Source organism: Centruroides vittatus, unplaced genomic scaffold (assembly GCF_030686945.1).
Source record: "Centruroides vittatus isolate TY-2023 unplaced genomic scaffold, ASM3068694v2 scaffold_2569, whole genome shotgun sequence".
Classification (NCBI taxonomy): domain Eukaryota; kingdom Metazoa; phylum Arthropoda; class Arachnida; order Scorpiones; family Buthidae; genus Centruroides; species Centruroides vittatus.
In genome coordinates this window covers 1,807,442-1,939,788 of record NW_027122690.1, presented here as the reverse complement: position 1 = coordinate 1,939,788, position 132,347 = coordinate 1,807,442, and the positions used below count along the sequence as shown (strand labels likewise).

General features: G+C 29.1%; 4 protein-coding genes and 1 pseudogene across 11 annotated transcripts; 4 read left to right on the top strand and 1 right to left on the bottom strand.

Moving 5' to 3' along the window:
- Positions 1 to 229: 229 nt before the first annotated feature.
- ND-ACP (NADH dehydrogenase (ubiquinone) acyl carrier protein) lies at positions 230 to 20,372 on the top strand. Its single transcript, XM_067285499.1, has 5 exons — positions 230 to 417; positions 9,066 to 9,191; positions 11,712 to 11,799; positions 16,012 to 16,107; positions 20,207 to 20,372. Exons 1-4 carry the CDS (start codon positions 268 to 270, stop codon positions 16,101 to 16,103), a joined length of 456 nt encoding a protein of 151 aa, XP_067141600.1. The 5' UTR covers positions 230 to 267; the 3' UTR covers positions 16,104 to 16,107; positions 20,207 to 20,372.
- Positions 20,373 to 25,062: 4,690 nt separating this feature from the next.
- On the bottom strand, positions 25,063 to 42,917 carry PGS1 (Phosphatidylglycerophosphate synthase 1). 5 transcript variants are annotated; one of them, XM_067285445.1, is made up of 10 exons: positions 42,881 to 42,906; positions 42,672 to 42,783; positions 38,856 to 39,117; positions 37,734 to 37,811; positions 32,086 to 32,360; positions 31,062 to 31,243; positions 28,552 to 28,898; positions 26,887 to 27,112; positions 26,682 to 26,764; positions 25,063 to 26,359 (listed from the first exon to the last, which is right to left on the bottom strand). In XM_067285445.1, exons 3-10 carry the CDS (start codon positions 39,033 to 39,035, stop codon positions 26,240 to 26,242), a joined length of 1,491 nt encoding a protein of 496 aa, XP_067141546.1. In that variant the 5' UTR covers positions 39,036 to 39,117; positions 42,672 to 42,783; positions 42,881 to 42,906; the 3' UTR covers positions 25,063 to 26,239. The 5 variants fall into 5 exon arrangements, with proteins under 5 accessions (XP_067141546.1, XP_067141547.1, XP_067141544.1 ...); XM_067285446.1 differs by having other exon boundaries at positions 42,672 to 42,767; positions 42,831 to 42,885; XM_067285443.1 differs by lacking the exon at positions 42,672 to 42,783 and having other exon boundaries at positions 42,831 to 42,917.
- A 2,106-nt stretch (positions 42,918 to 45,023) lies between these two features.
- On the top strand, positions 45,024 to 46,282 carry LOC136987682 (slit homolog 2 protein-like). The gene is made up of 4 exons (XM_067285433.1): positions 45,024 to 45,340; positions 45,422 to 45,823; positions 45,910 to 46,058; positions 46,131 to 46,282. The coding sequence occupies exons 1-4, from the start codon at positions 45,072 to 45,074 to the stop codon at positions 46,280 to 46,282; spliced, it is 972 nt and encodes a 323-aa protein (XP_067141534.1). The 5' UTR covers positions 45,024 to 45,071.
- A 15,016-nt stretch (positions 46,283 to 61,298) lies between these two features.
- On the top strand, positions 61,299 to 61,460 carry LOC136987750 (U4 spliceosomal RNA; annotated as a pseudogene).
- Positions 61,461 to 62,999: 1,539 nt separating this feature from the next.
- On the top strand, positions 63,000 to 131,730 carry LOC136987702 (TOM1-like protein 2). 4 transcript variants are annotated; one of them, XM_067285464.1, is made up of 16 exons: positions 63,000 to 63,302; positions 78,569 to 78,653; positions 86,911 to 86,995; positions 90,610 to 90,756; positions 93,732 to 93,866; positions 97,460 to 97,507; positions 102,050 to 102,235; positions 104,828 to 104,906; positions 109,339 to 109,454; positions 112,135 to 112,234; positions 118,425 to 118,566; positions 118,770 to 118,857; positions 119,981 to 120,004; positions 126,316 to 126,366; positions 130,611 to 130,650; positions 130,718 to 131,730. In XM_067285464.1, exons 1-16 carry the CDS (start codon positions 63,239 to 63,241, stop codon positions 130,921 to 130,923), a joined length of 1,596 nt encoding a protein of 531 aa, XP_067141565.1. In that variant the 5' UTR covers positions 63,000 to 63,238; the 3' UTR covers positions 130,924 to 131,730. The 4 variants fall into 4 exon arrangements, with proteins under 4 accessions (XP_067141565.1, XP_067141566.1, XP_067141567.1 ...); XM_067285465.1 differs by lacking the exon at positions 119,981 to 120,004; XM_067285466.1 differs by lacking the exons at positions 126,316 to 126,366; positions 130,611 to 130,650; positions 130,718 to 131,730 and adding an exon at positions 121,220 to 121,465.
- Positions 131,731 to 132,347: the final 617 nt, after the last annotated feature.

Sequence of the window (132,347 nt, the reverse complement as noted above, 5' to 3'; positions counted from 1 at the left end):
AGTGCCCACAGGGCGGAAAGAGTTAAAAAAAAAAAAAAAAAAAGTTCCAAAAGTGCTACTGGATTTCCCACCTGTACTGTACGTATTAAAGTTGGATATTAATAACAAATTATATTAAGTAGATAATTTTTTATTTTATATTATTAAAATTGATTTAAAAATTAGTTTTCCATTGTTTATACTGTAATTATTTTGATTACAAATTGTAACAAATTTTGAATAATCGCACTAGAGGGCGTCAAGAAAAAGGTCAGGAACATACCAAAAATGGCGATGGCTGGTCGAATGGTACAATGCTTTCTGAGAATGCCTTCTTTGTTCATTCCCGCACGAAATGTAGTCACATGCGCCGTGTCTACTAACGCTCACATAAACGTGCAAAATTTTCAAGGAAATTATCAATATCTAAAGCCTAAGGTATAATTAATATTACTTAAAATATTAACAAAGTAATTAAACTATTTTTCTGTATTTTTCAAGCAAAGTTTGAAGTTTTATTAACAGATAAACAAGGTGTAATAGCAGAATAGTAAATTGGATTTGTTAAAACAGTAGAATTTATTAAGCTAATGGGCTGATGAAAAGGATGATCTTCGTGTAAGATGTTTCTTGAGGTTCCTGTTTTAAAATTTCTCTCTTTCTGAATTTTACTTTTCATCTTATGTTCTAACATCTTTTCTTCCGTATATACATACAAATATTTGGTAAGTTAGATTTATAGTATATGAGTGGAAGTAAGTGTTCGGAACATTCGTGAAGGACAACTAGGATCTGACTAATTCAACAGCATTTAAAGCTGAATGAGCAAAGTTTTTTTTTTATTATTTAAAAAACCATTATTGACAAATTCTTTTTGGTAAAAGTCCATCCTTTATACATGGGGGCATTTTTTTCTGATTTTGCTCTCTTAAGACACCTCTCTAGTAGACATGTCCTAAATAGATAGAAATATTTTGGGGCGTTGTGTATAATAAGAACTATAAGCGAAAACTCGTCTGATTACTTACAACTCTGCACAGTGGAAGCTGCCATTGCTTAACCTTGTTCACATTGCGGAGTAGCATGTTGGACGGCGGATGCTTACAATTCGTGGCTTCGCTTCAATGTCATTCAGTCATGTGACTACTTCATTTTGATGTTGTCAGTTACAGCTTTGACATGTTTCCGGACAACTATATCTTGCAGGCATTACGTGATAGAGCAAAGATGTCGTAGAGTGCATTCGTTAATAGCAGTTGTTTGTAGACATTGCAAACAGTGGACAAAGAAAAAAAAAGATGGCGATGTCCGTAGTATCGACAGTATCGTGACGGCAGGATCTATAATTTTAAAATATGCATTTTTAGAGACAAAACTTTAAAAAAGACTTCCAATAGCATTCAAAGTAGTTACGGAAAAAAACTCGAGACGACACTTACCACTTACGTCACCATGTGGGTATATATGTATTGATGTGTGCTTTCACAACTTGTAATTTTTCATTCATAAAACCACATAATGGACGCTAAAATGGAACTATCTGAGCCATGGAACATGCCGTGTTGCCTCCTACTATTACAAACACCCGTTGTTGCGTCCGACAGCATGCTTCCCGCCAGAATGTAGAAATGGAGTTCAGAATTAATCTTTATTGCTAACATATGACTACTTCTTGGGGGCAACCCCAAGAAACAGTCATGTGTTAGCAATAAAGTTGTTTGACAAACTTTGCTTAAGTTATGCTTCTGTGACACTGTAACATTCTATAACAAAATTCACCAGTTAAGTATATTAACTTAGATATAATCTTGGATAAATATGGTACTGACTGGGGACGACTCATATGTCCATGGCCTAAGCACAACTGCACAACGGCACTCAGCCATCTAACATACTTCCCGGCCAGGTATATATATATATAACATAAATAAATTATCACTAAGCCCGATGAGTATGTAATGAAATACCAACGATCGCCTTAAAAATCGGACTAAAAGCCTGATTTTTAAGGCGATCGTTGGTATTTGATTTGTCTAAGGATGTTCTCGATTCATATTAGAGTGAAACTGTTGTATGAGGAATATCTGTACAGGAAATCTTCGTTAATTCGAACTTGGATAATTCAAAATCGCATTTAGTTTATAACTGTATTATTTGTCCTAGCTGGGAATATAGAGGTTTGTGTGTTAAGGAATTTGGTAGTTTGAAATACAGCTACTTTGAAATTCAAAGTGAATATTCTGTCCAAACTGTGATAGGCATATGTTAACTGATATGTTTAGATAAGTTCACATACCTCCATACTATACGAGAATAATAGACCATGAACAACTCTAATCTGGTTAACGTGATGCTTTAACAGTAACACATTTTCAAGTGTCATCTTACCCATTGACTATCCTTTTTCTCTTATATCATAAAATACAGCTGAGTTCCAGAATTGCAAGATTGGGCTACAAGGTAGCAGATTGAAATATTTGTAGGTGATTTACTTCTGTTTGGGCCAATTTGAAAATAATTTTGGCTCCATTTTGAGAATTCTGCTTTGCTTTTTTATGAAAGTTATCTGTCAACCTGTGTTCTTATCAAACATCTACTGTTTACCTGAAGTTAATTATAACATAATTATATTAATTATGTTAACTAATTATACCTGAAGTTATAATTAGTTATTTTCCATTTTGCTCTCTGGTAATGTGGTAGCTAGCCTTAAGTCAATAGCACAGACTAATTTTGAAAATATTTCCATTACACTGGTTAGAATTTATTCAGATGGAGGAAATTTAATTGATATTTATCAAAAATCTTACTAATTATTTAAAATAAATTATATTGTTGGTACACAAATTGAATTAAAATTACAATCCACAAAAATAGGATAAAAAACCTAAAATAAAAATATTTGGAATTAGATTACCATGCAATAAAAAATTATTTTTGGTGTAGCTGCATCTTTAAAACAAATTTTTCTATTTTTACTACTAATATACTGGCTATATCTGCATATTCCATCCTTTAATAAAATTCTCCATGTGTTGGAGATAGTGGCCACTAGTGATTGCATTACCAGTATACTGGTATATTAGGAAAATTATACCCCAGTAAATTTACTAGTAATTAATTTTTTTACCAGTATTTTGGTTAAAAAAAAACCTCTCAATTAACCTGATATTTATTTTCCTAAAATTCCCATGGGTATTTCCTATGAGAAGCAGGTTTCCCTTTTCTCTCACTTCATACTATAGCGAGAAAACAGTGCAGGTGGTGATGGGTCATTCCATTTGTAATTTAAGGTTCTAAAAGAAATTTTCTGGTCTGTTTATAACTTGATTCCCTTCAAAAACAGGTCTTGTTTCTGGAATATAATAACCCAGGAAAATTGAACAAATATAAGCCACACGAAATAGCCAATAATGTTAACAAAAATACAATTTTGAATGGGATTGTAGAAATAATCAAGCACTTATCAGAAAATGAAAACAAATCATGACTTGTGGATGTCACTGAAATTAGTTTAGACTCAGATTCTGGCGAGAAGTGTTCATTGCCTACCACACCATCAACTTCTCATGTCGACACGAGAACAAAGTGCACAATAGAAAAGTGAAATTAAACAATGAAAGAGAAATTGGACTTATTCATTAATCATATGAGCGTAGACACCGATAACAGTAATATAAGTAAATTTAAAAGTGTGAAAGATATAGTTAAGAAAAAAATGAATTATTTCTTAGAACAAAAAATACAAGGAATGCATCTTAAGAAGGTTTTCAATGCTCTAATGACAGTATGTCCAACTAGTATTGATTCCATGAGAGCTTTTTCTAATGCAGCTACCAATTGTAAGTAAATTAGATCTAGATTAGACAATGAGAGCCTAAATGTTATGTTTTTTAAGAGCCTATGTTCAAAATAAAAAAAAATATATAATTAATTATCAGCATTATTTCAATGTCTGTTATGCCATAATTGCTATTACAAGAATGTTGTTTGTCTAAACTGATAAAAACTTGAAAATAAATGGTGGTTCAGTAATTCAGTTTAGTTTTAAATCATTTGTTAATACGAATTTACCAGTAAATTATCGATAAACTGGTAATTCCGAATATAATTACCGATAAACCGGTAATGTAATACCCAGTAAATTTTCAATCCATACTGGCCACATCCTTATTATTCCTTCCTTACAAATTTTAAAGATTGCTGCAAATTTTGCAAAACTTGCAACCAGTCTGACCTTATACCCTTTTATTGTGTTCTCTTCCATGGCAAAAGCTAATAAAGTAGTTGTCACTCTCTTTTTGTCACTGTCATATTGATGAATTACATTCTAGTTTATTCCTAGATCTAATAATGTAACATTTTTTACACGAAGAGCAAAAGCATTTTGACATTTCAGTTAATTATCAATATTTTAGTATCTGCATTCAAAATTATTATGCATTCTAAATAAGACTCATTACTATATAAGCTAAATAGGACTTATACTATATGATATAAAAAAAATATAACCTGTTAAAAATTGTAGAATTTTACAGATTGTTAGTAATGAAAAAAAAATCTAAAAATTAAACATTATTCTTCTTTATTTTGCAAGTTTTTGTAAGAAATTGCATATTCAATCATAGTGTAGTTGGATGCTGAAGATTGAAATCTTTATTTAAACTTTTTAATAATATAACAATAATGTTCTATCCAGGAAAAAGTTTTAGATGGTTTATTTGCATCATTAGCTGGCTAATACTGCAATTCCTTATAAATCCCAGTTAATAACAAGAGCAATACTTTATTACTGTGGACCCACATCATTTTATACTAATTACAGGTAGGCCTCCTACAACGCAGTAGATACATTCCTTGAAAATACCGCGTTGTAGGAAATTGCGTTATAGGAGAGACCAACTTAATACAAAAACTGGGATTCAGTTCTAAAAAGAGAAAAACTGCCTTTTATGGTGTAACATTTTCAACATTTTTTAAATATACGTACATAAAAAGCTTAAATAAAATTCAACATCATATAAAAACTAAAAAGATTATGATTTCAAGTCAAAATCAAAAAGAAACATAATGTTATGCTCACAAATTCAGTCCTCGTCGTCACTTATAGTTGTTCGAGAATGTTTGACTGGCCTTATTTCAAGATCTGAGCTTGTGTTATCAAGTTCCACTGCACGTATGTGATCCGTTGCGATTTTTCTGTTACATGAAAGATAATTGGTTTCTAAATACCCTAAATTGCGTTGTAAGAAAATTTCCATGTTTTTCCAACCACGTTGGAGCGAAAATGTGTTGTAGGCAGCCTTCATTGAATGCTAGAATGTCTTCATTGCTAATAAAAAAAATGTGTTTTTACTTAAAAACTTATTCACAGTACTCTAGGCAGTGCAATGGGTGCACAGGTACAAACCCTAGGACTAAGGAGGATCCTAAAATATGTTTTCAAAAATGATCAATATTACATTATTTTCAAATTTTAAATTTTGCTACCATGGAGCCAATTTTGTAATGTTCTTGGTTAAAATTTTACTCATTAATTAAAAAACTTATTTTTTATTTACTACTTATTATTAACAAACTTATTAAAATTTAATTAACAAATTTATTAAAGTTAAAAAATAACAGAAATGGTTTTTTAATACATCTTTCTAAAAAAGAGGGAGCCACAAAAAAAAATTTTGCACAGGTCATGTGAAAAGCTAGTTAATGCACTACTTGTATACATCACAAATACTTTCAATAATTATCTTATTGTTTTCATGCAAATGGAACAAGAATAGAATATCAACAGTTCATTAACATTAAATACAGTATATAATAACAATATACAATATAATTAAATGAAACGTACTTAAATTGGTCAGCTATCATAGAAAAATGATTGTCTGTGATGACAGAAGTGGTCATCCAAAATCACCACTTGGTGATATTTTTATTAAAGTGGCAATAAAAATCCTAGTCTACTTATTTTGACATTCAGTGTGAAATTGAATCACAAACAACAGAATATCAAGCTTCTGTCCGATAGGAGTCCCATTCACTACAATTTCGTGACATCATGCGGCAAGTTTGAGCAGCAAAGTAGGAAGTGAAGTTAAGAACCGAAGACAGTTTTTGTGCAATGCCACCCAGCATTTCCAGATTGGAATTTTTTTTTTATTCAACCGACAGAAAATTTGGGAAATTTTTTTGTTAGCATTTTTACTTTCCCTGCTGTTATGACAGAGGGAAAGTATGGCAATTTGGCAAAAAATGACCCCCTAGATTTGTACATTTTTGGGCTCAGGACACCTTGAAATGCCAAGAAATGCAAAAAAGTTCAGAGGTAATTTCTGTATGTATGGAAGATTGTGTGTGGCATGATTTTGTTCACTCTGTTTGAAGCTTAACTCCTATGCTTTTTGTTGAAAATTTCTGGAATTTTGCAGGGAAGTTTGTTTATTAGGGGATTGATGCTATTAAATTTTGGTGGTTAAAGGTCAACGGATGGGGAGATAATGGGGTCGTATATATCTCCAGTAGGATTGGACTAGGTGACAATTTTACTCATTATTAGTACTTACAATTTTTTATAAAATCCCATCCCTACCCTGAAAAATAAGCTTTTTGCCATTTTATAATAGTTAAAAATATAAGTTTTTAAATAAAATATGGTAACAGAGGGTGCCACCAAAGTTTTAAATGTTGTCAGGAAAGTTGAGCAACATGCTGGTTTATTTTCACCTTGATTTTTTTTTTTAGTAGATGAACACAAAAATTTTTACATGTCAGAACATGAAAAATAATGTTTAAACATTGTGATCAAATGTGTTGTTCAGAATTATTCATTAAAGAATTATTTTAAAATGATTTCTAAGTGACAGCTTAATATGTTGGTTCTACTTTTCAGATGTCAAACTGATAAGGGTACCAACACTTTTATTACTTAATATGTATAGTTAGGGGCAAAAGAAAACTTAAAATTAGCAGAATTGCTAGTGATTTTTTTCTTTTTTTTTAAATTTTTCAGAGCAACCCCTGTTTCTGTTGTGGTTCATAATGAAAATTACCTATTTTTGTTGGTAAGACTGTTAAGGCTTGGCTAGAGTTATGAAGTGTTCAATGAAGTGCTGGTAGTGCAAGCAGAGGATAAGAAAGCTCAGAAATTGTCATAGCTTATTGGAGATAGAAAAGTCCATAATGACTTGATTTTATGCAGTTCTGAATTGGCTGGGTCATTGAGAGGAGAGAGCTGGGTTTTTTTTTTCTGGACCTGGAGAAAAGAGCCCTGTAGTGATTCTTACCCTTTATAAAATTATTATTTTTACTAACAAAATAAAATCTTTAAGACTATTTTAAAGAGTCATTTTACATATTTTCTTCGTTCAAAAAACAAAAGGCTAAAGAGGCCCGTTCTATACCCTGGACCCATACAAACACTCAATAGCCCTGCTAGTTGGACCTCCATTCTGTCAGTGAATTGGCATACTATTCACAGGCTGACTTGTTGGAATCACTCCAAAATCACGGAGAAGCATCTAAGATGTTTCCAGAAGTCAGTGCAAAAACAATAACATCATTGAGTTAACAAATTTTCCATTTCAGTATGCAACTCAATATCTTCCATACTTTTTTCAGCAAAAAACAGTTTTAATAGGACAGATATTTTTCAGTGTCTTTAAGAAGCCTGAGTCAGGTTTTTAAACTATTCTAAAATGAATGTTTTACTGAATATTTCAAACTGGAACATTCAAACAATGCGACATTATTTAAAAATAGTTTGAAAACCTGACACAGGTCCCTTAAGGAGGCCAAAAATGTTTGTCCCATTAAAAAGTTTCTTGCTGGAAAGAGTATAGGTGTGGAGTTGCTTATTGTTCCAGTTTCTCAAGAGTATATCAATTCCATTTCAAACTTTACAAGACGACGTCCATCATTGTCTCAAAGATAGCCGGAACATTGCATAATCCAAATAGGAAAACTTGCAATCTGAATAATCCAACATAATTGATCAAGCTGGTCTCTTCTAACTGGTTTATTGACTTATACTAATATATGCACTATATATCTGCAGTATATGTATTGCAGATCTATTGATTAATAGCATTGAGCCTTTTGTAGTTTAGAATGTTGTCTATCCATGGAAGTGAGTTTTGCGACAGAGTACAACTTATAGTAGTCAATACAGAATCACCAATATCCATCACATTCTTCACTAAAACCATCAGGGAGGACCAAGAACTGTTTGGAGAGTTGTATAATACTCTGCATAAACATTTTGTCAACTACTCTATTCAACTTGAAGTGATGTCATTTTTGCAATGACTTTCCAGTAACATCTTAGCTACCCCTCTGTGATTTTAGAGTGCTTCCAACAAGCACAGTTATAACCTGTAATTTGGTAATTAGGTCATTAGTTAATTCAATATTTGGTTATGGTTTGTGATTCTTTAACCTAAAATATTTCAAGAAACTTAAGGATCAAATTAATTTAATTCTTGTGTATTATCTTATTTCTAAAACAGATAGTCTGAAAATACATTTATGTTACTGATGACTGTTAGAAGAAACTGCAATGTATGTGTCCTGTTGATGTAGACTAATTGCTTTTTTGATATTAAAAACAGTAAATGGTTTATACGTTTATAATGGTTTATGTTAAGATGGAATTTTAAAAAGTTTAAAAAACTGAAAAACTAAAATTTGATAAAGATTCATCCAGTTAATCTATTTGCTTATTATTAATACATAAGATTTTACTGTTCAGCAAAGGTTTATGTTTATATTCTAAATGTTTTGTATTTCTACAAATGGCTGCTTTTTAATTTATAAATATATGTAAATCATAACTTGATTTATATCTTAAATGGTAAATCAATAATGGTAAATCAGCTTTTTTCTTAGTTTACTTCTAAAACTTAAACTATCTTTAAAAAGTTAAGGAATCATTCTGTAAATTTTATACATAAACAACTTGATAACTTGTGTAATTATCACATTTTGGAAATTTTGTAAGAGACTTTTCATTGAAATATATGAAATATTGATAAAAGTTAAAATAGAACTATATTTTTTGATTTTAATGTAATTTTTGTTTTCGATTTTAGGCTTCTTCTTTGGTATTGTTTAATCAGAAAAGATTCTACAGTGCCAAGGAACCATTGACATTAGAGATTATCAAGGATAGAGTACTTCTTGTTTTAAGGCTGTATGATAAAATTGATCCACAAAAAGTAAGTTTATAATTCATAATAATGAAAATACTATAGATTTATTCATTTCAAGTAAACTTTTTAAAATAGTAAAGAAAATATTTCAGATACTTTTTAAAGTTCTAAGAATAATAGAATCTGAATTTGATTTCTTAAATTACATTGTGCTCTAAGTTAATGTTTTTGAAGCAATGAAAATAAAATGAATTCAGCCACTGATTTGATGAAAGTACAAGACAAATATTTATTTAGTTCCAGACAATAACACACACAACAAGTAAGCACAGTAATCTCAAAGTACACAGAAAACTACTGCTACAGCCCTAACTTAAATAGTTCCTTGTTTTGATCAGAATTTTAAGTTTTAACATCTCAACACCACTTTGTGTTTACATTTACCCTGCTATGGGTATACAACTTCAATTAGAAGCCAGTTTCTTTTTCTTTCTTTCCAACACCAAATTTGCAATTCTAAGCCAAAGAACCATTCTAAAACATTTGATTCCAACAATTCAAACTAACCATCAGTTTCATTGAACTTCTTTTTGATTTTTTTTTTTTGCTTGAATTTTTCTTATTTTTTGTTTAATGCTTGAAACACTTTTTAATTTAACTCTTAAGTTTTCATAGATGGAATTCTACAGGATTACTTCTTGACCTAACACTTCATATATGACTTCAAACCAATGTAATTTCAGTACTAAATCTACACATATGTAATGACTAAAAGTAAAACTCGGGCACTTAACTAAACAACATTACTTTAAACACAATAGAAACAAAAATAAATCCTGTCTAAGAATAGAATAGTGATGATTTAATTTGTCTAAATTCTTTTAATTTTGCAAATAGACTAAAAACTGAGTATTTGTTTGTCAAAATGCAAAAATTGTGGATTGGATTTATATTTGAAGTGATAATTTTTTCAAAGCTTTGTTTATTTATTAAATTATTTTATGTAGTAACATAGCTATTAACAGTAGCAAATTCTTTGTTATAATTTATAGTTAAAGTTTATTAATAATTCAAAATCATTCCAGAATTTAATCATTAAGCACATCTGTTTACATGAAAGTATATTGTAATGAATGGAATATTTTTGAGTGAGTGTATTAATATAAAGGACATATAAATAATTAATATGAACAAAATTATAGCACATTTATAACATGTAATGTTATGCAAGTTTCAGAAAGGAAATAATGCAGCCATTGTAATAAAATAATTTATGAAATATATACAGAAGGAACTGTTTGAATCATATCTGGACAGACCAGAGTAAATGATGAATCACAAAGCAGGACATCCAGTAAAAATTGATGACAAATTTAAGTTTTAATTGAAAAAGACAAACATTTAATAATTTAAGAAATTGAACTGTTTTAAGTGTATTGAAAATAAAAATTACAGACTATATTTAAACTATAGGACAGTAAATTCTTGGTCCAAGATTTATTACAAAGTAAGCAATTTGTTTTACTTGGTAGCTCAAAAAATTGGTATTAATGTTCCAGACAAACCAATATTTTTATTCAGACAAAGTGCATAATTGATTTTAAAAAGAAAAAAAGATAGGTGAAAAGAGAAGATATTGATTAGAGTGCCTGATACCTTCAGTCGATAGAATTGATCTTGAAACCATCTCAACATTCTTTTGACTAAATTTTATGATTAAGAAATTCTTGATGTATTTAGTACATGCAAGGAAAATGTGTTTTCTGTATAAATGATTGAAGAGAGCTTAATCAATATTGATCTCTCTTCAATCATTGATGATTTCAATGATTGATTAACAAGAAATTATTATTGATACACATCAACAGAGAGTAATAATAATAATAACAAATCATCAGGTACACAGAATTTGCCTAGAAAATAAGGCATCTGTGGAGGATGGATGGGGGTGCTTATTATACCTGTTCTCTCCTCTACAGGTGTCATCCCACACACTTCACAAAAGCATGGGAACATTATAGTTGAATAGAAACACAACATCACACTACAGAAGGCCACTATATTGAATACATGTCATATTAGGAAATTCCTGAATACAGACACACATGATGACACACTTATTTTTGTCTTTTAGTTGCTATGTCCCGAGTCTGGTCTGACATTAGTACACAGCAACCCGTGTCAACTGAGTATAACTTACTACACCCAACATAATAATAGTATTAAACTGTTCTTAAAGTGATTTTACATTGGTAATATTTTCAAATTGTGATTATTTCAAACATTATTGACATTTGAAGATAGTCAATAATTTTATAACAAATATTAAATTGATAATGATTAAAACAAAAATTAATGTAATGTATATCCTTAGTAGATGACAAAAATTCTAATAAAACTGTTTAAAACATTTTTTTTCTTATTTTAACTAATTTGATTTAAAATATTTGAATTATACAAAAATACTACAATTTTTAAAATTAGGTTTAATAAATTAAAAATTTTACTTAGTTTATTATCTATTTCTAATGAAGAAAAATAAAAATTTTACACAAAATTAATAATTATGTTAAATTAATTTTTCAGTTGACAGTAGAGTCTCATTTTACGAAAGATTTGGGATTAGATAGTTTAGATCATGTAGAAGTAATAATGGCTATGGAAGATGAATTTGGTAAGTAATCTGTTGAATTTTTTACAATTAAATTTAAATTATGATTCTATAGTTTTAAACACACTATGAAAATATAATTTATGCTATATGTCTAATAATTAAATTATTTTATTATATGATAAATTTTAGTTATTCACAATATTAGTAGTAGCAGTAGCTTTTGCAAAATAAAAAATATATATATATATATATATATATATATATGTTGGTCTTTAATTATTTGTAAAAAATTTATTTTATTAATAAAACATCAATCTGAGGTATACAAAATTCCACATTTTATTAACTGTAAGGCTGCGACTCCACTAGTGTAAAAACGGGCGTAAAAACCCTTGCCGTAAAACTTTTAATCATGTGACCTGTTTGCGTTGGTATTGTGGTGGAGGTCCGGCTAGCAAAGCTTTTTATGGCGACAGTACTATTACGGTTGTATACGTGATATATCGATATAAAGACAATGGTTATATTCTACGAGTTTTTTCTGTATTATAATTACAAATGTAGTAAAAATAATATCTTTACTTTCATATATTAACTTTTATTATTGTATTATTAAGATAATATACAGCACTTATAAGCTTAGCTTTGTTATTATATAATCCTCGAAATTGAAGGATTTTCCTTTGGCCGTCTATAGTACGTTTTAGGCATCCATTATTATAATGGGGATACCTCTTATCATAGATACATGAATACTTTCGGATGTTTTCGATAAACCTTTCCAGATCTATTCTAGAGTAGCCACAAGAGAACATCCACAAAAGCTCGTTTTCCACCATTTTCGCACTGTGTCACAATGACCTAGATTTCACTAATTTCTGATTGTTGGATGTACCATTTTATGGCCGTATTCGCGTCGAAAGTTGAACACTGCTCAACTCGCTTTTACACTGGTTTTACGACTTGCTCAGGCATAAAATATCATGGTCGTGTGATTAAAGGCTTTTACGGCAAGGGGTTTTATGCCCGTTTTTACGTTAGTGGAGTCTCGGCCCAAGTGTTTTTAAAGTTGTCAGTTTAAGAAGTTCATATATTTTTTATATCTGACAATAAACTAAAACACTTGAAAATGTTTATGAAGTTAATAAAATTTAGTCTTCTATATATTTTAAATTGTATTTTTTACAGTATTAGTTGTAATTATTGTACATTTAATGAACTGTGTACATACATTATATTTAAATTCCAGTAAAACTAAATTAAATTGTATTAGAAATTTTTTCAAGGATAAGTCTTGCAAGTAGCAAGATTTATGGTATTACTTTTCAGTAAACAGTTAATTTTTATTGTACAAGTGAATAAAAGTTTTTCTTTTTAATATAATCATATTTTATTAAATTTCTAAATTATTCAATGATTCAAACAGAGTTAAAGTAATGTAATATGTTTTGATTGGCTGTTTGTCACATGTACTTAGTTTACTATTGAACTATATATACATTCTATCTTAAATGAGAGCCGGACAGGTTATAATATCTAAATAATCTGCAACCATGTTGTATTTATCAATACTTAAGCACCTTTTATTGCATATTAAACATCTAGTTAGGGCAATGGCTGCTTCTATTCTAATGGATGGCTAAAGATTAGCACAGTTTGTCACAGTAATAATGTCTACCAGATCTATTTCAACACTTGATAAGGTTTTTATGACGTCTAGGGAGATGGAGAATGTCAGTGGTGAGGTGGGTATGCAACCCATATTTCATCATGGTAGTTAGGGCATGTGGTTTTCTAAAACTGGTCTAAGTAGCCAATGCAATTTATGTACTTCTACCATCTCGAATCATCTGAATACTAAAACTCTATACAAGGGTTTAAAGGCCAAAAAGACAGGAAGTTTATTGTTACTAGCTAGTATCCTAACTACTAAACAAAGCAGTACCAAGGTCAAAATTTAGCAGAATAGTGTGTGTCTGTTGAAGTAATCTTTCATTTTGGAGTGGTTGGTACTGCATTTCAGAAAAACTGGTAAAGCCAAAAATATTGTTTGCATACAAACAGTGTTTTTGGCTTTGCACCAGGACGATTATTTTATAGATCTGTATTACAGGTATTGTAACTCATTGCATAAAGATCCTGCAGTCTGGCCAATAGGTGGTTCCTGGCTTTGGCTTCAGGTAAATCCTTGCAAAAGCATTCAAGCCCCTAAATTGTGATATCCTTGGATGGTAGAGGATTTGGGTTAAATTTGTGCCTGTACTTGAAGGCATTGCTTATTCATTCTAGTATCACTACATCCTGTTCATGCAGAAAACTGGGTTGCTGCTTGCTGTGAAAGATTCCTTTTTGAACTAATAGGTAATTACTTGCTGAAGACTCATTTTAACTTTTTGATCCTTCATGTTCAATATTATGCATTTTACCTTGTTCTAGAACTTCAATAAATTCAAATTTATTAATGGTAGAAATTTGCATTCATTTTATAGAAATGATGGAATTGAAACACTTAACCATGATCTTTTACTTAAGTCTTTTACAATCCACAAGAAGGGAAGTTCTAAAGACACTCTGGAAACACTCTATTGAGTCTATTCTGGCATAAGATGATGTACTGCTCTTCAATCTTAATTAACTTGGAAGCACACTTCTTTAGCTTTTTGTTCAGCATTATGATGTATAATCAACTACTTCATACACACTTAACACCATAGTAATGCAAATATTTATTTGCTTACTTCAGAAAGCTAAATAACTATAATAATTGACTAAGATATGTTTTTGTCCTAACCAGGACGTCGGCTTTGAATTCATGTCAATTGAATACAAAGATTGTTCTTTTAAAATTAGAAGCACGCCTCTTCTATATGGGATCCACTTACAGATCTATAACATTTTGCATCAAGAAACTTATTTACTTTGTAAGTATCCTAGTAACAGCATGGTGTCGACTCAATGGGCTTTAGAAAAGGATGTCACCCTACATTAAAACAAATCTGTGGTACTCAAAACCTGGTTCAATGTAAATACCATCAGAACAATGGAACAGAGTTTAATCCATATTTTAGGAATGAATCTAAAAATCATTAATTCACATGATCATTGTACAGTATCATTACAGTTTTTTCATTGCTTTCATATACAATTCCTATGCATTTCCTACTTGGAGTATTATACAAATCTATTTTGTACATTACTGCTTACAAACATAGCTTCTTATTAATCACTAAGTGTTTGTTACTAAAGTAATTGGAGTTAGATCTGTTTAATATACTAAAATAATGAAGTAAATAGGTTTTTGCAGTGTTTTAGTATCATTTGAGAAAATGGTGGTGGTTATTTGGATGGACTGGAAAAGTTAGGATTTTTCCCATAAGAAATAATTAGAAAACACTTTTTAATATTTAAGTTTCTAATATTAATAATAATCATTTTCATGAATGCATAGATTTTGATAAGTATGGTTCTTAAAGGGGGTGATCATCTGGATATAGACACCCACAACTGCTGTAAATAATTGGGCTATAATTTGGAAATATTAATTAAGAATTACAAATGAATTTGACACTAGAGGGAGGCGTTAGACACCATCTCGTATTAAAATTAATAATTATTTAAATTTAAAAATTAATCTAAATTATTTAATTAAATATTATAATTATTAATTTTAATAAGAGATGGTGTCTAACGCCTCCCTTTAGTGTCAAATTCATTTGTAATTCTTAATTAATATTTCCAAATTATAGCCCAATTATTTACGGCAGTTGTGGGTGGCAAATTCATTGGGATTTGGACAGTTTTTGGAATACCTTTGACTTGAAAGAGGGACGTGATTAACCAAATAAAAGAAGAAAATGTTGAAGGAAATATTGAAATGTCTATTTCAGATTACTTTAAATTAAACATTTATGACACTATGCATTGCATTTTCATGTACACTAAACACGGTTACATATGATATATTGATTAAAAAAATTTTCTTGCAATTTAGTGTTAATACATAGCATTTTTTAAAAATGTTTTATGCTGTATTGCCTACACAGTGGCCTAAGTTTTGGAGTTTCTCTTAGAGGTTTTACTGAACTACATTGAAAATCAATGATTTTAATATTGAATGATCAGTTATTGTAAATAAATCATTATACTTTTATTTTTATTATATAATAATTATGTAATTCTAACTTTTATTATTTTATACAATTTTTTATTTTAAATATAAATAACCTGTAGAATTAGCCAGTAAATGTGATGTAATTTTTTTTAACATTTTAGGATTTGAGATTCCAGATAGAGATGCTGATAAGTTATTGAGGCCAGCAGATATTATTAAATATGTTGCCGATAAAGAAGATGTATTTGAATGAATAAGTATGTATTGTAACATTAGTGGAATTACTTTCTATTTTTGATAAAATTATATTTACACTTTGTAACAAAAATCTGTAAATCATAAGTCAAATCACATAAACCACAATTCATTGGAATATAAATGTAATCTTTCAGTCTTTTCCCTCTCTTCTTCAGCCTTCTGTAATTATATAATGCCATTTATCATATAAAAAAAAAATAGCCATTGAATCTAATAAAATAGTTAGTTTTAAATCATAATTGGAAGTTTAAATTGAGTGCAAGATGATGATGTTTTTTAGATTTATTTTATTTATTAAATATTTTAGAATTTAATTTGAATCCTAATTGTTGGAGGATTGTAGTAAAGCTTAGTTCACACTGAGCGAATAGCGAAAGTGAATGAGAAAAGCGAAAAACAAGTTTTATTCACTTAGTGAAATTGACCCTACAACGAAAAGCAATTGCAAACTTTAAGGAGCCAATCATTTGCAAGTGAGAGAAAACGTCACCTCAAAAAACAAAATGGCTGCTTCCATTATTCCGTCGTTAACCACGTTTGTTTATTTATCGAGAAAGAAAGATAAGTCAAAAAGAAAACTATGCTGGGTGAGAGAAACATTAAAAATCCGTAATTACAACATTTACTCTATTGCGTGAGAAAGTTTCTGTAGCCATCTTGAAAACAACAAGAACCAATGTGACAATACAATTAGCGGGAATACAATTGGTGGCAAAATTTTTTCGCTAGCGAAAAAGCTTGACGGTTCCAAACTTCAAAGCATTTGCGAAATGGTAAAATTCACCGGAAACGACATCGTGTCTGACGTGTTATTCGCTTTGTTTTTCGCTTTCGCAAGCGAGTCGTGCTCAGTGTGAACTAAGCTTTAGACTGAGACAAAGATATGAGTCTGAAATTTATATTAAAAAATAAACTTTTATTGACTTGACATGTTAAATTATTTTTAATGAAGTGCATTTAAAAATAATTTAACATGTTGAGGAACATCATATCATCATATATATATATAATACATATTGTTACAGAGCAAATGAAGATTGACTATTTTGTCAAGAGCAAAAGAAAATTTATTGAATAAACAAAAACATAATTGAACATTGCTCACTTGGTTCCACAATGGTTCCACAGATGCTACTTCCTGAAAATGTTGGCAGGGTCTTCTTATATTAGATGAAGATTTGACCATCAAAACATCTTAAGTTCTTCCTTCCAAGCCTATCAGAGTGATGAATTGCATCATGTAGATGACATACACTATCTCAGAGCTCTAAAATCTTCCGGTAGAAATGACAGCTTCAGTTTCTTAAATGATGTTAGTATACTGATAAAGTACTGTTTTTTTTGCCTTATAAGATGCACTTATTTATACCTAAGATTTATCTGAAAATTAGGATGCATCCTATGAGCTGAAGATATGTTATACTGTGAAGAATATTTTTTTCCTCCAAAAATTTGGTGTTAAAAATCTGATGCATCCAATGCAGCAGTATGTCGTATAAGGCACAAAAAATGATACTTTGTGAATACTTTGGGCCAAAGTATTCACTTACAAGCTTCTCGGATCATTTTGATCTGTGTAAGGGGATGTGACAATGTGCGAAGTGCCCCCTATGCTTCGGCACCATGGGACCGAAGGGTCGACGCCGCGTTTGCGATAACAATTTCGTCAGGACTGATACCACTGTGTCTTCAAGGTAGATACAGAAATCTAAGTGGTCGCTAATTTCGTTTTTTTTCCACACAAGCAGTCATGTTGTAGGCATTTGGATCTGATACAAGGGATGGCACAGATTGAGGAAGTGCACCAAACACAATTCTAACAATAATAAATTTCGTTTATTAATTTAGTTAGTTCTACAAAAAGGTTGTTAATTCACATTTAAACCTTAAAGCTTCTTCGAGAGATCTAAGTTGGAGAGAGAGAGCTTACATAACATCACGTGTCGTTATAAATACCTGAGGCACTGTGTGCTGGGTTCAAGATGGCTGTGGAGTTGTTGGGGAGGCTTGGGAATGTCTCTTGCCTTGGATGGCAGTTGGAAATGTCTCTTTTCTCTTGGATGGTGGTTAAAGTCTATCGGAGGAAATAATTCGTATGTGCTTCGAAGGTGTTCTAGGAGAAACACAGGATATTCTTGGAGGAATGGGCGACGACGACAAACCTTTTTGGCCAGGCACTAAGTGATACACTCATGGACTCTTGACCACCTTCTGTTCTTTGAGTTCTTTTTATATTTCCAAGTCATGTTGCTCTTTTTCACCAATAGTAATTTTTGTTATTACTTCCCCGTGACACATTCGATGAGTTCCCTGGGAAAGTAAACGACTCTGGGAGAGAGATGCAATCATCCTCTGGTAATAAAAATGCTGCTTTTCATTTTTTTTCTGAGATTTAAATAAATGTATTTTCAACGATGAAAAATGAATTTTCTTTTGAAATTGTCAAGACCAGTCTGTCACAGGGATATAAACCTATACTAAGTCCCTTGATCGATATAAAATTTGATGGTGAGCATTGTAACATTGCTTGTTATAAACTTGAACTATCAATGTATTGCTCATGTAAAGTTGTGGGGAGTGAGTGTACTCAGATGCAGACTAGTCCTCTGATAATTATAGCTGGAGATACTGACATCAGTAGGAGCTGCAACATGATTCAGAAGCAGGAAAAAATGGTGGATAATCCAAAATATCTTTTGAGAGGTTGTAAACAAAAATCGGGCAAGGTTTAAGAGAGAGATGATTTATAATAACTCAGAACAGATATCTGTACAGATATGGCTGAAACTTCTTAATGGCTTGTACAATGACAAAACATTACTTTTCTGTTGTAGAATACAGGTAGTTCATTTGAAGAATAGAGTATTGAAATACAGGAAGCATATGAATGCAAGCTGTTTGCAATAGGATTCATTCATGTAGTATACAGTATATTACTAAACAGAATCAATATTGATCTAGTAATAGTCTCTTTAATCCGAAAAATTTGACGGTAGACTGCCTCACAGCTTAACAGGTTCAAACTCCTTTATTGCCTTTTTACAAATGCATTTCGGGTCAGTATTATTTTCTCTGACCCCTCTTCAGTGCTATAAAACAAAATTTGTATATGTAACAAAAACTAACACGAGAAGAAAAAACAAGAAACACTTTAAAAAACCATTTGCATTTGTAAAAAGGCAATAAAGGAGTTTGAACCTGTTAAGCTGTGAGGCAGTCTACTGTCAAATTTTTCGGATTAAAGAGACTATTACTAGATCAACATAGAATACAGCTACCATAGAAAATTTAATAAGAATCAATATGTTTGTGAAATGATGGTAAAAGTTTTATTTAAATACCATATTTTAACAGAAAAATTCAGAAAAAAATTAAACTGAAGTCACTAAATATGCAGAAGCATCCAAGAGTCAGAAAAAAGTGTTAATAATTAAATCAGCTGTATACACCATGCTCATTTGTATTTTTCTTTTTGTCAAGGGTTGTAAGTGACTGTGGCATCTGTGGCATGGACCAGTCATCACTGATATGCATACAAGTAGTTACATTTTTACAAAATATAACCAGCTTTTGTATAAAATTATCGAACAAATATAATTGGTTTTCTTCTTACTAAATTCTGAAGATAAATTTAATTTGTTGGATGTAAATGAAAATTATTTTACTCGAACATCGTCTGTCGGAAAGTTATTGGCAAACTGTCCCAAAACTATAACAACAAAGCTCAGTTTCATTTAAAGTGCTTTAAACGGTATGTTGAGTTTAGGAGTGCTTGGTTTTTGGTTCTGTTGGCCACTTAAATAGGGATATGTCACTTTAAGACATGCCTATTTTGGCCACTTAAATGATAATGTCACTAATATGGAATTTGACTTATGTTAAAACTTATTCAGTTTTGGGGAATTTTAAGAAGGGCTACAAAGTGAAATTTTTACTTTGTGTGTTTATTTATTATTATTATAAATTGTCACAGTATATTACAATGCTCTGCATGTGTGTGTGTGCGTCTGTGTGTGTGTGTGTGTGTATATAGAGCATTAATATACAAAGATTTTTTAATAATATGATATTTTTTAAAATTAATAAATTATTTTTTAGATTCTGGGAGATTTGAACGCTTACAGGAAAGAATGGAATTCAAGCATTAATTTAGTTAGAGTTTAAGACGAAGATGGTTTGTACATTTGTAAATGTAGCTATCAAATGAAACTAGTAAATGGTATCTGTTGCAAAGAAATCAATAAAATTCATTGTTTCTTTGATACGTCATATAGTATTTATTCAGCTTTAATTTTTTTTTATTTTGACAAGTTAAAAATGAAATTTGTTGTTAATTGGTGTTTGCTTATCTGAATTAAAATTTGTTACCTCACTATTATTTGTTTGACAATATCATTTCTACTATCCCAATCCTAAATATAAATCATCTTAATGAAAATCTTTAACAGTACCTTGCAGTAGTAATTTTAAAATATCAAATTTAAATTTCTTTGTTAATGTTAAATTTTTTACGAATTGTTTTGTATTTGCATCTACATTTTATATCCGAATTATGTATTGCTACAGGAATTCAATTATAAACAGTTATCATTCATTATGTAGGATTGTTCTAAATCCTTTTTGTCATCGATGCAACTCTCTTACGTATCAGATCTGTAATCAGAAATTTCAGAATTTAATCTTCCGTATTAACCACCACTTTATGTATGATGTATATAATGTTATTAATATAATTGTTTAATGGTTCAATTTGCTTTAAAAATACACTTGCTTCCAGATAAATTTTTGACAATTACAGTTATCTGGCTCTATTCATTTTATTCTTCCATCAAGGAATTTCAACTTTATCTTTGGAAATAACTGTTCTGATTTATGCAGTTTATTATTTATCAAATCAGATTTCTAGTTACTCCATGAATTTACTGGCGAGCACAAGCTTATAACTTTTAAGCTAGGAAAAATTTCCCCAAAGCTAGAAATCAGTTTATATGACAGCAGGGCTTCTAGCAACTCACTATTTTTCGGATTTGCTCGCTATTCACTACTATTTTAATAAAAACCTCACTTTTCTCACTAATTTTAAGATCTGAGTATACGTTACATGCTGTATACTGTATTTTGGATACAATTATGAAGTGTTTACGAGGTTTGTGACAAAATAGATTGTTTAATCATTATAATCATTAATAGCGCCGTATTAAGCCTCTAGCGGGCCCTAGACAAAATTTAAATTGGGGCCCCATTTAAATAAGTTGCTTCTAAACAAATCTTATATAATGTGACATTAGCATAGGTAGCATGGGTGACACCCGGTGCAGATATCGTGGTGTCACCCCAAGTCACACCGTGGTGTCATTCTTTTTAACTCTTTATAAAACACTATTGAATTGTAATATCTCGCACTCGAGCAACTTGAACGCTATATCAAATATGCAATGTCGCGACATATAAGTTTAGATTTAGAAAATAAATCATAACCATACATCAGTACTACCACGAGAGGTGGCCCTAGGAAGATTTCTAGATGGTGTAAGAGATCTCGTGGTGTACATTACATCTGACGCACGGGTGGCTGTTGACCTTTTTTTTTTTTCTTTTAGGCAATGGCTGGTCGACCGCAGCTTACTAACCATTGTTAAATACAGCCTTTTCTGTCCTGTCGAATTTCTTAAATAATTTTTAACTCGTTTTGAAACACAGAAATCTTCTGCGCTGAAGCTGGGCCCCTCCGAATTATGGGCCCTAGACATTTGTCTACTTTGCCTATTCGATAATCCGGCCCTGATCATTAATGACAGTTACACCTCGCAAAAGTTCTTCATGGTGCCACCTATTGGCGAGAGAATGTATGGTGATGCGAGCAAAAGGGCTAGAGGGACTAGCGATTTCCCACAAAGTCATCTTGGAGAGTCACTTCACATAGCAAAATTTGGAAATGAACCAAGAATGTTATCAAACTTGCATCATTTTTACTTCAAACTTTTATTAAAATTTCAAAATATGAAAATACCGTCAAGATAATTCAATGGGTAATGTATTTTGGATCAAGTGAATATAAAATGACATAATTTATGCAGATTAATATCTACGATAAATTAACACTGAAATGCAACAACAGCAGCCAGTTTTTCTATATGGAGGGAAAAATCGACCCGACTTTAATGCCGTCATTGAAGAGAATATTCTACTTATGTAGTCAGTCGTGCGTGCTACGATCGTTGGTTGGCATGCCGAGTTTCAAATATTGACAGTACAGCATTTACGCTGGTATAAATCACAGTGGTAAACAAGTTCCTAAACACTGTACACTATAATTCCAGCAGGCCTTAAACAAGTTTACATTGGAATTATTTAATATCAATGTTCTCCCCAGGCCTTTTTTGGTGGGATGATTTCTCTGGTTGATATTCAAACGGTGTTTTTATTTGTATTTGTGGAGTCTAGTTCCATCCCAATTTTTAACACATTTACTGGAACGCATTTAAAATTTAAACAAATATGTATTCTTTTCAACAGATCTTGCAAGCTCTCATCACTAAAGCTTCTATCTCTGCTCATGTGAATATATCTAAAATTATTTTGCATGTTTTTGTTTATATTATTAAAAGATTTTCACACATCTACAATTAGTAGGTCACATCTGTTGATAACAGTATTTTATTGTCAAATGCTCTATCTTTAACACAAATTAAGATCTAATGAGACGTGAGCAAATTGCATCTCAAATCAATATGAATTGTCAAATTGTTAATTATTTTTCTGTTGAATCAAAATCTAACTAATTTGGCTGCCCATTGGATTTTTGCCTTTTGTTTTAGTATTTGTAAAGAAATTTTGATCTGTTGACACTGAGGGAATAATCTGTGATTTAACAATTAGTAAACAATCAGATATTTGTATGTATAATTTGAAAACAAACTTAAGATTTTTCAAAAAGTGAGATTAGATTAATATTTTTCATGATTATATTAATTTTAAATTATTTTTTTAAAATTTAATTGCTTGAAAGGTATGTTGGAAAACTATTCGTATTGATAGGATAGGATATAAAATTTAATCGTCTGAAAATTTTAATGATTCAAAATAAAAGCTAGATATTTAATTCTTGTATTTGAAATTATCTGAATTAATAAGTTTGACAGAAAATTAATTATAGAAAAATATAATTACACGGTCTTAAAGAAAAAAATCATTGATGAAAATGAGATACTTGTGAACATGATTATTGTAAAACATAGTCATGTTTTATGATCATCACGTTTAATGTATAGTACTACAGTATTAATTGTGATTTACTAGACAATTCAGCAATTATGTAACAATAAGTGACGACATTTACGAAATATTACGTAAATGACATTTTTGTTATTAAAATTATCAATTTTGAATAAATCCTAATCCTGACTTATTTTTCATTTTATTGTGTAAATAAATTTTACAAAAAAATTATCACAAAATGTCCAAAGTATGCATTCAAAATTAGTTTCAAAAGTTAAAATACTAAATAAGTCAGATGAATGCATTTATTTAAAGCAGCATTGTTCAACTGATGATTGGGACTAAATCAATTTCAGACTTTTAATAACATATAACATATCAAAATATATTAAGAAGAAGGGTACGACTATGCAGATGCGAGCGAGCGAGAATATGTGGCGAGACGCGATAAATATCAAAACCTGTCACGTGTGTGCGAGAACCAGAAATTCGCTCTTGCCAGCGTTATTTCTCGCTTGTGCATGGTTTTCCTATGCGAAAATTAAATCGCTCTCAACTGCTCGCTCGCTCTAAATTCGCATATGCATAGTTAGACCTAAGTTTTCTTAATATTTTTTTTAACTTTTTGTATTTACCAGTCTGGTTGGACTACGTAAAATTATATTAAAAATATATAAATTTTGATAAAACTTTGATTTTATCCTTTTCACTTTCCCAATCAGATAGAATGTTAAAATAACCATAAGCTGTTATTAAAAACTTATATTTATGTATAAAATTTTAATTACATTTATTTATACACAAGTATAACTTTAAACATATGTATATCAATCTGATTCAATTACAAATACCAAATTAACTGTTAGATTATCGGGTTGTAACAAGACTAATTTAATGATATAAAACAATTTGGCTGTATCTAATCTAATCATTAAATTTGTCTTGTTATGGCCCAATAAATAATTTGACTTTATTTAGCATTTATCATCATCAGTGAATTTAATTCCCTAGTGTAAAGTTGTATCTGATAAATACTGTAATATCTTCATTTTTTCTTAACAATAAAAAACTATGTGAATGTTTCTATTTTAATAAGAGTTTGACACATTAATAGTATTATACAATAGTCAAAAATGAACCAAATTTTTGGCACAGTTTTTATCATAGCACACAAACTCTTACACTACAAGCTCTTTCTGTAGATACACGTCTGTACCTCTTGTAAAAGCAGTTTTCTGGAAGTTATTTTTTTTTTGCAAGGCCTTTATGGGCCTCATTGCTGAAGCTTCCACTTCTGTTGCAGATAGAAGTTGGAAAGATTGCATGTTCCACTTTTATTAGGAACAAGATTGAGGAAACATTGTCCTTGGTCAGACATAAACTGGGGAATGACCAAATGCAAAAGCTGCAGTAATGAGCCATTAAAAAGGCATCACAAAAGTTGACTTTCAAGACTGCTAGTGTCCATATCACTTGTCAAAGCAGAAATGTCTAGTTACGGGAATGGCTTGTGTTGAAAGTAATATCATGTTTGTGTATTGGTTAAAATAAAAAAAGTGCCAAAAATTTCTTTTGGCTACTTTAAAAGTTTAATAATAATAAATATATATATAATCTATACTTAAAGAAACAAACTGGACAGTGCCGACTTAAAACTTTTTTGTTCGTGCTTAAAAATTAATTCGATATAATTATAAATGCAAAATATGATAAAATGACACTTCACAATTGTTAACTAAATTGAACAATCCACATTTATTAGAAAGACATCAAAATTTGTAAATGTAAGAGCTATCTAGAAAATTGGTACCAAGATATCATAAAAACTAATTGCGAAATTATCTGTAGCATTACAAAATCTAGAAAATAGCTTGTGCCTGTGCTTATAGGAAATCAACGATAAAAATTGCATTGTGCAAAATATGATTTATATTACTTTGATAATGGTTTTCATCTTCGAGGTTATTATACTCAATGCTATTACGAGTATATTGATCCTGTGTATCTACAGCAATATAATTTGAAAAATTTTGTGTTAGGAATCTGAAATTTTAGTGTACGAGAATATTTTTAAAAGTGTGATTATTATAATCTACAAAAATGTGTTCGTGTAGACAACTAAGCAAAATTTTTAAATGCAATGTGATCTTGAGAAATTTTTTTGGTAATTGAAAAATCTATCGTCGATATTCAAAATTAGCCTGTGAGAACTTTTATGATTTTGCATCACAGACAATGCATAGCCTAGAGCCATTATCATCCTAACTCAGTTTTCTAAATGAATAAGGAAATACTCTCTCATCTCTTCAATTTACCATTCAATGCATAGTACATAGTTTGCATCAGTCATTGACATATTTCATTAATAAATAGCTGATGATTCGGTTATGTTTTGAATGTACTTTTATCACAAAAAAGAATTATCTTGTTACCTTATTTTCTAGACAGCCTGGTATGTAAATTTTAACATTTAAAACAGAATTATACAATAGATTTATATAAATGTAACAGACTCAACTTTTAACAATTCATAAATAAAATATACATCATATCATGAATGATCTCTATTTGTATGATTGTCTGCTGGTCAATCAGCATAAAATCGTGAATATATTTCTGTAATGATCCCAAATGGATAAATTTTACAGTTACGGACAGATAAATAAAATCTCTTCATTTAAAATAATAATCTATATTATTTACAAAATCTTTTTAAAAGTTTTCTGAATATAAAAAATTCCTTTAATAACAAATATACATATATCTTTATGTAAATACATAATAAATTACTCCATGAAACAAATACGGAAGACAAATAATTCAAACAGAGATGGATAAACTTGAATTTTAAGATTCTTTGAAATTATTTTTCTAATGTTAATGCATAAAACATTCCGAAACAATAACTTAATGTTAAAAATATGTTTTCACAACCATTGTAACTAATTTTGTCCAAAGAGGCACATATCTATCTGCTTGCTGAAATGTTTCTTCATTAACTGTCTTTGAAAGGTCATACAATCTTTGTTGTTCCTGCATCAGAAATAATTTTGAAATATATGATTTTGCATTAATTAATATACAGGTACTCCTCACTTTACGACCTATCTGCTTAACGACCAATCGAGTTTTGACCTGCAATTCGGGGAATCCCCTTTCTCAGCTTGAGTGTCGATCAGTGACGAATAGTGACATGCACACTAAGCATACTATAATAGTCTTTTTGTATAATTTTACAACGATCCTATATTCCTGGCACAAGCTCCTCGCTTAGCGACGTAGTTGTCAGAACGGAACTAGGTCGTAAAGTGAGGAGTACCTGTGTTATAAATTATGATGTTTGAAATTTACTTACAAAATGTAATTCTTCCTGTAATTTAGTATTGTTTGTAACAATAGCTACTTGAGCCTCTAAATCTCTATATACAGATCTGTAACCTGTGAAAATAAATTATGTATATTCATACATTTAAAATATGAAAAATTTAAGCAAAAATGATAAAATTTTACATATATAAAACAATTTTCTCGAAAAGTAATATAAATTCAATTTAAATTACCAAAATTTGGTGATCCAATTAGAGATAGAGATGGTAATTTTTCACCGGGAAGATAATACCATAATCCTTTTACATGGAAAGTCCATTTGTCTTTGTAGTATTCCATTAATTTTATTCTTGTTTCTTCTTTCTGTCTTTGTAATCTCTCATAAAATTTTTTTGCTATGTAAGTGTATGCTGATGGAATAGAACCAGCTACACCTGATGCCCCATAAAATCCATTTACCTAAAAGGAGATATATCAAAATATATAATGTTCCATATACATTATAATTTTTTACTTTACTGTCAATATTTAAAATGTAATGTAAAACAATTTTTAAAAGTGAAATATTTTATATTTCAAATTTTATATTCATTTCATATGGCATTCTAAAAATTTAAATATTAACAACAACCAAATACAGTATTTAAAGCATATGATAAATTAATGTGCTTTTCATTAAATTATAACAATTTATATACTCAATTTTATAGTTGCAAGATTTTAATTCGTTAGTATGAAATAAATCAAAGTTTCTGCAAAGAAAAACACTGTTATAAAGGGTTTTACAATTTATATATTTTAGACTATCATAAAATTTAAATTAAATAAATGAAATGTTCAAATCAGCCAAGTAGAGTTTATCATATTTGGTCTTTATAATCCATCTTTAGCTTTCATAACTATTTCCTTCTCTGATCATTTCTGGAGTGTTCTATCATTATCTGAATAGAAAAATCGTAACTGGAATAATTACCCTTTATTTAATTAACATTACAAAATTGAAATGTTTATGTATCTATTATTATCATATATATTTACATCCAAGTATTTAATGTAATTAATTAAAATTCTTCTTAAATGTTCGTAAAAATTTTCTACAAAGAATTATTTCATCTAAACTTTTCAGCAATACCTGATAAATAAAAGTTTATGTTTGTAGGTGTGATTTTATATTGAACGAAGTGCTTCATTTTTTTCACTTTATAACAGCCATCTATCTGGCATGTATTTTGTTTTGTTGTAATACAAATAAATGATCAATCAAAAAAATTCTCTGTATTTTATATTTATATATAGCTTAGATAATTTTTCTTATTTCAGAGTATAGTATAATAAAAATACATTATTCATAATTTTAAAAAATTTTAACAATTAGTGTAAACTAATTGTTAAAATTAGTGTAAACTAGTTCATTCAGGAATATATGAGTTTTGCCAATATAAAGAATGTCTAATGTAAATAATTCAATCTTTATTTTAAACAAATATATTATATAAATTTATTCAAATATAATTAATGAATTCATGTAAAATATTCATAATACTACAATATTTTGAAATGATTTGTTATATATATATATATATATATCAAATCTTTTAAATAGGCTTATTCCTCATCAATCAATCAATATATAGGGAGATAGCAGTGATGTTTAGTCTGAAAACAAGACATTTTTCTACTGCAAAACCAGTTCTTATGTTTGGTATACAAAATATTAAATGTTTATAAATATTTAATATTTTATATATCAAAAATTCAAATATCTGTACAACTTTCAGTTTAAATACTGTATTAATGTACAAGTATTTACTTTCAAAACAACTATATATTTCATGTTTGTCAGTCAATTTAAAACAGACATGAAATATATTGAATATAAAGTAAAACTAAAAACATACCTGAGGTGATGCCATTAAAATATCATAATTAGCTAATGAACCTTGAATAATGATATCCATGTATTGATCAGTCAAATTAAAGTAACCAGATGCTAACTTAATAGTAGAATTTGGAGTGGCTTTCATTAATATCAATTGTGTTATATTCTCGTCTTGAGTTATTTTCAAAGGATGCATTTGTAACAGGGGATATATCCAAGTATCAATTTCACTTTGATCTTTAAATGTTTCATTTGGTGTATCACCTATAGCACCATTACATTCTAATAAAGGTTTTGGCTTATAATTTGGTGTTGTAAATTTTTCCAATTTCTGGCTTGCTTTTTCAATGAAAAGATCTTTATCACCTATAACAGAAAAGAAATATAAACTTCATTAATGACTTAAATAATGTTTAATTAACAGGAAATATAATTACATAATATTGCTAGTTTTATTTGAATATTGTATACATTTATAATTGCAATACTATTTTTTACATGTATTTTAATGAAAAATAAAAATGATTAAGAATTTTACAAATTAACTTATTCTAAACAAATTACTTTTCTCTAGTAGTGCAAGGCCTTAACATAAACTTCCGTGAAAAATTTTTTGAATTTACTTAGCATCTAATTGTTAAAAATTTTCAAAATTAAATAATTTTATAATTGCTTAGACTCAATTCACAATATTACTATCTAATGCTTTGTGACTAACTTAAAAGCAACATTATTATGTTACATTTTGAAAAGTTTGTTTGATTCATAATAAATAACATTAAATAACAGATGATTTCTATCAGTTTATTTTAGTATAAATTAAAATTTTTCTTCATAAAACAAAGAAATACACGACTGAATGTAATAGAAAAATTAAAGACTAATACAAATTAAATACAAAAAACATTTTGAAGTCTTCTAAATATCCATTCACAAGCAGACTTTTAGGATCTTCTCTGCCAAACATGTACAAATTTTTTAAAGTCTCTCTGGCATGTAAAATTTTTTTTTTGTAAAAACAAAAATCAGAAAATTCTAGACTGTAATGTATTGGAAAAAACTGAAGACCAAATACAAAGAATAGCCCATAAAGGATGGTCAATTCTGGTAGTGTTGTGTTCCAATGGTAAATGAATATTCAAAGACTTCAAAATGTTTTTGTATTTAGTCTTCAATTCCGTAATTTAATAATTTGTCAGAAATACAGTTAAATAATATATATATATAAAAAAAAAAACAAATTTTAAAATATTTAACAACTTTAATATTCAATTCAACAAAAACTGACTAGTGAAGACCCAATGAATTCTAAGGCGCTCAAATAAATATTAAGTTACACCATCAAAATACAATTGACTATTTTCAATTCAAACTCCAGAAGAAACCAAGAAAAGTTCAATCATCAAAAATTCTAATCATCTGTTTTTTGAAAATTAAACTAGTTTTCTTCAAATTTCTAGTGTTTGACAATATTCTGTATTGTTTCTTCTTTGCTTTCTTTCTGCTTTTTTAATTACTTTAACTTTTTAACAACAATAGTATTAACTTTTAATGCTAAACTTGTGCACATTTTACTTTTAGAAATCATAAAAACATTGTAAATGCAACTCTATTATCTAGATGCAAGCATCACAAACTGTAAAGCATAATTTTATTTACACCCCAAAAGTTTGTAGAATGTATGCATTTTGGGAATTTCCAAAAACATGCAAACACTATAAAACCACATGCAATTTTCTCAAGTTTCATTTTCAAAGTATGAGATATACTAACTCCTAAGTATGCAAACATTTAAATTAATCAGATTTGACTATAATAATGAGGTTGAGGCCACAGTTTTAAATGTGAAAATGTTACATCAGACTTTCAGCACTGCTTTCCTGTAGGCCTAGAAGTTTGACAATGGTGTTTCGAATGTCGAGCATGATTCCACTGACTTTCCAAACACCATTGTCGAACTTCTAGGCTTACAGGAAAGTGGCGCGGAATGTCCAACATACATGTTTTCGCATTTAAAACTTCAGCCTCAACCTCGCTAATATCAAAATAATTATTATTCTGATACATTTTGACCAAATCAAATCAAAGATTGTAAAAAAAAAAATGCTTGAAAGTAAATAAAACATGAAATTATGTATATAGGTTATAATCACAACTATTGCATGCTAATCTTTTTCATTACAAAATGATAGAAAAAAGCATTTAAAAATATGCATTAATCTGAAATGTTTATTGTATCTTTAAAAAAAGTAATAGAAATTAAATATTTATAGCATTACTAAATGTAAAAACAGAGATTCTGTAATATATAGCATGTTCTCTTCATACATATAAAATTTCAGTATAAATTATAATTGCTATTAAATTTAAAATTAGATTTAGTTAATATTATTTAAAATATATTAAATATTCATTCACATTTTTTTATTTTGTATTTAGATTACACAATTAATTTTTAACAACTTTGAATATTTACAATATAAAATGATTTGTTTTCATTAACAACATGTAACTTAAATGATAATTTACCTTCATAAGGGTGAATAGACCAATTTTGATGTAATACAATGCTATTATCTTGCCTTAACTGAAAAGAGAATGTGCTGACTGTGTTAACAAGATTATCAAAATAATCGGCCAAATGTGGGCAGTTTTCAAATATTATGTATCGATCTTGGCGATTGGTAAAATATTGATCACTAAGATTGGCCCTGGAAAAAATATATAAAACAAAACATGTAAAAATATATTATACAAAATCAAAATATTTAGCCATCAGCAAATTATAAACAGAGATTAACAAAATTAAATACACATTTTTTTCAAAAATTATGGTTGAAAGAATCTTATCATATATAATTTATTGATTACAAATATATTTTGTGCACAATAAATTTCTAAGACAATTCCAATGACATTTTTATTATTATACTTGATCATAGGAGATTTCATTTTAAATATAAATTTTTATTGTAAATGACTTCTTTTAAACTCTTGTTTCTCTCCAATAAATAAAAGGGTGCATTCAAATTTACTTTTTGTTAACTGGAATATAGATTTTAAAAAAATTTGGCACCAAGATATAGATATATATTGTATATATATTTTAATTATATATACTACATATACTTTCTGGTATTTTCAGATTCCTAATGTAAATTTGATGTTTTCGTAATCCATTGTATTCTTCACTTTATAATGACCAAGTTAAAATACACGGCCACTGGCATGTACAGTATCTCTGAATAGCAGACAAACTTCTTGGTCCTGACAGTGTCTGCTATTCAGAGGTTATACTGTATATATATATATATATATATATATATATATATATATATATATGGGTGCTCATGCACATGTGCATACACACAACTTGAACTATTACTAAATGAAGTAAAAATACAGTAACTATTTTTCAATTTTAAAGTAAGAGTTTAAGTCTTGAAGATAAAAATGGCAAAATGAAATATTTTTTCTAATTACAAAATATTATGCTTAAGTTAATCCTCATTTATATTCATGAATTCATAATGTTTCAAATTCTAAGACTTACCCACTTAAAATTATAGTGTTATCAAATAAGTAAACTTTTAGATGTGTTAAACTGATAGTTTCATTCCATCGTTCAGGAAGAAGTGTCTTAATCCATCCTCTAAGAGAAGGTGTATGATAAAGAGCAACATTTATATCACAAGGAAAGTCACGAAGTAAGGGTAGTAATAATGTCCGTGTATTCTTTTGTCCTCTAGAACCTCGAGTAAAATCAACAAGTACTTTTGCTTTTACTTTACCATCAGATTTCTCTAAAGCCGAATGTAGACAAGATATCTATATAAATGAAAAAAATATATATTTAATGATATTTATAATTATTTACAATTTTATAAAATTAATACAACAGATCTTCACTTTCCAATTCCATCTTTATGAGTGATATAAATTTTTCTATTATGACCGTATGAAATGCTGAGATGGAATTTCATACAGTCTCTGCTGTGCTAAAACTATTTCCAAGTACATAATTTCAATTTATGAAACTAAGCAAATAGGATGAAATGTTTTTCCAGAATCCAATTAAATTGTAAAAGTGGAGGTCTATTGTAGTAAAAATAAGATTTAAAAATTCGTTTCAAAAAATTTTCCTGATTGTATCTCAAATTTACCATTAAACAATATTTATTTATTCTGTTTAAAATATTTTTAAAGTGCACATTTTATTAATTTTTTGTTTTCAGTTTAACTCTCTCTGTCTTGTGGGTATAAAGTACCAATACTCATCATGTGTTTGGCCAGACCAAAACTGGCTAGGTGGTAAGAGATGGATAGCATCCAACTTATCTGGGAAAGATCACACAAAAAATTTCCAAGATACATGACTTGAACTTGAACCCAGGTTTCCCAGAGTGGAAGGCTAATGCCTTTACCATCTCAACTATCTGCCCATTCATTGTTTTCAATAATCAACTTGATGAAATCTGTTTTCATGATAAGACATTATCAGACTATTTCATTTCACATTTACTTTCTATAATTAACTTTTATAATAAATTTAACTTATACCAATATTTTATAATTTGGAAATGATGTGTCAACCACATGATCAAAGATTTCATTCAGTACTTTTCATTACACAATAATTACATTTTGTGCTGTTGTATGTTGGCAATAACAAAGTAGCATACGAGGTGGTATCAAAAAGTTCCAGGGCTGGTCCTGTAGCATGATAACAGAGCACAGCACAAGGATGTATTGGCAGCTGTGGGGAGTACTGACCATTGGGAATTAATATGCTGAGTGATATCATTTTGTAAATAACGGTTTTTGTGCTAGTGGAGTTGAGTGACCACATGCGTGGGCCCATTTGCGATTTCAGTATTGACATCAAAATCGAACAGAGAACTAACATCAAATTCTGTGCTAAACTCAGCAAAACTGGAAAGGAGACCTTCAAAATGATTTGGCAGGCTTATGGGGATGCTGCAATGAGTAGAACAAAATGTTTTGAGTGGCATACATGTTTCAAGGATAGCAAAACATCACTGGAAGACAACAGATCAGGTCAATCATTCATGAGCACAACCCCCAAAAATGTGGAAAAAATTAGACAACTTGTGCATGAGGATCATCAGAGAATTATTGCGGACATTGCTGCCATCATCAATGTGTCATACGGGACAGTCTATGTGATCCTGATGAAGGAGTTAAACATGCACTGTGTCTCTGCAAAGTTTGTGCCCAGGCTTCTGACACCAGAACACCAGAACAGAAGGCACACTGTGTTGAAGTGTGTGAGGATCTTCGTCAGCAGGTCGTGGATGACCAAACCTCTTGCCGATGATCATCACTGAGGATGAGACATGGGTCTATGATTACAACCCAGAGACTAAACAACAGTCATCATAGTGGAAGAACCTAACATCTCCACAACCAAAGAAGGCGAGGCAGATCAGGAGCACAACCAAAAACTTGATCATTTTTTTTTGACATTTGTGGGGTTGTGACTATGAATTCGTCCTTGAGGGCAGGACTGTCAACACCAAGTTCTACTACAATGTTCTAAGGTAACTGAAGGAAAACATTCAGCAAAAGAGATCTCAGCCTCTGGAGCCAACACAACTGGGTCCTTCATCATAACAATGCACACACTCACAGACTGCCTGTAACAACGTCACAACTTTTCTTCATCTGCCTTATTTGGCTCCCTGTGATTTCTTCCTGTTCCAAAAAATGAAAATGAAACTGAAAGATGGCTGTTTTGAAATCATGTAAGGGATCCAACACAGATCGCAGGAGGTGCTTGACACCCTTGAAGAAAGATTTCCAGGGAGCTTTCCAAAAGTGGCAGATGCACTGGGAGCAGTGTATCAATGTACAAAGGGAGTACTTGATGCTAACCAAATATAAATAAAGTAATTACTTTTTTGTAATGGGACCAGTCCTGGAACTTTTTGATACCACCTCATATTGAAGTATTAATACAAGTACTATAGTGTTCACAAAAATTTTTTTAAATAGTTGATTCTAATTTTTTAAAATTTAATAATATTTTTACACCAAGAATATTATTTGATTTATTGAACATTTATACTAATACAGTAAAGCATCGATTATCCGACCCCCGATTAACCGACCGCGTTCTAGTCGGCAAATTCAAATGTCCGCCAGTGATGTGGCGCTACAATATTTGGTTATGTCTTGGCTACTTTAATATTATTTTTGTTAAATTTTTGCATGTTTTAGCTGGCAGCACTGGCTCGACCATGAAAGGGAGGCTAGTATTTAAACCAGGCCTAATACACTATACTAATAATGTATTTTTTCATACTTTTCGGTTATCCGACTTTTCAGTCCCTAATTAAGTCGGATAATCGATGCTCTACTGTACTAGCAGGTGTCCAATTCTTTGCCCAAGTATTAAAAAAACATATATTTATATATGCTGTAGAAAAACTGAATTGAAGTTAAGAAGAAAACCTATGATCTTTGAATGTGTTTTCACACCTCATTTTCAAAAATCAATATCTTTAGTGATCATCTCTTTTTTTTTTTATCTTAGGCCTATTTGTTTTATTACATGCTTCACAATTCTCCACCATGATGGAAAACAAATTACGTGATCTGTGTAATATTCTGATTTGAGATTTATGAGAAATTATGATATTGAGATTTAAACAGTATAACCAACAAAAAAAATTATACTTTTAATAATATATTTGATTATTATAAATCAACAATAGATGGTGTTATATTCTATAAACTGTCTGCATGGTTTAGGACTGGCAAATCCATTGTCTTTACTACATAGAGTCAATATAGCTAAATTTTTGACTTTGAGATATTGGAATTTTTCTAAGACATTCACTGTAAAAGTTACAAGCAATATGTATAATTTCAAGTGTGTTGAACTCTTCAATGGGGATAAACAGCTTCAGACATAGTCATTAATATTTAAGGTTTTTCTGTATAAATTATAAAATTTAGTAAATGGTGTATATTTTAGATTTTAGAACAAAAATATTGAAGAATTTTAAGAGATTCATTAATGATATAAATTCATAGAATTTCATTTTTAAACAACAAATTACAAAAGATAGATTATTTACTATAAATTTAATAAAAATAATAAAAAAATTCTAAAAAGCATTAGCTTTTAAGAATTTAGTTACTCAAAAATTGGTAACTTTGTGCAGGCTTATATCTAAACTTTTAATAAATAACTATGTGGTTTCAATAATCCTGATTTTCATATTGAACAACTAACTAAATTTGCTAAGAACACATCCACACATTCACTATTTTCCAAAAGCCAAGCAAACATTCAATAAATACCAAGTAGTGTGGATGGTTTACTTGTGATCAATATTCAGTATTCACAGTCTCCTGGCTCTTGTTGGTAAATAGTGCTGAATCAAAGCAGAAAAATATTTACCTCTACATATTCATGTTGTACAGTACATCCACACTACTTGCATTCGGCAAATAGCAAATGTGTTGATTTAGTCATCAGAGTTTTCATTTTAGTTTTTTATTTTTTTTAAACTAGATCTAGTCTTTCATTTCTGAATTTAGTTTATTTTTTGATTTGATTTGTAGTTTAAATATTTCATTTTTTTTCTACATAGTTTTTCTGGTCTTTTTGCTTTTGATTTTATTGTGTTGCTTTTTTTAAAATTCCTTTCTTTTTCACATTCACACTTTTCTGCTTTGGTGAAGTAATATCACCCACTACCTTCCTCTTTTAGACTTTTGTTTTCATTAAAAGATTGAACTACTCATAACTATAAATTATTGTTTGAGAATTGTCCATTTTCTAGATCTTGGATGAACATTCTTCATTTCTGAACTAATGCTTGACAAATAATTAAATGTGTGTACATGTGTGCTCGATGACTGACAAACACTTTGGCAACATTTGGCAAAAAGCAAATATTCTACATTCAGCAAATAGTAAATGTGTAGATGCACCCTAACTCATAGGGTACGACTATCCAGATGTGAGCAAGCAAGAATAGGGGGTGAGAATAGATGGTGATGTTTCTCACTCTCATTAAGTACAGTACAACTGCACCGATGCAAGCAAATGGGAGCAAGTGGTGGGAAGATGATGACATCATGATTGCACTGAACTGGTCACAGGGAAGTGAAAATTATTGCACTGTATGGAAGTAACAATCAAAATGATTCACCTATGATGCTTACTACTAGCAAAGAAAAACATTTTGTTATTAGGATTACTTCATAATGAATACATAAAAAAAAACAAAAATACAATGTTCCTCCTCTCTTGAAACAGAGAACGGATAAAGAATGTTATTATAATTTGTTAATAATATAGAATTTATATGACTTTATGTATATCTATAGTTTAAAAAAAACAAAAATCTTTTTATATATACACTGGCATGCAAAACTTAAGCAATGATGTAATTTGTAAGCAGACAGCCATGAAATTGTAGAAAAGGGTTTGTTGTGATCAGTACAATGAACACCCAATTCAGTAGAAAGGTGATTTATATGCAAATATCAGGAAGAAGACATCACAGGTGATGTGAGAGTATGTAGTCTTTCATGTACCAATGCTACTCTTTCAATAAAGCTTTTTTTGTTTGATTCCTTACTGTATGTGTTCTATTCATTTTTGCACTAGTATGATTTCTTCATCCTTTAAGTATACTCTCTCTGTATTCTGAATTTCATATCTCCCAGGTGATTTCTTGCAGAGTTAAAAAACAATCGTTGCTTAAGTTTTGCACACCAATGTACTTGCTCATAGTATTATGGATTAGAATGCCTAAAAATATATGACAAAATATACACAAAAGCTAACTGAATCAGACAAATTACCACAAACTATTGAATGAACTTATCAAATGAGTGATGTGGTATACAAAGTGCTAAAGTGCCAATAATAAAATAGCACAGCAGGGCACTTTAAGCAGGATACGAGTGTATTGCAAAGCTTAATTACATGAAATTTTTAAATTTGCCATCACTGTTATATAATTTAACATTTAAACTAACTCATCTCATCAATAAAATTTTTGTGTGCATTGAAATCATATCCTAATAGTACTTTACCAAATTATAAAAAAATTTAGTAATTTGAGATGTATAAATTGTTGAAATTGAAATTTTACTTTATTTTATTTTATTTAATACTCTCAGTAACATATGTAAGTAAAGAAATTAAATTCTACTTACTAATTCTTCTTCAAGTGGGCCTGTACCAATATATAATGAAGCAAGTGTAATTCTTTTTGTAGCTTTCAGAGTATAATCCTTAAAAGAAAAATAATCAACATGAGAAACGAATCACAAATTTTAATTTTACATTACCGTATTAGCCCGAATATAACGCGACCCCGAATTTAACGCGACTCCAAAATTTTCATAAAGATATTTAGAAAAAAAAATAATACTCATAAAAGAATTCAAAGAAAGTAAAATTCAATCAGATAAGCATTTATTTAGGTATTTATAGCTAATAACACAGGTTACATTCATGTCAATAAAATTAAGTAATGTAAAACAAAATTAATATTACGTAAGTAACAACAAAAAACGGAAATGCTTATTCAGAATCTGAACTGTTTTCAGAATGATAACTCATTGACTTCCGTTATTCATTATTGACTTTCGCGTTAGGGGGTAAAGCGGGTCTATTGACAAATTTTCTCGCAGTAGTACGAAATTTCTACTGACTTAACTTGAATGAGTCATATTTCTTCCCCATTTACAAACAAACCCGATGGCAATCGGTGAAACATGAGATAAATTACAGCGAGTTGAAATTTGATATGTTTATTTTTTGCGTTTTACGTATCAAATTACATTAAATTCGACACAAATAAAGCATTTTTGTCAATATAGAAATATTTTACATTGTTTAAAAGTAGAGAAAATAAAGAAAAGAAAGATGTAATAATAATTTTTCGAGCGAAGCCAAAAATTTCACAATTTTAAGATAAAAAATGGCGTCTGTGAGAGCCCACGTGACTAAAAGGCGGTCGAAAAATCACGTGACTAATGAACTTCAAACAAGCGGAGACATAGCCTTACTATAGTAGCGCTATGCAAACAAAAGCGCAGGCCTACTAACTAGATCACATGGTTGTTTTGAAGTGGTCGGTCGAGCTAGGTCTGACGTTCAGTCGCGTTTCAATCTCTGTAGGAAAATGTCCTTGTTTATATTACATTCCATTACTTAAACCCCGAATTTAGCGCGAGTCGATTTTTTAACGGAAAATAAATTGTCGAAAAATAATCAACATGAGAAACGAATCACAAATTTTAATTTTACATTATTTAAATATGCATACAAACTTTTAAATTTTGAAAAAATTGTGATGGTTCATGTAAAATTTTAATATTCTTTGCACTAACACCAAATTTTGGACCAAATTCATCCAACCAGGAAAATTCACTTTCACCAGAAATGCAACTATTTTCACTCATTGATGCTATATTATTTTCTGCCATAAAACTAATATCTTTTGTACCCATTAAAAATGGAATATGTAAACCACAAGTTGTAACACCACACAGTAAACAATAAATCTGCTTTCTCCTTTGAACAGCATAATATCTGAAAAATCAAAATTTATTCATAAAATATAAAGTATAATTAAAGAAAAACATTTTTTTTACTTGTAATATTAATATTTAAACAAATAATTTTTTAATAAATTAAAAATACATATATATATTCATTTTAAATTCTAAAATCTATTTTTGCTTTAAATAACTTTCAAGCAAATTATTTTTAAACATTGAGAACACACAGCTCTATATTTAGTATTCAGAATTTAATGAAGTTTTCTAATCTATTCTCTTATTATTAATATTTAATGCAAATTTGTGGCCCTCGTTACTCAAAAGTATTAAAGAAGCAGATCATACACTTTATCATATTTTAAAGTAAATAATTTGTAGTTCTCCAGTATTCTGTATTTAAAAATTACTGTTTTTCATAAATAATTATCAAACATAAATTACAAAAAATAATTAAATAAATGGATAATAATTAAGATACACAGCAAAAATTTATTAATATTAAACTGAACTAATTATTGGTTAATACGAGTTAAATTAATATCTTTTGCATATTAAAATTCTATAAAATGTTGATTAATATGATGTTATATAACAGAATATTAAATTTCTAATTAAGTAATTCTTAATAATCAAATTCATTTTTGTAATTTAGAACAAATAAAAGAAATCGAGAAAAATATTTAATAAAACGATTGCATTTTAAGTTCTTACTGGTATATTGAAATTAAACCAAAATACACACTTACTAAATATAGTTTAGCACATAGCTACTGGATAAATTAGTTTTACTTGTAATGCCTATAGTGCAAAATATCTGGTATTTTTTTAAAGAAATAATATAATTAGAATCATAAAAATAAATCTGGAATGAGTAAAAAGTTTATATTAATCAATACACATTATAAATTTTGATTGACTTAGAAATTTCAAGTCATCTTACATCATATAAATTTGATACTTGGATGAATCATCATTTAGACTACCGATATATTCTTTTTAAATTTCACATATGGTGCTATCTAAAGTTTTTAAAGTATTTGTTTTTCAATAGCAAATATTGACAAAACATTTTATTGAATAAAATATTACAAATCACAAATTTGTTTAAAAACTATTTCAAATCAAATTGACTGCAACTATTTTGTATTAAATCATCATATTTTTATGTGCATAATCTGCAGAAAATTGCTTTAACAAAAATAAAAGTTTTGCATAATCTATTAAACCCACCCCCAATATATCCCATGCCTATGGAAGTAGCCAATGCTCCATGGGCACAAGTTTGTACTTGTGATTTATAATTGGCATATTACTCACCCCCCCTTCAAACTGTCTTTTAAACACAGATAACCCACATGTTATATTCACAAAAATAGAGTATCCACCTATTTCATCTACACCTTAAATATATTCTTTACAATATATAAATACGTCAAGTATCAGATACATTAAGTGTTCAGTTAAAGAATAAAAAATACTATACTATACATTTAAAATCAAGAAATTTTCCTTAAAAATAATTATTCAATAAAAATAGAACCTAATGAATTTTTATTATTCTACTTAATCAATGCTTATTTTGTACATTGAATCATTTTGTCTTGTTATATAACTTTGGACTGACTTTTTGGATTGGGCAATCCTGTCAAGATGAAATCATTCGTGTAATGTTGCAATAAAATTTTAATATTTTTTCTGTATCAATTTTATGCCGAAAACAATAGAATAGATTTCTAAAATAATATTAAACATTAAAAAGCTTAAATTAATTAAAGGTCTGTTGCCCAAATTACTGTATAAACTACAGGATAAATCTTGATGAGCATAGCTTATTCTTGCCATTAATCTACAGAATAAGCTAAGCTCATCATACATGTTTTTTGACTCATCAGATAGCTATCAGCTGATTAGTCAAAAAAATCCTTAGTGTACAATTGCATTACTAAGAGCAATGGTAGATAAGATAGAGCAAAGAAGGAATAAGCAAAAGCATGGTATGGATTGAAGTATATACAAAAATGCATATTAGGAGATTTGGTAGCTACTATCTACAATAATTAATGAGTTTATAAAGATTCACTTAACTCTGACAATTAATGTAGAACTATCTTTTACATTTATATTTTTTCTTTCAACTTATTATTTCACATAAGATAATTGAAAGAAATAAATTACAATACAATTTCAAAAACATTTTGTTGCCTCTGTTCAAAAATTACAGGATTTAAGATAAAATATTGTGACACTGCTACATGTATAGTTGTATACTGTTTAACTGAATTTTATGTAAAACCCTCTTATTTGAATTATATACTGTAAAAAATTATACTTTACAGTAATTACATGATATTAAATGTTAATTTAATTGTATCAAAACAATTAAAATGCAAATTACATTATTGATATATTTATTTCCTTTAAATGAAAGAAGCATACATTATAGTATTTATATAGAAAATTTAGTCGTCATTTTATAAAACTCAAAAAGTATATATCATATATTAAAAATTAGGAAAAAAATGTAAAACTAGAACACATCTATAATAAATAGTTCAATAGTTCAATGTTTACTTAACAATTCATAAATAAATCTCTGATCTAAATTATTTTATATTTAAAATACTTACTAAATATAATTAATTCTTAAAATCGACAACCGTACTGTATTATTGCGAACAAGTGATGTTGATTTTGTAAATTTGTCACACAGTCAATTAAGGCTAATATGTTTCAAAACTATTTTACAACAATAACATATTATCTACATGGAAAAACATTTCGCAATTTATTTTTTTTACCTATAAAATAACATTTTAATATTTATAATCTTGCACATCTCAATTCATTTACCCCAATAAATATTAGTAAAATTAGAAATATCTAGGAATTAAAGATATATTTTAGCATATCATTATAACAACATACTAAAAAATAATTATATTTTACAAGTTTTTTGCAAGATATTAAAGGTTAATAAAACTTAAAGATAGAAGGAATTTTACGTAGAACTTGCGATACAAATTAAGATCCGTGTACGTACTTTCCAGAATTTAATAGGTTAATTAGTTTTAACCTTTAACAAGTTTAAATTAACCCATAATAGGTTAATAAAACTTAAATGCTGGAAAGCTCGGAACGTACGCGGCTCTTACGTCGAAAGTTCTACGTAAAACTCCTTTCATTCGTCGTTACGTAATCATTTTAAATTACATACCGCAATAATTTTACCTTGAACAAAACAGATTACTTAATGTATCTCTATCAAGGCCATCGAATGTTCAAATTTTAATCTTTTGACAAGTGTATAATTTATATTTCGGTCAAAATTGCTTTCACTTAAAAATTTCGTTGGATAATTGAATATTTACTGCGTAATAAACCATGTTTGCACATTATAATCTGAGAAAAACTGATTAAAAAATTGCAAAATTGGTAAAGTTAGTAGGATAAACATAACAAAAGATAGTGTTTTTCATATTAATTTTAATCAAAGATGAAGGATAGATGTTTTAAGGATCATTTCTTTCACAGATATCGAAGTTATTCGGGGGGAGATTAAAGATAATGCGGAGGAAAAGAACCTACCCCTCGAAATCCCTGGTTGAGAAGAAGGCTCTGCACCTCCATACAAGGATCTGGTTTAGAAGATAGCGCTTGGATGATCCATCACGATATTAAAACCTTAAATAAGGCATTACTGGAAGATATAAATAACATATCCCGAGTTATTTTCTATTATCTTACCGAATCTTAACGAAAATTCGACTATATGAATGGAACATTTTCCAAACAACCTTCTCAACTTTCAGGCCATGCTAAGCGTTCGCAGCGCCATCTAATTTCCGGTTTAAATTTTATCTTTGACGCAATACGTGATATATACTTTATTAATTAATATTTATAGAAATGACTAAGTATAAAAATATATGCGTTGTTTGTCGAATAAATTTTTTTTCGCGTTTATATTTTTCGATCTTTTATATCTGAATAAAAGTAAAAAGGAATCGCTTAATTTTAATTTGGAACCGGGAGGCGTCATCTAGGGACATTCGGAGAAACTAATGTCGGAATAAAACGAAAGGGTGTCGCGAATTCTTTAATTTTAATCGTAAAAATAATATTTTAAAAAAATGAAATTCGAAAAAAGACTATTTATAGCCTAACAATCTGCATTAAACATATACGGAGCTTCTTAAAAAAATACTTATTATTTAGAATATTCGTATTGATGTTGTTTATTCTAAAACGAAAAAATAAATAATTAAATTCGAGACTTGATTATAAAGATTTATCGATTCCAAAAAACAAATTAATCATTATTAATCCTAATAATGATTAATTAAATGAAATTGTATAAACAGCGATGCATTGACGTATGGGTCAAGATAGCAGCCTGCCGCTCTGGGGGATCCGGAATCGAATCTGGTTGGATCAAAAAATCCCTAGGAATTTTTCGGGGGTATTTCGTCCGAATATATCGGGCCCCATCCCTCGTCACCCGCTACCCTACTGTATCCTTAATAGTGTAATTAAATTTAAATTTCTAGTGTAATTTCTGGCATTAATCATTGCCAGACTGGGTTTGCCATTATCTGACTTGTAACTGTTGTTTAATGATATATCCTTGTGCTCTAATATCGTAAAGAATTTTCTTCCACAAACATTTCACATGCAGAATTTAAATTAATATGGCACGTCGATTTTTTTGCAACAGAGTGTATGTAATTAAGATGTAGACAAAACACGAACAAGAAATTATAAAGTTATTTTAAATTATAGCACGAAATTCGAAAGTGTCTGGCCAATTTTTAAATTTTTATTGAATATATGTGACTTTTAATGTAACGTTGGGTTAGATTTTAACATTTTTGTATAGTTACATTTATTTAATCCCGAGAATAAAGTTAGATAGATAAAAGTTTGAACCAGATATAGAAAGCTTAGGGAGGGAGACCCCGATTAACTATATATATGAACTTTCGATGTAAACCAGAGGTCACGTTATTTCAATTAAAACATTTTCCCTCATAAGGAGTTAGATAGATTACAGCACGATTCAGTTGCTAACAGGAAAAGCATGATGTGCAGGGGCAAGGCACTACTAATTTGAGGTGGAGAGCGTATATTTTAAATATAATTGAATTGAAATAGGTGACTTCGAGTTGCATCGCAAGTTTATATACAGTTAATCGTGGCCTCCTGTCCCCTAAGCTTTCCATATCCTGACTTTCATCTATCTAACTCCGTTCTCGAGATTGACGAAGGACAGACAAACAGTGGGAATTTATAGTCTACAATTTTTTTATATTGCAACCTAATAACAACATACAACATAAAAAGTAATAAAAAGATTGAAGTTAGAAAATACAAAGGTGTAAGCAAAAGTGTAAGATAATCTAGAAGCTATCGTGCATTGGACAGATTCACAGAATTCCTGTAGTTCATGCAACCACCTTTTACACTATACTTATAGACTGTGGTATTCCTGAAATTTGGCTAAAGTCAGATTGCGACCCTGTTAATTATTAAGGCATACTTCCAAAGGACTGCATTACCTTGTTGGGTAGCAAATGATGAAAGGGAAGTTGAGTACAGGCCTTATAAATTTTAAGCAATACAAACTAATTGAAATAATTGATTATTTAGACAGCAGGAAGTACCAGCACACGTATTAAATGGCCGGATGCAAGTTTTCTCATTATGGACGGATATAGTTTGCAATTAGTCAGCCAACTTAAGTGAGATGGGAAACAATGTGCACTACCTATGATAAATTGTGAGACCTTTGGGATTCGAATTCTGATTCCTCATATCAAACATAAAAATTACGCACTATATAAACTACTACTTAGGAAATAAATTACTATATATAAACTACTTAGGAAATAAATTATCACAGTTTATCAGAACATATAGATATGAAGCATGAGAAAGGAAAGCTGTTAGCCTGTTTAATTATGTAATTGTAGTGTTGGAATAGCAAGGATGCAAAATATTGCAACTGCATTTTTATTGCTTCTATCGATTTATAAAATATCATGCGAAACTTTGAAGAATGAATGTCCTGAAATGGAAAAATTTCCTTCTTGTACTTGTGAAAAAGTTCTACTTCATGGCTTAAAATTTGTTTGCAATGAATTTTTAAATATAGCTTATATGAAAGCAGAACTACGAGAACTAGATGGAAAATTTAACATTTATTTCTTAGAAATATGGAATAGTGTTCTTAACTATCTTCCAACATCTTTATTCAGGTTTGATATCGTTTTATACTTTAATATGATAATGTAAATTAATATGGTATTTAATATGTATTTTTACTGTTTGGATTACAGATGGGTTCAAATGAAGCAATTAAAAATCTTTGATAGTATTATAATGGGCTTGGAAGACGAAGTAGCGAATGTACCGGAAGAAAAACTCGAGAGGTTAACATTTAATAATACTGAGGGAGTAGATAGCTGGAGATGGTCTAGCCTTTCTTCACTCCAGAATCTATGGTCTATAGAAATAAGAAATTCGGATTTTAGCTCGGTTAACGGAGATTTTTCATTGATTTCTCCAATAAAATTAGCTCTTATTGATCTCAGTAACAATAATATCGATTTTATTGACGAATACGCTTTTTCTCCTTTTAAAAAACTTTACGATATTACGTTAAATAACAACAAAATTAACAAGATTAGTAGAACAATGTTTCCTGACCCTGCAAACTTTTTAAAAACATTAAAAATAAGGTATGTATTAACTATATACCATAGTAAATATATTATAAATTATACTGTAAGTCTTTAACATATAACTTCTTTTTACTTTATTTTAGTGATAATAAAATACAAACTTTTCCAAGTGATATATTTGTAAATATGCCAGTCTTAGAAGAAGTAGTGCTAAATAATAACAATGTAAAAATTTTAGATATGAAAACTTTCCTTCCATTAATGAATAGAAAAATTAAGATCAGGATAGAAAGTAAGTATTTAATGCATATAAAACAGGCTATTATATATTATGAACTGCTGATAAATTAATATTTAATTTCAGATAACGACATATATTGCTGTTCCTATTTATCGTGGATGATTGAGAACAAATCCAAAATTAAATTTTCTGGTGAATGCAAGAGACCAAGCCACCTTTCTGGAAAACGGATTGAAAAATTAACTATTTCGGAGTTTGATAATGCAGACTGCTAATTGCAAAAATTTTTAAAAATATTATTAATTTAGTATGTTTATATTAATCACTGTCTGTAATTATAAATTTGAAACTATAAATTAACTTGTACATAAATTCCTGTTCTGTGTGATAGAACACAAGACAGCTTTTAACTATTTTTTCGATATAAAAATGCAATTAGCAAACTAAATAATAAATAATAAATACAAAGTGTAAATTAGTGTTAATTTGTATTATTTGATGAACTGTTCAGTACCCAATAAATACAATTTGAAAATTAAAAAGAATGCAATTGTCTGGTAGTTTTCATTTGTTATTTAAAAAAATTGTAATTAATCAGTCCATTTTACATTTAAATCTTAAGATTTAACGTTATTTAATCGTAATACTTCATGATTCTGGCAGGTTTAATTTTATTTATTTTTAGACTCAGATTGGTGTGTCATTTTTTTCTGAGTTGTGCCTATCTCCAGTAGGATCTTTTCGAATTATCTGCCACTGTACTAATATTGATTGTTAAAAGCAGACAATCCGTCAAATATATCAGGAAATTACTATACATTTTTATATTAATACCAAGTGAATTATACTTTTGCTTCTTTAATCCGGTCACTGTGGACAGGAGTGTTTTGTGTAGTTTTATAGTGGATATGTCATAATTACTTACTCCTTAAACATCTGTATTGCTCTATGATATTACTTGTAGTTAATGGCGTATTTATTATAATTTGTAGTTAGAAAAATACAATTTAAATTATAAAATTATTATTTTTAGGAAACGAAAAAACGGACAAAACACAAGAGTTCGTTGAATTAACTAAATCGGAAGATATGAAAAATGATTATGAATCGATTGCAGAGTTTGAAAAAGTTAGAAACTATTTTATAATTTTGATTTATAAAAAAATTGTTATTAGCAATTAGAAATGAAAATTTACCTGTTTTTAATCGGAATTTTTAAAATTTTCGTTTAAATAGACCATTGATTTATGTCATTTATTATTTGTCATCATTCATACGTCTTTATTGTAAAAGAAATATATTTTAAAACGAACAAAAATTATCGTGACTTATTCACGATGCCCGGATGCAGTTTTTGATTGTATTTGATTTAAAAAAATACTTTCTCGGTCTCAAATTAGTAGGGTCTTGTCCATCTACATCATACTTATCCTATGACATAATCATGTCTGACTCTATTGTGGCGAAGATCTTTGAATTGAAGCCACGTTACTCTCGTTTCACACCGTAAGCTTGTGTATAGTTAATCCGAGCCAGCTGCCCCCAAACTTTGCATACCTTGTCTCGACTTTCGTTTATCTAACACCGTTCTCGTGATCAAGGAAGGACAGTCAGACAGGTTGACGAACGACAGTGGCAATTTATAGGTCTACAACTTTTTCAAATTGTATCCCAATTAAAAACTTATATCGAACACATTTGACTAATTTGTTTATTGTTTTAAAATTGAAATAATTTTGGCAGAGTTTCGTGCATTTTCTTCGCCGACTGTCATTTTCGGTCCTTCTTTGCTTGAAACCGCCAAAATAACGCGGTTGATACTAAAAAAATCGTCGAAAGATTCGATCAAATGGATCAAATCAACACATTACAAATTAAATTGTCATTTAATTTTATTATAAATTTATTATAAAAATTTAATTATACAATTCTAATATGTATGATTTGTTTAATCTATATAAATTAACTTTCTAATGAAGTACAAAATTAATTGAAAGCAATCAATAAAATTAAAGTTTCGTTTACTTTGTATGGGTTTTTACTTTTTTTCTCACAAAAATTTCATTATATTTACCTTCAAAAATAATGACAAAATAATATTCATTCTTGATTCAGCTATTTTAAGATCTTCTCAAAATAAGCATCTAAAAGGTTTTTAAGAAACTTTAATATATAACGTTATGAATGACAGAAGAATTGGGAAATTATTTTTTAGAATTTTGCATCCACTTAAAGGCCAGGACCACAATTTGGATTCGTTGAGTGGTAAGGGATTGCCATTCTTTTCAACTTCCTCCTGTGTTTCTTCGACCCGCCTGGAGGTCAAACAAATCTAGGAAGATTTACCGCCAACATCGACCCGCCATTCGGTCGTCGATTTTGGCAAGTAAATTTATTAAAAATGTGAGAAAGAAAAATGTTATTGCAACCGATGAGTGTTTTAATCTATGGAGAAAAGCGACAGAACGTTATGTACAGAAGCACCTTTACTGAGGAGAAATGTTTTGATTTCGCGTCGGCTGAACTGTGAATAACACCTCAATTACCTATGAATCATGCCCGACATATAGTAATAAACGATACCTCTGTAATTTAATAATTAAATATAAAAATATTACATAATTTAGATTGAAGGAAGCAGTGGCGTGCCGAGACATTTGATGGCAGGGAAGCTGCGTTCCTGTAAGAAGCCGACTTCCAAGGGCAATCAGTTAATTACGCGTCAGTGATGGTCTAGGGCAGGGATGGGCAACCTGCGGCCCGCATTCATATATTTTGCGGCCCGCGACACATAAAATGTTAATAAATATATCAATTTCCCAGCTTAAGGAAGTATGCAGCAAAAATTCAAACGTTATTTTTACAACTTATGTATGTGAATAGTTTTTCCCGCAATGAATTTAGTAAAAATTAAAACAAGAAACCGGCTAACAGACACATCGAAACTAATTTAAAACTAGCAGTGACGAATATTTAACCAAATATTTCCAATATATTACGTTCACATCAGGTCCAGAAGCTAAATTAAGTATACCTATGCTAATTTATAATTATATATGAATAAATAATTCTGATTTACCAACATTTTTTTTTTCTTTCTGTTGTATGCGACCCGCATCAGTTCAAAAGTCTTAAAATGCGGCTCTTACATAGAAAAAGGTTGCCCATCCCTGGTCTAGGTTCCATTTGTATTCATTTGTTCGATAAGCCAGTAAAAACTGTAGACTTCTCTAAATGTATTTTTAATATCACAATTACATTTTGAATCGCTTGCCACGATATAAGGGCTAAAATTAAAAATAAATTATGAAAACTTACTCGGTGAAATAAAATGTGCGGTGGATATATATATACTTGGTACAATATATTGTTTAATTGTATTAATATACTTTAAAGAAAATTATAATTAAATGTAGCTTTGTAAAGAAATGTACATAAAAATAACATAAAATATTCTTTACTTTTTAAATTTTAAAACAATCCACTTAGTCATATAGCTCGATAAGAGTGGCTAGTGATGGAATCAGAGACGTCGGGTAGGTGTGCAGTGTGTGCGTGCCAAATCCCGAGGGTGCCAGTACCGGTCAATGTCAAATGCCTCTTTTGTCGCTCACTAGTAGGCCTATATATCAAAGAACGCGACAGGGTTGTTGTAAATTTTAAACGTTTCTCACCATAGCTGTGAAAATCTAAATATGTTAAACTTAATACTAAGTAGATTGTCCGTCATTTGTTTTTTAACTAATTCGTTTTAGGACCAGGGTCCACGGAAATTTCCAAAATTTTTTCCCCGGTGTAAAGGTGTAAGATCGACTATAATCTATAATCTTAATCATACGTTATCATTACTTTTTGCCCGAAAAACGCTGAGCTTATCTGCTGCAATGCATATATTTTGACTTATAAATTGTTTTTAAAGGGTATTTTTACTTTTTATTGAAATCAAAGTGAAATCTATTGTCCAACGACATTTTTTATTGTATTTGAAATAAATAAATTATTGCGGTTAATATAAACACTGAAGTAATAAAATTCCAGTAATAAAAAGAGTGGTTGTCAGCAGCCATATGTCTTTTCTGACAAGGCGTACTTAAATTTGAGGCAGAACGCTACCTCTGCACCGTGTCTTCCAAGTTCAGGCATGTGTCTCTCTTAGTTGGATCCGGCCGCAACACTCTGACGAAAAATTTCATCGAGACACTGCAGCACAGATCACCAAGCCTCCCCACCACGACAAGGTGGAGACACGACGGGGAGGAAAAATCTACCCCCTGCCTTGTTTGCATTATTCCAATCTGACCCACTGCCCGACACCGACCAGGATGAAGAAGAAAATGTTAAAGAAAGAGAAAGAGAAAGAAAAAGAAGAAAATGTTAAAGAAAGTTAAAGGAAACTTAGACACGCCGTAGATGCACTCGAGCCGTCCAGACAGGCAGGCCGTAGACGCACTCGAGTCAAACGGCACGTTAGATGACAAAAGAAAAAAGTCCTGGTCAGATCACACGGGAGTGCGGCAGAAAGGAGATAATCCCGGGGGCACCACGAGGAGGTCAAGGCTAGGAGGATTTGGGTTTTTGCCCCCATTTAATCCGGAGAGACACGAATTTCGTCTGTCCGCATTAAATGAAGTCAAACAAATAAAACGCCCTATTTAAATTTATTTTGTATACTAGTACATTCTATATATTAACAGGACTTATTATACTGGAAAATTATGGATGCAGATATTTAGTCATACAGATCAAAAATAATGTTCTTTATTTAGTTCACCTGAACTAAATAAAGAACATTATTTTTGACTAAAATATCTGCATCCATAATTTTCCAGTATAATAAGTCCTGTTAATATATAGAATGTACACTGTACTAGTATACAAAATAAATTTAAATAGAGTTAGAAAGGACAAAAAGGCATAATAATTAAATAAAACGCCCGATTGTCATATTACATTCTTATTATTTGTATTGTCGATTGTTTATTGTTTCGTCAATCGGTATATTGATATTTTCACAGAAATTTTTGCAATTTATAAATCAAATTCTTCACAATTATATTAATGTATAATTAATGAATTAAATTATTGCAGACAATTTGTAAATTCGTTCTAGCAACAACATTCTCCATTGCAACTTTTTACTTATCCTGTTTTAAATTTACATAAATTCATAAACATTCACTTTTTCTAAACATATTTCTTGTCATTGTCTTAAATTCAGTACTGTAGTCTTAAACTCGGGGTATACTGTTTGTGTTTGTTTAATTTATTTGTTCATAATAACGTAGGACAGTGGTTCTTAACCTTCGAGTGTTTCACGAAAGAAAAGATTTTAAAGTTTTTATTCAAATTTATTCCCATTGCTATATTCGTAGACAATTCCATGTTTCTATTTTATTCAATATATTGAAGTTTATTAGTTTATTGCTTCGTTGCTTCCTGAAAGTAGTACACATGGAATTGCTTATCAATTTTTGAATATATTGATGCTAATGCTGCGTATAATAAAAAGTGTATGAATGGTGTTCCGCGGCCTCAGAAATGTTGAGAACCACTGACGTAGATGAATCATAACTTTTTACAAAATACAGCATATATTTGTGATATAATCAGAGGATACACAATATTTTTCCAAAACACAGGGTATATGGAATATACCGTTTACTACAGTCACTAATAGAATATACAGTTTTACATAGAAAGATAACACACAGCAGTTGAGCTTAAACCTCAACTGCTGTTATTTTTCGACTATAATATAGTCGAAACATATAGTAATCCTGTAAAGTACTATTTTTAGTATCTTAGGAAACCGACACTAACTGCGGCCGGTAAAACGTCCGTTAACCTAACGGGTACTTTACGCGGATTCGAGATTAGTTTGCCAGGCTTGGGCTTTTACGCGTGCACCGAAAAATTAGTAAGAATAACGACAAATATCAAGTCAAAGCGAAAAAAAGTTTCAAATATATTTAATTAGTAAATAGAATTTACTATGTACAATTATCTATAATCCAAAACAAAATTTATTAACGAAAATCAACAAGTCAACCCTGTTTTATGTGGTGCATTTTGTTTAGGAACCGTTTCTAAAGAACTTAAAACCTTGCGAGACTCATAAACATAGGCACACTTACTTTAAATCTTTTATTTTGGACTCTCTTGGCCCGAGCGACCTCCGCTCTTACATTTGTCATGGACGTCTCTTTTTCTGCACACCCCGTAGTGTGCCAGCTCCGTAACACGTTTCCTTTTTTTTTTTTTTTTTTTTTTTTTTTTTTGGTTTTGAAATAACAAAAACACAAACTTAAAACTCAAGCACATACATATTTACAAATTAAGTCGAACAGGAGCTTTAATGATTCTTCCCGATTTAGTTCTTCATGTTGGAGTTTGAAATTCCTTTTCTTTTGAGATTCCTGCTTCTTCCTTTTCCTCAGTTTGTTCCTTTTCATTTTCTTGCTTCTCTTCACCTTTCTCTTGAGGTGCTTTTCTGGGGCTGTGATTCGGTTTCAGATGTACTCTGTTTCTTCGGTACTGTTGTCCGTGTGGGTCTTCTATTAAGTATGATCTGGGTTCATTTAGAGGTTTTACAACAGTTGCTGGGGACCATTCTTTTCCTGTATGCACTAAAACTCGCGTTGACGGTCTCAATGGATTGAGGGGAACCCTACCTCTGTCATAATACATTGACATCTTGTGCTGGTTCTGTTCCAGTTGTTGTTGGATATCCTCTCTGGAAAATAGGCATTGGCGATAATGGGATGATTTGCATGGAAGTGTTGACCTTATGTTCCTTCCCATGCATAGCTAGGCTGGAGATGGCAACGAGATCCTAGGAGTGTTTCTCCAATTTTGCAAAGCCAAATACTGGAAAGCCAACCGGAAAGTACAAATAATTCTCTAGATTGTCGAAAAATATGAGTTGTCTAAGCGATTGCTCCACTCGAATCCCATTAACGTAACAAAATGTAGAGTTTAATCATGATTTGTGTGCACGCAAATTGGTGAGGGTGAAATCATTTCACTATTCTCCACAACAATTTCAAAAATATAACCAAAATAACCGTGTTCATTGGTCATATTTTTGATACTGAGATACCTCAGAACGTGTAGATTATAATGTCATTTTAAATCAAACTAATAACTTTGTTCTTTATCTTTATTGCATATTGAGTAAAATGTAAAATTAATTTTAATAAATTGATTTTGGTTTTTTTTTTCAATTTTCTTGAAGGTTCAAATATTCGTTAAGCTTAAAAAATATGTATACTTTAATTCTTTATATATTAATCGAGATGTTCAGTTTTGATAATGTAATCGATTAATAAATAATTTGTCTGTTTGTCTTATACATTTGTGAAGATTTTAATTTCTTTATTTTAAAATTAGTTTAAGAATTTTAATTTTTATTCAAAACACAATACAACCAACGGACAAATTTATAATATCCCAAACAGTTTTGGTCTATTTATAAAAGTTTGCACTAGTGATAAACACAAAATAAGTATTAATTACACATGAAAATAAAAAAACAAAATAATAACGCACGTGGCCAACCCGTTGACCCACGACCAAATAACTGCGTTTCGTTGTTTTATTCACTCGCAACTGTTGAATAAGTGTTTATAAGAAATACATTTTAGAAATATTTCTGATTCCTTCTGCAGGGTGAAGTTAGTGACACAAAATAAATTCCCTTTTAAGCCACGGAACCATCGTCAAGGTCTCAGCCTTCTCCGTGGGTTTTTTGTTTGTCCAGAAACACCGTAATGTCCAGGCAGCATCCACATTACGAGAACAACCGGAATCGCGCCATTTCCATAAGACAAATGTTAATATTGGATTCGAAACATTGTCTAAAATGATTATTACACATTGGAATGATGCGAGCAACCTACTACTGAAATTTGTACCTAAAATAAAAGTAAAATCATAAGTAATCAATCAACAATACGCTAATTATAGACAGATACTTTCCTTTCGGACTACTTGAAACCTGAAAATGAAAATATTTCACATTAATAACAACTCTTGCAATCATCGAAAATTGGAGTCACACTTATCTTTTAGTTATGAAGGCATCGTGTATCTCAAAGTTTAAATATTTAAAGCAGGAAACACACGTAAAAAGAAAAGATCTTCGTCAAACTTGAATGTAGATTTTTCACAATAAATCTAACAAATAGAATTTATTTTTATTTCATACTATTTTTTGAAGCATTGTTTCAGTTCAATTGTTTTACTAATTACACTTTTTTAAATAAAATTACTTAAATGTAATATTGACACGAATAAATAAAAATGAATATAATATAAAATATTAAAATATAATTTTATTTTTCAAAATTGTTTCTGTGTAAGCTATCAAAAAGAATTAAAAAGTTATAAAGATTTTCTTTTAAGCATGTAGAAAACTGTATATCGTTCGTGTAATCGACACGTAGAAAAGGTTGGCACGATAAAGCCACAATTTACAAATTAGACACTCGTGTCTCGGATGTATAGTACCTGTAAAAGGATAATTTGATTCAATGTAAAGAAAATTTAAGAGTTATACAATAATATAAGAAAAATTTAAAAAGTACTGTGAAATTCGCAAGTATGGCGAAATACTTATTTTTCAGGTTGGGGGGACACGAGAGAGTTAAACAACTTAAAAGTTCTTCGCTAAATGAGCGAATTTTGACTTTAAATGCCATACTTTTAAACGGTAGACCACTTCTCAAGTTTTTGATCCATGTTTCTAAATATAAAAAAAATCTGAAGCCGGGTTAATCGGGGTCGATGCTACACGGGATCGCTGGTGCGACGGTAATCACAGGAGTAAAAATGTCCAGAATCTTCGAAAGGGTAGTAGGCGTTCCGAATACGATGGCAATCGGGACAAGTTGAACGATTCCGGACCAATAATCAAAGACAATATTCAGAGAGTCGAAGTAGGGGGTACGGCTCCAGCGGTTTTGGATCTCGTGATTATCGTCAGTTCGGCCTCGCATTGCAGTTTCAAGTAAATATTCGTCTTTTGCTGTTGCTTACCGAAGAAATAACTATGATTCCCAATATAAAAACGACTACGGTGGAAATTACAGTCCCGCCTACGACTAATGGGGTAACTGAGAACTGTTCGTAACACATCAACGATAGGGGCGGCAATGAACTATTTTGGTGTAATTTACGATGCTTCTTGTTCAACAGTGTGTTTGTGACAATAATAGTAACTTTTATTTCGAAGCGTAGTGATAGAATTTGAGAGCATGATTTCTGTAAAAGGAAAATTGTGATGAGTTATGTATTGCTTATATGAACATTATGTTTTCGCGAGAAGCTCCACTCTATTGTACCCTAATACCCCGTTCGCACCGAGCATTTCAATCTAGATTGTGACCAAGGTCAGCGACTATGCCTTGGTGCGAACACCCTCGACCGTTTCAATCTCGACTGAAACGACGTTCAATCGCGATTGACTGGAGAGAGTTCTTGAAACTAGATCCAGTCATAAGAGAGATCCCACAATCCCACGCGCGTGAGAAAATACAACATGGCTACAGAACACGTGTCGGGCTATCGGCAAAGAAATAAAAAAGATGTTTGGAGAGACGATGACATCTGTCTATTATTAGATATATGGCAAGATAAAGTATTTATTTCTAATCAAAACTTCCATTTTGTGTATTGGTGTTTGTGACTTACCGAGTAGTTATGCCAGTTTTATCATCGCTTACAATAGCCGGGTTATTCTCAAGCGAATTACCTGTGCGAACGGCACGACGTTTGAATAGCGACAGTCACAATCCAGATTGTAGGTAAATCGAGATCGAAGTTAGTCGAGGATTGTGTGCGAACGTAGTATTATTCTTTGGAAGTTTAGTTTAGATCCGTGTGTGTGTTACCACCCTAATACTACGTTCGCACACAATCCTCGACTAACTTCGATCTCGATTTACCTACAATCTGGATTGTGACTGTCGCTATTCAAACGTCGTGCCGTTCGCACAGGTAATTCGCTTGAGAATAACCCGGCTATTGTAAGCGATGATAAAACTGGCATAACTACTCGGTAAGTCACAAACACCAATACACAAAATGGAAGTTTTGATTAGAAATAAATACTTTATCTTGCCATATATCTAATAATAGACAGATGTCATCGTCTCTCCAAACATCTTTTTTATTTCTTTGCCGATAGCCCGACACGTGTTCTGTAGCCATGTTGTATTTTCTCACGCGCGTGGGATTGTGGGATCTCTCTTATGACTGGATCTAGTTTCAAGAACTCTCTCCAGTCAATCGCGATTGAACGTCGTTTCAGTCGAGATTGAAACGGTCGAGGGTGTTCGCACCAAGGCATAGTCGCTGACCTTGGTCACAATCTAGATTGAAATGCTCGGTGCGAACGGGGTATAACACTTATCTTGCGGCGTTGGTGTAGTGATATCGGACCTCCTCGTCCTCCCTCGATTGTGGTTTTGTCGGTCCATGTGTAATCCATTTGCACGTAGTTGTAAAGGATAATAAGAAATGTAGAAAAGGGGCCATAAAAAAGAAGGGCGTAAAAGCGGGAAAAAAGACAATAAAAGTGGGTAGGAGGATGGCAGAGAAAGGACGCTGGTGACATGATAGTCCGAAAGTGGGATTAGAGATTAAAGTTTTTTGTTTTACGGTATTTGGTTGTTCGAGTTTGTGTGTGGCGAACCGGCGGAACGGAATCCGTAATTCAGATCGGGTTCTATACAATACCTAACAACGGGCGATTACCTATCGATTTTTTGACCTGTTTGGAATCGGATTTTTCAGAACAGTGTTAACAAGAAGACATGTTTTATTATAAAACCGGCAAAGCGCTATTAAAAGTTGGGAGGATGAGAAATAAAACAGTATTTATTACATATCGGTTCTACCGGAATTTTGACAAAAACTGATCGACATCGTTTGGCACATGCTGGTACATTAAGACGACGACAACGTGAGTTGCGCAAACACAGATGATAGAATAGTGAATCTTACGGAAAATCTTACGAAACTTTCTTTTTAAAATCACAGAACTCTATTGACTTCGGTTATCGTCGATTTTTTTTGCGAAAAAGTTTTCTCGGTTTTCGTCGGCGTGAACAGTTTGTAGTTATCTATCCTTTGCGAATGTTACAGTTTATCATACGACAAAGTCTGTTTGATCTATTACTATAAGGAGGAGATAGAATTCTGTGCATATTAATCGGGCTAAGGAGTGAGATAATTGTAGGGTTTTAGACGAACCCTACAATTTCCTCTGCTTAGAAATGAAAAAGACGCCATCGAGAAAAAGTAGTGCCTCGGCCAAACAATGACATTTCAGAAATGTACAAAGCCTTCGGGAGTAGGACGGTAGTTCACTTCCAGGAGACACACTATTTCGTCAGGCTAGAGAGCGTATAAAAAGTTTAGGTAAAGGTTTCTTCTTCCAATAGTGAGACTAGTGATATCTCTTAATTACGCATAATTAACAGAGACCGAGATTAAAACAGTTCTTTTATTTCGCCTATTTAACAATGCTTAATTTTCCAATCTCACGGCTTTAGTGTCTAAGATTATCTACAACATAACGAAAAGGTTAGTTCGTCTTAATATACTTGTGTTATCCACAATGATGGATATAGTACCCAATTTGTACACATCCTAATGGTGTATTTACTACATATCAGTCTCTTGCACTTACTGGCATGTTTTCTTTGTCTATTTTTGATGGGCAAATGCAACGCTTCTTCCATTTCCACAATTATTAAGCCTCCATCTTAGATGGCCAGATAACGGGGTTGGTTAAGACTAGTGATGGGAAAAGTTTTGTAAATATCGATATGTCGATATATCGATAACCCACAAAGCCGATAATGATATTATCGAATATCATTACAAAATATCATATATCGGAAATATCGGACTAATCTGGGAATTTTGACTACTAGAGTTAAAATTTTGCCTTGCAGGTTCAAAAATCATAACAGGGAAGGGGACCTTATAAAGGTATTGAAGTTAAAACCTCGTGCGAAGAAACCTACATAAAATTTCCCCACTTTTACTTTTAACAGCGTGGGAATCCAACCCAGCAATATTGTAATTCACTGGACCCCATAACTTGCAGTTTAGATTTGAAAGCTGTACAAAGAAAACAAGATAATTAACTCAGAAATTACCAAATACACATGCAAATACATTATGTAACTTATTTGTTTATTTATTATTTTTATGATTTTACTCGATACGTTCTAAACTCTGCATTACTTAGCCAACTAACTTAATACGTTGTAATAAACCATTTTTTGGGGAGGTAAGATAAAAACGTTAGCTTTGCAAGGATTGAGCTGGCTAGCATGTTTCATCTCGACGTCATAATGAGACCCACTTTCGAAAACAATCTTTCCGGCGGAACAGAGCTTCCTGAGATACAGTAACACTGGTCTGCTAGCTTTTTCGTGTTTAGGAATACGGCAGACAATTGTTCCCATTATTTTAAAGAGCAGCATTTACGGTCTATCAAATTTTAATTTAGGTAATGTTTTAACTCTGTAACCAAGCTACCTGAGTTTCTTTCTGTTTCAGTGCCTGTCTGCTTTGCAGCTAGCCAGGTGTGGAAGCTCCAGATATCGTCATTGTTAGCAGTCTGTAGTACAGATTCTGTACTACCTTATCCTCTAACTGATGCTCATTCCCTTCATTGCTTGTTTTCGCTATATCTTTTAGGGCCTGATTGATGTGAGATATTGCCCGTGAACAAGCTATTCGCGAATCACAATGCAGCCTTCTAAATCGCGGATTAAGTATACTAGAAATAGCTAGCAAGTGGTCGCTTTCGACATCCTTAAAATAGTGTGTCATAGTGTGCCAGGAAATTCATCATGGCAACCTGAAAATTTTCCCCTACTGTTTCCAAAGAAGTTCTGGCAATTGTGGCTTTAGTCATACAACTTATCATTGGCAGAACTGACTAATATATTTTTTACTTGAAGTCTGTTTCGTTAGCTGATCAAATGGTTTCAAATCACATAAGTCGCACAGTCCGGCAGTTCGCAAGATAGCGCCACAAACAAACAGCACAGCACAACGACAACACTGAACCCTGCTTTTCTTTGTCCCAGCCAATCCACAGTTTTCACTGATATATCGCAAACAAAACACTACGATATACCGGTGATATATCGAAACCACGAATATCGCGATATATCGGAAATCATCAGGGACGATATATCGATATATCGATATTCCAATCCCATCATTAGTTAAGACGTCAGTGTATCTTTTTTTTTTTTTTTTTTTTTTTTGTAACTCTTTCCGCCCAGTGGGCACTAAGAGGGCCTCTTAAAGCAAGCCCATTATGGGTTCGGCCAGGCCCACAATGGGGCGGCCGGGTGGTGAGGGACGGGGACCGACATATCCAGACGGACGACCCCCCGAAAAATTCCTGGGGATTTCTCGACCCGTCCGGATTCGGTCCCGGGTCCCCCAGGGCGGTAGGCTGCTAACCTTGACCGCTCGGCCATCCGGCCGTCGACGTCAGTGTATCAGCCTGCTTAACCTCTTTTTAAAGTCTGTCAAGTGGCCGAAACGATAAAAAATGCCTTCGGATCTTTCAGAACAGATCCTGTTCTGAGGGATCCGAAGGCATTTTTTTTTTATCGTTTTATTTGAACAGGATTGCATTTCGATTTCGGCGGAATTTTCCCGGTGGTTTGACTAAGATGCACCAGGTTCCGTTGCTTAATGCTTGGTTGTCTCTATTGTATGCCTGATTTTTAAAAATTTATTCCCGCTTTGTGGATACTAAGAGGACCTTTTTAGCATGCCATTGTGGGTTTGGCCAGGTCCATGGGACGACCGAGTGGTGAGGTATGGGAAAAGACATATCTATACGGAACACTTCCCGAAAAATATTTTGACCGTATTTGGACCCGTCTGGATTCCATTCCAGGTCCCCTACAGAGGTAGATTGCCACCTTAACTGCTCAGTCATCAGTAACTTTAACTGTTTGCTTGGTAGCCGTTCCTTACTTTAATATCCGTTATATTTCACTGGAAAAAATAAATTAAACACAAACGCTGTCTATTGTATTAAATTAAAAGTCTTATTTTAATTCAGGTCTATACAAACAGACGTTTGAATTACGACAAACATGAAACCATAACGAACAATTATTTATTATGACATCGTGTCAATTCCGTGCTGCAAGATTTAATCATATTTTTAATTAATTTAATTTAAGATATATGCTCTACACCTCAAATTAGTAGGGACCTTGCCTCTGTACATCATACTTTTCCGTTAGCAATGGAGTCGTGCCGGTCATCTATCTAACTCTTCTCGGGGAAAAAGTTTTGAATCGAAATAACGTGACTTCCAGTTTGCATCGGAAGTTCGAATATAATTAATAACTTTAAAAAGTATTCTATGTATAAACAAAAATACAATTATTAAAATTATCACCATACACCTATGCCTGCTGAGAAGTATAGAAAACCATTATAGATACTCCTACTCATTACATTTTATTAAGATATATTTTTATATTTAAAAATTTACAATTCTAGTTTTATTGTTTATTTTTATTTTTATTACTTCACTTTTATTTTATTTTACGTTAGAATTTTTAATTTTTATGTTTCTTTTATGGGTTTTTAGATGTCACATTTATATTTAAATTGTGGTCTGAAGACCACGTATTCTGTTGTGTAGCCAGCTCCTTGGGTGGGCCACAGGGTAAAGAAGGGATGGGTATTCTCGATGACAACCGAAAAACCCGGATCAAGGAGGAAGAGAGGGAGATGCAGATTGCACATGCCCAACGAAAGAAGAGAGACTTTTCGGAAGAAAGGAAGAGGAGAAATGTGTAGACGAGAGAGTCTCGAAATTGTTTTTTTTTTTGTGTGTGTGTTGTTTCCTTTGTTTTAGCGTCTGTTATAGCGAAGGGACAGAAAAATGATCGGAAGGACTAAAATAAACTTTAAGTTCCTTGCATTGGAGTCATAGAGTGTGTGATTTATTTCTTTGAAGTTTCTTATTGTTTTCTTCCTGCACGGGAGAATACTCTAAAGATCGAGTACTTTACCACAAAATATTTAAATTTAATGTTCTAATATTTTATATTTATTGTATTCTATTTTAGAACAGTTTGTAACTGACGTTTCAAAAATATGGCACTGAGGATGACCTTGGCATTAGGCTGAAAACATTAGAGTATAGGAAATAAATGTCTCAGTAGCCAAAGATATGTGGTGATGATTTTGTTAATTATTCCTTCTTCTGAAAATAAACATGTATTGATTACCTTTGCTCAGAGGCGATATTTTTGTAAATAAGACTTTTGCGAAGGATTTATGCACAAAATCCTATGATTTTGATTATTGCTAATTGAAAACTATATCCACTACTCTACCCCGAGATCTTTGTCGGATCTCTGAGGTAATTTTTGATGGTCTTTTCGTAGACCTTATTTGTAAATATGAAAATAGATGATATTAATGCTGTGCGATATCGGAATTTTGAGAATCGATATCAAACATCGATTCTATCACTAAAAATATTAATGAAAGCGTACTGTGTAATATAAAGTGTTAAATAAAACAAGTAATATAAGCTCATGCAGATTGATATCTCCATTTTTTATATCTTCCACTCACTTTTTATCATTTTTACAAGATGGCAGCTTCTTCATCGGAAGTGAAAGCAACCATCGCTGATGGCTGCAGCAACAAGGATAGGAAGTTTTGATGATGGAATGAATGGACGTTGATCCATATTAGATAGGGCAAATCCCATAAATATTTTTGTACCAGCAACATGTCCTTCCTCCCAACGTATTTTTATTTTGTATCATACTGCAAAAATAACATGTAGAAACGAGTAATGTACAGTACATTATTTTGTATATCCACTCAAAACTCGACGATGAAAAATTTTTCTTGTAATTTGGGCTAATTTTTGGTCCGAATATCTTCCAGTATTTTTACAGATCGACCCAATGACGGGATGAACAAACTCGTTACACTTTGCGATAAATGCTTAAACGAGCAGGATGATTTTTATGCGAGAAATAGCATATTACTCGCAGATAAATCCCGTATGTTTTCGTCTCTACAATAAAAGTATTCGTCCGTATAAGGTCTTATTTTTAAATTTTAAAAGTTAATCACGTGAAACATTTTTTTTATAAAGGAAAATTAGTTTTTCTGCTTTAATTGAAAGTTGAAACAGGTCGGTTGAATAAGTAAGAGGAAAATAACATCAAAATCTTAAGATTAAACTATATTTATTTTTAGACAATTTATAACAGAGAATTATTTCAAAAAATATCAAAAATAAAAATACGGTATGTGTTTCTTATTCCTTTTCTCCGTTCCCATAATACTTTTTTTTTATTTTTGAGATAAATGCTTAAACTCTCCGCCCGGTAGGCACTGAGAGGGCCTTTTTTCAACAGGCCCATTGTGGGTTCGGCCTGGCTCACAATGGGGCTGCCGGGTGGTGAGGGACGGGGCCCGCCATAGCCGGACGGACCACCTTCGAAAAATTCTTGGGAATTTTTTTTGACCCGTCCGGATTTGATACCAGGTCCCCCAGAGTGATAAGTTGACACCTTGACCGCTCGGCCATCCGGTCTAATTCCGATAATACTAATTGACATTACTGCATTTAAATTTTTTAAAATAATAATAAATATATTAATATAAAAACTATTAATATAATTTTTCTATTTTACAATATATCATTTATTATTACGCATTCGCGATTCGCTTTTATTTTCGATAACACGATATATCCGTATTATGTGAATAATATCAAATAAATATTTTAAATATTTTATTAACCATTACGGTTTATAATGACAAATTATATAATATTTAAACATTATATCGCGTTTACATTAATTTTTTAGGTTTATTAACGTTTAAACAAACTTTACAAACTTAAAATAAAAATATCGGAAATTTAAAGTAACGTTTTTCGACACCAGAGGGATATTTTTTTATCATCTGTCGAGTTAGAATCAGGAAAGCGATTGATTTATCTCAATTTCGTATATGTTAGACATATGATTTAATCATATAAGAGATAAAATATATTCAATATTATATTTACTGAACTTTAAAGCGTTAAATACTCGTAAAGACAATATATGAATAAGTTGTCAAAAGCTATCGTAACAATTCATTCATCATTTACGTCAACATTATCTATCTACGTTTCTACGTAAGGTGCATTTAAAATGGCTGCAATACTTGCACAACTCGGTGGAAACCCATTTAACACTCCAGTTGGACAGAAAATTGGTAAGTTAACGATTATTTCTACTAACAAAGCGCAAAAAAAAAAAAAATGATACATATACATATTATATATAAATATACACTTAAATATTTGATCTTCGGTTGAATAAGTATTGTTATTCAGTACTTAATGAACCAAGCTATTAAAACACACAAATAATAATTTGTATTAAGCTACAAGAAAAATGAATAAATATAATCAATGTATTATAAAAGGTAATTTAGCTTTATAATAAATACATTGGAGAGCATTTGTATTTATTCTGCATCATTGCTTAGAAGAAAAGGACAGCTAAATTATATCTGCAGTTATCAAGCTACTGATGACTTCAAGAATAATTTAGTTCTTTGATCATTTACAGATGTTAACTTAATCTTTAAAGTGAAGTTCAAGAGAATTTAATTCATTTTTTAGATATTTTAAACTGTTATATGTAATTATTTCAAAGTTATTTTGAAATAAAAATAAAAATTGTTTTCGTATTGCGACAAATGTTTGGCGTATTTATAATTTTGTATGCGATTATTTTAAATATGATGCTTTGTTTTGTGATTGATACATGAACATTTTCGTTTTACTTCGAGAAGATCTTGTATTAATTTAATCGAAATGAGGATGAAATTTATTTTATAATTTTTACTTAAAATTTTACGTTTAGTGGTGATGTTATTAAACAGTACATTTGTAATTTGTTTTATTTCTTGCAGTTGATGTAATTATAACTACTCTGTATAAATAATTTATTCATTTGTTGTTCTGTTCTCATATCATCAAACACTATGTGACTTCAATTAAGTTCTGAAGACATCTCTTCTAGTGAATCCATAAAAATGAACTTTATGATTTAGTGAAATTTAATATATATGTAATTTTGTAGATGTGTCCTCTACATGTTTCAAGGCCAATTTAAGTTAATAAATATTTGTATTTAAATCATTAAATATTCATAAACTGAATCATACTTATTTAACATTTAAAAGAATTTACATATTAAATTATTATTTTGTTTGAATATTGCCAAGTTATGCAATAACATATTTGAGAAAATTTTAATATTGTCTTATGAATATCTTTTCTATGAATATTCAATAGGGTGACAAGTTGTCTCCAGTTTTGCTTGTTTTTAATGTTCAATTCTAGAATTAATCTCTGAATATAGCAATTTTTATTAACACATCAATATAATATCATCAGTTTATAGATCAATAAATAAGTTTTAAAAATAACTGAAGTTTAGTCAATTATAGATCCCATTTTCACTGATTCTGAAATGTGTCTGTCCCTGGCTGGATTGTAAATCATATGGTCTACCTGTATTAAATGTTTTAGCATTTAAAAAAAAATAATTTAAATATTCTGAATAGATAAGAGTATTTTTTTGAACTTTTATTTGCCACTTCCATTTTATTATAATAATATAAATTAAAATTCCATAATCTTCAGAGCTAGATTTGTAATGTAGTTAACAAGTCAGTCATATTTGCTGATTACAGACAAGATTAGATTGTTTATCTTTTTGGATGAAACTTATATTGATTTTACAACTGGATTAGTGTGTTTATTATCTTTACAATATTGAAAGTTCTCTTTATAACTATTGGAAATTCTCTTGTTTAATATTTTTGTATGTTAATTATATATTAATTTAATAAAATACATGGTTATTCCTTTGAGTTGTGTATTAATAAATTAAGATAAAGATAATTATGACTCGTTCTATCAGTATCTATTCAAACCAGTCATTAAGACATACAAATGAGTCATGAGGCAACAAATATGCTAGTTATTACTAATTGAATGAATACATAACTTACATCTGTATGTGTTTCATATCAAATTATTTAAAATTTACAAATTTAAATTTATAAAATTTTAATATTTAATTCTGTAAGCTATTTAAAATGCTTTATTCCACTTTTATTTGCTGAATATGGTCTAAATTTAGGCCAATTATTAAATATTTCCCTGATAACTTAAAATAATAACTTTTTGTTCATTTATGAAATTGTGGTACCGAGTACTAACTTTGTTCTCTGTTTATTTTAATTTACTAATATATAATTTATTAAAAAGTTTTTATTGAATTATGTATGATGGATAGCTTAGGTTGTCTTACATGATATCTTATCCAATTACATAAAATTAATATCTAGTGCTATTAATGATAAAGTCAGAGCAATATTTTATTCGTCATTCGTCAAGTTGTATTTTATTTCAATTATTAATGTTACTTTCTTTTTCAGTTAGTACTTTATACACTAAAACCTGCTAATGTGACCACCTGTGTAAGATGACCACTTTGAGCTGGTCCCTTCAGTGGTCACAGCAGGTTTTACTGTACATTTGAAATATGTTTGAAATATTTTATATGATTTTGTATATACTATGCACTGTACCAGTATATACATATATATAATCTTTGTCTTTATTTAAACTTTCCAGATTAACTCAATTTATTTTCTTAACAATAAAATCTGTATAAACCAAAATTTTGTTGTACTGAATTATTTTTTCCGTTTTGGCAGGTTTCAGTTTGAACACATTTTAATATATATATATTTTTAATCTTTAAATTACTTTATATAAATGTTACACAGTTACATTCATTTTTACAGTAAAATCACTTTTACATGCTTAAAAATATTACTAGGTTTAATCCAATTAAACCCAAAGGGATCCTAAGGATAGGAATATTCAAATACAAGAATTGAGAACTATTCAATTGCAAAAAGTTCTTGTTATTTCAAAGAACTTGTACTTCATATTCCAATTGTTCTCAGATATGATCCTTATGAACTCACAAACAAGCCAATTGGAGTGTCAAAAACTAGTGTCTTGTGCTGCTATTTGAAATTCTAATTTAATTACAGTAACAGAAAGACCAAGTTATTCTGTGATTGACTTCTCAAGAAATTTTAATACTTTAATTATTTACTTTGATCTCTAATTAGCAACATATTAATCAATTTGTTTTTGAATATTCTATACTAGTTAGTTACTAAATACTCTGTAAACAATAGCACTGTGTTACCTTATTATCATCATTTTTGTGAATTACAAATTTATTTCTTATTCTCAAGAATTAAATTCTTGAAAGTATTTGATTATACCCATGGTTAATTTCAATAGAGATTAATATTAACAAAGACCTTGTGTCCATATAACTCCTTGTTGTATGTCATTTTTTTTCTATGACAGGGTTCAAATTTGTTATAAAGATACAATCTGTCACGATTGTTATTCCTAGAGGTGATTTTTACTCATTTGTCTGAGTGGAATATTAAATTTCCAGGTTGCTTTATCCAGGTCAAGTTGCATTCTTTGTATCCAAAAAATATCTTCCATTTCCACGTTGGACAGATTTCTGGTTTTTAACAAAATTTAACATAGAAAATTGTTCTGTTCTGAAGAATTTTTTCCATTTAGGCAGGTTTTACTGTATATATAAAAATTATAAAATTACTGACACACAAAGCTGAATTGGAAAATTTGTTTGATGAGAAATATAAAGTTGTCATCAAACAATGATGACTTTATTACTACAGTCAATACATTTATTTATAAAATTATCTGTATCTTTTTACTGAGCTTTATTTCTTTTATTTCTTAGCATTTGAGTAAAAATACATAATTCATTTATTTATTATAAAATAATAGTCTTTAAAATTTCATAGTTCAAATTTTAGTCATAGTAATCATAGTAAAAATTTCAAAGTTAAATATACCTATCCCTCTTTTTATGTGGTCTAATTTTAAGCAATTTTGAAATAATGTGGTTGACAAAAGAAAATTAATCCTCTTATAATGTGATCAATTTTTTGTTAAAATTGTGTTATTAAAAAAGTTGCATTTTTCGTTGAAATCAAGAGTTCATTTATCTTTTTTAAGCGCAATACATTACTATTAGTGATGTCACGAATATTCGGTTACTACCCAGTATTCGGCCTATTCGGCCTATTTTTCACTATTCGGCCGAATACCGAATATTTAGTCACTATTCGGCCGAATACCGAATACCTAAAAACAGGAGTAAGAAATAACAAAAACAGTAAATTAATCATTTTCGTAACTTTTATTAATGCTGAAAATTAAACTATAATTATTAAAGTTAATAAGAAATAGCATCTAACTCTAGTATTAAATTATTTCATAATTAAATAATATTATAGCCTTTATCTTATACTATAGCCCGATATCTTATGACATTGATGGCGTGTAGGTTAGAATGTATCGGGCATTAATATTATTGTTTAGTTAATTATGTTATGTTCGTATTCGCGTATATTTTTATATTTTTTACGATATTTTAAAATGATTTACGAAACGTTTTATTGAAACTTATCGTATTTAATGAAATAATTATTTATCTATTTCTACAAGATGAGTAACTAATATATAATTTATTTTATATATAAAACAAAGAACTAGCATTTTTCATTATATGCAAAAGATAACATTTGAAATCATGTTAATTTTAAAAATATTGACAAAAACAATAGCAACAAAATATCACAAAACTTCACAAATAGAAAACCCCCAATAATATATTTGAACTGTTCCACAACTGGGCAGAAACTAGACTATATGCCCCCACTAAAGTATATCCTTAAGGCACTATTCAGTCTACAAATACGTAGTAAAAACAAAATTTTAGAGTTAAAAAGATTGATTGCAAATAAAATAACTTGTATGTTATAACTTACATCTAAATACCAACAACTGCCGAATCATATCAAGCTATTTACGCTATTACATAAATTATAAACCAATTTGGCACTAGAGGTAGACGTTAGGCTCCATCTCATATTAACTTTAATAATTATAATTTAATTAATTAATTTAAATAATTTAGACCTACTGGAAGAAAAAATCATAGTAACAGCGGGCCAATAGAGAGCAGAGTGCGCTATCCTTGCCATAATGCGGTTTGCGCGCCAATTTTCGTACGTGCGTTAATCAAGCCAAATAGTTTGGCCGAATATTCGGCCATTCAGCCACACTCCTGGCCGAATATTCGGTATTCGGCCACACTCCTAGCCGAATAATCGGTATTCGGCTGAGGCCAAATATACTATTCGTTACATCACTAATTACTATGTATTGTACAGTATATCAGAAAATACTGTGTGTTCATTTTGTTTCCTATGCTACCTTGTGTTTACAGTATTTACATACAAATTATGTTAATGATAAATGATATTAGAATAAAAAAAAGGCTCATGTTTTTTGTAAATTGCTTAATTTTTGTTTCGTTGAATTTGTGGTTACTATCAAGCATTCTTCTGCAGGGTATATGTACTGTACATTTTTACACAATTTTTGTTTTATGCAGCATTCTTTGGAATGCATCCACCATTCAAAAAGAGGGATAGGTGTATTTGAAAAGTATAAATATTACTGTAATGTTACATGTAGCTATTAGGTGGAATCTGTATTATCTGAATGGTTATGGATATGATACTTTAATGATACTTTCAATAAATAAAAATAGTCTTAAAAATTTATATATTTTAAAATGTAACATCTATGAAGAATTTACATTTATCTTCTGAAATATTAATATATTTAATATTTTATTGATAATCTTTAGTTTTTTTAATCTGATTTCTACTATGTTTGTCTCTTAAGCAGTTTGATTTTGACATAGAGATCTGTAGAAGATATGTTACTATGTTGTACTCCAATAGCAAAGACATTTGTTATCTTCCAAATACACTGAAGAAAATGCTTATTCATGTGAAATTTTTTATATGCAATATATTACTGATAGCAGCTGTTATACATTTATATATTAGACAATTTATTTTATAGAAAAAATAGACATATTTAATATTTCTAAAATAAAAACATTTTGCATTTCCATAGTTAATGGAAATGCAAAATGTTTTTATTTTTCTCAATAATGCATTTCATTTACTAAATTATCTTAAGACTTACAAACTCCTTAATTATTCTGTTTATATTTGAAAAAAATCCATCTATTCTTTATCAGTCATTCCAGTCAAAACTGTTTTAATTGTACATTAAACAAAATGGTTTAAGTATTTAAAATTCTTTGTTTTATTAATGTGAATAAATATTTGTAAGTTTTGAAAAAATTGTAGGCTTATTATCCATTAGACATTTATATTCTTTAAGTAATAAGTGTTTTGCAAGTCTTGTGCAATTATTTTTTTGTAAGTGATATATTTCAGAATAAATATTATAAACATTGTTTAGTTTTGAATTCTGTTAATATAAAAAAGTCTGAAAATAAAAGTTTGGACATTTGTTATCTTCCAAATTAACTTAATCAATCATCTGAACAAAATGTGCTGATTATTTTGTTGTTTAATTACTGCTGTTTATGATTTATGAAATTTTCCTCTTTCTGAATTATTAGAACTGAAATAAAATGTTCAATTTTTTTTTTTTGCAAACTTAATATCATCTACATTATCTATAGGCATATTTCAACCAATTTTTTATTTAATCAGAATAATTTCTGTTATGGCATTTTCATGCCCTCTCCTCTTCTGGTTTTGTTATCTTTAACAGAAAACAAGTTGTTTAGCATCTGGGTAAAAGAACTAATAGGTTGTTGATAATGATAACTAATAGGGTAATAAGAACTAATAGGTTGTTGATAATGATGTTTGCTAATGGATAAACAAAGTATTTTTAGAGAAATAATGTAAACTGGAACTGATGACACAAATACTGTAGAATAACAAGTATTTGGTTAGCTATGCAAAAACACATCTTAGAATGGATTTGAGTAATATAATTTTTATTAATTTTAATTATTAATTCACCTTAATGTTGTTATTAAATTGGAATTAGAATGATTATATCATGCTGAGCAACACTACAGACAGTTAGTTTTGGTTTTACTTTTTGGATGCTAATAATGTAAACCTGGGTTACAGTTGAACATGAATAAACTTATTAGATATATTTATGCACTGTGTTAATTGTCCATTATAGTATTACATTCAAAAATAATAGTTACACAGTGCAATTTGTTTTGGGACTTGTGAAAGTAATAATCTGTAATTGTGTTATTGATTTTTTAAGCTGAAATATAGGCCAAACAAATGCTAGATTATACTGGGCTATGTTACTATTACTATTATTAATTAAATTCTAAGTAATTTGACACTAGAGACAATCATTTGGCTTTACTGTATTATATAACTGTTGGGTTTGGATATTTATATTTATGAATCCATAAACTTTACAGACAAAACTTTTTATAGTAAAAGAAAAATACACTATTTAGAAGTTCCAATTCTTATATAATAATAATGTCTGAAGATTACATACAAAATTACATTATACATATAAAAAAAATAAGTAATATAGAATTATTTTAAAAAATGAATAGTAAGTTTTATCCTAAATTGTTTATCTATTTATTGAAATGACTTATGATTTTATAATTTTTATTGGAAAATTATAAATCATTTTAATAAATTATAATTGTTTTTTATTACTTTATTTTTTAATATTTACACTTAAGAGTGTGATAAATAACTAAGATATATTCATGGAAAAAAAAATTAATAGAATTTTACTTTCCCAGTTTTTATAGAATACTAGCATGTTACACCTGGCTTTGCCTGGGTTTATAAAGTATCCATCACAGTAGTTGTTACATCCAGCATTATCAATTGTAAATTTCAAAAATTAAAGTGGTAAAACCCATTTTAAGAACATTATCACAATGCCTATAAACTATGTGGAAAGTATGTCCTTGTAAATAGCAAGTTTATTGAAAAATTATTAGAATTAGTTTGGTTTATTTGGTTATGGCAACATGATGTAGACAATCTGTCGAGGGTGATGCTTCCCTGGAGGACATTTATGGGATACTGGCCCCATTTAGGTGTTACTAAGGTAAAGAAAACCTGGAAAACTCTGTGGCTGACCTGTTGGCCATGTGCAAACCAACTACTACCAGTATTTGGTAATTTTATCCACTTGGCCACTGGTGTAAATCTCAATTTCTTTGAAGTCCATTTACATGTTTGATTTGTGTGTTGAATGTATGAGTTTTACCTTGTATAGTGACAAGCCAAGCATTTGCATTGTCCACCCTTAAATTGGATACAGACACCCATGCCCACTTAGACTAAGCAAAGCTCATATGTTCGACAATGCATAAATCAAACATATACATGGCACTTAAAAAAAAAAAAAAAGATGAGATTTACAAAGCTATAAAGGTGGACTCTGCCATCAAATATAAGGACAACAACCCTCCCACACAAGCATGGATAGCCTTATTTCAACTCTGAATACACTCCTAAAGGTCAGTCACATCATAGACACCATTAACCAATTGGAATAAAAAGTCTTTAATATCAAAAGAATTTTTCCATCATTTGTGGCACACTATGTTCAAAATAAAAAATGCTATATTTTAAGGTTGTTCTACATTCAAAGGCTGTTCTAATCTGAAGATAATGGCTTAAGATCACTGAAAACATTTATTCTTATGCACTGTTTATTCTCTACTAGGTGTTTGGCTATATAGTGTTTATGTATTTATATTAACCACTTATAGTAGTTATTGTTAAACTTATTATTCACATATTTTAATGAAAATAAAATCACTGGAAACAAATTTTGTTGAAATTCTAGAATGAACATCTGAAAATAGAATGTTGGTGCATGTTCTGATATGTCATCGTAATGATGATGATTCCAAAGACATACAACTAAGGTTTTAAAAGGTTGGCCTGCTATTTACATAGGAGTCACTACATGCTAGATGGGCTTTCTGAATTCTTAATGATTTATGCAGTTGCAGCATGAAGTCAACCCTATGATGCTCATTTTATATATTCAACAATTTCTGACTATTTGACTAGAGCTGGGTTTCATATTCCCTTGACCATGGCAGAATCATTCCATAAAACTGTTGTCCTATTGTGTAGCAAAGGGTACTGAAGAGGTAGTACAATGGCTTTTATTAGCATTTTACTTGTATTCTTTTATCTATAGTGGTAGATGTCAGGAGGTTTATCCCACATAAATAATGCTAATCCCAAAAGTATCCATTGTCTAAGAGCAGTGATTCTCAAACTTTTTTGATCCACCGCCCCCTTTGTCTATAAAGTTATACCCAATGCCCCCTAACCCATTTTCTCTTGTATGAGAAAGAATCGGAAACATTCTTAGGAAAACTTTTCTATGAATTTCACACTTTGTGCCCTTACCGTACATTGTTCTCAACATCTGGAAACCATTAAACGCAATGTTTTCTCTTATCCGTTTAACAGAGAAAAGGGAACGGCTGTCAGTGACCCCAACTTTTGTCTTTGGTCACTGTTCAGTACCCTGCCTCCAGCGCCCCCTAGATTTACTCACTGCCCACAAAGGGGCGTTATCGCCCACTTTGAGAAACGCTGGTCTAAGGGAATTGCATACACATCAAAGCTATGGGCAGTGTTCAACTCTTCCTTATCATTGTGCAACATGTTACTGACAGTTGGGTTGAGCTTGTATACCGGGATCAAATTTCTACTGTGGCAGCTTTTCTATAGATGTTCTTAAGTTTGCTGTTATAATTCACTGAGATCAATAAATATTGTAAAAACAAACTTTCAACTACTTTAAGTGATTTATCTTTAGATTTATACATGCTGTAATTCTATAATTTCAATTTTTTTTCCCCTCAGTTTAAAAAATGTACCTTGCACAAACATTTACAAAACTTTTAAATGATCAATCCAATAGTTAAACGTGTTTAATTTTGGATTAATTCATTTTACAACAGTCTATTATGAACCACAGTCAAAATTTACTAATATAAACATCCATAAATGTGATTGATTAAAGCCAAATGATTGACTGATTATATTGGGCTATATTAAATTTATCAAGAGAAGGTGCCCAATGTCTATCTGTAGGCCATATTACTTAACATTTAATTATTAATAGTAGCATTAATATATCCCAATATAATTCTGCAATCATTTGGCTTTAGTCAAAATTTATGTGGTATAAATGTTCATTTATCTAATTGAACTTTGAGTCAAACTTACTTAATGCATTTTATGATTAGATACGGACATGCATCCATTGCATTAATGCAATTGCATTCCTAACCTCACATATTTTTAAGACTTCCTAGTGTTTAGCCAAATGGAAATGATCAATATTCCTAATGAACATGATAAGTTTCATTCTACTAGAGGTCAATTTATATAGTTTATAATTTATATAATTTATACTGCTATTACTATGGGAGCTAAGAGAATGCATAACTCTTTGTCATGTGTGGTGTTCTTGATGTTCTTCTAATATATAGTACTGGGATTCCAAGTCATCCATCCAAGATGGTTATAGAGTGAATTTTTGCTTCATTCTGTTTAACAGATTTTTTGCCATTCATAATTGGTTGATATATAGTGATTTTATTTTAAAGCTAGATTAAAAACTGTTTCTGTATTAGTCTTATAAATGTCGTCAAGCTCAATATTATGTTCTTTAATTGGCTAGAGCAGATACTGGTAATGTAAAATTCTATTACTGATAATGGATGTAAAATTTTTTATAAATTACTTATGGATTATTAATTATCTGTTGTTTACTATTTTATAAATTAATGTAGCTACTGATGTAGAACCAGGATTTTTTAATACATTATATATCATCTTAACCATACATACAACTGGACGCTAGAGGTAATTTTTCAGCTACTTTTAGCAGTTATCGTCAGATAAAATTTATAACTTGAAGATGTCTACTAAAAGTAAAAGTAACTGAAAATTTCTGTTTAGATTAAAATACCTGCTTTGAGATTTGGATAATATATGATATTTTAAACCCAGAAATAGAAGTTATGAATTACTTTAACTGATGTGTATAGATTTTATCTTCAGAGTGGTGGGAGTTTTCATTTGGTGCATTGCAGTTATGATTCTGCACATATATTTCTGTAGAAAAGTTATTAAATTTTGCTCCCTATCTCAATATCTATGCAAGCAAGAGCAAGCACATTCATCATATGTTTATTGTTATGAAATTCTTATGGACAAGTGTGAATTATTTTTATCTCATAATACATATTTTTTTTAGTTTATGATTATGTTTTTGAGTATATCTTGTAAATGTTTGCTAGTAGTATTGTTTTAGAATACAGATTAGCATCTTTTCTTTTAACGTTAAATATTACTTTAATAGCATTGAAGGCCTTATAATTTAAACAAATTTTTAATCATATATATTTGTAGTATTTACTTGAATGCAGGATTCACTTTTTTCAGGTTTTAGTATCTTTGAAAATAGGGATTGTCTTAGGTTTGATGTAATATGTCATAATTAGTGACCTCTAGTGTTATGCATCTTATTTCTGTCACTAATTCCATTGCATCATTTTAATGATTCTATTAGACCAAAATTCATAATAGTAAATATTTAAGAGATTAACTTAGTTTAATCTTGTTAGTCTATTATAGTAACATCATCATAATTACTTGGATAAAAATTGCAGCAAAAGTTATGCAGCATTCTTTAAAAAATGTTGCATTTTTGATGCTTTAAATGACACTGAATATGGTTACATGTGGAAAGATGTGAGCATTGAATCTAGTGTTGATTCACAGGAGTCTAAAATGGAAAGTGAAGAGGTTTCTGACTTAAATACTATGGAAGACAGTGACATATAAAGTTGTTCAGTATTTACTGTGCAATAAATATTGAACAACTTTACATCAACATAACTGATTCTATTAATATAAATTTGTCTTGAGTTGTCTGTTTTTTCAAAAAAAAATTCTGTGGGTGAGCATGTAGAAATTAAAGTGTATCTAAGATTCAATAGCATCTTATATTTGAGTAAATACAGTATATTTACATTGGACTTTCTTCTATCTAAACATCCACATTCATTCAGATTGGAAAGATGTTTAGTATAGAAGGAGAAGTGAGAAATAACAGAAATCATATCATAATAGCTAAAAAAACTTTGTTCAACTTGAATGTTTCAAATCTTAACAGATTATTATAATGTTAAACAAGCCAAACAACTATTGGATTAAATTGAACTACTTTTCTGCAATTATTTTAATTAATTTTTAAATAATTTGTCATTAGAGATGGGACCTAATGCCTCACTCTAGTGACAAATTATTTAGAAATTAACTAAAAAATAATCGTGGAAAAGTAGCTCAATTTAATCCGGTAGTTGTTTGGCTTATTACTAACACATCGGGTTTCAAGATATTTGTATATGTTAACAAAGTATTTGTAGAAAAACAATTTATTTGTGAAAATAATGTTTTGCTTTGTGTGGAGTATTTTTACATGCCATTTGCACATGCATTTTTTTCTAATTGCTTTGAAGCTATAAAAAAATTTGGGATGTTTTTCTTGTAAAGTTTTATCGTTTTTAACATTATTTCCAAACTTCTTGAAAGAAATTAAGCTCTCAGTTTACTCAATATCTTCTTCATCTCTTTCAGATTTCAGTAAAGTATCATCTGAATTTTCATAATCCTCACTAACAGACAATTTAGCTTCAACTGCATAGTAAGACACTTTGTCCAGTTCAGTGTTACAAGCAGTCATCAGGTTAAGACTGTTCTCTCCTGTATTCTCTGTACAGTCCCTGCTGCTGAGAAACTGCCATGAACAAAAATCATGTTCTGTATGAGCAGTCATTTCATTCCATGCTTTATTAATCCATTGCACTGTATCCACTACAGCCAACTGCTTCCCTTTTTTTCTGCCATTTTCAGATTGCTTCCCAATCTGAAAATAGCACTTTTGATTCATTATCCATACTTGCCAACCTTTAGAATGGAGAATAGCTAGAACATTGGTAGAAAACAATGCTGACAGCATAAAAAGCAAAAAATTCTTTAAAAATAAATATAAAATTGCAATGTTTAACAAAAGTAAAATACTTTGCTTCTGTCATTCACTCCACTGACAGTCCACAAATTCACAAGTACATAGGCAACCTTTCTTTTGAGGCTACTGCCTCTGCAATAAAATGCAAATATGGTAAAAAACGTTTTCTGGTGCTATCGCCATCTTCACAAAAAATACATTTTAAGTAAAAAAAATAGTAAAAAATAAAAGTTTACTATTAAAAAATTCTTTATTAACGTTGATATTGCATAATGCTTATATTAAATATCTTTACTAAACAAAATTTAATATTATGTCTGCGTATATCTTATAAAGCTATTGTTGTAAACAGCAATAACTTTATACTCTTTAATGTCACAATTTAAAAAAAATCAAATATTTTATGAGACATATAAATCTACCTCTGGATTTATGATGTGTTCCATCTTGATGTATCATAAATCATGTTATTGCATGAAGAGTGCCTTCGTTATATGCCTTTGTGCAATGTTTTGCTTTGTTAAAAATTTCTTTTGTAATGGTACATTGTACTCATGACACTTGTTATCAGTCATGACAATTGTTATGACTTTCACTGCAATTATTAAGGACAATAATTTTTCTGGTTATTTATTTCCTATTTATCTTTTTCTTACCATACTGAATATATTTTCCATTTATCACACAGCAGTACAGGAGAAGCCCTACAATGCTGTCTGGTAAAACATCCTCATCAGCCTTACTATTTTACAAAGATTTGTAATCTTTGTAAAAGGCTGATGATGGTTATTTTCTTGGGAAAATTCATACCATATTGCCTGTATATTCTTAAATGATGGATTAGATATTTCTTTTTTTTGGGCAGAGAAATTGTAATGCTGCTCAATGCTACTTTGGAAGGAAATGCTACTTTTACAGTTATACCAAATTGGTATAACTGTAAAAGTAGCATTTCCTTATACTGATGAGTTTGCCATAATTGATTTGGCTGCCAACAATGATGGTACTAAAATTGCCAGACTTGAAGATGCAATTTATCTTATCTGCCATTTAAAATTATTACATTTGAGTTAAAATTCTCATACATATACCAAAATACATATACAAAAATATTAATCTTGGTTCTTTCCCAATTGAAGAAATCTGATAATGTCATTCTGGTTCATTTCAGTTGTTTGTAATAAAATACATACAAAGTCTTTGGCATATATGTTGGTGTTAGACTTGTTAAATGAAGTGTTTATGTGATAATATCAAATTCTTTAAAAACACTGACAAAAGGATAAAGTGGCCTGTCCACTGATGGAACATATAAAATGCCAATGGTTGGAAACTATGATTATTATTTCTCTATAATTAGACTTATATTTTGTACACATGATTCTTACAATTTAGTATTTTCATCTATAAGTGAGCTCCTGTATCTCCATTTTATGAATGCTAATGTGCTGAGAGTACTTTCACAAATCCAAGTTGGTCCAAACATTTTAAGAAGTAGAGTCAGTATCATAATTTTGGGATAGTCATTGTTATTGTGTAGCTTTAAACTTGATTTTAATGAACAGACTTAAAGTAATTCAGTAACTCTTGAATTTGTTATTAATTCACACATTTCCAATTTAAACTTTGTTACATCTACATTAAGCCACTGTTTGTATTTTTTTTTATCTGCTCAAATGTGTTTTTTACAGTATAGAAAATTGTAGCACATACTGTTTGCTTTCCAAAGTTTTGAATCTATGATCAAACTCACATTTCTAGTATACTAAAGGATTATAACATTGTATCAATTTTACGTATAGTCATAACAACTATATGTAAAATTGCTTCTAAGAAGAAAATTTCTAAGAGTTCAAAAGAAACTAAACTTGTTACCACTTATATCCTGAATGAACAACATAAGTTCTTTTTCAAATAGATGCTTACACAGTCATTTACATTAAAATGTGTTTAAAATGTTTTATGTTTTTACTGTAATGAATAACATTTTAGCTTGTTTCTCAATTAAGAGCAAAATTTTATTATATTATATTAAATATGCTACTTGAGAAAAATACATACAAATCAGAGGAGTCAACACACCGAATGACTTTTAGTAATTTTCTACATTTGGAATGCCATAAGCTGGAGAAACATGATTTGCTGATGTAAGAATCAGATTCAGTGGCACTAGAATAAGTTGCCTTTATATCATTCATGAAAAAATAAGACTACAAATAAGTGTTACTCATTAAATAGGGTCTGAGAAAACTGGTGTTTACCTGTAATATTAATTTTGCAGTTAATATAATAATTATAATTCATTTGTCTTATTAATTGCTGAATTCCATTTTTGAGTTTAGAATAACAAATCAGAAGCATCAAATTATTTATTTGAATAGATGATTTTAACTGTTTTTATTGATAAAAATAAATTTTTTTCCAGAACAAGCAACTGATGCATCTTTAGCTTCTGAAAACTGGACAGTTAATATGGAAATATGTGACATCATAAATGAAACTGATGAAGGGTATTTATATATCTTTTTTATTTAAATTAACATAATTGAAAATAAGTCAATTATTATTATTATTGTTTTAATTATTGAAATAATTAAATTTGTTATATAAATTTAATAGATTATATTTATAAATGTAAATTTAAGATATTTTTATAACATGGGACTGGTGGTTTTATAACTACTGGGTTTTTTTTTTATTGGAATTAAAATAGTTAAAAAGATGGAACCAAAAAACTTTCCCTAATACTTTTATACACTTTTGAAATTTATTTTCAGGTGATAAACAAAATCAAAACATAAAACATACTAACTCAAACTTGCACTTGTTTTAATGAGTTTGATTTTTTGAATGTTTTATGTTTTGACTTTGTTTACCTTATATCACCTGGAAATAGATTTCAAATTACAAAAGTATTAGGAAAATTATCTCCTGTCAAGCAATATTTTTATTGATTAGATAAACAAACAAGTTTTCAAGAATTTAGAACAGGTCTGATGATGGAATGACAAACATTCCAAAAATGTTAATCATTCATTCGTTCATTTAATGAGTTTTAGTTAATCAATTTATCTATATGGAGCCTTCAGCCCAGAATAGTATTTTTATCTTTTAAATTTTTAAATAAATACTACCAAAACATTTATTTTACTGATGAAACATTTTCAGCCCTAATCAGGCCATCTTATTTCTATCACAACTTTTACACAAACTATTTTATGTTCTAACAAAATCTTTTATTAAGTTTGTTATAAAATGTTTGTTTGAAATTGTCATTTAAAACATATTAGGAATGTTTTTCAAGTTTAAAAAGTTAAGTTTTATATAATATTTTAAAACACATGACAGACAGTTATGTATGTTTAAAAGTTTTAATAATTTAAAACTTCAAGAATAAAAAAATTTAAGATATTGAGATGCTAAAGACTTGAAGTAGTTTTGTAAAAAAAATTTAAAAAACTTCAAGTTATACAAATAAAATGGAATTTCTCCTTTTTATTCCTTTAGAAGGATGGTTTGCTCTATAATATCTTCATATTTATTTCCCAAGTCATTCTATAAATGATGTTATATTTTAACATTGCCTGAAACTACTGATTTAAAATGTTCTTTGTACATCTTCTAAGTAAATTACTTTTTGAATCTATTTTTTTTTAAAAAAGATAGTAAACTTTTAAAGAAGATATTTTAGATATTATTTATATCTGAAAAAGAAATTTAGAATCACAGAAAAAAGATGATAATGAGTAAAAATTTTAGTTCACGCTATTACTCAAAAGCTAATCATGATACTAATCAAATAATGAGCATAAAGCCTACTGAAAGAAAGTTCTTTAGCTTACAAACAAGATAACTAAGGTAAATTAATCTTACTGTACTTCAAATCAGAAATTTTTGTATGGATGAGATGACTGGAAAATGTCCAGTCTTTAACAAGCTGAAAAAAATATTAAACAAAATATCTAGAAGTCAGGTCTAGCAAAAAAGTCAGAAGCTTGGCCAACAAATCAGTGTGTGAGTTGCAATGAATACTTTCGTACTCTGGCACTTGTATAAGGAAAACTTTATTGCAGGCAGGTAATCCAAAGAGTTGCAAAGAGCTTATGTAAACTGATAAAAATCAATTGTCATCAAAACAGTCTGTCAGAAATAATATAGGTAGTCCTAATAAAGGGAACCTATTAAAAACAGTGAAACTACTTCAAACAGCAATGAACACTTCTGCTTGATATATAGAGGAAGATTCATGAAGTAAATACACTAAAATTCCTGCTCAGATCCTTATGGATTTCTGCATCAGTATCACAGTTAGCCTTAATTCCATCTGTAAACTTAGTCTGATTCCTAGACTAGATCTTGAAGATGTGAAACTGCACTTTTCAGGTTCCAGTCAAAGTAACTAGGAAAAGAAACATAATATTAACAAAAAAAAAATCAAAGTTATTTGAAGTCACATCTTGTATGATCCCATAAGAAAGATGTATTTTTTCACTATTTGTAAATTTATAATTAAATAACAGCAAAAACAATATTAAATTAAAATTATTATATTTCTTTATTTTTTCTATATGCTGCTTTATAAGATAATGACCAGGTTTTCAATAGGATGTTGAAATTCCCTTTTGTTCATTCTAATTGTTAGAAATAGAATACAGTTTAGAAAATGTTGCGCAAAGGTTTATTTTACTATTTTCTTCTAATCTGAAAGTCATTAGTAATAATTTAAGTATTATACAAGTGTTATTTAAAATTGATTTTTACACTGTACAGCTTAAAAAATGAAGCAAATTAAAATGTAATGACATCTTTACAAGAGCATTACTTACTGTCATTTTGCTAATATCATCTTTAGTTCTGATTACATTATCAAAATGGCAGAAGTTAAGACTATTATGTTTAAACAAGGTGAAACATTGCATGATCAAATTAGGGCTATCATTTTAAATGTGTAGTAATTATTCTAGTCAGCAAAATGAAGTTTTCTGACTAAATATTATTAGCATTACACTTTGTACTTTTCACTTTGTAAAAGACTTTATTACAAATTGCCTCGGCACCGCAGTGCATTACCGAGGTGAGGTACAGAGAATATTTACATTTTAACATTTTTACTATATACAATATAAACACAAAGATAATAGTTTATAAAAGCTCGCGTGTAGGTTACAACTGCAGAGATGACATTGAAATTATACAAATCAGACCATATATCCCATAGATTACGGAATAAGGTTTAAAATATATACACTTTAGAAATACAAATCAACAAAGTTATTCGCTTTTGAATATAATACAGTTTAATATTTGAGAGCATATGCTTGTCCGACCAAAGTATATAAATAAACATAGCCAATATAATATTTAACAACAAAGTTGCTCACATTAAGAATATAGCATCAGAACAGAGTAATTCGCTTGGAGATTACAGTAACAAAACAACACTATCCATTATATTCCTATCTGACCATCGTTCTTTTAAAATACATATTAACAAGTTTGTTAAAAGCTTGATTTATGTTTTTATCGTTGATAAGTACATTTAAATTGCATGGCCAGTTGGTATGAGCAGGCAACATGGTAATAATGTGATGACGCATGTCCTCGAGCATGGGGCACCAAAATAGGTAGTGCTCCACACCATCAGGGACATCGCACAAAAAGCAGTTCTGGTTTGAAGACTTGTTAAATCTGTAAAGGTAGTTCTGGAACCTTCCATGCGCTGTGTAGAACTGGGTGACATTATGTTGGATGAGATGTCCAGCAGTAGTAGAAACTTTGGGAAAGAAGTTTCTTGTTATTTTATTCTGAGTGTCCCAGATCTGCTGCCACTTGATAAGTGCACTTTCTTTGAGTCGACTAATTATGAAGCTTTGAGGGATTGCAGTGTAGCTTGGATTACAATTCATATTTGAAGCACAACGAGCCAGCTCGTCCGCTCGCTCATTCCCGCAGACTCCAATGTGTCCTCTTACCCAAACGATTGCAAAACTGTTGACATTCTTTGATATTTCTTTGAGGATTTGATTTACAATTGGGTGGTGCCAATTGTAGTTACATATGGATTGCGCAGAGGAATTGGAGTCAGTAAAGAGATTAATTTTCATACCACCAAAGTTATCATTGCACCATCTTACGGCTGAGAGGATACCCCAAAGTTCCGCTTGGAACACGGAACAGAATCTTCCCAACTTATATGTGGAGTGGTGAACTTCATTATTATCCTGATAGACAACGAAGGCGCTGCCTACCTGCTCTCCATCCTTCGATCCGTCCGAGAAAATGGCCAGAGTTTGGTCTGCCCAGGGGTGACTGGCAATAAAGGGCCAGTTCTCTGGTGCTTCACTATACTTGCAGTGTAGAGTTTGCTCTATATTGTTATAGTTCTCATTGTTTATGAAAACATCCAAGCCATGTCTCATTTTCCATCGTTGCGAAACCATCTCGAGTTCCTGTGCAATTGGCAGTTTGCCTGCGATGACCTGCAGGGCTGCCGTGGAGGTTGTCGAGTACGCCCTACAAATCCTAAGGAGTGCTCTCCGCTGGGCGCTCTGTAGCTTCCGATGAATATGTACCTGGTTCTGACCCTCGACCCAGACCGGGGCTGCGTATGAGATCATAGGAAGGAACACAGAATCATAGATCACACTCATAATTTGGGGAGAGAGCCCCCATTTCGTTTTCGCAACCTTTGTCATTTTATTGAATAGCAGATTAGTTTTATTACAAATGTTCTTGACATGAGGAAGCCAACTAAGCTTGTGGTGTAGCGAGATTCCCAAGTATTTTAATGTTGGTACTACCTTAACACTGGTGCCGCCCATTTTAATGGTCGGTACCCTTTTGTATAGATGTCGTGCCCTTGGTCTGGTAAAAATTATCCCTTTTGTCTTGCTTGGATTAAACTCAAGCCTGTTCCTCCTTCCCCAATTGAGGACCTTCTCCAGAATTCTGTTGGCCTTGTGTTCAAGTTCGGCCCTTGAATGTGCTGTTACCAGTATCATCGCGTCGTCAGCATAGGCCCCTGTCCAGACACCTCCAAAATTTTCATTTACAAAGCCATTGAACAACAAGTTCCACAATAGCGGGCCCAGCACGGAGCCCTGCGGGCACCCACGTGTGATATGCCGAGTATGGGAACGTGAGCCCACTTGTAGTGTGACGGTACGATCATGCAAGTAGTTCCTTATCATGTTGAATATATAATTTGGACACTGGCTCTTTTTAAGACACATCAATATCATAGGCCACCAGGCCGAGTTAAATGCGCCTGCTATATCCAGACTGAGCCCCATAATGTATGGGTGGGTGTTTTGCAGGGCTTTAATTTTATTAACCAGTGAGAAAATGGCATCCGTTGTACATGTCCCAGACCTAAATCCAAATTGCTGTACGTTTAAGTATTCTTCCTTCTCCAAATGCCAAACCATTCTATTCATTATTAGCCTTTCTAATGTTTTACCCAAAATGGGAAGTAGGGAGATATTCCGGTAATCTCCCGGAGAAGTGATGTGGGCATCTTTGGTCTTGGGAATAAGTACCATCCTCGCTTTTTTCCAATCGGCAGGAAATATACAGAACTTTAGGCAGAAGTTGTATAGTGTTAGTAGGAGATTCGGACGGTTTTCCCAAATTTTCCGAACAATGACCGCAGTTATCCCATCCAGACCCGGAGCCTTACGTGTTGCCAGCCTATTGACAGCTGCCTCAATTTCCATAACGGTAAAAGAATGCGGGCTGTTATAATGCAATGGAGCACTAGTCTGCTCCCTAATGGAGTGCTGGAAAGAATCATCGTCCGATTCGTTATCGTCCGGGCATAGGGTCCCCATTATAAGATTGATCGTGTCCTCCATATTTTTCACACCACCATCAGACGAGCAGATACTAGTGAGGCAGGAGGGAGTCTTAAGTTTAGATGCGCAGCATTTGTAAACAAAACCCCATGGGTCTGTAGAAGCGGAGGAGCAGTATTCCTTCCATGATTTAACCTTAGCGTCCTTTATAGCCTCCTTATAGATGGCCTGATAGTTCTAATAACGTAACTTTAGAGAATCCCTGTCATTGTTCTTGCAGCGTTGGTAAGCCTTCCTGTTTTGGTTGTTTATTTTCCTCATGTTATCCAGATTTTTGTTCCACCAAGGTACCCCTTGTTTCCTTGGTCTATCAGTAGGGAAGCACTCATCACAGACTTGCGAGATCATTAGGATCTGGGTGTCAATGTAGTCCACAGCCTCACTCCTATTATTAATTGAGGGAGACAGATCTATCCGATCATCTAGGCATTCGAAGAAAAAGTCCCAATCCACATTGTTCGTTCTGTAGAATTTGATGTTGTTTATTGTGCTATAGTCATCTGTACAGCCAATATGGAAGTTAATGTAACTGTGGTCCGATAGACTGTCTTTAGTGCAGACCTTCCAGTTGTGCAACTTGTTAATTATACTAGTAGAGACACAGGTTATGTCTATCCAGGAATGCCCCCTGGGACCTTCGTACGTAGGAGGGGAATTAGGGTCATTAATAACAACCAAACCATTCACAGCCAGGAACTCCTCGATAGCCTCCCCCCTGGGGTCCAATTTCTTGCCCCCCCAAGTAGGCGAGTGGGCATTTAGATCACCAGCAATCACATATTGGCTATCCTTGAAGTGATTTATGATATCCTGTATTTGGTCCAGTTCATTAGTTATGTCTTCCTTGCCTGGAGCATAAACGTTGATAATAATCAGACTGAGGTCCCCAAGTGTGGTTTCGATGCAGACTATTTTGTCCGTTGTATACTTCTTATGATGGAGTATGGCCACATTGTTATTGGGCACAACAATGGCAGCCCATGAGGTATGAGTATTGTCCTGTACTACAAGATGCCTGTGTGGAAGGCAAGCCACCCTGTTGCTAATGCTATAAGGTTCTTGCAACAGTACAATATCAAAGTTAGATAAGTCCTTGCCCAGTGAAGAAATTGCGCCGATAGACCTCTGTAGGTTTATTTGCAGAAAATTTAGTCTATTGTAGTCAGTCCCCATAATTGGTCCTGGTCATTATTAACCCCTTATAACTTCCCCCTGCTTAACCTATCGTTACAAATATACTATACGAACCCCCTGACGAAGTGCTTTCCAACGATGTATCGCATTTGTGCCTATAACCAAAGGAACCGCCAAAAACGTAAACCAAAGCTGGAGCCCAGACAAGCACAACCAACCTTATCCGATCTCCCGTACTCTCTCCTATTAGCATTACAATTGAAGTTATACAAAAGTGATATTATTGGCATGACAAATATTGTGCTGTGTCTTAACCATCAACAGCTTCAACAAGGTTGAGTGACCACTCATTGAAAATAACCTTGAAATATTCATTTTTTATTAGATGGATTATAGTAAATACAAGCACTTCTTTTCCAATTTAAATGAACTACTTCAAGCATACAAGTGAACAGTAATAGGTCAGAATGTTAAGAGTAATTGCATTGACCCATCGAATAGAACATTGGAGTAAATGTAGTGAACAACAGGAACATCTTTTGCAATGAACTAAATAGAAATGAAAGATGTATAATTATAAATTTTATATGTGAAACTGTTTAGAAAAAGTTACAAAAAACTTATATTATTATTGTTTTTTAACTCAAAAGTTATTTTAAAATATATGTACTGTACATGTTTATTTAATTAACACAAACAAATTTCTACGCTAGAGTTTATAAAATAAAGCAAAGTGATAATGACATCATTTTTAGTTTTGATTTCTTAACAAAATGATAAAACAAAACATTGCTCAATTAAGCTAGGATTATCATTTTATATGTATATAATTATTTTTAGTCATCGAAATTTATTTTATAGTGATGAAAAGGGCAGTGTTGTCCTAATAAAACATAAACTCAATTCTTGTATAAAATGTTTTAACTGTTAAATCCTCTGAAATGATGCCATTATATAGCTAGGTAATAATTATCAAAATTTTATCAGTTATTAAGATGAAAATTTAAATAGGATACTTCTATTTGTGCAGATTGAACATACAGAAAATAAATGGGCAAGAACTATAGACAACACATGTAAACATGTGTTTGGCAGTTGAAGATAAGTTATGATGGCAGATGAGTATTCTGTAGCACAAAACGGATTATTTTAAATTTTCTAAAGACACATTTAGTGGCTTTAGTGAAAAGAAAAGTTGTCGAGTTTGTAATTACAGTTTAAAATTCTATATGAGAATTTTAAACTGTAATTATAAACTCGACAACTTTTCCTTATAATTCACTTCATAATATAACCATATCCCCTTTGAAAGTGTCTTTCAAACACAGATAATGTACAAGTAAATTATACAAAAGTACTGTAATAAAATATCTTATTTGAGACTTTAACATTTCAAAGATTTTTTAAAAAAAGCATTTTTTTTTCTAACAAAACTTGTTTGAAAATCTACCTCATTAAAATTTGATGTTGCAAAATAGTTGATTTAAAATTATAGTGAATGTCTACATTTAAATTCATTTTTACTCAATGAATGAAAGCGTATGTAGTTATTGCAATAACTTTTTAATATTTAATACTTATTTGATTACAGCTTTCTAAAAAATTTTGATATTGTCTACTTATAGGTAAAATGGCAGTCAACATTTAATTGCATTTAAAATTATTTTATTTATTTTATTAAACATAATGATTATCTTCTGATAAAACTCCAAAATTTGTATTAATAAATCAAATTTTTAAAATTTATTTAAATTAAATATTTTCTTCTTTAATATTTCAGACCTAAAGATGCAGTTAAAGCTATACGAAAAAGATTGCAGCAAAATGCTGGAAAGAATTATACAGTTGTAATGTACACATTAACTGTAAGCATCCTGTTTGCTATTATTTGATATAAAATATATTACATTTAAAGCTTATAATTTGAATGTTAGTCTTTATAGTCAACTCCATGCCATATATTGAAGTTCATTAATGTCAAAACAAGAAGGAGTAATGAAGAATGTTCTGTTGGACTCCTTAAAAATTTGTTTTAGCATTAAAGAATTTCACTGTCAAATGTTACCTCATATAAATATTTATAATTCATTTTTAATATTAACAAAAAAGTAAAATGTCATTTTTATGATTAAAAAAATGATTTTAAGATTTAAAAAATCATTTTCTTTTTTAAATCTTAGCACATCAGAACTTTTTATAGTACCATTATTCTACAATAGATTTCAAAGAATATTTATATTTAAATGGTAACACTCTTGGCACCATATTCTAAAACTAGAAATCTGCACTACTACTTCAGGTAGACAAATATTTATTATATATAAAAATGTTTTCAGCCTTTTAGGCTAGCTTCAATTACATAAAACTCTTGAAAGTGGAATGCAGTTCAGAACATTATAGAATTGAATAACAGTTTATATTAAAAAATAATGTCAAGATGAGAAATGGGAAAATAATGTTTTTTTTTTCTGTTGCATTCTATCCTCAAAAAGGCTAAATTGTCTTAACCGAAAGTATTAGAGTTGTGTTTAAAGTTATTTTGCACTTGGAAGCATTATAATATCATCTGTGTTATTGTCCTGATGCTACTTTCTAATCAGTGTGATGTATGCCTAATACTATTAAGTTATATAAAAGTATAAATATAGAATATAATAAAACAATTGTAAAACTTTATTTTAGATTTAAAAACGCTGATTAACAAAACATGTTTTTCACGAGTCTACTGCTGTGTATACCAATACAAATGGGCATTCACCAGATATAATAAAATATAAATTAGCTTCCTTCCACACACTTATTAATAGTGCCATCATCTATTTTTCCAGGTTCATACATAAAGAGCAAGAATATAAGATTAGATACATAGCTGCATCTCCATGGTTTTCCAAATAAGATTATTTGGAAGATTTATTATGTAAAATTTTGATAAAATCATGCATATCTGCATTCCTCCAAAAGAAGAAAGATTTACTGTCACATGCAAATATCCTACATTTATTATAGCTCAGTGCATAAATAAAGCAAACATGAAACTTTGTCAGACATTTGCCTTCTGTTATGAAAATTTCATTTTTTTTTATTTTTTCCTGGTTATAATGTATATATTTTGTTTTAAATTGTTTAAGATTGTTATTCTTTATTATTATTTTTATAAGTTGCTTCATTTTGCCTTTATTGTGTAATTTTTGCAAATAATATAATACAAATTAATATGCTTTAACTTGCATTATATTTTATAAATTATCTAACTTTTTATTAATATTTTTCTTGCTGTGTATATTCTTAATGAAGTCATTTGTTTTACTATTGAATAGAAGTAGCTCTTTGTAGTGTTCTTTGTTTTAAGCAAAATATTTTAGTTTAGTTTCTCACATTTAAAATTTAAATTTTTTTTTATATTTAAAACAACTACAAAACTCTACAATTTGTACAAATAATTAGCATTAAGTTTTTCATGAAATTGTACATTAAATTTTTAGTTTAATGTAGTTAATTAAGTTTTAATACAGGATACAAATCTTCTAAATTACTTTAATGAAATTAAAATGATATATTTTTTTTTAGATAAATAAATTATGGTGTGTGTGTGTGTGTGTGTATATATACACACACACACACATATATATATATATATGTGTGTGTGTGTGTGTGTGTGTGTGTGTGTGTGTGTATATATATATATATTTTAAATATTATTGATAAAATTTTTACCACATGTTAATTGAATTTTTTTACATACAAATTGAAAAAATATATTGGAATTTGAATATTAACTACAACATTTTGAAATGATAATAATAATAATCATTGATGAAATTATTTATCATGATTTCAATAAAAAAAATTGAATTTCAATAAATAAATTTGAAAAATTTTGTTTTATAAGATATGGCCAAACAGAAATTGTAAATAGAAAAATTTTGACTTCAAGCATTCTGAAAGTTAAAGCTTAATAGAAATTGTTCTTTGCTGTTTTAATTTAGTTTATAAACATTAATAATTTTACTGTAAAATCTGTTAAAATTATGCTTTGAATTTCTAAAATATGTTTACGATGACTAACTTTATTAGCAAATAAACCACATTTATTATAGAAGCCATTCCACAGTAAATATGAAATGATTGTGTCAATTTAAAACACCTGCTATGTATGTCATTTGCTTTGTAAAAAAAATATTGATGTAAGTAATAAATTGCATGATGCCGATAATTTAATATATTTTTTCCATTTTCTATCATAAAATAGCGTTATTGTTGTTGATGCACTTAATATTTGAAAATTAACTTAAAATGGCCTTTCATACTTAAGTGTCAATTTTAAGAAATAGTTCCCATGAATGCTTTTTCTTTTCATTTTAAACATATGTAAAATATAAGAAAAAAGCTTAATATTTAATACAAAATAAGTTAATTAAAAAATACAGCTATTTATTTTCTAAACATGTTTGTTTATTAGGAAGAAGTTAAACAAAAATACATAAAAGTTATATATTTTTGTCTATTTGTTCCAAATAATTATGATAAAATATTAATTTTGCAATAAGTGCAATTCATTCAATAATAAAATATATACATATAGAATATTATTATACTAAAGTATAATAATTCATACATTATTATTAATATATATCTTTCTCTAGGCTAAAAGAAACTTTTACAATAAATAGAAATTGAAATGCATTTAGACTATAAAAGTATGAGAAATAACCTCTCATCGTTTTTAATTTCTTCTTGCATGATTTCTTTAATGTAGTGAAATATTCAATAGCCATATTTATTGTTGTAAATGTTTCTCTAATAAAATATAAATGACAGAAGTAAATATTAGAATTTTTTCCAATTTATTCATTTCAGCTATCTGAAGAAGATAAAATTAATTTATTGAAAATGCCATCTAGTTTTAGTTTTGATATTAAGTGTTTTAGTTATAAAAATTATAATTAAAAGATTTAAAATCTAAAGACAAATTTTTTTTCTTCTTTTTTGTTAGTTAATTCTGAGATGTATGAGATTTGGTCTCTTTTTAAGCTTTTATAATAATTGTAACTTTATAATTCAAACCAATAACTTATTATAAGCTATAAAATTTTAAAAATTAATTACATGAAGATAATGTAAAATAAATGATATAATATTACAGAACATTAAAACATAAAAATGGGGACATGGTATTTTGAGTATAGAAATTTATGTCATTTTGTATAATTTCTTTACAGTTTAAAAACATTTTATTTATTGTAAAATTATCAAATAAACTTTATCTTCAAAGGTTTTTGCAAGATGAGGATGATTAAGTGTTTCCACACTTTCTAATTACACAACAATGATATAAATAGTACATAACTATTTCAAATACAAATAATTATTAGGATTTTTTATTATTAAAGAAACATTTAAAAACTGTTAAATAACTTTTATGATATTTATTTAGTTATATTAAATAATAATAAAATATTTAATTTATATCATTTTGTAGGTTCTTGAAACTTGTGTCAAAAATTGTGGCAAACGTTTTCATTTATTAGTAACTCAAAAAGATTTTGTTCAAGATCTAGTCAAATTGATTGGACCTAAAAATGATCCTCCTACTGCAGTTCAAGAAAAAGTTTTGAGTTTGATACAGGTTAGTAATAATAAAGTTTAGTCCATTTAATATATGTTGTAAATTATATAAAATTGAATTGTTTTAAGATTAGTAATTTTATGAATTTTTTTTTTAACCATAATTAATTGTTTCTGATAATTTGGCATTTCTTAATTAATTATTATTTTATCTTATCTGAAAAATGTCTTTAATATATTTATTATAGTCTTCAGATATGCTTTTAATTTAATAGTGAAAATTAATTTTAATGAAACTTATTTTCAGATAAATTTTTTTTATTAATTTTGATTTGTTTTATATTAACTTTTATACAAATATAATTGCTTTAATAAATATAAAACAGGTTTCTATATTTTAGGATTTAAAAATGACACAAATCAAACCAACTGATAATGATGTCACATCTAGTTTTGATTTTGGTAGCAAAATGGCAAAAAATAATGCTTTTATGTTAAACAAAATGAAACATTATATGGTCAAGCCTGGAATACTATTTTAAATTTATATAATTATTTTAGTTGTCAAAATTCATTAGTATTATGAGATTAATTATGGGCCTTAATCTTCAATGAAATTAATGAATTATAAGAAGTGATTTTGAAAAGTTTGTCTTTTATTGAACCAACTATAGATATGTAATGATGATAATAATAATAAGTCATAAATACAGAAAATATAGAAAACACTGTTTAAAAGATATAATACAGACAACACTTGGCAGGACTTGTCACATCATTCATGAAACTATATAACATATCAAATCAAATTGTAAGCCTTTAGCACATGGAATATTTACATTGACATAACTAAATAACAAATAATTCATCAAAAACTTATGTACAAACACAAACTATTATACATCCAAGAACCATACAGTACATCACAGGTATATTAGATATACTACTAATAAACTACTAATATACATTAGATGTACTATATAGAATATATTACTAATATATTTAGAAACAACAACACACACACACACACACACCACACACAATCTATGATCAAACCATAAGTACTGACAAAATTCACCACAACAGACCAGATATCACATTTATTGACCAAACAAAATCACATGTGCTGTATAATAGATATAGCCATTAAAAACACCTATAATATATAAAATACATATATTGAGAAAGTTAGTAAATACTTAGAACTTGCCCATGAAATAAAGTGCCTATGGAGAATGGATAAGGTAGTATTGGCCAATAGTTCTTTCTTGCACAGGCATCACATCCAGTAGTAGATTGGCCCATTGAAAAATAAGGAATTTCCCAGTAGGCAATTTTCTTGGTGGCCTTTTTTACTTTTGTATATGTTATACTTTACTTGAGAAAAATAAATTAATAAACAAAATACAAGTGCTATCTATCTGTGTATTGTCTTTATTATTTATTTAGGAAAAGACTTGAAAGACATGATATCCATCTGCTGAAACAAACCAAAAATAAAAAGAATCCACAAGTATGCTCCATGAATCCAAAACAATAAAGTACACAGTTAAGAAAGTAAAATACAATTAAACATTGAAAATTTTTTAAAAGTTTTTTTTTAATTCAAACTATAAGTCACCATTATACAACTGATATGAACAAACTCCAGCTCATGGCAAACATAGTTTACTATTTGAAGTTTTAAAATGACTGGCATTGATTCAGAGATGGGCTGCAGTGGATTGGCTCATCAAAACTGACATTTATTACTTTTATAATGTGCATTTTATAACTTTAATTTGAAAATAATTGATCACAACTAGGAGCATAGGCTGCCATGATGGGGTCTATATTGGGTTAATGCTCAGCATTTCTTGGAATCAATCCTACTTTCCCATAGTATTAGTCTGATGCCTTAACTATTTTGGTCAGCTATATATATATATATACACACACACACACTTATATTTGTTAAAGATTCTTGGGGTAAAATTTGATATTACAGAAAGCAGTCAAATTAAAACATTACATAGGAAGCTTTTAAATACAGATACATGCATGAACCCCACAAAACCACAATAACAGTTTTTTATAGCTCTGTCTTGACCTTGGTTTGGTATAGCATTGGGTGCCAGTATTAACTAAGAACTCATGTGTATAATACAATTCATCAAAATAATAATAATAATAAATTCTAAAATAAACGTTAAAAATTTAAATAGAAAAAGTTTTTAACATGGATAATACCCATTGTATAGCTAATGTTTGACAAATTATCTTGGGTCAAGATAAGTTTGGGGTGGCAGCTAGTTCTTGGTAGAAGTGAATACTTTATCAGATGTATAGGAAATAAGTAATAACTAAAGTATTTGCCATTAATGTCATCATTGTTGGTTTTACTAAAAAAGTGCATGTCAATATTCAATAATAAGAACCTTAGAGTTGATTGCTTAACTCTTATTTACTGTAGAGAATTAACATACACTAAAATTGATAGTCACCTTCTAAATATTTCTGAGATGGAAATTACTAGAAATTTATCAGCTTTCAAGATGTAATTTTAAGTAAAAGTATCAAATAATGTTAATTAAAACATGGATTTGCTTAAAAGAAAGAAAATTAAAGGGAGACATACATATATTCATATACTTTTTTGCTGGATTTTTAGAATGTTACACAAATATAAAAACTTTATAAAGCAGCAGAAATGAACTTAAGTAAGCAAAAACATTAATAAGCAAATAATAATCAACAATCATTAGTTTTTTGGTTGTTAAAGTTAGAGAATTTTACCAAGTATTTTTTAATACAAGAGCAATCAAATTTCCAAATTTATTACAAGTTTTTATATAAACTAAATTTGAAAGCTTTTTTTTTTTAGCTACAAGAACTTATATTTGAAATTTAAATTTTAATACTTAATCAATAATAGTTATTATTTTCATAATATAAAAATTATAATATGCTGTTATGTTATTTTTTGCAATTATAATTACATTTTTATTTACATTTAATTACAATTTACTCAATCAATTTTTTTAATTATATATTTAGAGTTGGGCTGATGCATTTCGAGCAGTTGCTGAAATGCAAGGTGTTGTGTTAGTCTATAATGATTTAAAGCAAAAAGGCATTGAATTTCCAATGACTGATTTAGATGCAATGGCACCTATACATACACCTCAGAGAGTAAGTATTTATATTTTATAATGTATTAATCCAATTTAAGTAAAATTAATAAAAGTTAAACTTTATTGAAATTGCATAATTCTATTAAACTTAATTTTTATTAGAATTATTAAAATTAATTTTAAGTACTTAATGCATGCATGTTACTTTTTAAATTAAACATTTACTTTAAAAAGGTTTAAAAACCGTTTACAGAATTTAAAAAAATTTATATATTCTACTCAGTGCAGGATAAAGAACAAAGTTGGTGTGTTAAGAAAGGGTATGCATCCCATCCACAGTAAAATATGGTAGCAAATGATGATGCAAATTATCATCATATTTTGCATCTAGTGTTAGTCATAAACATATTTTGTTCATTGTCCAATTTTTTGGGTGGCAGAAAAAAGCACTATCATAATTTTAAGCTAAGTATTTTATATATGTAGAGTAGATTATAATAATCTTGTTTCATTTAGTTGAAAAGCATTGACTAGAAACATCATATTTAAATAGATGTATTTGATTTTAAGAGTTCTGTTTGAATGTTTGTAAAATTATATATTTAACTTAATTAAAAGTTTGTTTATGCCTCAAGCAAGACTTGTGTCTCTTGAACTGACCAAAATATTGAAAGTGTGATTTCTGACTCTTTACATAGTACAAGCAACATGACATATATTTTGAAAAGTGGCAGCTGAAAGTTTGATGTGCTATCTACTTTGGTAGATACTTCTCCTTTTTATTAAATTAAAACTAATCCTAAAGCATAGACTATTAGAAGTCAAACATGGCATGAGTCAGCTGATTTTGTGGCAGAGGAGTATACATGCAAATAGTGTGACTTTGTTCTTTATCCTGAGAAGAGTATAATTCATTTAATGTTAATTCAATAAAATATACAGTCTAGTAGAAAAAAAACATGTAATTGAAAATTAAATACTGTAAGTTTTTTAAAAAATTAACACATTGATGGGACATAAAAATGTTAGAAGGAAAATTCTTTACTTTGAAATAAATGTTTATAATATTTAGAATTAAAGTAACTGTTAATCTCTAATGTGAAACAAAAATCTAGAATATTTATTTAAATAGTGATATAGATTTATGAAAATTTTATTTTTGAATTCTGTTTGATAATTTAATCACTAAATGAAATATTCAGAATATCACAATAAAATGTATAATTCAGAATACTTTGGTATTGTAGAATTAATTAAGCATTAAATTGTTCAAATAAATAATGATAATTTTAAATTATTTCTGATGATTACTAATTTATGCAATTTAATGATTTAAAAATGTGTGCAGCAGTTTTAAATTAACTCATCATTAAATTAAATTTATATTTATTTTCTCAGCATATTCCAGCATGAAAAGTAAGCTCATCCTTCTCATTAACTGTACTCGTTAGGTTTTCTAATAAATAACAATTATTGAAATTCTATATTCTTTGGAGTTTTCTTTAAATAATAAAATTTCTCAGCATATTGAATATAACTTACATTACAGGGAAACATGACATTAATTGCAAACCACAATAATACAATTGTAAAAGAAAAAAGAACATATCAAGAGATATATCAAGAAATTTCTTAATTATCACAACAATATTAATAATAAATGCATCAATAACTACTGAAGTAGAAATGAATAATTCTTAGATTATGAGTAGTCTCTTTAATTTCACCAGTAAATTATATAGTAGTTATATTGAGAAAAAACAGCATTATCAGCTATATTAAATATATTACAAATATAGTAAATAAATGAATATAAAATAACTAATATATTAATGGATATCTAAAGTCCAAATAATGAAATAAGCTTTCAAAAATTTTTCTAAAACAGCCACAAAATTCTTTTCTATCAGTGCCAAAAAATAATCATAAAAAAATAAAAAAACACCAAAAGTTTCTTTAGGAAAACTTCAAATTTAACAGATTTTATGTGATAAGCATCCTGTTTTTGATTAGTTGAAAAACAATGACATGTTTCTGTAAAAATAAAAATGCAGCAATTAATAACAAATCATCAGTAGTTTGACAGTTTTCAAATTAAATTTATAATTTACCATAAATTTTAAAGAGGAAAGCAATATAATATTTTTGAATGCTTAATTATTGTCTTTAAATTAAAATTCAATAATTTAGATTATTTTATGTAAAAAAATGAAGTAGATGACTAGACACTTTAAATCTAAATAAATATACTATATTAATAATAAATTATACATATTAAAGATTTGTTAAATTTAATTAGATTCTAGAACATGTTATAATTTTTCAAATAAAATAATCAATCATATACAAACATAATAAAAGCTGTATCAAATTGTATGAAATAGCCAATTTATCAGTTCCATGAACAAAATCATCTACTTGTTTTTTGTTTAATTTAGAAATGAATAATAATTATATTTCCTAAATAGAAAATAAAAACAATGAAAAATCAAGAGTTACATTTTTATTAAGCACTGTTTTAAATTATTATTAGATAAATGTAAATACAGTAGCCCCTCGTTTTATCATGCTTGTCAAGAGACAAAGAAAAAGCGTGATATATCTGGCGACATGATGTAATTGAGTACTAAAAATTCTGGGCTTATACTAAATAGATTATACATACTATGGAATCTCTAACCTCTGTTCTTTTATCAGCAAGAGTTTCTGATATAAAATAAGCTTAGTTTTGTGATATTGAATTTTATTCGTGGTTATATTGTATTAATTGACGTTTACGTAAACATAGATACCACGAATGCTCATTTAGCATTATTGTTTCTTTAACGATGATATATAAAGACAACTACTGTTGATATAAAAACAAAATATCAGTTGCAATTTTATTACATAGTACTATGTTTTATAATAAATCGCTTATTAAAAATTTGTAATTTTTATTTGTCAATAAAAATTATAAATACAGTAATTGAAAATTTAAAAAATAAATGTTGAACATAGAGTATCAAAATTTATAAAATTACAGAGTAAAAATTCTCTAAAAAGCAAGTTACTACTATTTAAAAATTTTAGAATTTTCTGTTCAGAAATAAAGTAATGTTTTCTTTACACATTCCATCTGAATTTGAAATTTCACATCTTTATGTGAATTGACACAATATCTTCAATTTACATAATGGTGTGAAATTTCGAATTCACAGAAACTTGTAAATGTGAAAATAGTACTTAAAACCAATAAATAAACAATTTTTAATATCAAAGGAAACATAAATGATAATTGATCTGTCCACTTTTTTGCTTATTTAGATCTTGAGGAATTTATTGTTTCACCTGCAGTGGTATTTTCAAGGACAATGGTAGGAATAAAATACTGTATTTTACTTCAAAGAGAAGTTTAATGCAATTGGTAATTTAAAATTTATTGACTCAAGTGCTTTTAAAATTTTGGGGACCAGAAAAAGCATGATATATCAAAATCTGTGATATAATGAGGAGCTACAGTATTATCATCAAAAATATATGTTAAATAAAAAATCATGAAAGAAAAGAAAATTCATAAAGGAAGTTAATTATATATTTAACATCTTAATGAACAAATGTTTTACAGGAATATGTTGAGTTTATTTTTACTATGTATTTTAATCTTTACAGAGTGTCCCAAAACCACCTAAAATGCAACCAGTAGAGAGAGTACCACCTGTAAGTATGCTATTATTTCATATGGTAAATACTTGTATTAATTTGATGAGATTGTTTATATCTGTAATTTAACAGTGAGAATGTTTGAAAATAAGATGAGAAATTTTAACAAAAATTTTCATTATAGATTATTAAGTGATTGTTATAAAAGTATTAATAATTTTTACCAAGTTCTGTCTTTATAAACATTTTAGGACTTACTATTATTAATATTTAAATTATTCTTTATTTCAAAGAATTATTTTACTTTATTATCAAAGAATTTATAAGATTTAATTTAAATAAATGTTTGTGCTCTCCAGTCATTATTAAATTTGACTTTAAATGATGTGTGTGTGTGTGTGTGTGTATATATATATATATATATAATTCTGTTTAAGATTTTTCTAACACAAAAATATATTTTTTGTTTTGTTTGGTGTCACGACTTTGTGAATTTATAGACACTTGGCAAATTCATCTATTTAATCCATAATCTTTACAGAGACGCGTTTCAGGCTTTTGCCCTTCTTCAGTCTGTTACGTAATATACGTATGTTGTATCTGGTGGGCATCTGTCCAGCACCTTCCGCACTATGACTTCCCACTTACTTTTGCTTAGTCGTGTAATTTTCTTTTCCTCATAATTATCCAATTTGTCTTTTTCAGATCTTTCTAAGTTAATTTCGAAACGTTTCTTTCTTCGAACAGATAAATAAAAGTTTCAATAAAATAAATATAAAACTGGCACCAACTTATATAAACTTACAAAAAAGAATCCGGCAGACTAAACCTGGCGTAAGTAAACAACCAGATAAATACAACACTACTGACATTGTTTACAAAATACCTTGCACATGTGAACCACCAAAAGCATACATTGGAGAAACAAAAAGAAGATTGGAAACAAGATTAAAAGAACACATCGCGGATTTAAAATATAATAGAATAAACTCTGTTTTTTATGAACATTGCACAACTCGTAACTGCAGCATAGATAAAACTGATGTTAAAATATTACACAAAGAAAAAAATTGGTACAAAAGAAAATTTAAAGAAAGCTACGAAATTACTACAGACAAAAATAATATTAACAAGAACCTAAGCATAGAAATTCATAAAAGTTGGTTACAACTATTAAATAGAATATCTTAAAAAGTATATTTATACAGTTGTATGCGTGGCTGTGTGCAGTATTCTGGGAGGGAGAAGTTACTTGCTGTGAGACATGGGGGAAGCAGTCAAGTTAGCAGGGAGGGGAAAGTAAGTGGGAAGACATAGTGCGGAAGGTGCCGGACAGATGCCCACCAGATACAACATATGTATATTATATGTATATATCTGAAATTTATTTAAGTTTACTTCTTTTTATATACTGGAGTACTAAAAAGATATAAATATTATTTATTCATTAGAATTTCTATTATTACATTTCATAATTTTAGATACTTCCCCCCCCCCCCAAATGTTTTCATTTATTTAATTTTTTCAATAATAATAAAAATGCTGTTTTATCCAGTAATGTTTGTTCTCTTTGTTTTCTTTGCTTTTCATCAAATATTCCATTGTTCCAGTAGAAATTAATTTAAAAAAATTCTCTCTCTCTCTCTCTTTTTTCTTTTTTTTTTTATTTAAATTTTTAGTTTATTTGAATGGTCTTAAACTATTGATTGTTTATATGCTGTAGTTATACAAATAATATGATGGCATATTATATATAACATTTGCTGTTTATACAAATTAAAATTTATGATTTCCTTTAAATGTCCATATTAAAATATAATATATATTTATAAGTTTTATTTCCAAGTGATTCTATGAGGTAGCTGTCACAATCAAAATTATTTCTGTTTTTGCAGCATTCACACCTGTAATTAAATTTATCTCAATTTATCAGACCATGAAACTTAGTTATTGAACACTTCTTATAGAATTCAGATTTTAATTTAAAATTAGTCTGTTGAATTTAGAATAGAATGTGAAATAAAATTTAAATAAATAATATTGAAAATTAAAAATGAAATAAAGTAAAATAAAAACTATATTAAAAACAATAAAAATGCATAGCTTGAAGATTTATTAATATTATTATTATTATGTTGGTGGATTGTATTATCCTCAATTGAATCAGTGCCTAGGGCTATGCCAGATAAAAGTCAAGACATAGCTACTGAAAAAGTTGTTTTTGTTTGTTGTTAGTGTATCTGTATTTAAGAATTTCCTTACTATGTGACATGTAGCTGCTTTCTGTAATGTATGAGTTGTTGTTAATGCTTAATATCTCTAGACTTTCATGTATTATGTGGTATGATTCCTGTGCCAGAGAGGGCTACAGGGCACACAATAAGCACCTTACTCATTCTCCACAGACACTATCTCACAGACAAGTTCTGAATATTTTTTAGTGTATGTGTTTTATATATTATGGATATTTAGAATGGATATGTCTATGATATAAACTATTCTGTTTCCTATCATTATTAATTGATATATAATTCACCCTGTCTGCTCCCAACTTTAACTGCAGCTAGCATAATGCCAGAAATTTAAATTATCAAAGCAATGAATAAAATTATTAATGTTTAAAGCATTGGCCAAGATTGATAACAATAACTGATATGGACTGTTTATTTTGAAAGTGGTGTAAGTCCACTTTTGGAAAAAATTGAAAAATCACATAATATACATACAATTTAGTGTGAACTTTTTACTTATAAACAATTCACACTTAGCACTTTAAAATAACCATATGCTTTGATCAATTAAAAATTCATTGGTAAATGACATTGCATAACCATTGATTATGAAAGTGGTGTAAGTTCATTTTCTGCAGTCTAATTAAGCACTTGGGCTGTCCATAAGTTACATGTGCATTTTCCTTGAAACTTTCACTTCTCCTCTTGTCCCAGTTTGTCCAAGTTTGTCCAAGTTTTTGTAACCCCTTCCCCTCTTTGGATGTCCAACATAACTCAACCCCCGTTAAAACTTTCATCAACTTGTGAATGATAGATACCATAAGTAGAAATGAAAGATACAAGAAACTTTGGAATAAATATAATAAAATGCATATCTATAAAATCTATAAAATAAATGGATGTTCACTAGTGTTCAACCCCCCTTGTCCGACTTGTCTTAACCCCCTCCCTCCTTTCCAGTGTGGACATCATTTATGGACAGCCCTTAAAACACGAGTAAAACTATGAATATTACCAACAAATGTACTGTACAATTTGATGAAATGGAAAAAAATCTATGTAATGAACCCAAATGAAAAACAGTGTCTAATGGTAAGCTCATAATAATGAAACTTATCATAAAATAGTTTAACAATAAGTAAATATTTTTAATGTTCAGAATAAACAATACTATTTTATTTCTTGTTATTATATATAAACAAAATCAGAATAAAATGCAATTTGTTTCAAGTGAAATTAAGTTTTACATAATAGAATTTAATGAATTTTACAGTTCAATAATTATGAAAGTGGTGTAAGTCCATTTATGGCCCAGAAAGAATATAGTAGTTTAGTTAAATTCACACAGAAGTCTTTATGCAATCAATTTACATATTTCTACAGTCATAGAAACATTGTCAAACTTAGTACACTTTATTCATATTTTTGAATCAACTAAAATGCAAATGTTTAAATATCTCGAAAGAAGAAAAAATGGACTTACACTACTTTCAAAATAAACGGTCTATATATTGCTGATAATATGTAATCATTATCAAACCTTGTATCTTGAAAAAAGAGCTTAAAAAGTTCTAGTTGAAGATAATGAAGTTAATAACTGAATTTTGCTTACAATAAGTGAATCTTCAGTACTGTTCACTTGCCTTAAAGTGTACACTGATAAAATGAATTTTGCATTGCTCTGGCAAAACATCATTGTTACAATGTTAATTTTCATGCAATAAAGCAAACAAAAATTTTACCAGGATTCATCAAACTGAACCATAAATTACTTTCACAACTCCAAGAAGTAACACTATTTTTAATAATGATTTTATTTTTCACGTTGAAAGTGTAAAAAGCAAAGTGGTACTGTAATAAACATTCTGTTTTGAGTAGAATAGATTTTCTTCTCCTAGTAAGCAATGATGAGTTTGATCTCAAATTTTAGAACAATTCAAACATCTGATTTTAGCAGACCATTCAACTGTACTCAGAAAATAGGGGTTAAAGTTTAAGAATGCCACCTGTTTAAATGGATGTGATCTCATGCAAACAAATACAAATTAGCATATTGGGGGCATTAAGTATGGTGCAATATATCAGATGCCACTCTGATATATTGCACCATACTTAAATGGCAAATACTGTCTTCTTGTTTTGTTTGATTTGAAAATCATTTAGATCATTAATTTATTTTTGTAAATAAATTTTATTTTTATTTAACTTTGACTTTGACCCTGAAAATCATGATACAAATTTTTGTTAAAGTGAAGCATTTTCCTAGCAATTCATATTAACACAAGTTGACTGTATTTTAATAAATAAAATGCTTTTTATTTCATGAATAAGTTATATATAATTCACTTTATCATTTTTTTTATTGTAGCAGGTACAGCCACAGATTCAACCAAGTTCTGAAAATGTTACCAGTCCTTTAAATTTATTACCTGATCAGTTAGCAAAATTAAGAAGTGAACTTGATGTTGTTCAAGGTAACATGAGAGTGTTTGGTGAGATGTTAACTGAACTAACTCCAGGACAAGAGCATCCAAGTGATATGGAATTATTACAGGTAACTAACAACATAGCTTTTTTTTATATATACACATCACTTTTTAATACATATACTCGTTGATAAAAAGTTCACACCAAGAAGGAGGCATTAGAATTGAATGGAACTTTATTTGTGTGAATGTAATGACAATGTTAATAAGTGATTTTAATATCTAGCAAAGAAACAATTTCCTGTGGAATAATGATACAATTTAAAGGAATCTTTAGTATCTTGTATGAACTTTTCTTGCCTGGATACATGCAGTGATACACTTGAGCATAGATGAATACAGATATTGTGTTATCTTGTGACAGATTTGCCCACAGATGTTGCAATGTCTGCTCCAGTTCCCTTACACTTATAGATGGCTAAAACTGACATCCCATCTGGGTCCATAAATGTTTGATAGTAGACAAAATCAGAAATCAAACAGACCAAGGAAGTGTGGCAACATGACAAAGACATTCATGAGAAATCCTAATTGTCATTGCATTATCTTGCTAGAAAATGGGTTTTTGCAGCCCTAACATGAAAAGCAACATGAGGGCCCAAGATTTCCTAAACTTATGGCTGTGCCATTAATGTTCTTTGGACCACTACTGGATGTGATTGGCTGTTATATGAGACTGTTTACCAGATAGAATGCCAACAGAGGGATTAGTATGCCACTCAACAGTAAAGGCTGGATTTTAGCACTTATTATCCACACATCCATTTCCAAACAGAACCAGGATTTGTCACTAAAGAAAAAACATTTGCAGTCCATTGACCATGCATTTCTATCAGGCACTACTGCAAACAAAGCAGATAATGATGGAAATGCTAATGGTAAGTTGTTAAGGCTGATTTTTCGATTGTTATACAGGCATGCCTGACATTTGAATCCCTCCAAATAATGGGTATACTAAAAATCCTGAACATAGTGAACTTATATAAGTCTTTTTATAGGATACTGGAATATCAAGTTTAGGGAATTCTGATGGCATTATCTGGCATGCAGTTGGACCACAACTGTAATTATTTACAGACAACTGTGTCAATTTTTACAGTAATAAGAAAATTCTACCTGAGTGCATAGCTTTTTTTGTTGGTGTGTGTTTTATATATATATATATATAATGAATATTGTATGTTGAATGATCAAAAAGTAACTTTACGAATCCACAGTTTAAAAAACAAAGCATTATCAAGTATAACTCCAATGTAGGTAGGTAATAATGACACAGATTAGCACACTAAATGATTGGAATAAATGTGAGACCATTGTAAATATAGCATTTCCAAATGATGTCAAAATTAAAAAAGTAGATTTTGCAAAGGAGACCAAATAGTTATTGGAATTTTTTTAGATCACAAATATCAATCTGTTTAAATTCATCATTAAATAGTAATAGGTAATGAAGGTATAAAGACAGTTTCATGTTCTTTCAGAAAACCATGTCATGTACTGAACTGTGTATTTGTTACATAAGTTTCAATGGAAGATCATTTATCATTTTTAATACAGCCAGATGTGTTTATCAACGTTTGAAGGAATACATGTGATTACTATTTTATTATTGATAAAGTGAATGATGTTGTTGCAGCAACAGGGACAGAAATTTTTTGAGAATGGGATGAACTAGTTTTTTACATATTGCAATGAATATCTAAATGGATTGGGTGATATTGTTAAGAAGTAGCATATTGTTTGCAGATAAATCTCATACAGTTTAGTTTCTGTGCTATTGGCTTTCTAAACTTAAATTTTGATCATACCAAGTAAATATTTTTTGAGTAAGAATTGTTGTTGTAATAAAAAAGAATTTAAATGTTTATTATTATTTTCAGATATAGTCAAACCTTGGTTTACTAACTTAATTCAGTCCAAAAAATTATCCACACTCCAAAATATTAGGTTTCAATTGCTCTGATTTAAATTAATTAATTAATTTTTATTTTATTTTTAATTTTAGTTTCAGTGTAAAAACCAGAGTTTCAGTTATTATTTTATTATTTTTAATTTTAATTAACTGGCTATCTAGTATTAATAAATATTATATTAAGCATTAATATTATAATATATAATATATTAATAAATTTTTGTTATTTAATTTGAGTTAAGCACCTTTAAATATGAATTATTGGATGTCATTTAAATTACACGAATGTCAATTAATGCGGTTTTTATTAATTAGTTTGATTTAAATTGAATTGTGATGTGTACTGAAAACCAAAAGTAATATTTTACCTACAAGCACATTGAAATCTAATTTGAATAACATCATCAATGGTTTGTGTTGTGACATCTAATGATGTGAGGCTAATCTCGGTGCCACTACTGAATTGATAGTCCTGTTGTTGATTAGTTGGGCCATCGACTTTCTGTAACATAGGAAGTATAGGAAGTTGACCATCAGTGGCTGGTTTTGCTGAGTAGCTTGTTCGGAAATAGAGTTATTGTACCTAAACCAGTGCAAATATGACTTTCAAAATTTTGTTCTTAAATCCAAGGTTTGACTGTATATTTCTTAGAACAATTATTAAGTGATTATATTAAAATGTAAATATTATATCTAATTAATTTAAAATATTAATCTGACTTTTAATCAATTAACTTTAAATTTACAGGATTTGCAGAAGACATGCCATTGTATGCAAAGTAGAATTGTTGAATTAATAGATAAAGTTGCAAATGAAGAAGTTACAAGTAAGAAGTTTTATATAATTTTGTCTTAATTCGTTGTTTTTTATTTTTATTTTGTATTTAATTCTATGTAAGTAATGTGATAAAAAGCATCTGGGTTTTTTAAACATATCTTTGGAATTATTTGAATAAATTATTTACATAGGTTTGAATAGATATTAAAATTTGATAGTAATTTTTTCTTTTCTAGTTTATTACCTTTTCTTGTAGAATGTTTTTAATATATTTAAGATTTTTATTGATTTGCTTTTATAAGATATGTAAATCTACAGGAATGTTTACCATTTCTATTTACAATACTTTAAAAGTACTTTTAAAAACATTTTTTATATTTAATGATTATTTTATTTTAAAGAATTTTGTTTAAATATTGACGATTCCAAATGTAGACATCAATTTAATCCAATTTTTAAGATTAATGCCAAGTGATTGCTAGATTATATCGGGCTATATTAATGCTACTTTCAGTAATTAAATGTTAAGTAATTTGACCTACAAGTTTGACATTTAATTATTAATGGTAGCATGAATATAGCATAATATAATCCAGCAATCATTCATCATCGTAAAATCAAGTTAATCAATGTTTATACTCGTATATGTATAAAAATATATATATATATATTTTTGCATGCACACACACAACACCATGCTGGGGTAAAGTGATAGCCAGTTGAGCACCATGCAGGGGGTTACAGGCCCTGGGTGCTGAAGACATCCCTAGTCAGTGTCATGAGTAACCAGTATGGTTATATCTAAATTAATAATTCTGGAAGTGAAGATTGGATGGGAAGTTCAGGTTGTATGACTGGCAATGCATCCACACGGCAAGAAGGAGTTCTGGGTTTGAGTCCTGCTTCAGACCAATTCTTCTCTTCCAGAGCCTTCTAAATTAATCATTAAATGTTAATTTAATTATAAATATTAAATTTATTAAGAAATGGCATCTAGTGCCTAACTCTAGGCCAAATTACTTGACATTTAATTATTAATAATAGCATTAATATAGCCTGATATAATCTTGCAATCATTTGTAATATTGCTGTCATCTTATTTTGAGAATAATGTTTTATTTTGGTCTTTTAGTTCTTTCTGAAAGTTAAAATATTTTATTTTTTATGTTTTTGACAGCATTTTTATATCACTGTTTTATATTTAAAAAGTAATGAAATGTTTATCGTGATAAAATAAAATTAAAATAATATAATAGCTAGTTAATTTAATAATGACCAAATTAATGTTATTTATTTATTATTCAGAAAAGTATTTAAATTGTTTAAAATACAGAAATTAAAAAAAATATACATGAAAATTAAAAATGTAAAAATCATTATAAATTCAGATACTGAAAAATTTAATGACTTTTCAGTCTACAAAAAGTCATTAACTTTTTCATAAAACAATATTTCCTTATCTTACTAAGATTTTTTAAATTAATCAGTATTTTATCTCATCTTCAATGATTATATATATAAATATGATAAATGAATTTGCCTGTCTGAATTATCTATAATTCTTTCTAAAGATAAAATAGATAATAAATTTTAGTTCATTACTTTTAGCAAAAACTGATTCCAAAGTTAAGAATTTTGAAATTATGTTTCTAGTTATCAGTTAATAGGAAAATCAGTACCTGATATTCAGATATGTTTTCAAACATGAAAGAAAAATAAAACCAAAACATATTAAAACATTACAAGATTCTGTAAAAATTAAAATAAGTGACAGTTTTAAAACTAAATAATTTAAGTATAGTAGAGTCCTAATTATCCAAGCTTCAATTAACTATCCAAGGCAAACCTATAAGTGAATATACTACTTTCTTATACTTTAATTCATAAAAAAAAAGTTTAAAACAATAGCATATATTACAAATTGACTTGTTTCTGTTGTCTTTTATTATTTAACTTCAATGTCAGATGTTGAAATTATATAATTATATTAAAACATGACATTCATATTAAAACATAACTACATTATTATACATTCCTTTTCTTAAAATTATTGTATATATTAGCTGTATAATAAATGATGTAAAAAATTGTTGTTCTTACATATAATTAATAGTAAGGTATAAAAAAAAACTTAAAAGTGATATATCATGTAAATCTTTTATATTTGTAATATTTTCATCTTAAATTATCATTCTCATCCATTTTATTCAAGTTTTCAGTTATCTGAAGGTGGCAACAGTCTACATTACCTTTGATAATTGAGATTTATGCAGCAATGTAGTTGTACCAGGCACTGCCCCATTTTTTTTAACAGGGCACCACTACTGTTTTTTTAAGTAGGGCAAATCCTTTTTACTTTATTTACATCTAGGTTGGAATTTAGACTGTATTTTGGCCAAAAAACTGAGAAAATTACTTCCAGTTTTTTTTGTACTGATTACAAACATATAGATCATTTTTGGCACATTTAAGCTGTTTGCAGATATTGCACCACAAAGTTGCTCTTTGTCCATACAAAATTCTGTAGACAGTGGCAATTCAAACTCAGCACTTGTTAGGGCTCTGACACTTTTTAATTTACTACTACACGCTTAGTTTTACTGTGTCTTCATAGAAATTATATTTGATTAGAATAAAATTTATTTTATTAATTCATATCAGTACCTGATAAATCATTTTAAAAAGAGTTTATTAGACACTGATAAATTATTTTGATAGTTTTTGTTTTTTGTTATAAAATAAAGAAAAAATCTGAATCAACCACAAATTTTGGATCTTCTTTATTAATGTTGGGAAATTTATGCACTGTACCATTGACTTTTTTTTCTTTTATCATTTTTTCAATCTGAGTATTAAAATTATTTAAGCAAGAAAATAATAATTTAGTTAAAGTTAACATAGTTTGTTCATTCATTCATTAGAACCGGAATTATTTACAGATTAATGTTTTGGAGACTCAAGCCATTGTCAGTTCATTCAAAAAAAAAAAAAGAAGGCCGTTATTAAAAAAATTTTTTGAATCCATTCAGAACTGAGCTGGATCTTGACTTTAAATATTTTATTTAAAATGTTCATTTTTCTTAGTTTTATGTTTAAATATTTTAACTTATAATAAAAGCAATTTAATCTAATAAAGAAATAGATTTACTTTATTTTTTAATGAAACAAATAAATAGAGATTATATAAAATCATAAATATTCACAAATTTTTCCTCTTACTAAATTTCAAAAACTAAATTTTTTAATAATTAGCAGCATAGAATTAAACTATTTTGTTTTAAGCACATTAGATGATAGTTTTGCACAACCTAATTATTTTCAAAAATATTTCAAATTAGAATTACATATAGATTTAACTAATTTAAATAAAATTTATGTAAAACAAAAATTAATTTTCTTAAAATATATATTTTTTGATTTTGCAATAAGTAAAAAAGTAAACAATTTTTAAATATTTAGGGATTAAAATATAATGTCAGTTGTAAACTGTTGTAGTATAAAAGCAAATAATGATCATCTTAACAAGTATTGTCATGGATTAAACAAAAATATATTTTTCTCCTGAGCTGAAAAATCTATAGTTAGTTCTTTTTAAAGCTTAAGATTTAAGCTTTAAACTTTATCATTTTATAAATTACTATAATTTAATATTTCCTGAACTTAATAGTTAAATTAATTTTCTTTGATTATCAGCTTCACATTGCAAAATTTATCAAATGTCAGCCAGATGACTATCACTATGACTTAGATAGTGATAGGCACATTTTTAGTGATAAATTTTGAAATATATATATCATGACATCATCTCCCATTTTGGCCCACCAGTGGCTAAGCAGTTCCATTCCCTGAACACTGGGAGTTCAGTCATAGGTTTGCGCTTTGCCAAGACAGGCTAGCTACGTGGAGTTTTCCGGGTTTTCTCCACATCTGTAACGCCTGGGGGCCAGTTACCCTTAAAAAGACCTCCTGGAAGGCATCCCCCAGGCAGATCACTCAAGTGTTTTGTTGCCGTAACTTAACAAACAAACAAACATCTCCCATTTCTCATCCTTGCTTGCTATTCCTACTGCTTGTCAGACCTGTGTGTAATCGACAAAATTCTGGCTTGCCATATAATCTCAATGTACTGACAATTCAGGTTAACAAAGCAATCAATCAGTTTTACCAAACTGAAAGACTATGGTGTCAATCTAATTTAAACTTTCATTATTAAAATATCTTTGTTCAAAATGTTTAAAAATCTGTTAAAGAAACTTTTCTTGAATGTTAAACTGTGTTTTGTACAAAAACACTTTTAGAAAAATAAAAATTGTGTTTTTAGTGAACTTTCTAGAATTGATTGTGTTTATGCAGAAAGAACCTGCTTGATAATTTAATAACATATAATGAAAACATTTTATAATTTTTTAGGTTATTTTAACTTTTTATTTAAAATAAATCATCAATATCATCATCAGTAATGTTATTTTATAATATTTCAGATGAATTACTTAGAGTGAATGATGAACTGAATAATCTATTTCTTCGATATGAGCGATTTGAAAAGAAACGTACTGCTGTGAATCAAAGTGGAGCATCACCTGTACAGAACAAACAGGTATTAATCTAGAAAATCATTTTTTGATATTTATAATAAGAAAGTTTAATTTTTTTTGAATTAATCAAACTTTACACAGTGTGCACATTAAATAACAATAATGATTATTTTACAGATATACTGTAAAATAAAACTGTGCAAAATAGTACATCTGTTTAATTCCTACGGTATGCGGTTTTCAATGAATAAATGCACTTTGTGATAGCACTGTTAATACTTATATATATATATATGTAATTTAAGTGAGATCTCAAATCTCATTAACAATTTAAAATGGAACAATGAGCAATGATAAAAGTTTTCTTTTATCTGAGTAAATCTGCTTCAAAAAAATTTAATGATCTGAAAATGGCATACAGGGATGGCTGTATATAACATACTTGAGATTTTAAGTGGTTCAGATGAATTCAAGATAGTATGGATTCAATCCACAGCCAGAAGAACTGTTTCAGTACAGATCGATGAAAATATGGAAAAAATTTGTGAGTAGCTCAACGGCAATCATTGAATTAACATTTATTCAACAGTCATTATTATATCATATCAAGCAATTTTGGAATCAAGGCACTAGACAAGTGAGAGATGATCATTTTGAATAATGACTGTTGCTGCATAAATATGCATTTACATATTGTGCATTAAACATGATGCAATTTAAAATCTACTACATTCCTCAAACATCTGTCAGATTTGACACAGGTAGATAATTTTGTTTCCAAAATGAAAAAATAAGTTGAAAGAACACTAGTTCAACTTGGGAGTGAACCAGATGAATATGATTGCCAAGCTTAATGCTAGCCATATCTTTAGATGCTTACTAGTGATGGTTTGAAATTTTGTGCAAACACTGAACATTGTATTCAGTTAAGGAGAAATTATATTGAAAACAAACAAAATTGCACAATACAGGGCTGCAATTTTTAGTCATATTTTTAATTTATTTAATTTAAAATATATGATTGAAATCTCAAATTATTAGTGACTTGCCCCTATACATCATACTTTTCCTGACAACAAGAGTCATAGACAACCAATCATCTATGTGACTCCATTCTGGAGAAAATTTTTGAATTAAAATCACGTGACTTCCAGTCTACACTGGAAGTCACTAATAATAATAATTGTATGGACTTTCAGTTTATACTGGAAGTCCATACAATTATTATTATTACTACTGATGATCAAATGAAAAGAGGACTTGTGAGGAGTTGGCAACTTCATCAGTTAATTAAGCCATAAGTTATTACTATTGGTGGCTGACTTGCTATGAATTTCTGACTTTCAAGAGTAATTGACCCAAGTCTATTATTATTATTATTATTTAAACTAAATGTTGCATAAAATGGAAATGCTTTATGCTACAATTTTCATAATGGAAAGTTTTGTAAAGAAGAAAAGTTACTAAAAATTAAGGCAATTGATTTACTTGAAAATGTCCCAAATCATGTGCATCTAAAAATGTTTATATTCAGAAACTTTTTGACAGTCTAAGAGTTTATATGTAAGAAAAAAAATAATTAATTTGTAAAATATCAATTGCTGGTAAATAGGTTTAAAATTAAATTGAAGACAGTCTATTGAAAAAGGAATCACCATTTATTCACTTTCGCTGTTCTGGAATACAAACTTTTAATGACCGACCTTTCATTGTAGGCTACTTGGCCATCAAAATTAAAACTTCCTCTAAAAAACAAAAAATATCCAATTAAAGACATAAAAGTTTTAAAATCCAGACCGGTAAAGCCACAGGCATCATTATTCATTTTCCATCCTTACCACTTGGGGACTGTACAGCTTTATAACTACTAGAAACAAGCACTGGTAAATGTAGATTTTTCAGCTGCACCCTGGTATGAACCTTTTTAGAATAATTTTAATTCAATTGATGAATATTACCAGATTTAATCAGTTATTACATAGCATGACTTACTGCACACTATCACATGACTGTTAGGTGACTATAAAACTATTCTATTATGAAGTTATTAATGACTGAAAAAATACTTGAAATCCCATTAAAAAACTGGTAGAACCAGGTTGAAAAATAAAGTTTAGCAAAAATAGTAAATAAAGAATATTGGAAGCAGACTGGAATAAAACTCAGCATATGAATGCAGTTCACTATACAGACTATAACTACACAACATTTGGATGAAGCAATGTCACCGTGATAATAAATTGGGAAAACAAGCATTATTACAGAAAAAGGCTTTGAACTTTACTTTTTGCATTAGTCATTGCATCTACAATAATTTGGCTGAATGTTAGAGCATCTTTTAGCAGTGTCAGTTCAGTGAATATTAAACAAAGTTTGAAGAAATTACAGCTTGAAAATGTTAAAAATTCAATAGTTTTTAACAACTATTAACACTTTTAAAAAATTAAAAATAATTTTAAATAAAAATTCTTATAAAAATTAACTTGGTAAACTAAAAATGCTTAAATAAATTAATAAATTGAATTAACTAAAATACAAAGTATAGATTAATATTTTTTTGTGTTATTTACTCAATATAAAAACTCCAAAATGCTAAAGTTAGGTATAATACTTTTGTAAAGTTTCTAATTTCTAAATTAACATATAAAGTATAACTGGCTTGTTCAAGTCTTTATTTTTGTTTTAGAGAATATTATAAAAACTGAATGTTATTAATTTTTATCATTTTAAAATTATTTATAGTCACCACCACCACCACAATCTGAAGGAAAGCCTTTAATTGATTTTGGAGAGAATGAGGGCACTAGTGCTGATGACATACATAAGCAGCTAGCTGGAATGGGTAACTAAATTAATATTTGTTTATAATTATATGATATTTTTACATAAAGCCTGGCTTAGATAATTCTAAATTGAATCAACAGAACTTTATTCCTTTCAACAATTCTTTCAGGATTAAAATGTTTTATGAATTTGATTTTGTGATAATGTATTTTATTATTGTTTATTTAATGTGAAAGATACTTTCTCTAGAAAATATAAGTTAATTAAATAGATGATAGTTTTCTTCAAAGACCTGCACTAAAATAAAATTCCAATAAGTGTGTAGCATTGGTTAATTATATTTTTGTATTTTAGAAAGAATGTTATATTTCTCATACTTAGCAAAGAATTTTGTAATTTTGTTTTATATTAATTATAATAGGTCATTATAATCAGTATGTACCTATTTGGGTATGCCAAAGGTCATACCAATCAGAAAAAAGTGTTAATAAAGTGATATACTTCATAGTGACTGACTTCTTAGCTTGTCTGTATTCTTAATGGTGTAATAAGTCTAGCTATAGTAGGCTATTATTAAGCTTATAGTTAATAAAAACAAACTATTTGTGTAAGGAAAGAATATAATAGAATAAAAGAAAGGAAAATGTAGAACTTAGAGTATATGACCATTACAAATGGGTAAGAATGAAATTTAGCCAAGATGGGAAATATAATTGAGCAATAGAAAACAGAAAAAACAAGGTAATGCAGTTTAAGAGGCTGAACGAAATCTAGTGGAATTCCAAAATCTCAAAAAGAAAATGGAATACAAAAGAACTTGTTAAGAAGTTTTTGAAGGGACCACAGTAAAAACTACTTAGGTGGGAAAACTTATGCAGGAATTTGTATATTCAGTTTTATTTCAATATCAAGGTAATAAAACATAGCATAATATAGCAAAGTAGAATAGAAAATGCACTGACTATAGCAGGTACACTGTACTTAAGTGTCTGGTGTTGATACGACATGTCAACAATTAATGGATAGGAAGTATGGTCAAAACAATAAGACCCCAGCAAAATTAGTAACCAACTCAGGTGTGCAGGTGTTTGATATACAATATGGTGAATATCTGGAGTTACTTTATTAAAACTTTACTGTTTTTATAAAGTAACTCCAAATAAAGTTATGATGAGGTAAAAGATTACAATTTGTCTCCAGTGAAACTTCTTAAGTGGGTAAAATATTGTTGAAGAACCAATATTTTGCAATTTCTTGCATGGGAAAACTTGTTATGCTGGAAATTTTAACACACATCTTATGGTGTAAATGCTGGAACTGGAAAACTTGGACTTCTTATGCAGGTAAACTCTTCATGCGGAAGTTTCTTAAACAGGTTGTACTGTATATGTAACACCATAATGAAAAGCGTATTATGTATTATATGGAACCAAAATGTAGGAAATATCAAAAAATGAAAGCTGGCTAAGTGCAGTTGAAATGGTTACACTGACTACATTGTGGAGATTATTTGTGCACAAAAAAAATGAAAAAATTAAAGACATAATGAACTTGATTATTGGACGAAAAGAATTGATTATTGATGAAATACAGCATGATGTAAAAAGAGGGCAGTTAATATGATATGGTTACACAAGGATACAAATACAAATTGTCATGGATAAACATGAAACAAAACCACAAAAAATGAGAAAGACCTGGGAAGAAGATATAGGAAAAATGATAGGAGAGAAACACATCAAGAAATGAATATGAATAGAATAGAATAGAAAAAATGTCTAAAAATCAGAAGACATCGGATTCTAGAAACTAATTAAATATTTATAATGTATGTATTTGTAGAGGAGGAGTTGTATTTACAAATAATAGAAAAATTTTATAATATTGTACAAGACTTGTTTTTTGGTCCATCCAGCTTTAATAGCTGGTATGGACCAAATTTACAGAGAGAACATGAAGTATTATAGTCAATGTAAAAAAAGGTGTAAAATCATAAGGACAGTTAATAAAAGTTAATAATGGGAGTTATGAACACAAATGCATTGTAGAAGTAATAGATACACATAAATCAGCCAAAACAGTTAAAGAAAAATATCTGGCAAAGTTATATACAGGGTTCCTACGCACCTGGAAAGTCAGGGATTTTCATTAGTTTCGGAAAAAGTCATGGAAAGTCAGGGAATTTGTCGAAAATTGTCAAAAAGTCAGGGAATTTGTCGAAAACTGTCAAAAAGTCAGGGAATTTGTCTCCTTAACTGCCTTGTTGATTTCGTTTGCTGAATATGGCTGACTAAGCGTAGCCATCTGCAGGCGGCAAGAAGTAATGCTGCAATCTTTAATAAGAAAATATACCAGAATCCGTTTGAATCGAAATGGCTCTTTTCACCGTTCCGAAGCCATATAATTTTACAGTTGTGGATTAATAACAGGATAAACTACTATTATGTAATAGTGTTTAATTTTTAATTTTAATAATTCAGCGATTATAAAAAGATGAATTTGTTAATTAGAATAAAAAATAACTAATTAAAAATTAGTTTACAAACTTTTAAAACTTGAAATCGTAATTTATTACATTGTTCACTTCAAAATAGCTAAATAGATCAGTAAAAATCCGTGATTTAATTGTTTTTCACGTTTAAAACATTACTATACAACATAAAAAGTTATAAATAGCTACCCGACATTTACAGTAAAATGCTGGCGCCGACTAGTAGTTTTTTACATTTGTTGTTACAACTTTCCTTGAAAAGAACTGTACTGCAAGCGTATTTTTCCCCCTCTCCCGTTAATTTCCGCAACTTCGATACATAGTTTAATAATTAGTTTAACAGAAATGATGTTGGGTAACAAATATCCACTGATTTTGGCAAATTTAGGCATCATACTTGTAATAGATAGACTGTAGTTATCGTTTTGAAAATCAACTAGGTAATCCGATAGTTTAACCAATGTTAACTTGCTTATAATTAATTATAAATTTAAAAAGCTGGTAAATTTTAAAAAAATTAATTAAATTACTAAAAAATTAAAATAAATTTGATTATCTTTTGTGCGAAACAACAACAAAACAATTTTTATAGTTATGTTGCAAAAGAAAAAGATTTGTAGTTATGATTCTATGCGCTGAACTTCTATATTTTATTAACATATAATTGTAATTTCGTTTGATGTTTATTTCTGTACACTCAAACCTGTTTTTGTGCGGTATATGAAAATTTCAATCAAATTGGAACATAATTGACTTCTGTAAAATTTTTTAAAACTCTATTGGATGTTTTCTTTGACATCAAGTTTTTTTCATTTCTTATTAAGTAAAATTTTTTTCTCTTACCTTTTTTTCTGTCCCATATTTAATAGCATAAAAATCAGAAATATTGTGTTAAATGTAGACTGCAGGTGTGAAATTTCACGCCTTGTTAATAAAAGAATAACACTTCCTGCAGCTATATTTATCAAATAAAAGTATTTTTAACAATTACTTTTAACTTTTTATATAGTTTTTCTGTAAAACCACTTTTTGGGAGGGTGTTTATTTCGCGGGAATTATTTCCCGGCAAATTTTTTAAATGTTAGATTCGTATTTAAGTGGAAACAATTGATATAAAAAATAAACTTCTTAGAGGATTTTTACCCCATTAGGGATTGCAGAAAAAGGCCCAAGGAGTTAAAAAAGCAATTCCTAGTTATTTCGTACGATTTTGAGTTATTTTCCACGTGAGACTTTTTTATGTGGTCCCTATTCATCGCATTAAAAAAAATACTTTTTGTGTTGCGAAAACTATTTTTTATAGCTACTCGTGAAGTTTCCTGCGATTTTTTTTTTTTTTTTTTTTTTTATGTGGTCCCTATCCACCGCACAAAAACAGGTTTGAGTGTATTTATTTTATTTTATTTAAATTCTATACATTTTAAGAATCCTAATTTTCGTAATACTATGACGTCATAGGAATACAAGTCTCACTAAAATAGAAAAACGTAAAAAAATTAAATTATTAGATGAAAAAAAGGAATGAGTAAAAATTTTTTTATAGAAACTTGAGAAATAGTCAAGACAGTGCAGCTCTCAAGATCGATCATTTGGATTGGAGTTGAATTTTCCATTGTTTGAAAAGATGATGAATACTTCTGTGAACTCGGATTCTTCGATTGATGTAAGTAAATCGGAGAATCCATTAGATCCCCAGATCCCCATCATAAAGCATGGGTGATGGTCTGAAACCAATCCAGGGAATGATCGAGGGCTACCTTTTCCTTCCACAAATTAACAGTTGCCTTTCAAAAGGAGGACTTTTCTAACTCAGGAAAAACACGAGTGATATATGTTAGTGCTAGACATCAAACAGAAATCAAATGAACTTTCCTTTCCGGATTGTTCACTGAACATTGCTCCAGATTCCACTACTGCCACTATGAACTTAAGACGAGAAACGAAGACAACATTAGCTATATTGTAAGCATATTTTTACAATAAACGGGTTAAATGGTAAAGAGGTGTCTTTGTCCGTCTGTACCATGTTTCCCACATACTTAATAGTCCCTCAACTTTCCAGACGTTGGGAGAATTAACTTTATCCCCTTTATTTTCCCAAAGGGAAAGAGTCATCATATCTCACAAGTGAAATGCAAAGTTTCAAATCTTATGTTCTAATTGACATTTGAAATTATGTTAAACCTGAGGAAGGCTATTTAAGATTGCTGAAAACATTAGTTCATTTATTAAAATTTGCTATAAAAGTGAGAAAGATGGTTTGTGATATGATTTGCAATAATTATAAGATTTGTAATTAAGGGTTAAAATAGATAAATTTTGTCTGCATTCTTAAGAAAATTTTATGCAAAGACAAAATTTAATGCGAAATTAAATAATAAATAAAAATTATTAAAAATAATTATTAAAACTCTGGCCTTTACACCGAAACCATAATAAAAATAGCGACAACGAAACATTTTTTTTCTTTTAATGAGTTGCCAATTCAGCTAATTTTTTGCTAGATTTAGTGGATTTGTTAGAGAAGCTATAGTAAAAACTTACACCTATCCCTCTTTATATACAATCTATTTTTACGCCGTTTTAAAATAATGTGGTTGACAAAAGAAAACTATTTCTTTTTTTACATGATGGATTTTTTTTTGAGGGAACAAATGCTTTATTTGAACATTTTTAAATTTAACTTTTTGTTAAAATTATGTTGCTGTTTAAAAAAAGTTACTCTTTTTGTTGAAAGATTTTAAAATTGTGTGTTTCTAAGTCAAGAGTTCATTTTAAGTACAGTACAGTACTATTTGTATATCAAAGAATACTGTTTGTTGATTTTATGCTATCTTGTATTTACTAGATTTACATACAAATAATATTGATAAATGATGATAAAATAAAAAGCTCATGTTTCATTTGTAAATTGCTTATTTTTTCATTACATAGAAGTTGTGGATTCTATCATACATTTTTCTACAGGATGTATGCATACTGTGTTTTTTTAATGTGGCAGTCTTTGAAACATACAACTAGGCAAAAAGAGGGATAGATATACTCGATGTTCGCAGTAAATAAAATGCTGTTTTATTATGTCAATATTCCACACCGTAAGAAATGTGAGGGTCAGGGAATTTGGACAAAGTTAGTCAGGGAAAATCAGGGAAAGTCAGGGAATTCAAAACAAAAATTTGAGTAGGAACCCTGTATATAATGTGAGAAAGCATGTTATAGTCTAGAAAAGTAGAATTAAGATTTATGAAACATTTAAGCAGTCCAGTTGAAACACACCTGAAATATTTATACTAATCAGTATTCAGTATTTTAAGAAAAATATATAATTTATCTTATATTTTATATGTAGTTGTTTTTTTTTCTTTGAAAGTTCTAATTAATCTTAGAATGACAAAGTAACTGATGTTTAAGCAGTACTGTGTGCTACAATATTTATTTAAATTGTAACATTAAATAATTTTGTAAGCAGTAAAACTAGAAAAAGAAATTGACTTGTGAAAAATATTTATTTCAATAAATTAACTATCTTGACATTTAAATTTATTATTGAATAAATTTGTAAGTTGAGAAAAAGAAAAGACTTATTTTTATAATTAATTTGATTTGTGATCAGAAATTTTATTCATTTTTATGATACATTTTAGAATATTTGTGTGTGCGCAAATATTGTTTGAATGTTATGTGAAGAAAACATTAAATTTTTACAAGTAAACACATGATTTCATTAAAATTACGATTTTATGTATTTTCTTTTTAGGTGTAGGATCTGCAAGTGCTTCTGTTGCCTTAAGTCAAATAAATACAGTAACAGCAACAAATAAAGCGCCAACCCATTCAAATGATGATTTTGATATGTTTGCTCAATCAAGAAATGTAACTTATGAACAAAGTAAATCAAGGTATTCTATTTTATATTATACATGGATAATTTTTTTAATAGATAAATTTATGTCAGATTGTTATATAGAATAAATAACAGAAATAGTGGATTTTTTTTCAGTATTTTTGTTATTGCCATTCACAAATTGATAATTACATAAAATCATAATTTATGTAAAATATTTTATAATATATTTAAATTATTATTCTATTTGTTTTCTAGTGGAAGTACCTATGCAGATAATGCCAATCCCGATCAGGTGGGTGTCACTCTTACTTCTTTAACAAATGCTCGGACCCAAGGTGTTGAGGTTAGAAATTTTTTATTTTGAATTGTTATTACATTATATTTAATTATAATTACAGCTTTACCCAAATAAAATTAATATTTTGAGTGATTATTAAATGCTAAATTACATTAGATACAAAATGTTGATTTATTAAATTGGATCAAAATCATTAGCATTCCTTTCACCCCTTGTTAAAAGTGCATTGATGAATTCAACAGATTAACTACAGTAGCGAGTTCATCCTTGTTGCTTTATATAAAAAAATAGGAGAATTAAAATAAGTTACTTTTTAAACAATTGCAAATGCTCTCTTGTAAAATAGTTTTAAATTCTCCAAACAAAATCAAACTCTTATTCTATCAATATTCATGGCTGAGACAAAAATAGCCATTTTTTTCATACAAAAAATAAAACTACTTATAAAATAAAAATGTTGGCAAATGTTTTGTTGTCAATCAGATGAAAATTTTAAAAATGTACATTTTAATATTAAAAACAATTGAATTATTATTTTTCATTACTAGATAAATTTTTACTAGTGACTACCGGTACATATAAGATCAAATACAGCCTCTTCGTCATTGTGTACCGGAATTTTGAAGGTTGAAGAGGCTGTATTTGCCTAGATAAATTTTAAATTGAATAAAATAGATAGGAAACGTTACTTAGATACATGACATCAATTTTATATTACTTTTGCTGTTTCAGAATAAAAGTATGTTTCTATTTTATATTAGATTTGAATATATTAGTGAGACATTTTAATTAATTATAATGGATCTGAATTTATAAGTTATGTAAAATTTGTATTTTATAACTAAAAAAGAAGGAATAAATTGTTTGAAAAATTTGCTGATTAAGCGGAAAACATTTGCAAAAGTTTTATTAAAAATTTTTATATTAAAAGGGAATTTTTTCATATTCAAGGCATGTTACTTGTGATTGCATTTATGATTTATAAATTTGTAATACTTCAATCTTATTGTTAAAATAAGATTTCTGAAATAATAATAATATTTTAAAATTTCTAAAATTATTTTAGTATTAGGAAATAAATCTCATTATTGAATTACTAATAGATTTAAAAACTTGCATTATATAAATGTGTGTTTAAATATTTTCTCTTTTGTTCTAAATCGGTCAGGGAGAAGAAAATGTAACTAAAGAGGTAAGTTTTTTAAAGGGTGTGTTTTGCTATTTGGAGACTTCTATTAACACTAAAAAATATGAGTTAAAAAAAATTAAGTTTTTTCCTCTGTGTAAATGGATATTTGTATTACATTTTATTCAAATGAAAAGTTCTTGTTTATATGATAAATTTTTAAAACTTCTAAAATTATATTTATTATTACAATCAATTTCTCATTTTCATATATAACAATATACATAAATATTCAAAATAAACATTTATATTAAACATACAACTTATTCTTTTATAATTATAAATGATCGTTTTGATTAATGAAGAAATATGATTACTTTTTACAATTAAATTTTTTTATGCACATTATACTTTTGTTTAGAGGCAATTTATGCCAAAGCATTTAGCATCAGTTTTGCCTTCATATATCTTACATGTACAGCATTATGAAATTTTAAGCCCTATCCTTGTTTAATTGCTAATATATGGCAAATATTCCTAATTCTTGTATGATTGATCAGAACATTAGATAATTCAGATTTAGATGTTTATATTCACTGCAATTGTGAATAGTGGTTTACAGCTTTATTGACAAATTTTGATAAGTAAAACCACAAAAATCAGGAAAATTAAGTCCATATGCAATATATCATGATTTTTTTTTCAAAGTCTGAGGTATTATTCTAAACTTCAATTGAAAATATATTTTTTTGATATGAACATACATATTTAAACTTTACATGTCTTATAACATTAAAGAATATCTCAGATCTAAAGTATGATGAATCTGATAAATTTCAATTTTTCAGTGAAAATTATAGTAAGATGGTAGTGCCATGTATTATTATATATCAAAATTACATTCTCTTGTTAAAATCATTATGATCTATGGACATTTATAAGAATTAAACACACATTTAATTCCTGTAAATATTTAACTAACATTTTAATTATTTTTATTTTTTTAATAATAATTTATGCTAAAAATAATTTAATTCTGTTTGCTCTGTAGTTGTTATTTATTGAAATTTATTAGATATATGCAAAATTATACAAAATTAATTTTAAACAATAGGTATTATTTCCTCTCAATCAACTTTTCTGTCTTATAAGTTTGTAATATTACAAAGCATTGTGCGTGAAAAATTTTTAAGATGTAATTTTTACTGTTAATGTTATTTTCATTACAATATGGTACATGTAAAATTTTAATTGTTGTATATATTATTTTATAAAATATAGATAGTCCCAGAAACCATTTCCACAAATTCGTTTAAAACGAAACCAGAAAAAGAACGTTTATAATAAAACAAAAGAAAATGTAGACCTAACAACATCTGCAAAGTGAGGAAATAAATTGGAATTACGTAACAGAGAACATAGTGATTGTCAAGAAGTTTATTAAATCAAAAAAATAAAAAAAATGTTAAAATAATTGTTAAATTCAAAAAGACTTTATACTTTAAATAAATGGTATTTATATATGAAGTAATGTTACAAAGCTAATTTAGAAACATATTTCTTGCCATTTTTAAATCCTAGTGATTTAAAAATAGTATTATATTACAATTAAGATCATATGTGGTTGTTTAATTATATGATTTCCATTTAGGCAAATCAAATTCAGTGTTAGCAGATCTGAAAATCTTTTAGAGGACCTATATTGATATTATCAGCAGTTCTATGTAAACTTTACATTCTTTTAGGAACCCAAAGTAGATAAATGCTAAATATTAATAGTTGCACTATAAATACAACCTTTTGAACTTTATTGTTTTTCTTGTATTTATTTATTCATCAATTTCATAACAAATATATATATTTTTAATATTACTAGTTTGAATTTCTACAGAATAATTAAAATATTTATTTCGGTAAGAAATTTGATTGTCAACCTACCATTTGGGCTTGCAAAACCCACCTTCATTTCAAATGGAAAAATAAACAGAAAAAAGTATTTATCAAAATACCAGTCCGGTAAAATAATATATCGGCATAGAAAACAATATGAATGAATACATTTAATATTTTATTACTACAGTTGTTATAATAAGTAATAATCTGAACATACAATGTTGAAACTTTTCAAATCTGTGTGTTGATTTACCTTGCCTGAAAGTGATATTAATGCAGTATTGAAAGTATTGGTGATGAGTTTTCCTGTTATTAAATGTCTTTCTAATGTCAGCAGACAGTTATTCTTTTTTAATTGTTATAATTCTTGGTGGTAGTATGCAATTACTTTTGATTTATTCTATTTAATATGGATACTGCAAAGTAGCACTTCTTTGCACTAGTTCATTGTAGAATGTGATGGATTAGACTAGAGTTACAGCTTGGTTTATTACTATGTTGCCATAACCGTAGGCTGGTTTCAAAGTGTATTTCTCTTGAAACTTTATCTTCTCCGAATTGTTTATATATCCTTATAATCCTTACAATATACAATCCTTATAATATAAGATGAAATATGTTAACACATCTAATCAGATTCGAAAGAAAAAGTGCAGCTTTTGCTGAGATGAGAGGACCTATACTTGACACACCTTTCATTCTGTAAGAATCGTGATCCTATGTTACTCTATAAGCAGTTGGACAAAGTTCATTCCACCATACACAAATCTATGGTCTTTTTTAAAAAGAAGTTGAACAGTAAAGACATCTGACTAAGGATCACTGTACAAAGAAAAATTTGTCTCCTATTACAGTTCTCTACCTAAATCTCAGATTCCACAGTCCTGAAATAAGTGGGGTGGTTTTACAGCTAGGCACCAAGTATGTTTCAAAAACATACTTGGTGCCTAGTGTTTTCAAGCATAGTGTAGAAATTCAGGTTCATTATAACAAATTGTTCCATATGATGCAAAGTTTTCACACACATTTTTTGTAAAGAGAATGAAATTAAAAAATTATCACATGTAATATTACATTGAGGGGTGTGCAGGATGCAGCTATATCCCCTTCTGAGGGTTTTTCATAAGTAAAACCAAGTATTTAAAATAGTAAAAAATTTTGAAAGATGATGTTTTCTTTTTACACCTCCACTAAAGATTTCTGGATCTGCTATTGATTACATTCACTTTTCTTTATATTAGAAACATTTTACAACCTTTTATTAATAGCCAAAATTTTTTACTTTTGGTTGGTATATATTGCCTGAATGCATTTGTCCACGAAATGTAGCCCATTGTTTTTCAAATGTTATACAACCAATCTGGATTGTAGCATCTCTTATTTCAAAACATAAATTTGTTGCAGCTTGTCATTACAGAAATTTCCTTGGATTTAATATTCCAGTCAGATTAATTTCAAGAATTATTTGGCTGTAGAAAAAATTTTTTTCATTTTTTTTTTCAATTATATTGTTTTTTCTTTGTCTGTTTAAGGGTTTCTTCCAATAAATTTCTTCAAAAAAAATCTTTTGCTAGATATATTCTTTTGAATTGTTTTATTTTATTTTTTTCAAAATTTCTAAAAATGTGTTGTTATATTTTTAAATGTGTTATTTATATAGTTATGCATATATATATATATATTAAATATTAATAAAAGTAGAATAATTCAATTGTTGTACTTTTATTAAATTTATTATAACCTCTAATTATTTATCACTCTTCTCTTTAAATGCATTAGTTTGAGCTGATTCATTCTCAAAAATGAACAAGAATCAAAATTAATTATAATGAGCTTAGTAGGCCCATTTGCTAGATGTAGCTAATAATTTTTTTTTTATTAATTGTTACGTTTTTGTTATTACTTTGTAATTAAACAGATGTCTTCATATTTCAAACTAAATAAGACTTTATGATCAATGGAAAAATAATAATAATATAATAATAATAATAATACAATTATTCCTGTTATGGTACTTCATATTTTAATTTGTATTTAATCTAGAACAATGTCTAGTTAAAATCTGAGTTAATTACACTTTGTAGGGTTTATTGTATTAAATATTGATTAAAAAATATATATATTTAGAAAATAAAAAAAAATATATTTTGTATAATCGTATTTTTCAAAAATAACTATTTGTAAAGCAAAAGAATGGGCTGAATCACAAAATTACGTATTGTGAAAAATCTTCACATGAAAATATTGGGAAGATTTAAAATTTTTAAATGTAAAAATTAAATTATGTAGAACTGAAATGTTTCTTTTGTTTAATAAAAAATGTTTGCTCCATGAAATAAGCAGTAATTTGATTTATTTGTTTTAAATTATATTGGATGTTTGTTAGCATTTATTTTATGATATATTTGTGTTTTAAGATATTTTATCCAAAGATTTACTTTTTAAAATTTATTCATTTGGTCATCTTGAAATGATGATGCCAATTAGAAATATTTTTTTTATATCATCACTACTAACAGGTAGAATGATCAAGTTTATCAATGATATATTCTTTTTCTTTGATTTGTTTATAAATAGAATGTAGTATCGAATTTACTAAATAACAACAACAACAATCTTTATTACTATAAAAGAAATTCATTTATAACTAAGATCAGTTTTTATCAAATATAGAAATAAACTTAAGGCTTATTTTAGAAGTAAATTTTTTTAATTGGAAAAAATATTTTCAAGACTTACTCTAATCTTCGATTCATTCAAAATTGATACTGAGAAGCATTTATTATAAGAATAAACTTTAACTTGAAAATATTCCATTTAAGATTAAAAATGTGTTTCAAAAACACAGTTTCCATATCAAATAATTACTGATTTTAATCAGTAATTAAGATGTTATAGCTGATACTAAACTTATACTGATTTTTTTTTCTTATTTCTTAACATTTATAAAATTTATTTTAGTAAAATTAGAAATAATTTAATTTTAAAACCATATGCTTTCTGTATATTCTCATTTTTAAAATTCTCTTTTTGAAAAAGAACATTTTTAAGAATAAATTTTTAAAAAACTGAATTATATATCAAGAATTGCTTCTTGCTTCTACTATTTTAGAGATACTTTTTACCTACTGTGATGTGTAATTTACAAAATTAATTATAATATAGCAGTAAAAGCTGCTACTTCTACTACTACTACTACTAATAATAATAATTTTTTATTTAACAAATAAAGGACTGATACTTTGTTATAGGGAAAAATACAAAATTAAAATTACAAAGATTAGTAATTAACATGGTGAATTCCGGCACTGTTAGATTGACATGAAAACGCTTAACTTTTCTTGTTAATTTTTGATGATTTAAATGTGAAAAATTTAAGTTTTTATTTGTAAATTAAGTTTATTTCTTGGCCTAAAATTACCAGGTTTAGTTATACAATTTTGAAACGACCGTGATATTTTCATTACAAGAAAAGCATAAAAGTCACCTAGTTAATTTCCTCTAAGAATTTATCTTTGTACCTACCCTTAACTCCTTAACTTCACACATTCATATATCATGTTTTCTCGAAGTGAATTACCACAAAATTTAAGATTTTCAACAGAAAAAAAATCTTCTTTTCATTACTTTGAATAATTTTTTTTAATAATTTGAATTTATTGTTACTATCACAAGTAGGTGCATAGACAGACACTGGGCATTTCTGACATTAATCTTTATTCGGGAATATGTTATTGGCTGAGACACATTTCGGGCATAAGCCTCTCTTTTGTTGGTATTTCTTTTGTGATATCTTATAAGGAGGTGTTAACTGGTATACCTCTTGCTTAAAATTACTTATTTACAGTTAGAATTTCTTGGCTTTACTCTGAACAGCAGAAGTGTGAGCTAAGTGCTGTTCAGACTAAAGCCAAGAAATTTTAACTGTAAATAAGTAATTTTAAGCAAGAGGTATACCAGTTAACGCCTCCTTATAAGATATCACAAAAGAAATACCAACAGAAGAGGGGCTTATGTCTGAAATGTGTCTCGGCCAACAAGATATTCCCAAATAAAGATAGACACTGGACATTTCTGACATCAGTCTATGCACCTAGTTGTGACAGTAAAAATACATAAAAGAAGACACGGTTTCAGAATATGCAAATTTGAATTTAGTTTTATTTACATATAAATTTTTTTTAATGTCAAAGATAAACCTTTTTGGCATGTAACCAGATTCTACAGGATATCTTTCACATATTGAAACCAATAATGAAACTGAGATTCTTTATTAACTTTTTTTTGGTTCATTATTAGAGACAATAAAGCAGTAAAGTTACTATTGAACTTATTTGATTATATTAAATAATTCCCTTATATCATCATTATTATTAAAACTAAAATCTGAACTTTGCAAATTATAATTTAAAAATGGATTTATATATAATTAATTTTACTATTTTCTATTTTGTCAACTAACATGTTTATAATTTTTTCATTAGCTGCAGAAGGAGCAAGATTTTGCAGAAATGGAACGTTGGCTTCAAGATAAAGTATGACAATTTTATTATACTTTAAAATTTAATAAGTAAATAACAGTATATTATGTAGGTGTATATGTTGACCTTGCCTGAAAATTCTGGTTTAGACTTTTACTGCTGTATGCAATAATTCCCAAACTTAAAGTTACTGGCCTACTAGAACTGAAATGTAGACAGTATATAAAAATATATATATATATATATATATATAGTAGCTTATGGTGATAAAATATATACAGTGGTGCCTCATATAACATACTTAATCCGTTCCAGGTGCACGTCCGTTAAGTAAAACGCCCCTTATACGAAACGCATTTTCCCATAGAAATACATGTTAAAACATCTAATTCGTTCCACAGCATAAAATAACTGTACTGTATCATTTTTTAAAAAAATGAACATGGGGTGCGTTCTTTTATTCCTCCATGTAACTCTGCGCCAACGACATCCGTTTAAAAATTCCTGCGGAACGCGTTCCTAAATTCTGGTGGGAGTGCGCACCGTCGAACGGCAAAAACGGCCGCTTGTAGCAGTAGTTTACCATGGAAAGCAAAATGGTGTCCTTCATGGCTCAGATAGTTTCATTTTGGGGTCCATTATGTGGTTTTATGAATGAAAATTTAGAAATTGTGAAAGTGCGAGTTAGCGCACGCGGTGATGTAAGAGTCTTTACAAATTTTTTTCGAATGGTAGCCGGCATTCTAATTTTTTTCGTGGCTATTTTGAATGCTCTTTCAGCAAATAATCCATTTTATGGTTAAATTTTACAATTGGGACCCTTCTTTTGCCTTTAAAAGTGCATATTTTAGAATTATAGATTCCTCCATTACCATACTATCGATAGTGCGGGCGCTGCCATCTTTCTTTCTTTCACCGTCGTTCCTAAATGCCTACAAACAGCAGCGCACTCCCATAGTAGTGGAGACGCAGAGCAACCGCTATTAAAGAACGCACCCATGGAGTAGTCACCAATTATGCCGGAAAGTCCATTGTTCGCAGCCAGTCTGTTGCTCGAGTCACGTAACGGCCAAACAAAGTCCGTTGTTCGCAGCATCCGTTAGTCGAGGTGTACGTTATACGAGGCACCACTGTATTTTTTTTTTTTTTTTTTTTTTTACCATAAGCTGCTGTAAAAACCATTGTATTTTAATAAACACAACTAACTGTAATACTTATATATATATATATCAAATATTAAAATCTCATCTAAAAAAGATGTAGGCAGCAGGATGAAAAATTACTACTGCAGGTGAATTTAATAAAAGTTTTGTTTTCTGATCTAACTGTCAGTTTTGTATGAAATATTAAACACCAGTTAATGTCCTACTAATAATCATTGTCTACTTGGACAATGATTATTAGTAGGACGTTAACAGGTGTTTAATATTTGATACAAAACTGACAGTTAGATCAGAAAACAAAACTTTTATTAGTAGGCAGTAAAAAATAACATTGAAACCAACATCAACAAATTCAATAAAATATAAATAGTTTACACAGCATAGTACAAAAGTACCACTGTATACAGTATATAATTTATTAGAACACTGTAGTATACTTTAGCTTATGCCCATCGTTTCATTCAGTTATGTAACATTGGCACATAACTGTTGGAAATAGTGTTCACTTAAACCGAATTTTTATACAACATAAATAGCTTCCAAAACCCAATTCATTAGTATAACATTCATTAGTACGACCAACTGCCGAATAACATCAGGCTATTTTCCGATGATTATAATTTTAATTACTGATTAATTTGTTCTTAGAGGGAAGTATTATGCACTGTCTTGTATTTAAATAATTTTTGAATAATTATTAAATTTATTAAATTGAATTTTTATTTAGTTATATTAAATATTTTTCCGAAATATGAGAGTTAGTTGAAAGTATTTGTGACAGCCTGATAGAGTTGCAGTAAGTGATGCAAGCTGATTATCAGGATTGTTTATTCCACTTTGTTTTGCTCTGTGGTAAAAGTTAGCATTTTAGCTCCTGTTATATAACAGCTCTAATTTTGGAGTCTTTTTCCCAGGTATAAAATGTCAACTTATACACTGGCATATACAATACTTGGATTCTATTATTAACATGTTTGGTTTGAATTTAAGAATAAATTTAAACCAAATTTTTTCGCTTTTTATGTTTAATTGGGAAGGATTTGACCTACTGTTGAGTCATTCTTTTAAAAAAAATTTAAGTAGCATTAAATATTTCCTTGAAATAGTGTAATGATGATATAAAATTGCAGTTTAATATAATCTCTAGCATCTTGCAGGATTTCTTTCTTACATGGTCATTTGTCAAAGTTAAATGATAAATTCCATAAAATCACTACAGATTTTTTTCTTATTGATATGTAAAATTAATATTTTTGTATAACATTTATACTTTATGCTAAATTTTTAATAAATTATATTCAAAATTCTTGTTTTATATTATCATTTTGGAATTAAATAACAAATTACCATAGCTAGTTTTTTTAATACATTGTATTTTAAAAAATTTGTTAAAATTTCAATTTTACATTAATCAATATCATAAAGAAATTATGACTTAATTTATATTGAAATGTTTGCAAATTTATTATTCTTAAGAATTAAAAATAATGATTTCTCATCTAAATTTAGAATGATCTCTCATTTTTAATGTAAATTTATAAGAATCCAAAGAAAAATTTTTAAAAATATTTTTCTAAATAATGATTTGAAAAGTCTTGAAGATACAGTAGAATAAATAAAGATTTTACCTGCTCATTGCACTAATTATTAAAAAATGAAGGTTATGATGGATTTGCAAAAGTGCTTTTCATATATATTTTAGAGATCGATTTTAAAAATATCAATGATACGAGGGCTATTTTTTAAATATGGTCTGTTTGTGAACGAGAGTGAGAATAATGCGCAATCACGCCAGTATGCATGCGCTTCTGCTCCGAGCAAGCTTGGCACGCATTTTGATGCCATTTGCAGCCATATCATCTGTTTGTATGCTGAGCTATAGAAGTTTAAAATGTTTAAGAAAATTGAGTCTTCCGTCGACTGTGAGATACAATCTGTTATTCGATTCTTGAGTGCAAGAAACTTGGCAGCAGCGGAAATTCACCGTCAGATTTGTGAAGTTTACGGTGATAATGCTACGAGTGACAGTAAAGTTCAAAAATGGGTAAGAATGTTCATGGATGGGCGAGTTAATGTGCATGATGAACCACGCCCTGGCAGATCTTCTCTGACTTCTGAAGATTTGGTTCGTGATGTGGATAACAAAATTCAAGAGGACCGACGATTTACGATTTCAACATTATCAATTGAATTTCCACAGATTTCAAGATCAGTTTTGTATACCATTGTTTCGGAGAAACTGTGTTCTCGGTGGATTCTAAGATTGCTTTCTGAAGATCACAAATCAAAAAGATTGAACAGTGCTTTGTCGTTTTTGACTTGATACGATCATCCACACAGTCCAGACCTTGCACCCAGTGATTTTCACTTGTTTGATACTTAAAGGAGTTACTTTGTGGTCAACGGTTCAACGACGATGAAATGAAAACTGCAGTCATGGATTGGGCTTCTTCACAGGCGGCAGATTTCTCTGAAGTCGGAATTTAAAAAATTGTTGAGCGGTATGACAAATGTTTAAACGAAAATGGAAATTATGTAGAAAAGTAGATAAAAGTATGTAGAATATGGAAAAAAATATATTTTAATGATATTTACAGTATTTTTCTTATTAAAAAACGGACCTTATTTAAAAAATAGCCTTCGTGAATGGTGTAATTTTTACACTATGATTGTGTTTGAAAATTGTACATAAGTGTAAGTTGTTAATTTTAAATTAAAAATAAGTATTACTATTTCCAAGTACAGTATTATGCAATTAATCACATGAGCATATAAGCAGATATGAAATCTCTAATATAAACATTAGTTAATTGGCCAGACATGAAAATCTAGTGTGCTTTTTGTGTCAATACTAAATTTTTTTTTTTTATAATAAAACATCACATATGACCCTTTTGAAGAAAATTTTTCATGAAAAAATTGGAATTTTCAAGAAATCTGATTTTTAGTTACCACACTCATTTTACTAGAATTAATTTATATTTTTAAAACCATTTTTCAATTGTCAAAGAAGTTATTTAAGTTATTGAAAAAATTTCTTATTTTTTTTTAACCATTAATACTAAATGCTAAATTTATGCCATTCATTTAATAACAAATTTTATTTGTTATTAAATTTCTTTTGTAATATTTCAGCCACCTGCTGAAGAGACTCAGGAATCAATTACGAGTTCAGGTATGAAAAAAACCACGTGTTAAATATATCCCTTTTATTTTTTCTAATTTGTAAATTTTTTGGACAGAATTTGATAAATTCTTGGCTGAGAGGACTGCAGCAGCAGAAAAATTACCTAATGTCTTTCCAGCAGAACAGACTTCTACTTTGAGTAAATCGCCCACCAGTAGTTCCTCGGCATCCAGTGCCGGCAATAGAAATGCGCCCAATAATGCAGCCAGTCGCAGAAAGATGGATCGTGAAGACGCAGACAATGCACTTTTTGCTTTGTGAACTAAGAATTTACGATACAAAATTATAATACCCTAAATAATCTATGACAAGCCAATAATTATATTTTCTTTATGCTGATTCTAGGCAGGGTAAAAAGGTAATGTAGCAGTTTTTAACTGCAAGTTATCACTGTAACATAGGTTGTTAATATCCACTTTGCGAATATTATTTCTAAGAATATATATATAAAAGATTCACTCGAGCGGCAATGAAGCTCGCATGAAAAATTGTTCTATTGATGCTAGTTATATGTTGTCACATAGATATTGTTAAAAGTGTCAAAGTATTGTAAATGCATTTTATTGGAAAAATTTATTGAAGTTTGATAGATAAATTTAAAGGTAAGTTTGTTAGAAGGTACATCTATTTGATTCCTTGCTCTTCAATTATAAAAAAAAAATGTTAAACTTGTTTTTTATTTAAAAAAATGAGTTTAATATTGATATTACAACAGAAACAAACTTACTTAAGAACAATTTAATGCAGATTATTATTAAATTTAACAGAATTAACCAGAAGTTGTTTAATTTATAAATATATATATATATATGCATATGAAGCAAAATTGTTATATTACTTTCATCAGCAAAAAGATAAAGACTGAATGTACATCCGAAACTAATATTTTACTATGAATGTTATATTATGCAATGTCTGTTGTAATCAAATATTCAGAAGCATTTAATCTATATGATGTACTAATTTAACATATGTTTAAATTATTGATTTCCTAAAGTTTTTGTTGTATTTTATAATTTCTATAAGTTTTATAGAGCACGGTTGCATTAAAGCACTTGTGAAATTTTCTGCATTTATTATACAAAAATATTGTGTTTTATTAGAATAGTAAATTATGATTAGATAACATATTATCATCTCTTAAGCAAATCTAACTACTATATAAACAGGTTTCTTAATCAGTATTTATTATTAACATGACTAGGAAGTTTTTAGCAAATCATTGATTAATCCTTAAAAAAGTACTACTATAAAATCTGAAGTACAGAATATGTACAATTTATTGGCTAGATTAACATTTAATAAAACATAAACCATAACAGATATGGAGAAATTATTTTTGCAGAAATACTGTAACCGAAAAACTTTGCTAATTTCTTGGATACCTGGGGTTTTATTATGAAAACTTTGAAACATTTGACAAGAAATCAATTACTGATTGGATATAGTAGGTGTTACAAAAGGCATGTCAAAGTATTTCTTGGAAGACTGAGGTTTTCCACTGTCTGATGATTCAGTAAATTTCTCTGCATATATCTTGGCCTTATTTGCTCCCCAGATCTCCCAAAGGATATCACAACCCTAAATTTCTGCACATATAATCTCCTAGTACGGAGGTGTTTTATCTTGCTGCAAATACCCGCAATTGAAAAATACCAAAATAATTCCAGCATATCCAGCTTTCA

What these genes read in the sequence shown, in the direction of transcription:
- LOC136987702 (XM_067285464.1), top strand. Translation starts at nt 63,239, where the DNA reads ATGGCTGCAATACTTGCACAACTCGGTGGAAACCCATTTAACACTCCA. An exon ending in TTGTAATGTACACATTAACT is followed by an intron (nt 86,996 to 90,609) that starts GTAAGCATCCTG and finishes ATCATTTTGTAG; the next exon opens with GTTCTTGAAACTTGTGTCAA. An exon ending in TAAGCAGCTAGCTGGAATGG is followed by an intron (nt 112,235 to 118,424) that starts GTAACTAAATTA and finishes TTTTCTTTTTAG; the next exon opens with GTGTAGGATCTGCAAGTGCT.
- ND-ACP (XM_067285499.1), top strand. Translation starts at nt 268, where the DNA reads ATGGCGATGGCTGGTCGAATGGTACAATGCTTTCTGAGAATGCCTTCT. An exon ending in ATCAATATCTAAAGCCTAAG is followed by an intron (nt 418 to 9,065) that starts GTATAATTAATA and finishes TTTCGATTTTAG; the next exon opens with GCTTCTTCTTTGGTATTGTT. An exon ending in ATAAAATTGATCCACAAAAA is followed by an intron (nt 9,192 to 11,711) that starts GTAAGTTTATAA and finishes TTAATTTTTCAG; the next exon opens with TTGACAGTAGAGTCTCATTT.
- LOC136987682 (XM_067285433.1), top strand. Translation starts at nt 45,072, where the DNA reads ATGCAAAATATTGCAACTGCATTTTTATTGCTTCTATCGATTTATAAA. An exon ending in CTTCCAACATCTTTATTCAG is followed by an intron (nt 45,341 to 45,421) that starts GTTTGATATCGT and finishes TTTGGATTACAG; the next exon opens with ATGGGTTCAAATGAAGCAAT. An exon ending in TTAAAAACATTAAAAATAAG is followed by an intron (nt 45,824 to 45,909) that starts GTATGTATTAAC and finishes ACTTTATTTTAG; the next exon opens with TGATAATAAAATACAAACTT.
- PGS1 (XM_067285443.1), bottom strand. Translation starts at nt 42,868, where the DNA reads ATGTTCCATTCATATAGTCGAATTTTCGTTAAGATTCG. An exon ending in CGAATTTTCGTTAAGATTCG is followed by an intron (nt 39,118 to 42,830) that starts GTAAGATAATAG and finishes TTGATTTTTCAG; the next exon opens with ATATTATGCTGTTCAAAGGA. An exon ending in AACACTATAATTTTAAGTGG is followed by an intron (nt 31,244 to 32,085) that starts GTAAGTCTTAGA and finishes TATTTTTTCCAG; the next exon opens with GGCCAATCTTAGTGATCAAT.